The 139008-nt window shown below is 40.7% G+C and overlaps 3 protein-coding genes across 4 annotated transcripts; 2 read left to right on the top strand and 1 right to left on the bottom strand.

Moving 5' to 3' along the window:
* Window positions 1-25159: 25159 nt before the first annotated feature.
* Window positions 25160-32304, top strand: MNS1 (meiosis specific nuclear structural 1; the record flags this gene model as incomplete). The annotated part of the gene is made up of 10 exons (XM_082290637.1): window positions 25160-25192; window positions 25285-25374; window positions 25576-25703; window positions 26185-26287; window positions 27101-27330; window positions 28052-28268; window positions 28347-28454; window positions 29308-29565; window positions 30464-30589; window positions 32206-32304. The coding sequence occupies 10 exons, from the start codon at window positions 25160-25162 to the stop codon at window positions 32302-32304; spliced, it is 1392 nt and encodes a 463-aa protein (XP_082146763.1).
* A 1183-nt stretch (window positions 32305-33487) lies between these two features.
* On the bottom strand, window positions 33488-55263 carry TEX9 (testis expressed 9; the record flags this gene model as incomplete). The annotated part of the gene is made up of 12 exons (XM_082291102.1): window positions 33488-33813; window positions 35462-35596; window positions 36089-36223; window positions 40034-40207; window positions 42513-42595; window positions 46362-46540; window positions 48025-48110; window positions 49044-49092; window positions 52875-52945; window positions 54121-54184; window positions 55016-55101; window positions 55219-55263. 12 exons carry the CDS (start codon window positions 55261-55263, stop codon window positions 33736-33738), a joined length of 1185 nt encoding a protein of 394 aa, XP_082147228.1. The 3' UTR covers window positions 33488-33735.
* Window positions 55264-83096: 27833 nt separating this feature from the next.
* Window positions 83097-133171, top strand: RFX7 (regulatory factor X7). Of its 2 annotated transcripts, XM_082290655.1 has the most exons (9): window positions 83097-83337; window positions 105360-105393; window positions 112510-112592; window positions 113413-113535; window positions 119545-119661; window positions 121463-121547; window positions 122213-122420; window positions 124667-124962; window positions 125868-133171. In XM_082290655.1, exons 1-9 carry the CDS (start codon window positions 83189-83191, stop codon window positions 129174-129176), a joined length of 4404 nt encoding a protein of 1467 aa, XP_082146781.1. In that variant the 5' UTR covers window positions 83097-83188; the 3' UTR covers window positions 129177-133171. The 2 variants fall into 2 exon arrangements, with proteins under 2 accessions (XP_082146781.1, XP_082146780.1); XM_082290654.1 differs by lacking the exons at window positions 83097-83337; window positions 105360-105393; window positions 112510-112592; window positions 113413-113535; window positions 119545-119661 and adding an exon at window positions 120658-120820 and having other exon boundaries at window positions 121475-121547.
* Window positions 133172-139008: the final 5837 nt, after the last annotated feature.

Raw genomic sequence — 139008 nt, 5'->3', positions numbered from 1 at the left:
CGATTGTTCTAGCAAGAGCATCAGATAGCTTTTCATAGGCAAGGAAGGTATATAATGAAAACACTGGCATAGTATTTTTGTGAAGAGAAAAACTAAAATTCATTACTCTTTTTCCTATATGAAGTAATTTATTTGCTCCCTAAATGCTGTAGGAAACTGCACAAGTACGAGGATTAATTTCCATCATGTTATTTGGGAGGTTTCCCTGAGAGAAGTTAAATTCACACTTTTGGTAGAAGCTGCTCTGGAGGATCAAGTTTCATTAATGCATTTTCAGTTAATTCAACATAACTTCACATGATTCATTTTGGTGTTTCTGAGTTGTTTAAAAGTTGTTTTTCCAACCAGCCATCAGTAGTTCTTACACTCTGTCACCTCTGTTTTGTACTGGGGAAGACATTTCACTTCCAGTTTTCATTGCCTTACCAAAAAACAGTCACTTAATTTTTGGTGTCCATAGTAGAATCACCCTTTCCCCTCATCTCAAGAGCTTTATCATACTTGCTTGAATAATCATTGCGGATTGTTTATATAGTGCTTATTTTTGGGGAAGTCGTGTGCCATGTGCATGCTGTCTACATTATTGACATTTAATGGAGAACAGCAGTCATGATCAGTGAATGCTCAGTCACTTGGATCTTCCTCAAGTGCAACCACTGTCTGTTTACCTTGTGCAGCTTGGGAGAGAAGCTTTGGTTGACCTGTGGTTCAGATTTTGCTAAATGGAATGGCTGAGTAAACACAGGGGGGAAAAAAAAAATCCAGTTGTAGCACATACTGAATTCTAAGTATTGAATGATGTATTTTAAACAAGAAAGTTTATAACAATATATGTCTATTTTTCTTTTCCTGGGGCAGAGTGAGACAGAGAAGAACCCTGCACAATACATGTTAAATCTCATTTCTGTGGTGCTTTACTTCTAGAAGGAATCAGAAACTAAAGGTCAGGGTAAAGAATCTTGAGTAATGCTTGTATTCTGCAAAACCTTAAATAAAAGATCTTAAAGCTTTTCTGCAGGCATTAAGCATTGTTATTTATATGCTGGCATGCCGAAAGCAGTATACAAATATTCAACTGAAGACTGTGACCATAGACTGTCACAGCAGAATTTTGTTACAGACCACTTAGAAATTTTTGTGTAGGGCAAATTTATACATAATTGTTCTCTTTTTGTTTTCATTAGTGTTGATTTTTGCAGCTTATGAACTTACTTTGTCTAGTTGCATTCTGTATATTTTGATGTATGCTTCTTATGCCCTTAATAAAAAAAGGTAAGTATGTTACAAGATTACATTGAATGATTTTTGCTTTTAATAAAATGTTAATTCCAGTTTCAATGTAGTTCAAAAGGACAGTTCTCAGTTCCTTAATGAAGGCTGGCATGTTATCTCCTTTGAACATTACGTTTTTATGCAGGATTTTGACTCTAATCTTCCTTATTAATTCCATGCTGAAAGGGAAAGTATGTTGACTGGTATTTCATACTAGTTTACAGATACTATGCAGAGAGTTCCTTTGAATTTTGGATCACTGTTGTAGCTCTAAGACAACTAATTAAAACTTTTTATTCAGTCATTTCATTGACCCAAATTAACCTTGTGAAGCTGATATTTCCTTTTTGCACCAGATTAAAGAAAACAAAAAAGTGGAAAATGTTTATCTGTGAAACACTTACTTTGAGGGAGGTGAATGTAGTTGTGCCTTCAAGGTGTTATAAAGCTAATGTGTTTATTGACATAAAAATATGCTGGGTTTGTTGAGGGGCTTTTTACTGTTGAAACCATTATATCAGAGAGGCTGAGTTTTTTCTGACAACCAGAAAGATAACTGTGATGTGACACCTATATCTGCATTTATGTTTGGACAAATTTATCTTCATATTAAGAAAACTGAATGCTCAAATTACATGTGTGGGCTGTAATCTGGCCAAAATAAGATCAAGTCCATGATCAAAGCCAGTAACTTTTCAGGAAGCAATTCTCCATTTTTAAGCAGCATTACTAAGTTGCTTATGTTATGAATCTAATGTAAAGAAACTGCATTTCATACATTAGTTCACTACAGTCTTAGTGTTAGGCATTTAAGTCAAAAGAGCTGTTTTCCACAAAACCTTTTGTGAATATACTGGTTTCTTTATGAAGGAAGTTGTCTCATACTGACAGTGTGGTAGCCTTGAAAATATAACCTTCATATGTTCTGCTCATAAATAGTGTAATTAAGAATTAATCCTTTTGACTAAAGGAAAAACACATGTGGGTCTATTCTTACAGCCTCTTTTGAGTTTTTCATATGGATCCATCATGATATTCTAGCAACAAATTGAAGCCCTTGTTTTCCTCTCTTTTAGTGCTGTAGAATTGGAACATGAATGCTTAATAGTTTTTAAATTGGATGTATTTAAATTACCTGTGTGTTTACTGCCTGAAATGAGGATTGAATTTTGTGTACCAGTTTCTCAGGTTTTCAGATGAGACTTGTCTTTCTGCCTAATCTTCTTGGAAAGACTTCACTACTTCTTGGGGCTAGCAAGTCGATGGCACATAATATAATTTCCCAGGTTGTTTAATGAAATCTAGTGTATTTGTTAGATATCATTTAAGTGGGACAGACTAGAGGGCGTCAAAATTAATCCCCAGTCCTGTGAGTAATTAGGAAGAATTCAGCCTTAAAGGAAAACTTCAGAAACACTGAACTTGATAGAGAAATGGTGGCAGTATAGGAAGTCAGGTGAAGTCTTAGCTACATTGGTCTGTTCCTGCATTGCCGTTACTTTTCTTTGTGTACACACACACAGAGTTGTTTATGTGCAACTATAATGAAAACATAACTTGGTTTTATTTTCCCTGATGTACCTGAACAGAGTAATAAAACACAAAAGCGATCTTGCTTTTTATCACGTTAAAAATGAGGAGAATTCAGCAGCAATCCTGAGGCTGTTTTGAGTATAAAGCTGTCTAAACAGATTGTTCTAAAATTGCCATTATACTTGAATTAGAGCATCTTGCTAATCCAAGCACGCTTCTGACTAGGTGACATACTCAGTGAAGGGAAATGGGATTTCATCTCCACTCTCCACAAAAGCAGGTGAGATGTGCAGTAAGGAAGCAGGGCTCCCTGAGGGCTCTGGGAAGCACTGTTCCTGTCCAGGACCACTGTGCCTCCCAGACTGTTGCTAGGTTTGTGCACTTCCACCAGGATAAAGCTGGCCCTTCGTAGTACAGTTGATTCATGAGTACTGGTATATATGTGAAGGTTTATTCATTGTTGAAATGAAATAAAATTAAAAATAATTCTGCATAGAAGTGGACGCCTTCCTGACTCTCAGCTATCACTGAGTGATTTAAGTGCACTGGGGAACTGGTGTTCAGCAGTGCTATTTTGGAAGCTTTTAACATATTACTGCCTCTTTATTGCCATTTGTATTTTGCTAGTAATAAAAATATATCTGTTGTCCTCTCACATAATTAGTGGATTATATTAATGTATTCTTTATTTAATGTGTTCACACAGTCCTTACAAATGTGTTGGTTCTTTCCATCAAAAAAAGTATTGTTTGAGAGAGCTTACAATCTGCTTGCACTGTTACAAGAATTTCTTGGTCACATCTGTTTTATATGTATGTTACCCTGCAAAACATACGTGGAACAAGGAAAGGAAACTATGAAAAAAATGTTTAGAAGGTCAGTCTTTTGCTTATCCGTAATTAGAGTGGGTAAAATATATCCACTCTGAACTGACTCCATGCAATAACAGCCATATTCTCTTCCTTATAGGCGATGGTAAAGCTGATAGGAATTCTGAACAGAATCTCCAGCGAAAATGCAAAGCACCTAACAAAGAGTGTCATTGGATTATCAAGATGTCTCATTGCAATAAAAGATCAATAAGAAGCAGCAGCAAATGGGAACTTTACTGTGTGTGGAATACAGAACATGTACAAGCAAAATGCTTCTACTTTTAGTCTTTTATTTAGTGAGAGTTTGGTTAATGAGAGTAGACATATCTATCAAGAAGCATGAGATTCTGTGCATCTGACAAAACTGTTACCAGCCACTTCACAGCACAAAGATTTGACCTGACTGTAAACTGATAGTCTTGAGTATAATGTACACCAATTAGTTAAAGATCAGTAATTGACAAAGGTCACTTGGTCCAAACATAGTTCCTGCCCATCAAATGAAGTATATATCATTGCAGTGTCTGGCTCAGGGGAGGTGAAAAGCACTTTCTGCACCTCACCTGTGTTATCCACTAGTGTCTCTTATGTTTCATTTACCCTGCTGAACATGCAGAGCAGGAAATGTTCATGCTTGCTGGAAATCCAGAGAAAACCCAACAAATACTTGGGTATAAATGTAAAAAAATTGACTTCCCTACTGTGCCAGCAGACAGAATGCTGTGATTGTAGAGGTCATGTCACAGAACCATTGATCAGGCTCTTCCACACAGTGTCCAGTGGAGCTCTAGAGGAAGTTACTGAAGCTGAAAACAGCTACAAAAAAAAGCAGATTCATCTGTTTAGGTTTCACAAGAGTGCCCTTTAAAATTCCAGTGGGTTCTGCATCAGATGCTTATGTTTTTGTTATTCCCATCCATCAGCAAGTTCTGTGTTGCAAATTGTGCATGACTAGAAAAGTCAAAAGGTAAAAGTTGATTTAAAAAAAGTTCACAGTAGAATTCTTTGTTCCACACGTAGTTGTGTGAGTAAACTGAATTGACTGGGAACATGCATGCGAAAAGGTTCTCCATACAGGTGCTGAGCTGGAGCAAAGGTATGAGCAGCCCTTCTACTGCCTGGGAAAGGCTCTGCCTGCAGCTGCGGTGAAGGTGAAGCAGACAAGCTTCTGTGTGTAGAGAGATGGCTGCAGTAGGTGCCTATGAAGCCACAGCTCACTGGTATTTTCACCCTTTTATGGACTGTTGCAGTATGTGGTGGGGTAAATGAATTGCAGGGTTAACCAGTGACAGTTGTGAAATGGAGACATGCTTGACTAGAGGTGATATGAGAGATCAGAACTGGAGTCCCTACAGGCAATCCAGACAACAACTTCTATTACTACAGAAGCAAGAGGGTTGTTTAGGGGTTTTTTTTATTGTTTATTTTTTGTTTGTTTTAACAATACAATATAATTTGCAAATTATTAGTGAAAATTTGGGTGAAACTCTCTGAGCTTCAACAAACTCAGTAATGGGCTAAGATAGCTTGAGCTTGGTTTGCAGTAGCTGTAATGGTGATGGAGTCTGTAACCATTACAAGAGGATATTAGTGAAACTGAAAATAGGAGTAATTGGACCATCATCAGATGTTAAAAAGCTCTTTGCAAAAGGGCAAAGAAAACAACTGTAAAATATTCTGGTCTTCCTAAAATGGAATTTGAGAGTCTTCTTGTCAATGAAACATGATAGGTTTATTAAATATGCTGTAGAATGTATGAGAAAGTTGGTTTTATCTGCTGCAGTTTTTCTCCTTAATTTCAGCTGTATGTATGCTACTGCAGCTTCAAAACATCTGGGTACAGTGATTTTTTTCTTTTCTGCACCTGCAAGTGTAAGTACACACATAAACAAAAAAGAAATTAAATCTTTCACAAAGCCAAAGAGAAAGAAAAAACCCAACCAGGCATGAAGCTCAGGGGAGCAGTATGACAAGTGCTGAGCTGTAAACAAGCTTGAGAGGGATTTAATTCTTCTGACAAGCGCCAGTGGTAGCATCTCACATGGGCTCAGCATATGCACACATTTCAGACGGGGAATCACAGAGGACTTAATGCAAATATAAAAAAGCTCAGAGCACATCAGCCTATACCGTTCTAAAAATAGCCTCAAAAATCAGGATGAGCAAGGGTTGTAATTATCTTGATTTTTCGGAATTTTGCCACTTGTAGGAGGGTTTGTGGTTTATGCTCACACTATAATTAGGCTTTGTAACATATAAACTACAAACTCTTTAGGGCAGGGATTGGTTCATATATTTGTAGGGCAGGTACAGTAAGACTTCATTGGGTGGTATTTTCAGGGTGATAGTACAATACAGCCACTGAGTAATAGCTGCTGTTCTAGGTTTTAAAGAAGCTTATTTTAGGTCATAAGATTTTTGTTGCTGTTTGTTAAGGAAAGAGAAATAAGATGTAATTTGGTATCCAAATTAAATTTTAAAAGCCTCTAGTGCACACTTCTTCCCTAATTACAGTCAGGTCCTTTCTTTTTCAAATAAGCTTGTAATTCCCTCATTTCTCTAGCAACATTCTGAAAAGGACACACTACAAACCATCCCCAGCAGTCTACTTAAGCAGATTTCCCCCTGGCAGTTGATGAGTTAGTGCTGCAAGATGTAGCCTGTTTTCACTTAACCTTCAGAAAGCTTTGGGATGAGTAGCACATACTTCCTGTGCTCCAGCCACCGGATAGGTTTGGCTCATTTAAGAAATTAGACCAGTGCTCTATTCACCTTAGATCTTCAATCCGATGTTTTCTTTTCTGCTTTCCTCAGTCTGCAAAAAATTAATTTAAAGGTTACATTTACTAGCAAAGGGTTAATAATCCCTGGAGATCTGTAGGCTTAGCCAAATACTACTGTGTTGTATTGTAGTTAGCTAAAAACCTGGTTTTAACCATAGTTTAGATTTCATCGCAGAAGGTAGACTCTAGGAAGAGAGTCTCTCTTGGACCCAATCTTTCATGCTCACTTAGACGGCTGACAATTAGAAAAACATGTTCTTTTATGAAAGTTCTATTATGATTCAAAATGCTGAACTTTAAATTCCAGATATTTCTGGATTCAAATGTGAGATTTTGTGTGTGTGCAAATTACCTTTCATTTGTATGATGTTTCTTAACCCATTTCTGGATATGTGTTTTGGACATCCCTTTTATTGCAAGTGATTGAAAATGGCCCCACATTTGCAATAGTTGTGAATAACCTTCAAAATAACAATTAACAGGCTTGACTTTACCAGTGGAGTAGTTTATCACCTTTGGCATGGAAAGTGAAAGCTTCTCTTTCCTTCTCTCACAAACACATTAACATCAACTGCTTTAAAATATTTTTTATTATTATTTTTATATCTATAATTTTTCTTTTAAGGACAAGTGAGCATAGGAGGGTCTCATTTTGTTCTGCAGTGAGTATTCTAATGGATTGCAAAACTGTAAATAAGAATTATGTCTTCTTGGACCTGTAATTATTTACTAATTGAAAATTACCTGGGTAGATTAATGAAGAGAAGAAGAACACAATATCAGAATCTTTTTTAGCAAGTGACTAGAAAGAAAATTTTGTTACTAGAGCAGACAGAAACTCTCCGTCTGAACCATCCATTATTTACAGAAGTTTTGAGAATCGTGTATAGTTTCAAATACTGAATTAAAATCCAAGAATCTCTGAATCTTGAAAGCCAAATCCTGCTGTAGTTTGGATCCTGTAGCGTTTATTTTCTGTTTGAATATTGAGTATAGTGCTTCATATTGCAGAAAGCCACACAGTAGTTCTTGGCACAAAATGCTGGAACTTTGGAGAGCACTTGTGTGAAGGTAAGAAACGATGTTTCATAGCAGTGGGGATAAACATAAGGCAAATATTTCTGTAACCAAGACAAATATCTCTTCTTAAGGAGAGTCTCTGGTTGTTTGGGGTTTTTTTGTAATTAACAGAAATTGAGTTCATTGAACATTATTGTATGCTCTATTATTGAAGCTTGCTCACACTTCTAGGGGGGTAACTAAAGCAAGTGAATAGGAAGCTACCAGTAGCTTACAACTTAAATCTTGCTACACTTAAGAGCAAGACAGTACTTTTAGTCCTCTGGTTGCATATATTGGTCTGAGCATTCAGAAGGTTGAAAATGCTAGATTTAGTGGATTTCTCTTGGTAAAAGACAGACATTCATTCTGGGTGGTGAAGATGAGTTTTACCAGAATACAAAATTATCCTAAACCACCGACTGTGTTTAAACCTTGCTCCATTAATTTCAACCCTCTGTGGATGCATAGGCCAAACATCAGTAACCTGGAAGATTTGTTAAAGGCTTTACTCTTCTAATTCCCACTGGGGTATTTTAATGTTGACAGCTGTTAAAATTCTCAAACTGGAGCTTCACATCAGTATTCTCTTCCTCACAGACACCTGTAATGGGATTCATCTCTTTTCTTTGTTATTCCCTTTGCTCATTTAAATGTAATGTGCATTTCTCATCACACCACCGGATTAGTTCTATATAAATTACTAAAATACACACATACATGAACACACATACGTTTGTCCCAGAAGAACAGAGGATGGTATTTTGGTTTTGATTAAAAAGATGGACAAAGATAAATACAGCACTATAATTCTTGTGCATTTCTTTAAAACAAAAGACTTTTTTTATTATGTGGCCAGTAAGGTGTGGCCTCTTGAGGTTCTTCCTGAGATTTTCATCTTCCCTATCCCTTCATCACTGAGCTATGTTCTAGGAGTGGAGAAATTAATTCCATTTATAGTTCTGGTGCTTTACTACCACTCACAGGCTCCTCCCCTGCCCCTCCAGTTTATATTCATTGGAATTGCAGCTTTGCTAGTTTTACTTTCCTGGAGGGTTTAGACAGATATTGGGCAAGTATGGTATTGCTTTAGGGATTACTAATTCCAGGGCCTTTATTCTGCAAATTACGTGTAAATGGATGTGCTGATGGGTGTTTTCACCTGATGTCTGATTGAGATTCCTATTGAACCAGTCTTGTCTGCCTTTGTTCATCCACAGAGCAGGCAGCTCAGGATGCCAGCCTTGTATCTGCACATGAGTGAACTCAAAATAACTCGGGTCCAGTGGCTGGTAAAGCTGAGGGAGGGGTGGCTGAACAGTCCGAGACACAGCTGTGAAGCCATGCAGCATTGTCTGTTGCCACAGGCTGGGTTGGCTGGGGCTTTGGGCAGCCTGGGCTAATGGAAGGTGTTCCTGCCCATGTAGGGGGGTTGGAGTGAGATGATCCCTAAGGTTCCTTCCTACCCAAACCATTCTATGATTCCATGATAATATTGGATTTTACAGCCTATATGAGGTTGGCTGCCTTCTCATCAGTCAAGGCTCACTTTTTGTGATAAAGTGGTACTTAATCACTTAGATGTTGACAAAGATGGGGATAGATTTTGGTAGTTTAGTAATTGATTTATGGTCTTGTGAGAAAGTAATGCAAGGAAAAGATGTAAAATACTTCATCTGTACAAAATCACTTCTAGTCTGTCCTGGCTTTTTATTTTAGCTACTGGTAATTACACACTGCCATTTTAACTGTGCAACTTCAGCCTTTTAATCCCAACCCTTACTGTCATTTTTCACTTCACAGCTGCATGCAGAAGCCCAACCCAGTATACGTGGTATAAATATGGTATACTTTTCTTACCTAGTTAACAAAAAATCCTGTAAAAAGTTGACAGTGAGAGGTTGGAGAAAAGAAAGGATTTTAATGGATCCAAGTCTGCAATATGGAGAATAAGCAACTTTCTAAAATTAGCCCTCAATGAAAATCAGATTAAGCAGAGAATGTATAGTACTTTTTGTAGAAACAAAGTATTTCCTTAATTTCCATTCTAGTGTTTTCATTTACAAGGATGTTCCTGAGCAAATGACCAAGGTGTAATTCTCCAAATACAGGGAGAAGCATCAGTCATATAGAACAGAAGATTTACTTTGGAACAGTACAGACAACTTCAGAGGTATAAAAAAAAAATCCCACCAGCATATTTTGCATGAATAAAGAAGGTGGGTTTTGAATCTTGTTATTATTTTCGATGGTGTAAAACTCATTTACATATTTGAATAGCAAGATTTTGACATCTCATCTAAAACCTTTTGCTGACATAAAAGCAGAGAGAGTACACAGTTTCTAATAATAAAATTCTTTACTCTCTTAACATAGGCACATAGTAGTATAAAGATACTACCTGTGCATTAAGCATAAAGAGTATGTTGTCTTGTTATAATGTGTCAAAATATTCTTTAATGAAGGAAGGTATATAAAATGTACAAAGCAGGATAAACCAGCTACTAATACCTTCGTTACTGTCTATTAACAAATGACAGTCCTATCAGTAAATGAATGAGCTAGAAGGGATAAATGGACAGGTTATAGAAATTGCTTTCATGGTGATCTCTGAACACAGAAGATGCAGTTTTAAGCTTTCAAATTTCATTTTGGCAATAGGAACATACGAACGTATCAGGTGTCAAAAAATGTCTTACTCTTTATATTCCATAATTAAGCTTTGTAGTATTTTTTAAATTTTAAATACCCATTGTGAAATATCAGTGAGTTCTACCCTTTCAAATTGTATGGCCGCTAGCATTATTATGGACTGTAGAATTCAACCTGCTAATTAGACTTCTAACAAGTATAGTTGATGGGAAGGGGTTGGCCTTCCAGAATTAATGGACCTCTTTGTCTTGCTTGAGGCATATCAGAGCTTAATACCATGAACAAAATGCTGATCTGACCTTTGGTTCCAGGATGTGATGCTGGGTCATAATATTTTTGAGATTCATTCCAATAATAAATTACAGCTTTAATGATGGCTCTGCAAACATATGGCAAAACAGAAGACACTTTTCATAGATTAAAACAACATAGCTTCCATTAAACCTCTGGAATAACTAAACCCAGTAACTTGTTAAACACTGAAGTGTTTATTTGTTGTACTTTGTTTAGTTATTTAACACCTGCCTCCTTCCTGCTTTTAGGTATAATCAGCATTAGAAATACTACTGCTAATCAGGTTGTCCAATCTTAAAGCTTATATACAGTTCCTGCTACTTTGAAACTGTGCTGCTGCTGCTTCTTTAAAGCTGCATGTGATGTTTACCTGCGAAGCAGTGAGACTGTATTTCTCATAAATTAATTTATGAATATTTATATACCAGATGGTTTTTCAAGTGCTAGCCAAAACTGATGGTGTTTAAACCAGAGTAATTGAGAAAGATTGAAGAAACTCATGGAAATATCCATGATGGGGTAGTATATTTGTGACTTCTAACAGCCAAATTATTTATGCATTTGGAAGTACAATCCTTGAGCTTCTCATTCTTGATTGTACATTTGATCCTGTAGTTAGCCTGTGCTTTTAAGAGCATTCTTATTGCTGTATATAGCATAAGATTAGCAAAGGCTGAAGGTATGATGACGCCATTGATATGAGTATCTGTCCACAGTGTCCCTCAGAAGTCAGACCCTGACTGTGCACACTTTGAAAGACTAAGTCCTTGAGATGTGGGCAAAGAGGGAGCAGGGGAAAAGTGATGGTTTACTGTAAAAGGTGCATTCCATCCTCCCTTAAGTTGTGTCTATTTTATGCAGTTTAAATTAGCTACATGTCAGTACATATATTTTGATGTATTTGCCCAAACATTTTGTCAATTCCAAAGTAGCATTTGCTAACAGACTGAATTTTGGTGCCATCATCTGTTGGCCATGTACAATTGCAGCATGGGCAGATGGGGATCCTGAAATACTTTTTCTATTGCTTGTTTCACAGCCAGTTTCATTTCTTGTGCTCACACCTTATGTATTGTGCTTTGAAAAAACAAACACACATACAGAAGTCTATACAGTGGAGCAGCCATTGTCTGTTGGGCTGGATGTCATATGTGAATATTGGCACAGACAAAACAGGCTTTTTACAGGGAAATAAACTAGACAGTGTGGACTCTAGAACTGCATCTATAAAGCTGATTTACATAGCCACTTTATGTCAAAAACTTTAGGTGGTCCTGATATTTGGCAGCAACAGTATGTATTGTAGTTTTCTGTTTGGAAACTTTTGCTTTATTTCAGTAAAGAGTTTGACCTGCATGAGCAAAACTGTTTGAAAGTAGTTAATAGGGACTTAATTCTGCTCTAGAAACTAGAGCTAAAACTCCATTTTTTGGGGGGAGTAAAGTATCTTGCCAGTATTGTGTGCTCTCTTCAAGACTAGCTTCTGCAGAAAGATGATTAGTTTCTTTGCTTTATCAAAGTGGTGTCTTTACATCCAGCAGCTCATCCAGAGACAAGATTTAACATGATTCTTACTTGCTGGTAGTAGATATGTACACTGTAATCGGGCTTTTCTAGCTGTGAGGTGGTGTAGTAGTAATAATCCCTGTCACATTTGAAGCTTGTTATCACTAGGTGAAAAACTCTCTATTTGTAGCTTCAGCCTCCATTTATGAATTTCTATCCAAGTCCAACAAAAGAAAGAAGTTTGAAGATGCTGGAGAGATGTCTGGCATAAGAGTCACAGTTGTCACAATGAAGAATGAGCCTTGGCTACACCTCAGGGCTAAGAGCCTGATGTTTGTGAATGCAAGTCATTGTCCAAAGGTGTCTGTGTCTGAGTTGATCTTTTTCCATTAACAGCCAGTACAGAGAGCTGACATGACCTCACCCTGAGGCAGATGTTTCTAACTGGCAGGCACACCTGCCTTCTATCCATCGTCAGTAGCAGGATTTCGGGAGATGCTATGGTCTGAACTTTGCTAAGATGGATCCCATACAATACAGCCATGCTGTCACTACATTTCTGTCACAGAGAAAGAAACTCCATCATGAGTATTTACAAAGGATTGTCAACTGAAAATTAATTACTTGGAAAATCCCCCAGCAACGTACTGTAAACTGGCCCAGCTCTGAGCAGAGGGTCAGACCAGAATACTGCCAGTGTCCAGTCCACCCTCAGCTTGTGTTTCTGGGTTTAAAGCAGGTACCCTTTCTCAAGGGTGAGACTCGAGGGGAAAGTTTTCTGTTGTAATGTGTGTGGGATTGCTGTGTTTGATCCTTAGCAACCAAACAGATATATAACATTTATAACTCAGTGACAGATCTGTGCTGCACAGTAAGCTGCCCAGGTGGACTCAAAACTTGTCACTGATTTTTGCACTCTCTTAATCTTCCTGTTTATTCTGTGCTTCATTAAAGTCAATCTCTGCTGGACAGACTGTCACTCAGGCTAGGCCAGTCCTGCTGTCTGCACTCTCTGGGGATCACCCTTCATCCTGATAAATGGTCTATTAGGAGAGCACGTGTCAGAGAGAAACCCTTCGTGAAGCTAAATAGATTAGAGCCTCTTCCCTCTGAAAGGTCTCAGTGGAATGGGGTAGGCGTGATCGTTAAAGCGGATTTAGAATGAGAAGACACTATTCCTCAGGATAGAAATTACTTTGAGTTTACAAAGGTATGGAGTAGTTCTAGTAAATATATAGAATGAAAACCCTCAACGTTAGCACTTGCCACCAGAACAGATGCAGTGTGACGATCTGAAAGTTGCTGAACTTTCTCATGGTACCCCACTGGGAATTTAATAGATCCAGCCTTTCTCTGTGCTTTTGCAATACCTTTCTATACCTAGTGCAATTGCCAGCATGAAGCAGCTATACAAATTTAATATTCTTGCAATGCAGTTTAGCAGCTGCAGGTACATTAGGACTGGTATAATAACCAGCAAAGGGAGGGGATTTCTGGTTCTTACAGACATCCTATCCCCCAGCTATGCCATTGTGTGAGTCATTGCTGCTCTGTCCTTGACCCTCTAAACACATCATGGTAACAGCGAAGCCAAAAAATCCCTTGCAAAAGCAAAACCTGCCTTTGAAATCATCTGTTTACGAGCGTGACTTATGTGGCATCACACACCCAAATGCCTCTGGTCCATCTTCTGGTGCTGCCTTTACCTGGTACAGGTTTCCTCAGGGTGGGACATGGGGAGAGGAGAAAGGGGCTCAGGTTGCTCCTGTTTGTTTCTCTGTGGAAGCTCAGTTAATGCTCTGAGATTAGTAGATGTTTAGCAGAGGTCGCATCTGTTTTGCAGACCCTCAGAAGCAGCTTCAAGCTCTCAAAGCTGCTCTTGTTTTAAATTGCTTTTTAAATAATTTTTTTCTCCCTCACTTTCATCTTCCCTTTTTCTGCATTACTGAGTGAGGGTGAAGGGAAAATGGATTCAGAGCTGTTCCACACAGCTTTCTGTGTCCTGAGCAGCCATTTCCATTGGCAGCACAAGTCTCCATATCTCTGGTCTTGAGCTTATTCACTGCTCTGTGGATGTTTGGTGTTGAAGGGATGCCTGTGGGAAAGGAAAAGCTTGCGCAAAGAGTAGGCAGGCGAGATCTTGGTGCTTCTTTTTTGTTGCTTGAAGGAACATGCAGAAGCTCTGATTTTCACCCTTGTTGGAGCCAGTCCAACAGAAACCTCTCAGTTCTCCTGGCACCAAAGAGAGTGGCAGGTCCTCACCGGTGGCATTTGCACCAAAAATGGGGAGGGAGTGCTGCCAGAAGACTCTCTTGTGTGAAGAGTGGCTATCACTCAGGAAGAGGATAGAAAAATATTATGCTGAGGAAGTTAATTTTAAATGAATTAAAGGAAGATAAGTTCACATTTTCCAGATGAGCATCTTCCAGGAAAAAGAAATCAAATAAAATAACAAAAAAGTTATAAACGGCAAATTCAACATTAGTTTCAATGAAAGATTAAGCAAATATTGTAGACATTTTAATAATAGCAATAAAAACCTAACCTAAGTATCATAACAAGATGCATGTTGTAAACTCATGTAATCACATGCAGTTATTGTTCCTAAATTGCATCTTGCTTTTTGCAACAGTAATATATTCTCTGTCTGCCTGGGAAGATTTGGTAGACAATGGCTGCAATGATGGTACAAAAGTTGAAGGAGGTAATGTGGGGGAGTTCTGGAAGGCTCTTTTCAGCTCTCTCTTTTGTTGTCATTTATTTAAATGCAAATCTTTCAGGAAAAAAAAGTCCAAAATCTGATAAATATTCAATAGCCTTGGTGCATTCATGAATGTGAGGCCGAATTTATGGAAATGGTGAGTCATACAGAAACTTGTCCAGGGAAACGAGGCATTTCTGTTAAAGGAAGAGCAGGGTACAGCAAAACTCTTAAATTAAGCCAAGGCCTAGAGTGTATTTTCATGTCTTCTAATTGGGAATTTTAAAGATATACTATGTAGGAAAACTGTCACTTTGGTCATCTTCAGGCAGACATAGGCAACACTGCATTCAGACAGCTGTAATCAGTGCAGCTTCTGCTCTCAGGTTCAAGAAGGACAAGTGCCTGTGATAGCCCATGATGTTACTGTGAGAAAAGCAGGTGGTTACAAAGCCTGGGACCAGGTCATCACACACAACTGGAGTCACAATTGAGGGTGTAGAGGGTGGTGTCCAGGAATGTGGTTCTGCTGTGCTGTTTCAGGTTCTGGTTTGTGCCAATAGAAGAGCCCTCCCCTGTGGAGATGCAGCTAGAAAGCAGAAGTGAGAGCACTGCTAAACTCATGTCAGAAGTGGACGCGCTAACGCTGCTGGGCCGCAAACCATGGCAGGCAGTACGGCCTACCAGGAAATAGCTAGTGTAAGGGAATGGCATGCTTGGTATGTACCTGTGCCGGTTAGTGCTAGCTTGTCGTTTTGCAATGTTATTAACAAACATAGATATGGTTGTTATAGTGATTGCTGCATATAGAAGAATCTATTTTTAGTTACTGCTGAAAAGGTATAAATACTTAGCTCTGTATCAATAAAATCGGCTTCTTGCATCCAAGCAATCTGCCCCGTCCCTTCCATTGCCGACTGTCACACGACACTCCCCAGGCCAGGATCCTCTCCCAGGGCTGGACACAGTCTGATGCAAATAGGTGCCAAAGCTCATTTTCCCTTTCTTTTCCTTGCTAAATCAGTGTTTGTACTGTGACTTTCACTCCCTGGGCAATATGCACCAAAAATGTGGCCTGAGGAGACCTTCTTTTTCTCTGTCAGTCCTGAAGAGGAATATGAGAGACAGCTCCTCCACCTGAAGAACGTTATGGAATGCTATAAATATGTTAATTCTCTAATTTATTAAGGTTAAAACTTACTTGACCCATTTAAAAAATGTCACTGTTTCCAGGGTATCAACAAATAAAAGGATACCTGAAAGAGACCTACAGAAAAGCTTGGGTGTATGTCATGAATGTCATGTTATTTCATGGCTTTACATTTAAGCATCTCAGTTACTGCATCTCCTTACTCTTAGAAGATTACCAACTAGAACAGGTTCAAAACTTTGTGTAAGTGAAATCTGCAGAGCGTAAAAAGAATTCACAGTAAACATCTTTTCCTTGTAGGTAGACATGACCCAAAAATGTGGGGTTTGGTATTTGTTCTGTACTGATATTGTTATTCTTGTCTATTTGTTATGTTTCTGCCATAGTTCATTTTGAGTTCATTACAGAGCTTTGCCTTACAGTATGACATGACTAAGCTTATGCTTAGCATTATTATTATATCATTTGCTTGTAAGCTCTGCCTGGCTGTTTTATTGCTGAATTATACATTTTTAGCAATATTATTTAGAAACTAACTGTCCGCAAATGTCTAGGATTTTTTTCAGGTTTTACTCAGATCAGTTTAAACGGTTCAAATCTTAGATAAAATAAAATACAGCTTAGTAGAGCCTATAGATACAACCTTAACATTTGTTTATCACTGACTAGGACTGGCCAGAAAATTACTATTTAGGGAGAGTTTCCATACATTTTGGGATGAAAATCATCTCAATTTTTTTTTCACAGCTTCTTGAGGAAAATGGGACAAATTCTCTACCTGATGCAGTTGAGGGCATGGAAGATGGATCTTCTACATCCAAAACTACTAGCTATTTAGTATTATCTATTATTTAAGATACATCTCACTTTATAGTCTACATTTCCACATACCACTTTGAAGGCACAATTTGATTATTATTGGTTGGTTGTTTTCTTGCTTTCAGTTGAGGACAAGCTGCTATAAGGACTCAGGCTTCTGTCCTCAAGCTCAAGATGTCCAGAGAAGGATTTGTGCAGGGGGACTTCCTTCTACACCTTAGGTCTAGTCTGGCTGGACACCTTTCCCATCCTAGGTTGTGTGCAGAGTAACAGGATGCTTTGCCATGACTTGCTAAGCCACCTTGGGAGCCAGGCAAGGTGGGTATTTGCTGCCTGGAAGGCAAAGAGAGTAAGTTTTTCAAATACTGAATAGCAAAATATTGAACTTCAGAAGAAGAAAGCCCCCCCCCCCCCCCCAAAGTAAAATAAAAACATATAGTCCTTCAGGAAACTAGCCCATTGCATAACAAGCAGATAAGAATGAATTGTTCCTTTCAAGTCAGTTTTTCAAAGAGGAAAATATTTAGAAAGTACCTCTTGCAGTCTAGGTAAAAGCAATTTTGTTTTATGCAGCTGCCAGTGAAGAGTCCTGGTGCAGTGGTACTTGTAAGTCGTAATCAATAAACATGAATTATTTAGAAGACACAGGATAAAAATGAATGAGTATTAAACCAGAATTAATCCACTATATAAGCACTAAGGAATATGTATGTGTTCCTAGCAAATTGGTAGTGACATCCATTTGGAATCTCAGTTTACATGCATGAAAAAGGTATAAATGAATGTTTCATCATCTAGTTGTAAATAAATTTTAGCTAAAATGCATGAACTAACTGTTAAGGATCAAGTATCTTAAATTAGAATGTCTACAGTATATAAAAGCAGACATTCTGGCCAGATGGTGTGAGAATAAGAAGTGACTGCACTTCAAATAAATAACCAGAAATCATGTGCAATGGGGCTCACTCGAGCACCACACATTAAAACAACCTGCAAAGAAGAGATGAGGCAGTTTAGGAGAAAAGTTTGTGTGTTGGAGGGGCAATGAAAAATCTCATTTAACATAGCTACTGTGTTAGTCCCACTTTTTGCTTCTTCTGTCTGCAGAAATGAGGTCTCAACAGAGCTTTTGGATCCTGAAGAAACATGATGAGAGATATCATTCCAAACCCACTGACAGAGAAGGAAGAGTAGTAATAGTACTCACATGTAAATGAAGTGAGGCAAGGCCTGAAAAATGCTTCATGACAAGAGGAAAAATTGAGGAATTAGGAGTGTCCAAAAGAGTACTTTGTAGTACAAAGACCTGTGGGATGGGAAGAAAATATTAAACAGGTAATGGAGATGACAGAGGGTAGAGATAATTCCTCCAAAAATACTAAAATTATGTACTTGAACTACAGTTGTATCTCTCTAATATACATCTGAATAGATATGGAGTCAGGAAATGGTTATTTATAAGCTAAAGCAAAAAATCCATTGGTATTGCTTTCAAACAGATACTATCTAGAAGGCAAGCCCATGTAAAATATTTTCCAAATGAACTTGGTTAAAATTTCAGAAGTATGGGTGGTTGGGAATGAGAATTTCCAGCATATCTGATAGCAGAGGAAAAGTAGAAACTGCTCATCTTAACATATCCTGTAAAATTCTGTAGGTCACCCAGGTTCAGGTTGTGTGCCCTTATTAAAGCACCAAGAATGTTTCTGGACTAATTACAGTAAAAGTGAAGTTGTTCAACAGTGGTGTTTATCTGTTACGACAGCATAGTGATCACTGATTCTTGCATGAGTGACAGAAAGGTTAAGTTAGAGATCTTCTGAAGGAGGACTTTTTTAGCCATAGGGGACAAAAGCAGAGGAAAAAAGGACTGACAAAGGTTGTATACAAAGAAGCCTTTAATGCAGATTTGCCATAAGGCAAGATAATAGTGCTTGAGTGTTATGAACTGCAAAAACTGCATGAGCACATTATATTTTAAACACTTAATCTGTTTTACAAACTATGTACATTCTTCTGCTAAATAAGATGAATTGGGATTCAAGAAGCAGCACATCCTGACAAATCTTCTCCTAAAGGCATCCATTAATATAAATCAACAGTAGCAATTTTGTTTGATCATTTATTTGCAAGAATCATTAAGGTTTATTAGCATAATTATTCCCTGTGGGACTTCATGTCACATAAATGAAAAATGGCATTATCAATATTTAAAAGATAAGTACGTAATGTTCAGAGTACTTAAACAGTACTCTGCAGGTGGTGTCCAGCTGTAGCAAATTAGATTAGGTTTGATTTTTAAATTCTAGAGATATAACTTGAGACAAAACTAGGTTCCTTATTGTGCAAGGCATAAGCACAACACTGAACTCTGTAGTTACTTATTACTCATGTGTGTAACACTGTTATCTAATTTCAAGGAAGCAACTTGTCCTGGGATACCAAAGGGGAAGAGAATATTGCTTACTGGTGGAAATCCTTCTATAATATCACTGCTTTTCTTACTTTTAACAGTTCTATATGATGACCTGAAATTTTCCCAGTGAAACGAGACAACTTTTTCCCTCATCTCAGTGGAGACATGGAGAAGGGCCTTGCTTTCCTGCAGGAGCTCTGAAACCAAAATCAGCTGGTTTCTCTGTAGTAACACTGTGATCATCTCAGTACTACCCATGAGGCTTGGCTTACAGGAGCACTTTTTGAAACAGACACAGGGACTGATGCATAGCAAAGCCTGTGGGTAACACTGTGGCGGGGACATTTCGTGGACAGAGATCTGTGGGTTTTGTCTGGCCCACAGCAATGCAGAGCCAATTCACCGCTTCCATGAGGAATTTTTGTTGGAGCACAAAATTGCTGTTTTGTCAGCAGCAAAATGTATTGGTAACCACTGTGTACTCTTCTCCTCTCTAAAAGCTCTTGAATAAAACATCAATGATTTTACTAAACATGCCCCAGGATTCCTCCAGACATATCCCTGTGTGGGGCAGGGAAGCAGAGCCTGCACCAGCCTGGGGCTCATCACAAGGCTCTGCCAAGGCTGCTGGGCAGGAGGAAGAGCCAGTGTAAGAGATGGATGCAGGCAGCAGAATGACTTTCACCTTGCTCTCTGACCTTTTGGGACTGATGTTTGTTTTCTGTTACTGCCCTTCAGTTGCCCTCTCCATTGGTTGACTTGAGGTTATGGCTACGGATTAGTTTGTTTAATACTCTGTTGTTTGCAAATGACATCTTTTTTCTTAGTATTCTGCTCTTTGCTAAGCTCCCCTTTGGAGCTCCTCAGTTTTTTAATTATTCACAAAAGCTGAACTGAACTCTTTGGAATTAATTGTGTTTGGTGGTATCTTGCAGGAATGAAAGGGGTTCTGCTTTCTTCTAAGTACATTTCTTGGTGCTTTCAAGTCTGCACTCAAGTTAGAACACATGTCAGCACCTGGACTTGGTGCTTCCCAGGAAATAGGCAGTCCCCAGGAAGAATATGCCATCTCACCCTTTTGCTTGGTGTGTACTTTTTTATGGGTGCTGCTATAGGAAGAGTAGTAAAGCTTAGTACTTAACAGTTTATTTCTCAATATGTCATTCACCTTAGGAAATCATAAATCTTCCTTCCAGAAGTGTATGTTCTGATGGCATTGCATACAAAATACTGAAAAGGAAACTCTGATCTGCTCAGTGCTTAATGACAGCCAAAATCTGCTGGGGGGATGATGATCACTGCATGGAGGCCATGTCTGGTTTTAGTTTTCCCTCTGCCCATTCAGTTGGGCACTTTTGCAGACAAGCTTGCAGGCTGGTTACTCAAATGCCTCCTCTGCACCCCACACAGAAAAGAAGGATAGACTAGAATAGGAAAAAATCTAATCTTTCTTTCAAACTAAAAGCTACAAATGAAGCTTGTTGTCTTGAAGGACACTTCTGACAAACACTTGTATCAGAGGTCCCATGTCAAAGTCTCAGTAAATATATACCTTTTAAAAACCTTTTACAAACAGTACTTTCATGCTCATAAACATCCAGATTCTCTACTAAAAATCTTCTCCATTCACTTTCCTAAGTAAGGACTCGGTCCTTTTGCTTGAATTTACGATCTCTGTTCTCTTTCATTGGTTATGATAGGTAAGTGGATAAAGGTCTTGCTGCAAAAAACCAAAGTGTCATTATAGCAATGTTTTACAACATTCTTTATAGAAGAACTATATTGCTGTACCTAGACCAGGTGTTTAAAAAAAATTCATAGAGGTGAAGCAGAAAGCCTGGTATTCTCAGCAGAAAGCACTTGCGTGCTCCCCAGTGTTTGCTAGTTGAATTAGAAGAAGCACGGCGGATGTGGCTCTCTAATTGGGTTCAAATCACTGAATGCTGGCAAAGTGGTGCCAAACTCACAGGAAAAGAAAACTGAGTTCTACAACTAAATACTTACTAAACCCACATTTGTCACATCAGAAACAGAGGTATTTTTGTTGAACACATTAGAAGCACTGAGTATTTTTGTTCCTTGTAATATTTTTGTTTATTGTCCATAATGTCATGAGTAAAAGATTGCTTCTGCCTACTGCTGCTATGGGACGTGTTTTCCCTACTACTGCAGTATAATTTTAAAAAAAAAAAAAATTAGTACTAAGACTTTGTTGACAGTGATAGCCCCTTAGCTCCTAAATCTGCTATCCCATCCATCACTAATCTCAAACAATGCAAGCATTAGTTTCTCTGTGACTTATCTGGGTCCTTAGTAGATCAATAGCACAGCTCAGATGTTTCAGACTCTTCCCTGTTAATTTGCATTTATCTTTTCATCCAAAGAAGGTAAACTACCTCACAGAGAAGCTGTGTTATCCCCAATAGTGGTTTATAATGTTGCCAAGTCAGCATGACCCACATATCTCAGCTGGAATGCATTTGTCACTGTCTCATGTTATGATTATCTGGTAAAATGCCCTAGAAAAGAGGTAAACTTGCAAAATGGCTTCACCGTTTTCATTTAATGACCTTTTCTGCCGTGTGTTCCTCCATCACCTTCAACTGAAACTGCTAAATAAAGGGAACTTACTTTTTCCCTTTAATGCTCCATTTCATCATTTTTACCATTAGCTTTCCTCAGCAGTCTTCACTTCTGCTGTCAGGAGTTCATCAGTGGGTGCTGATACTGAATTTAAGAACTGACTCATTTATTAAGATGCTGTGTCAACCCTGAGATAGGACTGCTGAGTTTAACTCTACATTTGTACAATTGGCTGCTGATTACCTAAAGCTTTTCAGGCTCTAGGAGGGTTTAATGCTCTTAGGAAAAAGGAATGAGAATCAGGTCACTGACCTGTAGCTGTATCCAGGCTGCTGCAAGAAGAAATGCTCTACAGAACAAGAGTTTGATTGCAATTATGCAGCAGGGACTCATTCCTTTCCATATTATAGGAAGGTAGATATTTCATTTATCTGGTTTTCTAAAAACTTCATAAGCTATGTAATGAAAGAAAACTGAAATATAAACACACTGGATTTCTAAGAAGTCTGACCCAGCGGGTTGCTAAAACAGTGCGTTTTTATTCTTCTTCAGAAGAGCAGAGCAACTCTGCCTGGACTGAACTCTGCTCTGTATGTGTGAAATTTGTAGGTCTTTAACTGAGAAATTAATCAGTGCTATCAAGGAGCTCTGCTTTTGACATGAGGAGAAGGTAGGTCTGTTTTCATCACAGTGCTTGATTTCTTCCCAAATAGGAAGGTACGAGGGAGGCCCCTCCAGGGAGGGGGGTCACTTGCTGTGACTGCACAGCTGGGAAGAGGAGCAGCAAAAACAGGTGCTTGCCTCTCAGGTGGAGGAGGAGCACCCAACTGAGATGACCTTGATGAGGAGAACAGGATGTGCTAAGAGGGCCTGGCACAGAAGTGCTTGGCCAGGTGCAGGTGTGTGGAGAGCCAACAGGGAGATGCAGCCAGTGCCGGAGAGCAGCAATGGTTGCAAACTGAAAAAGGGGAACTTCTGGCTGGATGTAAGGGAGGGAACAACAACAAAAAAAATTAAGATTCCCAAGCTTTAGGACCAGGAGTCTGCAGTTCCTGGGGGTGCTCTCAAGAAGAGATGAAGCCAGTAGTCGCATCTAAATTGAGGGAAACAATTGTTTTCCATCTCTTATGTACTCCATTTAATGGAAGAACAAGGCAAGGGCGTATTGGGTATTTCTGTGGAGTTTATGGGTTATTTTCCCCTCCTGGTTCTCTATGTGGGGTGACTATGTGCTGAAAGGTTACTTACCTTCTTTTGGAAATCTGCAGGCACAGAACGTTTACTGAGCTGTCCCTGTGGCTTAACTTATGTTGGGGAAAACAATCAGGGCATTAAAGGTAAGAGTTTCTGAGCACAAACTGCCATAAGGTATTGAGGATAAAGGAATTCTCTGGTTGCATTTTTTTTCTTCTTTGTATTTTAAGCACACTTTAGCAGATGTGAAATGTATAGGAAATAAAAGAATAGTGAGGTTCCAAGGACTGGAAACCTCAAAATATTTTCCCATTGGGAATCTTTCAGGATATTAGTCCTGTGGTCTCTTCTGTGAAAGATACGCTGCTAGCAAATAGTTTACATGCAAATACAAGCCACCTCTTAATTTTAAAAATAACTTTGTGAACTGACTCATTGGTCTCTGATATGTATTTTGTTCAAGCATTTTTACTCCCACTTTCCTGAGTACCTTGCTGTCCTGGAGACTGACTCAAGGTGCTGTCCTTTTAGAGGGCTGCTGTTCCAAAATGAGGGTGTCACGTGAGCAAAGATGACATTTTACGTCTCAAGGTTATTTGCTCTTATTTCCTAAAATGAAGGGCAGGGACTTGATTTTGTTCTTTTGTTTGGTAAGAAAGAAAATTCCATTTATTTCCAGTGAGGCTCATATCTGTTTACTGAGGAGAAGGGGCAGCAAAAGTACCTTTTTGCACCTTTATCCTCCCAGCCCTGCCACCTCCAAACCTTGAGTACTAAAAGTCACTGCTGTGCCAGAGTAGTTAAAAGATTCCTTCTTTCTAAGTCAATGCTTTGGAATCATTGGATGACTGGGGAATGGGGGGTGGGGTGGGGGTGGTGTTGACATTTATTTGTTTCCTTGCCTAATGGTGAAGAAAGTGATTTTTTTAATGTTTGGGGTGTTTTGGTTTTTTGTTTTTTGTTTTGTTTTGTTGGGTGGTTTTTTTTGCTTGTTCTTTTGTTTTTTTATAAGAGAAGTATAGTGGTAGCACCACTTGCAAAGAAGAACTAGGGAAAGTTTATGATCTTTTTCTGTCTCATCTCTTTCTGCTTGTATCCTTTTAAAGACATGGTCTCCTGTAGTTTATTCCTCCCTTCCCCAAGCATTGTGGGAAAACACTTTTCTTATTAAGAGGACACAGAATAACCAAAGCTCCAGAAAGAATTCCACCATTGTGGGAAAATTTCTAAACGATTTAAAATAGTATTTTCATCCCAAAAATATATAGATATAGACACATCTAGCACTGCATCAGTAGAAACAAGCAGACTTAACCTAATTCTTTACCTTCTCTTAAGCTTTATTAATTTTAATTAATTTTATAAAGTAGGTGACATTAATGAGTTTGAAATACTGCTTTAAATAAGCTTAAATGTCTTTAGTTTTACTTAACTGTGTAGGAAGGAACGTAAAGGCGAGGAAAGTGGGTAGGCTGACTTTGGGGAATTGGGTGCCCCAAGGTTGATTTCCTTCCTGGAGCAGAGTCATCCGGCCAAACTCTGGAGGGAGCAGTTGTGGTCTGTGTAAGGTCTCTTTCTGGAATATTAAAGGCTGGGTTTTCTTGAATAAAGCATACTCTGTACCATGTACCCTTACCAGAATCATGTAGAGTCATCTGTTTTGGTGATGTTCATGTTCTGTCTGTTGTGTTCTGCCCTGTGCCTCTATCTCCCACACCCGTTGGGGATCCATCGTCATAGCTATGAAGGAGAGAAATTCTTAATTAAACGCTGCCACCTGGGGTTTGTGTTTAGAGGTGAATCAAGTGCATTAATTCAAAGTCACTACTCAAGAAATGCTTTTAAATAGCAACTTTCAAAGGTCCCCCTCGCCATGACGTCCCGCGGCCCTGGCCCCGCCTGCTCCAGGGGTCACGTGCCAGGGTCGGGTCGCCATCTCGGCCAATCAGCGGGGGCAATTTCCCCAGACGCGAAATCGCGCCCTGCGGGCCGGCGGCGCCACGCGTTGCCACGGCAACGGCCGGCAGGATGGTGAGGGGGAGCGGGACCGTGAGGGGAGCGGGATCGGGGGCGGCATGGGGAGCGGGACCGTGAGGAGAGCGGGATCGGGGGCGGCATGGGGAGCGGGACCGTGAGGGGAACGGGATCGGGGGCGGCATGGGGAGCGGAACCGTGAGGGGAACGGGATCGGGGGCGGCATGGGGAGCGGGACCGGTGGGGGGGGGAGCGGGATCGGGGGCGGCATGGGGAGCGGGACCGTGAGGAGAGCGGGATCGGGGGCGGCATGGGGAGCGGGACCGTGAGGAGAGCGAGGTGGGGAGCGACATGGAGAGCGGAACCGTGACGGGAGTGGGACCGGTGGGGGGAGAGCGGGATCAGGGACGGCATGGGGAGCGGGGGCGGGTCCCTGCGGCTGTCCTGCGCCACCGCTTCTCCCTTGTCGCCCGCAGGCGTCCGAGGAGCGGGACTGGGGCAGACGGGCTGCCCGGCTGCGGGCCGAGCTGGAGCGGGAGCGGCGGCTGGATCAGGCGCTGCGGGCGGTAAGAGCTGCGGGAGCGGCCGCGCTCGAGGGGGGTGGGAAGGCCAAGGAGAGGTGTTCGTCTGGCTTTACGTTTGCCCGTCAAAACCTTTCCCCAGTAACAAACATTTACTAACTTGTATAGTCTTGCTGACTGCACAGTCTCCTTGCCTTCTTCCAAATGTGCGTGTGCGAGAGTTGGTAAGGAAATTGTTCTGATCAGGCAGAAGAGAACAGAAAGCAGAGAGCACTGCAGCTGGAGCGAGAGCAAAAGCTGGCGGCTGAGCTGGCGAGGCGGGACCTCGAGAAAATGAAAGATGAGAAGATAAGGCAACAAGTCAGAGCAAACAGGTAATTCAGACATTTCCCAGCTATATCAAATTGGCTGCTTGTTATCATGATTTGGGAAAGTTGTAGAAGGAGTGGAGAGGACTCAGACCTGGAAGGAAAAGTTAGTTTGAGGTCCAGGTATAATAAAAAGTTAGTTTTAAGCAAATTTTGTCTATAAAAGATGTTGATCCACAGAATTTTCATTTTGAGGATATGTATATGTACATTTAGGCATATCCATGAGCATACATATGTATGTATGTGTACCTGTGCTTATATAGTTAGAAGTCAAGTATGCAGAACTGTTGATAGCACATGTAGGAATATAGGTAACTCTTGTTTTTAAGTGGATTTTTTTTCTTTGTTTGCCCTTTAGCTAAAGCAGTACTTTTCATCAGGGTTGCCTCGATGAAAAATATTCTGTTTAAATAGTGATGGAAACTTAATTTTTTCCCCTAGATACCTACCCCCTTGTAATAGGATAATTTTTTTCCCCCTCCAGTCTTGAACTTCGAGAGTTAGAAAGAAAGCTGAAATCTGCTTATATGAATAAAGAACGAGCTGCACAGATTGCTGAAAAAAAAGCTATATACGATGAGAAAATGGTAATTAGTGCTTCCCAGCACCTGAGTCCTGTAACTCTTTGTATGGATTGTGCAGAAGATTTTTCCTTTGACGTTTTTCATCTAAAATATTGTTCAGGCATTCAGTGTTATTGAAAATATATTTTGTGTTATGAAGGATTAATTAACCAGTAATAACTAGATGTAAGAAAAAGGTTTACTTTGCCATTGCAATTGAAGGAGTAGTGAATTAGCTGTATGACTGGTTATAGTTGTTATTTTACTGGTTTTGTAACATTTATCTGAGTAAAAACTATGATACCCTTTGTACAGTAAGTTTTTACAGTGGTGAATCTGTATCTCAGAGTCTGGTTGTTGAAAACAATGTTACTATTGTTAAACAGTGATCTGGGTAACTTCAGAAAGACTTGCAAATTTGTATTTATGTATAAAATAATATTGGTGATCAGGCAGATGCTTCTGATTATGTTAATGCTCTATACAGAGTTCAATGCAGGCAGCTGCTGTACAGCAGTGTGCTCGTTGAGGGTGTTCTCTGTAGCCCAGCTTCATTCCAGTCACTGTGCTGATGTAAGTCCCACCTGTGCTCAATGCTTTGTCCCTTAAGTACTTTTAGTGCTCCTCAAGTTGGTTAAATCTTGAGGGTGCCCTTCAAGGGTTCTACTGACTGGATTAAGCTATTAAGCATGTTAAGGTTCTATATTTATAGACTGAGATGGAAGACATTCCTTTCTGGTAATGCAGCATAATTCCTTTTCATACTGTGCATTTTTTCATTACAAGTTGTAGTACAGGGAATGAAAAGAAATCTTGTGTTGCCTTTTTCCCCCCTAGAAATGGGAGGATGAAGTAGCCCAAGAGATGAAGGAAGAGTACAACAGGTTTCTGAAAGAAGAAATGTCTGCAGAACTGAGGCGAAACCAGGAGAAGAAAATGTACCATCAAGAACTGGACAAGCAGGTTGAGGAACAAGAGAAGAAGAAGCAAGAGGCTTATGAAGAGTTTCTAAGAGAGAAACTCATGATTGATGAAATTGTAAAAAAGATCTATGAAGAAGACCAAATGTTAGTTATTTTGAATTTTTATTATTTATTAATTTAAAACATAACTCATACAATTCTGCACAGAAAGCTGATTTGTATGCACCTATTCCATATAGAGTAAGGCCCATTTTAGTTTTCCTTGGTCACATTTTACTAATAAGAGACTGACTTGCATGAATTTTCCTGTTGAAACATCAGAATGTCCCAGTCAGTCTCGTGTCCTTGTTCCTCAAATATGAAATCCAGCTTTATTTGCAGGAGGGCTTCCAGTGGGCCCATCATGCTGGACATGACAGCATATTACATATTTCTGCCTTGCCTTGTGTCCCTGCCTTGCCACCAGATGCTTTGTTTGCATGTCTTAGGAACAGGGAAGGAGGTTTCTCAGGGCAGGGTATTGGCAGGGGGGGGGAGAGTTTTGTGTAAATAAAAAGTTTAGGAGTTGTGGTGCCATTTGGCTTTCTTTTCTTCTCTTTGATGGGGCATAAAATGCAGCAGCAGCGAGTAATTTTGTGTACAGTCTGTCCTCTGGAAAGGTGTTAGATATGAGATTCCCTTCTTCAGGCAATTCATTACTAACTATTTTCAATTTAGCTATCTAGTTTTTAGCCGAATGGTTAAGGAAAGTAATTTAAATGTTAGTTTCTGGAATATATTGTTAATGGCGAGCATCTGGTTGATTTAACGTTACTCTGCAGTATGTTAAATGACTATTCGAACTCTTTTTTTCCATCTTCTACAGGGAAAAACAACGGAAGTTAGATAAAATAAAAGAAACTCAGACATATATTGAAGAGTTTATAAAAGAACAAGCTATCTGGAGGAAAAGGAAACAGGAAGAGATGGAAGAAGAAAATAGGAAAATTATGGAGTTTGCCAACATGCAACAACAAAGAGAAGATGATTGGATGGCTAAAGTTCGAGACACTGAGGAAAAAAAACAGAGAGTTCAAAACATGGTATCAAAAATTGAAATTGTAGAAAAAATTGTTGTATGTTTTTGTCTTTCATTTAGAAACCTTTCCTTTTTGTTATAGGTTGCCAAGACCATGGAAAGAGAAGAACAGAGGCGTAAAGAACAGGAACAAATCCGCCAAGATCTGTATCTGGAAAAACAAGAAGAGATGGAAAGGAAGAAGGAGATGGTAAGTGCTGGCAGGTACATGAAGGGGTTTTTTTACACACTTTGGATATCTAAGTCTGCAGTGTTATTTGTGACTTTGGGATGTGTTTGAGGGACGCCTTGAGCCCTTTTTGGACTGTGAGCTATCTCAAAGCAAAAGGCTTAATTCTGATACGGTTTTAAGAGTCTTAAATGAATTTGAATTGTTTCCAATTCTGTTCTAGCACAAAGTATTTATTTTCAACTCTATTTCCTGAATGTTCTCAGTCAGACAGGCAGTTTGTACATTAGCTTAGGTTTTGGAGGGAAAAATTTGTACTTTGAGTTTCCTTTTCCATTCCTAATGAATTTGTTTTAATTTCAACCAGGAAGACAAGTGAAGGTTTTGAATACCCTTATGGCCCCATTTATACATTTACTTATCGTGTGAAGGAGAATACCAGTAACTTGGAAGTTTAGATTTTAGCAAAGTAGTATAATTATCTGTTTTTCTTCTGCATATCCATTTCCTATGTGCCTGGCCACAATCTGTCTTACCTTGCTGTGGGTGAAAAACAAAACGTAACATAGGTTGAGATACCAAACACTGCTATTTTTAGAGTGTTGTTCAAGATGACTGTCTTGTTTCCCTTCATCATAGTGGGGGGAAAAAAATCTCCTTTTGTTTTGGACTTAATTTTCAGAATCATGTGGTATTTGCCAAGCTGATTAATACTGGAGAGCACTGTCAGATATGGAATGTTTGCTCCAGTTAGTTATGCTAGAAGTTAAGAACTACAGTAAATTTATTCCAAGATGAATGGAGTAGATTGGCTGCTGCTGCTCAGAATTTTTCAATGTTCAGTAATACTGCATTTTATTTAATTCCCTTTTAGGCAGAAATTGAAAAGAGAATAAGGCAGCGCCTAGACTTAAGGCAAACATATGAAGAGCAAGTTGCTCTGAAGGCAGCAGCACAACAAGCTATGAGAGAAGAGGAGGAAGCCCTCCGGCAGCAGATTTTGGCCAAGTTTGCTGAGGACGATCGCATTGAGCAGCTGAACGCGCAGAAACGGAGAATGAAACAGCTTGAACACAAAATGGCCGTGGAGAAAATTCTCGAGGACCGTCGCAAACAGTGTATAGCAGAAAAAGTAAGAGTTTCACATGCACCTTTGGTTTGAGCAGAGTGTTTAATGTGGGAATACTTGTGCTATCCTAAGGGACAATGCTGGTGTTGCTAGGGAAAGGTGATGGGAATTGCAGGGGGGGAAGCAGGACTTTGTTTTGGTTTCTGACAAGAGAAAAGTAATTTTAGAGCTAACTGTTTCTTGTTGCTCAAGAGGCTGGGGTCAACACCATCCCTGGCCCACTGCGTAGCTGATGTGCTGTGCAAATACCTCTTCAGGAGCCATGAGATCAGCAACACAACTGCTGTCCAGGTCCACATCCCTGGTCAGCTGCACTGATAATGATGTGTGAGGAGTCTTTAGATTAAGTCTCTTGAATTGAGATCTGAGGAAGAAAAGGTGTAAGCTGAAAGCAAGACACAGAATCCCATACTGCTGTTTTCATAACTGTTTATAGGGTATAAATCACCTGTGTAATGTGAATTGCAATTTCCAGTCATCAATGTGAGAATTCATACCTATTGCACCTTTTCCTGGATTAGAGCAGTAGGACAGGAACAGACTAACTTGTCTGAGAGCCAAAAAGCCACCAGAACTGAACATTGCCTGCCTTCAAAATGGCTTCTGACACCAAACACTTGGACAGCAGACTCATCCCATGACTTGCCATTCAGTTTTCTGTTTTATCTAGATGAGATTGTTTTCCAGTTGCCAAACAGGTATTGTTTAAACAGTGCTTTGTGGGGTTTTTTTACATACACTTTCCATTCTTTTCAAGAGAATTTCCTGTGACCAGGAATTAGTAAGTGGAAGTTCAAAATTTACTCCACTAAAATTTTTGTCTTTATGCTGTGGTGGATAGTGGTGGAAACAAATGTTCACAAGAGCTGAAACAGAACTTGGGAAAACTTGTTTATTGTAGGAGCGTGAACTTGAAGAAAGAGAGTTAGAGAAGAGGAGACAAGCAAGTATCCGTGCAATTATTGAAGAAGAGAGACAGAAACTCTTGAAAGAGCATGCATGGAAACTGCTGGGTTATCTTCCTCGAGTAAGTGAGTTGTATTTTAAACACCTTTAATATCTGTCCTGTAAATTGATATTCTCTTGGATAGTTCAAGGTGAAGTTACAGAACTGTGCGAGTTCCTGGAGTCAGTGGATGTCCTTATTGTGTTAGCTCACTCGCACTCACCTCTTCCTTTTTCTTTTGAGGTGAGACACATTTACAGTACTGCTCTTTCTGCGGAGGGGCGTTGGGCTCTCTGGCACTATTGATGCCTTGTACAGAACTCGCTGAAAGCTTCCACAGCATTTTGCACATCCAGTGTTTGAAATATGGAACGTGAGTTCTACAGCAGGGCTTCTCTAGCTAGAAAAGGGTCCACCACATCTTAAAACCTGTTTCCACCAAATTTCTCAGCTGGGGTTTTGGCAGCAATTTCTTGCAACTCTGGCTTGTCTGCCAAATATTCCATAACTGGGGATTCTGCAGCAGTGCAACGAACTGCAGCATTTACAGAAGCATTTCCAAGCTTGCTCTGTTCGTCTCTGTATTTTTAAAAGTTAAAAAGATGGAAGCAGTTATTGCAATAGGAATAAACTACAATTTCTTTCGTATTGTGCTTCATAATTGGGAAGATCTCCTAATAGTACACAAATAAACAGAGAGCTGCCTTAGGGATGTAAAAAGGCAGTTACAGTAGGGAGGGAGCTATCCAGCTGGTTAAAGAAATTCTGCAATACTGGAAAACATTAAGTAGAGCAGAGTTTCATTTTTATTCAAATATTAATACAATTATTGGTGCAGGAATTTGTAACACTTGCAGCGAGTTGTTATCTAATGCAGATTTCATTAAAGGATAACTCATAGTGACAACATTTTGTATACTTCTCTGGTTTGAATTTGCTGCTGCAGGAAGCCTTGGCAATTTCAATGTCCAAGGCTCACATATGTGCCATGTATGATGCTCTACTTTTCTGTTCTCTGCTTCAACACTGTGTCTGAGTTGGGTGCTCCTACATCACATTACTTCACTGAAAATGGTTAAATAGCAAAGTGCTACCAAATCCAAAACTTTCCAATATAAATGCAGTTTGTAACTTTTTCCTCTTTTTTAAATGCTGCAAGGTATGTTCTGTGGGTCATACATATTTTTAGCTGTAAAATTACTTTAGAAATTTAGATTTCCAGGTGCCCCACTTCTCAAAAACATAGTTTTTGATTAAGTTGTCCTGCATTACTTGATTTCCCAAGTTATTTCTTTGTATGAGCTAATACCAACACAGGTAGAGGTGGAGACAGAACCCCAGCCCAGCCAGGGCCTCTTTTCACTGCAGTTGCATGATTTTACTAAACCTGCTCCTGTGCTGTACTGACTGCAGTCACTCAGTGAGCAGTCACTCCTGTGAGCAAGAGAACGCAGCTAAATGTTGTCTTTTGGCAAAACAAAAAGGGTCTCTGGGTTAGCACCAATTTGTAACTCATCTGCTCAGGTTTTGTGATGGTTTTCAGGCTTGATTTTCAGGTTTGTTTTGAAGGTAACATAACAGTATTATGGATACCATTATGGATGCAGTATTTGCTTCCATGGAAAATTTCAGAGATCCATAGTAATCTCTCTACTTTGTTTTACCTTCTGATGTGTGTTTCTTTCCTATTAATGCAGGGAATACTCAAAGACGAAAATGACATTAACATGCTTGGAGAAGATTTCAGGTTGGCGTACCAACAGAGAAGAGGTAATGAACTTCCAGAAGAGAGCTGAACCTTCCCCCAGCTCAGCTCCTGCTTTTACCACTAGGTGTCAGCTGCTTCCCATTGAAAACTTCCATTTGCTGTTAACAGTGAGGAATTCCTCTTTAGCAGCATTAAAAGCCGTGCTTTTAAAACCGAAGTTCTAAACTGTGATGAGCAGTTAGTTTTACATAAGTGTGTGCTCCACTTGCATTTTTCACAAATAAACTGTTCTGGAGTTCTCAATTATTCTCCGTTAGTCATGTAGCAATGTTAGAAATGTTTTCTTCAGCAACACAGCAGAAACCTAAGCTCGCGTGTGTATTCCAGTCTGGACTAAAGGATTCTCCTAACGCACTGCTTCTGGGAAGATGTGGCTGTCCTGACATTACACTACTACAGTCCTCATCCAAATGTAGTGTCTTATCTCCATGAGGTAGGTCTGAGGTACTTCACTGGCAGGTTCTAAGCAGAGATGTTGTTCCATTCTGAGGTCAGAACCACTGTTTATACCTTTCTTTCAGTGCATAAACTGACTAATTTTTATCCCGTGTTCTTTTTCACTTACTCTGAGGCAGGACTCCGTTGCGATAGCTGAGGTCTGGCAGAAGTTCCTGCAAGCAGCACAGGCTTGTATTGCTCCTGTTCATTAATGTATGCACGACAGGCTCAGCTCATCTACCCTGAATCTGTTTTCTAGTTATTGATTACAATGTAGAGCACCTGTGAATGTGGAGTCATCACTCCTGCCTGTATCCCAAAGCAGCAGCTGATGGCCAGGGAAAGGTTTAATATTTTCACCTTGACTGAAGGAACACTTTTACACAATACAGCTCTATGGGACTGTGGAGGCAAGTCTCATGTATAGTTATGCCAGCCAGGGGCTAAGATGTAATGGCTAAAACAAGTTATGGTCGTTTCTATAAAAGAGCTGTTGGTGCTTAAATTAGATGCCAGACCAGCTAGCTTTGAGGGGAGATCTGTTACACAGAACAGACAAGGCCAATTTTCCAACCATGTGTTTTAAAAAGGACATGACATTTTCTTCTCAACTGGATCACTGGTTAATTTATTTCTGTTGCAACAAGGAATTTTCTGAGACTAAATCCTGACTTCCTTAGACTGAATATTACCATAGGTAAGGTACAGTTTTAAATGCTAAAACAGAGCAAACTGATAACCAAGTTCACTTGTTGGAATATTCTTTGCATGGTCTGAGCTTCTCTGCTCCTTACAGAATGGGCAGTTTGGCCTGGCAATGAAGTAGAAATTTGTATTTCATATGACATTACAACACAAGCTATCAGGCTTACAAAAGTTAAACAATTTAAACATAAGTAAAATCAACAAAATCAATTCAGTGGGATATACAGTTATTAACTATTAACAAGGACTCATATACAATCTCAAAATAATGTACTGTCTGACTCCTCTTTCGAACAGGAGTTGTTATTTAATGGGATCAATAATTTCCCCATTCAAGAGCTTTCATGAATTCCTCTTCGGTAAAAGAAAGCATCTTGGCAGCTTCAATGTGCATCTGGAAAAAAAAAAAAAGAGCAGAAGGTAAAATAGTGTGAATGACCAATACAAAATCCTGGATAACTGGGATATTTTATGTGTTTTAATGAAGCACAGAAATTCCTGAAAATCTGACAACTCTTGTCACTTCTGAAGAACACATGTAAGAAAACTGGTCCACGTTCTTTCAAGCTGATCAATATACAATTTAACATTAAAGCTATTACAAAGCAAATCATCCTACTCCTGATATTTAATGTCTTCAGGGAATTTTTTCCCTCTATCATTCTTCAGGCTCTGTCTGCTCTGTGCATCTGAACCTGCCACACAAATACTACACAAATAGCCTAAATAAGGTTTTTCTAATTCATTCAACAAAAGGCCTGTTTGAAGCAGACTTGAAGTCCTTCCACTGATTGTGAGTATCGATCACATGTGAGCTTCAGCTGCCCTTCCCCAGCACCTTTGGCCAGAAGCTGCAAGGCACAGGGTTAGCCCCAGTCTCATCCACGTTCCTCCAGTCACAGTCTCTTCAGAAAGGACAATTCACAGCATCCTTCATCTGTGAGTAACACTTTTTGTAAGAAAAGTTAAGTGGCTTTCTTTCCTATCTGCAGTTCTGATACAGCATTTGTAATTGTTTAAAAATGTATTTAATGCAGTTTGTGACACTTGTCTGAGACCATGGGTTTGGTTCCCAGTTAGAACAGAACAGAAATGCTGCTCTGTGACACCCATTTCAGTGAATTCACGTTCCAGAGGACAATGAGCTACCTCATCTATAAGAACATATTTTGAGTGAATGCTGTGTAGCTTTAATTCTCAAAATAAACTTGCAGAGCTAGAAGGGCCAGCCAAAGGCTGAGCTAGTACTGCTGCTGTTAGATGAGTCCCCAGGATCTACTCTGCATCCTGTTACTGCCAGAAAAATTCTCTTGCACTGGAAATGCACAAGCAGCCCTGGTTCCTTTTATTCCATGTACCTGTCCTCCTTTGCCCTGTGTTGGGGAAGTATTCCAGATTCAAGGGTGTAGTTTCATATTGCAATTCCCAGTTCTTAGGATAAATGTGTGTATTTCGCTCCCTGAAGTTGCCACTTCATACAGAACTATTCTTCCTCTAGGGGCTCAACAGCTTCGGAAGTGTTTACTAAATGTCTGGTGATCACTGAGTACTCAAAGAGTAAATAAAATGTTCTACTTTCTTATCTCTAAGGCTGGCCTTTCTTAAAAGGGGTTCTGTTTAACAAGCCACCATACATTGCTTGCTTTAGCTGTCTTACAGCTTTGGTTTGAGAGTGTAAGAAATGCACTGACTCCATCACAAAATGAATTCCATGAGATTCAGCAGAGTAAGAAATTGGAGGTGACCCAGTCTGTTAAGGTCCTGTCCAGACAGCTATGCAGCCCATAGCTCTCCATGTCTCATGCAGCCTCAGAATGAAAACTGATAGAAATGGCTGCACACATCCCAAGTTTTTAAGTGAAAGCTGTGATGGAACTAGTAAGTGGAAAATTGTTCAATTTGGGCAACATCTCTTAGTATACTTTCCTCTCATTTTAATTTCCTTCCATGTAAACTCACAGTTTTCAATATTACTTTATTGGACAACAGACACATTTAGCTAGAGGTTGTTAACTGAACTACACCCATACACTGCTTCTTACCTTTTGTCTCTTCAAAATATCAATTAACTTTAACTGCTTTTTAAAACCTGTAATTAGCTCTCCTTTTTGTTTCTGCAGTTTCTTGTTTTCTGATTTTAAGTCTTCAATCGTTTTGAGTTCTTGGTTAACTACATCCTACCAAGGGAAGAAAAAGAGAAATGTATTAATTATGAAAGTGGTGCTTTAATCAATGAAACCTGGCATTACATAAGAAAATGACAAACAGTAGCCACACATGACACTTCTGAAAAGAAATGGGATTAATCAAAATACTCCCACATCAAAGCTTAAAAAAGAAAAGAAAATCTTGGCAGTAAGAGCTGTGGTTTGCCTTTGTATGTATTAGGTATGTATGTGTACTTCTCTCTCTTTCTAAATATGTCTCATTTTCACACAAATGAGAAAAATCAGAAAGGCTTTAACTTCATTCTGTACATTTCCTCCTCCTGCAGAGGTTGCAGTAGTGTCAGCTAAGATAACTTATTGGGCCTTTTGTGATTTGTTCCAAGTTAATTTTGGGGCTGCCTATAAGAGATATGATGCTTCCAAAGCCCATCAAGCTTTTTGTCTCATTCTAGCATTACTGAGTGATTACAGACTGGAATTTCTTTTCCTAAGCCACAGTACCTTGTTGCTTTGCTTCAGTTTATTAAGCTCCACTTTATACTTCTCCACTTCTTCCAAGGCCCTGTTTAAACGAACCTCTGTTGCACTCTGAGTGGCTGCAGCCTGCTTTTGGGCACGCTTTAGATTCTCCAATTCCTATTTAAGAAAGGACAAACCCAATAAAAACATCATGATATTAATGGTGTTTTAATGAATCCTGTATCAACAACACACTTACAAAAAGGCTCACCCTTGAAAGCTGAAGTCTGTGAACTTCTTTGGCCTGCAGATAGAATCTGTCTCAAAGACAATTCTACTGTTAAAACATCCCCTTCTCCTTTGAAATCTTGAAAAAAGATCTTTCTCATCTTTATTTTTTTTTAAGCTTCTCTTGGAATAATTGTAAGACCACAGGACTGACTGAAAAACCTTGTATGATCAGTCAGAAAAAGAGAAAAAAAATCACTGTGTCCACTCTGGGGCAGATTTTGGAATGGTGGCTCATGTTCCCAGCTGCTTCTTCCCACCTGTTCCTTTCACCTCTTTGCCCCAGAGATTACTACATGCAATTACCACCAAGAAGTTAAAGCAGCCTACTGAAGATGGCTGAGGGTAGTAACTATTTCATCTGGCAGAAAATAGTTCATCAAGTGTTATGGCACCAATCAAAACAGTTGTCTCTTGACTCTGCTGACAGTATTTCATAGTGCTGTAAGTGGGGAAATGAGAGAAAGAGACCAAGTTGAGGAACAGAATGAGACTAAAGATCAGGGAATACAGATAACAGACAAAGTAAAAGAAATAAACAATTCTGGCAGAAAGAGCACATCCTGTGTTTTATGAAAAAGAAATAACACTTTTTCTTTAAACTATCAAACTTATAGTAATGGGCACAGAAAGCTTCTTTTAATCAACTCAGGGTAGAGAGGGGGCTTCCTGATAATGAGGCAGCCCTCAGACTGCCTCATTTCTGAGTAATTCTTCTATTTTCTCAATTCTACACCTGCTCTGTGGTGGTTACTTAAGACTTCCACATCATTTATCCAAGAAATACATAATAATTGACCTCTTTGTCTTGTATCAAGATGATGGAGCTGTGAATTAAGTCAACTGAATCTTTTGTGCTATGTATTTTATTCTGCATTAATATGAAAAGCTTTGGAATATAGTCTTTCAAGCATTAAATGACCAAAAAAAAAATAGTCTATATGCAATGCAAATTACTTATCCACTAATCAGATCATTTAATGAAAGAATTCTAAGAATTCTTTTAGGGATTTTTGTCATTTACTGTCACACGTAACACCTTATCAAGGACTTTTCTGCAAGTCATCCAGTGAAGGTATCTTGTTAAATATAGTCAACTCCAAGTTTTTAATCTTAAAAATGCCTGAAATAAGTGTCTTATTTTGTAACTAGGCAAGGTTTCTGCCTAAATCAAAGCTGGATTAGTTTTCTCACATAATGTTTCTCTAAGAGGGGAGAGAATGAACTACTTAGTTTTAAATTTGTATCCCATTTCACTTGCTGGATTTTCCCCACTGTTCTGACATGGCTGGGGCACATCATGGGACATCAGCAGGGGCTGTGATGGCCTATGAGTAACCCTCACCAGGCCGTCCGTCCTCCCAGCAGCAGTGCAGGCAGCACTGCTATCTTTAGGAAGTTCTCCAACACCTCCCCAAAAAACAGTTGACAGAGAACATGTACTTAACATCAAGCCTTTCTTCAAGGCAAGTGATAAACCCCTGCACAAAGGCCTAAAAAGAGTAAGAGAACAACTTTGGTGTTCCCCTGACTGCTATCTAATGTTAGAGCTGAGCTGAACACACAAAGGAAGGAATGCTCTTGTAGACCAGTGGTGAAAAAGAGATGGGAGAGGTGATAGCATTTATTAGATCAACTAGATAGAAAAAAATTTGAATGCTGGAAAGAAATGGATGGAAGTTTCTGGGAGCATCAGAATTCAGCTGCTGCCTTAGGTGAGTGCTGCAGTAGAAATGTTTACAGAGACCAAACACCAAAAAAATGAGATGTAAAAATAACAAAGTAGTTACCATGTTTCAGGTCAATTGTGAAAAGCAGGTGAGAATCTTTGCTTAGGCACATACAAAAAGTACCTGGGGCATTAATGAAATTACAAAAACTTGATCATCTAGGGAGTATGGGGACGTATGTATCACAATGTAGGTCTACTATCATCTACATTGCAACAACAGAAAAAGCAATAAAAGCCCCAAAATCAGAGGTTACATTTGTGCTCTCTCAGCTATACAGAAAACTTTCTTTAGACCGCAAGTAAGACTTGTGAGAGTTTAGCAGCACAGTAGCACCATTTCAAGCCTGTGTTCACAGGAAATTGTATTAAATGTCTAGAATTGAACTACACTACATTAATTAAGTAGGGTTGAATAATACTTCATATCTAAAAAATAGAGCAGTTTTCAGACTCCTAAGTCCACAAGAGATAAAAGCAGTTACTGCAAAATTATTTTTACATGCATGGTCTTTGCAGTTAGATAATTTATTATAGCAGAAAAAAATATGTAAAATAACTTCTGAATTAAAGAACCTTTCATTACATCCATTTGCTTTTTTTGCTGTCTTAGTATTTTAAAGAATTACCACTATTTTTCATGATCATGACTGATGGGTAACTTTGGTGAATTCTAGAAAACACAACCTATGAGGAATAATTGAAGCAACTGAGGATGGTAAATCCAAAGCAAAGACCACTGAGGGAAGTGACCATATTCTGGATATGGTACCAGTACACTGGAAGTGAATAAACTTTTCATCCCATTTCCTAAATACTTTGTGACTGTGTGCAAGGAAATGGTTGAAATTGCCATTCCAGAAGGCTTTAAGTACAGGTTAAACAATCTTATGTCCAGGATGGTTTGAATATAATTTGTTCTGTCTTGCTTTAAGATAAGGGACTAAATGACTGTAAATCTCTAGGCCCTATTTGCTGTGAGCTGATGAGTAGGATAAATACTGGTACTGAATATTTTTTCTGACAGAATCACAATCAGTGTAAGGGAACTTAAAACCTCCAAGTATCTGCACAGAAAGAACACAAAGACCATGTTAGTGTTAAAATGCCAGAACTAAGGAACAGTAAGATACAAGCATACCCACACAAATCCATAATATGATTTAATGGAAGTATGAGACTTTGATGGGCTGAGTTGAGTTCTATTTCCCCCAAATTTTTAACTGAAACATTCTCCTGGTTCTATTACATGTACTACACAACATTATGTGTATTACGTGGTTTTGAAGTCAACCCCTCTAGCTCTGAGGAATTAAAGAAAAATATGTGCTGCCCTTAAGATTAAGTTCCAAACAAACAAAGCTGTGTATGCAGCCATCTGCTGTGCCAGGCACGGGCACCACTGTGCGTGTGTGGGACAGCAGCAGCCACGCTCACTTGGCCTCAGCCACTCTGGAGTGCCTGCTTGTCCAACAGTCCATTTGCAACAACAAAGACATCCCTTCCTTTACCTGCAGAAGATACTATTATAAGCTGCAGGTGCTTTTTAAGAAAATGTTCATTAGGTTCTACAGCTTACAATAGAACTTACAGAAGCAATTTTTAAAAAATTATAATTAAAACCCGAAAAATGGAATTTCCTTGCACTTTTCAGGATTCCTTTTTATATTTGACAGCAGTTTCTGAAAAGGTAGTTTTGTCTCTTGTGGGTCTTTTACACAGGAATTTAATTTTAAAACAAATATATGACGGTAGAAGCAGAAGACGAGCAGTTAGCAAAATATATTATTTCTTCCTTTTAAAAAAAATTATTAGGCCATTTAAAAATACAATTTATAAAGCTATTAACAGACATTGAGATGCTAATCAGGTCATTGGATACAGCTCTTACGAACCCATCAGGGAACAGAGGGTAATTTGATGTGGGTTTTTCCTTTATTTGAGATAAATGAGACTAATATCTACAATACCTTTTCTAGTGCAGTGACCTCTTGTTGTAACCCTTCATTTTTTCTGTTTGCTTCTTGTGACAACATTTTGTACTTCTCAGTCTGAGACTGCTGCAGGCTGATTGTTCGTCGCAGTCTTGTGTTTTCTTCTTCAGTATCTTTAAGCCGAGTTTCTAAATTCTGATTTTCATCATCCTGTATGGCAGAAATTAGCAAAAAAACCCAGCTAAATTATTGCAAGGAAGCAGAAGGGTAATGCAGTAATAATGTCTTGTAAATAAAAGGTAGTAAGAATATATGTGCTGTAGATCTAGAAATAGCAACAAGTAAGACTAAGGAAACAAAACACTGTTGTACCAAGCTAATACTTTAAAAACCAGTAACACTTGCCTCATTTAATTTTCTGCAGTCTTTTACTTGAAAGTGTCTTGTAGCACTATGTAAAACATTTCTCATAGGCCCAAAGGTTTTGCAAATAATCAAAATGTTATAGAATAATATGAATAACAGTGGCACATAGGTATTTTGTGGCAATTTCATGAGAATAGCTAAATGCACACATTAGGAAAAATTATGGGAAAAGGAAGAGAATGTAATTACTGATAAACCAATCCATTATGTTTTAGGATATTATCTGGTTTTGACTTAAAAGCAAGCTAATGATCCAGGCTACATCAAGTATTCAAATTTAAGATTCTCTTAACATGAAGTGAATCCCGTATTAGATTCATGACCTACTGGCAATTACATCCCACATTAAGCATTATAATTCAAGGCATTTTTCTTTTATAACCTTTCAAACTTTATAAGTGAATACTAATTTAGATTATTTCAGAGACACATTATGCCCTGCTTTTCTTTAAGAAAAAGAAACCAGGCACGTACAGAAATGGAACTTACGTGAAAAAAGTCTCTCTCTGCTGTTCTCTCAGCCCCTTGGAATACAAGCTTCCCACCTGGGAAATCTGTGCTTTATCCTAAGCTTCTCATGACTTCATGCACCTCAGAAACTCCCACCTCTTTATATTTAAACAGATTTACTGCTTCCTTACAACAACTGGACTGTGAATTGGAACCAAACTCAGAATCTATCTCAAGGCTTTGTCAAAATGAAATTTTTGGGACCTTCTATGTAATAAAGTTATTTTCACACCAGAGAAACTAGAACCCAAAATGATACATTTACATACAAAGTGCTAAGGGAGCAGGACAAGAATAAGTACAAGGTTGTCTGTCATCTGCTACAGTAACTGAATTCCGTAGTGGTTTTGGCATGGAATGATGAAGTTCAATACCTACTGACAAAATTATACTTGATTTGAAAATGAAGATGTCTTTAAAATCTAATGTAACAACTTTCTTCTGATCACAGCATAAAAGTATTGAAATGCAGAAGCACCTGTGTTGATAAAAATAAAGTACAGATATAAAATATCAAAATCTAATTACTTCTGAAGATTTTCTTCATGTACTTATCTCAAAAAACTCATTTAATATCATCCTGCTCCTTAACGCTAAATTAAAAGCTTGTAAGAAAACATATAGGTGTTTTGCCATATGTTCTTAATGTCATAATCACATTTGGGCCTGGGGAATAGGTGGAAAAAAACATTCTGAAGTTAAGAGACCACAACTAAAAATAATCCAGTTATGTAAAATGGAAAGTTTGTTCAAAAACCTTGCTTGATTACAAATACATGAATAAGAAGTGATCTCTCTGGCAGACAGATACAAACTACTTAAGGTTTTACAGCTCAAGAGCTGTTTGAGCATCACTTTAAAATATATTGCCAGACAGTGCAGATCATAAAACTCACTTGTACATTCTAACTGTGAAATATCAGTGTAGCTTCACAATGCCTTAAGTTCAGTCTAATCTGCCCAAATATGTAATTTCAAATATTGTCCTCTGCATCAACTGTACTCTTGAGAACAGAGACTCATCTCTGTTTTGATTACAATACTCCACTTAAAATGGAAGCTCTTTCCACACTTGATCCACTGAATACACCAAAAGCACCCAACTGTATTTTTCAAGCTTTTGTATTTCTCAAGCTGTTCTATTTCTCATTCTACCCTAAACATCCACCTCATCCCAGCAGCTGGCTCTGGGCACCACTCTCTCTCTCTCTGCATACCACACTCTGCATTTCACTGCTACTGTTTCTTCCTTCTTTTTCTCAGGCTCTGCTCTCCTTCCCAGCAGTGATGGTTTAGGACTTCGCAGCACCATACTGGCCCTACAGCTGGGGCATATCTTCATTCCCAGTGGTTCTTTCTGGCCCCAAATTATTTTCCATTAAGTGCCTTTTGCAAGCTTTTAGCCCAAGATCACATACAGAAATTACCACCCCTGACCCTAAATTCATAGGGTATTTAAAAAAAAATAGAACTTTTAACTCTTAATACTTGAAAAGGAAAGGTTGAGAGAATTCTGTTTTGTGTTTATTTGTTAAAGAGGAACCTATTCCATTTCTATGTTAAAAAATTCATCTCTTACCTTTTTTCTGCATTCAAACACTACACTTGCCAGGTCTTCCTGTGTCACACGTAACTTTGCCTTAAGAAATCTGATTTGGGCTTCTGTGAACATAAAAAGTTACATTTAATATATTTATACAAGTACTCATTATTCAATGCAGAAAAGAACCAAAACTGATGCAAGAACTCACTTTCATCTTGTATTTAAAAACACAATACATGGTTTATAATTATTGAAGAGAAATAGACAAAACCTCAGATTTCTAAAAAGGTGTTGCGGGTTTCTCACTTTTAGGCAGAGCTTTGTACAGATTTTTTTCTTTTAATGACTGAACTTGACATCTTTAAAAGACTCATAATTCTCAAAATTGAAACTTGCATCGTACCATGCTGTACATGACAGCACTTACTGAGTTTGAAGTCAACAAAACTATATTGTAGGGCATGCCTACCTTGCAATCCAGCTGGAGCTGCAACTTCTGTAGTTACAACCAAAGTAATTTTAAACTCTGCACAACAAGGAACTCGATGTAGACTGCAAACCCCTCTTAACAGGTAAATATCCCTCCCACACAGTAGTCTATGCTTTTTTAAAGTACACTGCTAACATTCTTCAACTAATAGTTTAAAATTAAATCCATTTAATCAGATGGTTTTTTCAAATGAAATACTTTCTTGCTCCTGGACAGCTAAGAAATGGACTGGCATGATGAAACAAGCTGTATTTGAACAGTCTGTTCTCATACTTCCTATTCCCCGGATCATTCACAAGGAACTTCCACAGGCATAAAGCACGGAAACAGTCTGAGGATCAAGTGGACTAACACAGGAATAACCATTATTCACAGTAGCTACAAGGGGAAAAGAATAAAGTGGAGGAGGAATATCTGGATCTAAGAGTGGAGAAATGGATGGGTACATGTGTTCATTTGCTGTAACAGGAATTAATTTACTTTCCCTCACCTTACCTCATCAATTGCAGCTTAAGCTCTAACTCTGCAGAGGCCAGTAGTAAGTACAATTTAGGAAAACACCATGAAAAAATACGATACAGACTGACTTTTATTCCTCCCATTGTATCCTTGCTAGCTTCTGGTAACTAGTGGCTATCAAGATGGAGACTATAATGAAGCCTTCATGTTCCCACAATCTCCTTTCACGTACTTCTATACAATTGTTTGATTTACTTCATAAAACATACTGTAGTTTGGCATTTACCATATCCTTTGGCAATGAGCTGGCTAATTTAATTATGCATTATGTGAAACACTTAGTATAGCTCCCTTTAAATCCAATTTAATGTGGCATTTACTAGTGTTTGCACTAGAGAAAGACAGCTTTCCCTTTACCATTACTGTTTTCGTTACAGATCTTTCATATTGCCTTTAATTGTTTTGTTTTCAAACTAAAGATTCAAATTCAAGCTGTTCTACACTTCTAATTGCACTGTACACTCTGAACTGTATCTTTGCTAGTTCTACATCCTGGATTTGAGATGGGGTGTGCAGAACTCTGTGCCATTCTCAAGATGGGGTAGCATCAATTATATAATAGCATAATGGTAACAGTAAAATATTGTTTTCTGTTATCTTCTGAAGGACTTCTAAAACTTAATTTGCCTTTTCCACTGTGAACAGGCAATAAGTTTATGCTTTTGGAGATTGTTTAGTTATCACTAATTAAGGTAAATCCACTCAGTAGTAGGTGTAACTGGAGCTGTGTAGTAGGTGGGATTGGATAGCTATGTTTTCTGTCAGTGTTACTCAGCACTCTTTAATACAGAATACAAACTTGTACTCCATCACCTCACTCAGTACCACGAGATTCTTTTGCAATACTTCAGCATCAGTTTTAACTACCCTAAAATCATTGTTTCACAGACAAATTTCTTTACCAGCTCTCAATGTAAGCTCCATGACAGATTCCTCTAGGGCTATACCACTACCTGTAAAAACTGGTTCTTTTTCACCATTTTGTTTCCTCTTTTACTCAGCTATTAGTCCACAGAAAACTTCTGTCTTATCCAGCTGTGTGTCATTAAGAGCACTTCGTAGTAAAACTTGTGAAAATTCAAGGGTACAACTAGAACCAGATCGCTCTTGGGAGGTGCCTATAATCCAGATAATTTGAATTCTGACAAGGGGTAAAGATAATTAAACAATTAGCTTCCTAACTGGTCAATTTTAATCACCTGATGAGGCTGATAAGGGGGAGTATCACTTCATAGGATGGTCTTAGGTTATAAAGTAACCAATGATTTAGGGACTGGTAAAGAAGAAAAGGACATCTGAGAGACTCTGATACCCTACAAAAAAGAACCGCTGTCTTGAATTCTTGAGATAAGCTGAAGATTAACATGAAGTGCAACAATTCAGATAGTTATTCATATGTGTTTTATCATTAGATCAAAATAGACTTTCATGTTTCAGCCTTCTTTATGTCTGTGTGCTTCTATCATTGCTGGTTACTGCAGACTTGAATTATAACCCACAAAAACAGTCCCAGACTAAAATGATGTCTGAGCTACTCTGTTGGCAGAAAAATGGCTGCACTGTGCTAACCTGTGATCATGAAATACAGGGAACCCAGTTCTAGGAGGAGTGCTGCAAGAAACTCAGGGAAAGGACAGTGCTATGAAATCTTATCAGCACGTTGGCCTAAATAGCTGGGCACAGGCACACAGGCCTAAGGAATCCATTATGGATTATCCCTCTCTGTAACAGGGCCTGGTTAATACCTGTGTCTGCTTCCTTGTGAACACTCTAACTGTTCGAGGAGTCTGGCACTGCTGGAATGCTCTGTAATAGCTTATTCATCACATTAAGGAGGCATTCAGAGTGTTCTAAACAGTCAATATCAAATTCAAAATGCAAAAATTAATCCAGAGGTTTTTTATTTAATCATTAAAGTTACAGAAACAATCCTCAATACTCCAATACATACCCTTGGTCCCTGATTACAAGGCACCAGCAATAACTCTTCTTGAGTTGCCTTGAATTAATTTGGTCTAAGTTTCCAATGCAAGGCAAAACGATTGTTTTTTGGTTCAGGAAGAAAACGATAAAAGAGTTATCTGAGGGTATGGTTAGGGAGACTTGGTAACAGAAGATATGCACAGAATTATATGAGGTTAGAAACCAAGCTACCTCTGTGTTGGCATGCTTGTTGACATCAAGCTGTTAGATTAAAAGGAGAGGGCTCGGGCACTTCATGCTACTGCAGTGAGTCTCTGACTTCATGCTCACTTTAGCATTGTAAGGAACTACACAAACTCACTTTTATCACACCGGAGCCACAAAGACAGATGTGCGTCATGCCTTTAGCCTTGCTGGCAAATGCTGCAATCCCTCCCTGCTCTGTTTCTAGGACAGACATTAACACACCATTGGGAGTGGGAAAATATCTGGAGGATTTGAATTCAAGCACTGTAGCTGAAACATTACCTAGTTTCAGCCACTTGCTAAGATCCACAGCACTGGTCTGAGGAAAGGCTTTTGCCTCTAAAGGCAGAGTCTGTGCAGAGACTGAAGCTCATCTTTTTGGAAATACAAGCTTAGCATCATGTACTTCTGTTTCCCCAGTGAAACGAATCAAATGTTATGCATTTATTCAACATACATAATCATCCAAACACCCCCCTACAAAGGTGAAAAGGAAGATAATAATTCACTTTTCCACATAATCATTCATATGTGACCTGATCTTCCTCTAGGACTATGTAAAGAGGAAAAACCTTCTTTCCCTTTAAGTTAAGGGCTTTAGAATTTCTGTAATTTTTACAGAAACTCATTTTGTCTCTCCCCAGGAAAACCCATTTCTAACAGTCACGAAGCAAGAATAAAGGTACTAACCATGGAAGGAAACTTACCCATTCCCATTTCATTTCCAACCCTTGGAATAATATCATCATCTTGACAGTCTGGTAAGACTCCTTTCTTTAGTTTTTCTTCAACTTTGCTTATTGTTTTTGTTAAAGAAAAACCTATGCAGTCTTCCAGTACTGCAACACCATCGGCACTTTGTACTTCCATGTTTCTTATTTTTGAACTAAAAAATGAAAAATCTAGATTTTAAATTTATAATACATTATATTTTTTTTGTATTGGCTATTTTTAAGAGTGTAAAGTTATTTACATAGTGCAATTTCATTACCTGCATTCATATGAAAGATGTATCAATGGCAATTTCTCATTTTCTTTCTGTAAGATACCTTTACCATATTCTACATAAATAATTATAGGATTCTTACATACTGTAATGTAGAAGACACAGAAACCACTACCATTTTCAACTGAGAAGATTCTGGCACGGTCTTCTCGTCTCAACAAATCTGTAACTAAATCAGAGTAAAGCAAAGAAACAGAGGAATGTTCTGTTGGCTCTGACTACTATCCTCTGTTTTAATTTCTGCTCTTTCCACCCCCCACCACATAATCTTGTAGAACTCTGTTGCCCCTGGATGTACTCCTACCCTACCACAATTTCTGCATCATTATGCTCAGCCTAGGAAACTTCACTGATCCTAGAGGTTGCATATCAATATTTTCATAAAACCAGAACACAGGGTAACACATCACCTACACAGGGTATCTCCTCTGCTTTCTCCTATAGAAAGGTAATCTTAGTTCTCACAGGATCTGAAGCTCCTAACTTCTTATTCCAACATATGCTCATTCCAGTGCAGCCTCCAAACTCCTTCTAGCTCCTAACTTTCTTCCACAAATTTGGGCTTGCCCCACAGGCTCTTCATCTGCACAATTTCACTTCTAAATCTCATGATGGGGGGTGCCAGCATGACAGCCTCCCCTGAACTGCCCAAAGGAGGTCTGAAGGGCCTCCAGGGATTTCCAACTCCTATAAGACAGTCTCGGCCTCTGTCAATTCCATGTCCTGCCACCTTGAAGACAATTTTCATCCTATTTTGGTATTATGCCATATCCCATGGGAGTTTTAATTTGCTCCCAGGATCTTATGGATTTTTTGACTCTTCTCTCTTTGTCCAGATCTCCATTTTTTGGTTTTACAACCTTGAATTTGCTACCTACAGAGCTGAAGCTTCTCAGCTTGGAGCCCCTGACAGCTGTGTTGTATTACTGAGCCTCTTGTCCTGTGAGCCCAAGATTCACTACAACAGAGGAGGCCCTTCAAGGCCTCATGTTTCCCAGCACCAATCTGATCACAAATCAGGCTGTAGCACCCAAGTGTGCTCTCCCGGGTTGCCTCAGGTGCTCTCTTTTTGCTCGTTGGACTTCCTGTCATTGAAGGAGTTTACAGAATTTAGCTGTCAGCCTTGAGAAGTGCTAAAGCAGAAAGCAACAGTTTCATTGGTGTATTATTAATCACATACGTTCACTGATAATTTTTGGTGCAAGCAAACAGAGATAGCCACATGGTGGAGCTGACTGAGGAGGACCAAAAGTTTGATACATTTATTTGTATAAATATAAAAGCATACATGTATAAAATAACTTGATAGACAAAAATAGCAACTACAAGATTTCATGACAAACCAAATGAGATGTTTGGTATACCTTGAAGTTGTTCTTTTTCCCTTACTTGCAGACCATGGTCTGTTCTGAGCTGTGGGCGCAGAAGGAAATTTCTTCTTGTTTTCTACCTAAAAGTTTTTTCAGAAATGAGTGGGGCATTATTATCACTGAAATACTTTTTTCTAGGGTTTTTTTATGGTTTTTTTTCCCTTCTTCATATATCCATACTCAAGGATAGTTTTCCAAGTATGCTTTTCAAACTTTCAAAATGTCGTCTCAGTTTTATTTGCACTCATCTTCAGCTTGCAACTTCTATGTCTCTATGCCCTAAATGTAGTATACCCAATAGTCATTGGCTTGTGAGAGTTTTTCCACACATACTCATAGTAAATCTATGCACAAGCAAGGCTCTGGGCTTTTATCAAAGTATTAATTACTGGACATCATTATACCTTCAAAAATATGGTATTTTATGAATTATTTTAATCTTATAATGTCCCCATTGAAGGACGACTTAATATTTCTGTTACTTTCACCCAAATATTCTTAAGAAATAAAAGGGTTTTCTACTGTATTCCGATAAATAACTGCAGATGGTATTTTAGAAGCTTCAGCTCACCTCATGAAAGCTTCAATACAGTTGTAGTTACAGACTATTGAGATTGTTCCTAATCTCATTTTTCCATTATATTTTCTAAATTCAGTTACTCTGACTGTTTATTATTACATCTAGAAGACACTACTACTGCCTTTAGTAGTATACAAGTGAGGGAGGGAAGAAAGCAAGAAATTAATTATATTCTAATATTTTGTACTTGGAATTCTTAATCTGATGTTCAAAACACAGTATTTCTCAGCTGAAGAGACAACAAAATACAAACATTAAGCATGATGTAAGTTCCCTTGACCACCAGTGGCAGTGAGGAGCCCTGGTAACATTGTCCCTGCATCACTTCCCTTTGTCTTGCCACCCACATAAGCCCCAGTGTAGCCTCAAAATCACTAGTTATTATATATTGAAATTATGCTAGAAAATAAATTAACCAGGATAGTTTTGGTACCTTGGCAAGTGAGTGTGTAAGAGATGAAACTGTGGGACAGAGTGGATCTCTGCATTAAAAAAAAAAAAAAATTAATTCACTGAACATCTATAATACTGTAAAAACACTTTGCAGTGAAAATACAACCCCCCCTCTCAGAATCAGGAGAATAACATTTTATATGTCTAGAATAAACAATATAGCTAAGGTAGGAACATACTGAGGTCAAGCATAAATTCAGTCTCATTCACTGTCTGCCCAGTCTACCTCATCTGCAACCCAAATCACCTGGTGAGTCTATGGTATCTAATACAACAGTACTTATGTACCAGAATCCTGATCTTGTCTCTTGGAATTCAGGCTACTGGCTTGTTAGATCAATGATTCCCTGTACCAGGGAGTACTCAGCCAGGAAGCAGAGAGTTACAGCTTCCCCAGGACAATCCAGTACCAAAAATTGCCAGCAGCTCACTGAGTAACACCTACCCGACACACAAACCCCTAAACTCATACAAACGAAGTGAAGATAAACCAGCATCCTCTACATCCTGTGAGCAGGTAGCTCCACCTGTCCTAGCAGGGTCAGACTGACTGTTGTCAGGTCAATTGACAGGGACTGTCAAAGGAATATGAGGTGGAGCAATTTATAAATAAAGCCTCACAGAATTTTCTCTGAAATAAGTATTATAAATATGGTATGCATTTTACAGACACGGAATAAAACCAGGAATAAAAAAAGCAGCTTTCTTATCTGCTTATTTGGCTGAAAACTGTGCTTCTTAGTAACTGAATTTCAGGTTAAATTATTATTTTTCAAGTCTATTGAAATTAAGTAGAAAGATTGAGCATGCTGTCTACTAGTCAGGTCAAATACCTTGTCAGATATAGATATATATATATATGTAGATAAATACATTAAATTTTGCTTTCAAAATGAGTTATGTGAATGTATATTATTGCAATGAAAGGCTATTTTTTAACTACCCTTTATAAATTTTTTACTTCAATTAAAATGCTGGCTTATAAACGATTTTGAATAAAATTTTAATTTCTGGCTCATCAAATCACCTAATTTTTTTGCCAGGCTGATTTGAGCAAATGTTTAGATCTTGCCTTTAAAAATTTCACAGACATTCATCAACAAGAATTATCTGCACAAAGCTCCATATTTTATTAATCCAAAAAAAAAAAAAAAAAAAAAAAAAAAAAAAAAAATCCCCAAAAACCAACCCCTCCCCCCCGAAAAAAAAAAAAACCTGGAGAAATCATCTGTGTGTAGCTGGCAACAGACTTCAAGAATAGGATGATTAGTTTTCCTCTATTTACCCTATTTTCCTCATGCTTCCTCCCTATTGGTTAGCTCTAGGAGCATGCAGAAGGTGAGGATTTGCTGCCACAGAAATAGCAGTTATGTTATTCTGAAAAAACCTGAAAATACAACATGCTCTATACTCAAGAAAACAAGTATGTTCTTTCCCCCAATAGACTAATTTTTTCATACTGTATCTGTTGTCTTAGGGTCGCCTCAAAAAATACAAAATAGAAAAAACCCAAACACGAACAAAGCAAAACAAAAAACCCAGCCTCACTGCATCTCTCAAATCCTCTAGCTTGTTTAACCCTAATGGTTTCTTTCCTGTTCCCCATCCCTGACACCCCATTTTGAAAGCCTGCTTTCCAGCTGTGTGGCTGTACGGTCGGTGAAATGACTGTGTAAATCCCACAGAGGCACCCAGACAAGCAGCCCGGGCTGTGTAAATCCCGCAGAAGCGCACAGATGAGCAGCCCGAGGCCGTGGCAGCCGGGGTCACGCACTGCTGCTCCCACTCCATCCCGATCCAGCCCTTTCCGCCGGCTGCTCCCCGCCCGGCCGGGCCCCAGCCCCAGCCCCCAGCCCGGGCCGTGGCTGCCCATGCGCGGCCCGGCCCAGCGCCCGCCGGGCGATGGCTGGAGAGGGAAAGTGTAAACAAAAGCTCATTGCAGTGCGCTCTCACCGGAGCTGCTGTGTTGCTACGTAAATCAAATTTCCCTGCAAAAAATATCCTGTAAGAATTCCAGAACAACTTCATTTAAAATACACGCTGACTTGGAGAGTGACTCAAGTATTTGTTGTCTTTTTTTTCTACTTCGCTTACTCATTTGTTTTTTCCTTTCAACCTGTCATTTTTTTCCCCTCGATACCACCTCTTTCTTTGCTTCAGTTCCTCCCTTTCTTTCCAGTTGCTTTAGTGTTCATTCTCCTTAAAGGAATCAATAGAAATTTCAAGGAGATATTTCAAAAATACCTCAAGTGCTTCCTTTAGATTTAAGGCCCATCTGCTTGCACACTTTAAAAAGAAAAGATTTTTTAATTAAATATTAAATGCTTGGAACTAATCTAATTGAATGGCCTCACTGTTCACTCATGGATAATCAGTGTGCCTAATTCCTAGCACACATTTCCAGTTTTTTTCACAACAGCATGCAATTTCCAATCTTCTCTCATGTAAATGTTTACCAGAACATTATGTTTACCAGACTGTGGTTGTTTTAAGGTGTTTTAATTTAAGTTCGTAATTGGTAGGCCAGTTGATACTCTGACATGCTAATTTCCCTTCTTGTTTCTTTTTTTAAATTCTTCCAACACTTTAATTTCTAATGTGTACCATCAAAGCTAGTAATTCCCTTTGTGGGGCTGAATCTTCCAATCACATTACTTAATAAAGCAGCCCTAAAACTCAACTCCAGTTTGAAGTTCTTAAAAATTCTCCGTCTAATGTTCAAAATCTATCTAACAGAACATAAAGTGAGATCCAGAATTTGTTTAAAGAGCATGATTATACTGATGGATAACACATTAAGTTTCTTGCCCATCACTCCCTCGGTTATGGCTTTAAAATAGGTCAGGAATAATTTTAATTGTAGTAACAAACTTTTGCTGGCAGTCAGGCTTCTATCATAGAAGCTGACTTGCTGTCACACCTTTTTGTGTACGAAAAACTCCTTTTACTTTCAGAAGAAATGTCTTTGCTTTTATTCTACACAAAAGTAACTATTTGATCATCTTTATCAGACTTTCATATACACTATTTGAAAAGTTTCCCAACTGCAGCTTAACATTTGAAGCATTTTGTAGTCTGTTCCTGTATCCTTCTTATCCCGATTAGTGGCATCATAAATTTAGGAACCTACAGATCAGATCCTTGATAAACTGTGTATTAATCTATCTTAAATTCACCCATTTCCCACACTACCAATATACAAACCCTTGAACAACTAAGAAATAATAATGCCCCTGAATGACTAAGAGAATACAGCCATGTCCCCACTCCTGAGCTGAGGGGTTTGAACACTCAGGTTGTGATCATACAGGCCAAAGGCATGCGGGCCCCAGCACTGTAATGGTATCCACATTCCAGAGGGTGGCAGCTCAATGTTTTCGGGTCTTAGGGTTTTGTGTTTGTATTCATCAGGCATTTCCTGTCCCAGGAACACTTAGGCCAAGTTAAATGTGAACCAGGATCTATTCCTTCACTTTGCCAGCTGAATTGTTAAAAACCATCCACTGCCAAGTGCCTACTGTTTGGTACTGCAGTGAAACCTGTTACCTTACCTTGCTCTTTTACAAGTAGTAAGTATCTTAGTATCTTAGATAGAACATTCCAGCAAAATTAAGCCTTCCTTGAAATAACAAGGAACAACACTTGCTTAGGATCACTTTTTTTTAAATAATAGGAAAAAATTTAAGACTCCACCAATGCAGTATGCAGCAAAGACAGATAAAACAGGAGCATGATTAGGACACAATTTAGGGTGTGCAGAATCAGTGTGAGGTTCCTCACCAATTAAGCACAGCAGTTGTAAAGCACATACCTTTGTCTGTCATCTTCAGGTGACTTACTCTGTACTGAAACTGGCTGGGATAGTATCTTCTGTTGGCCTTTCTTCATTAAGAAAAGAAAAAAATCTAGTTGATTTTGGGGGAATATAATCTATTAAAGATGAATTACCTATTTGTAAATCACAAATCACAGTAACTACAGTCTACTATGGAAAAGAATGGAAGCTATAGTCTACTGTGGAAAAGAACTTTTGAAACACAGGAAAAGATGTCTAAAAATAAAAATGCTGTTGCTATTTTGTTGTTAAATGTATATCTGTGCAATCTGGCAGTGCCATGTGGTATATTAAGTGTCCTAAGAATATTTCATCTTCTGCTATATTTAGAGAAGAAAAAACCAGTGGTTTTGTTGTTGCTGTTTTCTAAAGGAAAGAGACTAGATGCTATTTTGGCTGTTTCATCCGCTCCTGTACAAATGCCAAGCATTTAGGCTCAGCTTGTCACTGCTCAAGAGAAGAATATGTTTTCACAGGCCATAAAATTGAAGTTTCAACAGTAGGAGAAGTACATACAAGTACAGCTTTCCAGAATACTTAACTAATTTGCTTTTTAAGCCTTGTTTATTTGAATGAATGTACTTACAATGAATATTTCTAATATGCAGAACACCTTCTCCAAACGTTTTGGGTATAAACCATAACTTCCCCGTTCCCTTTTTATTCATTTTTCCAACTTTCATATAAAGTCTTGACTCTCTCTGGTACACAGCCACACCAATGTTAAACGATAATACTGATAATAAACAGGAACTTTTTCTGTTTTGAGAAAGTTTCCTTCTTATTAAGTTCATGTTACCTATTTATGTTGCTTATTCTTTGTATCTCTTTCAGCTTGAACAATGTAGATCCTATTTCACTAGGAGGTTACTGTAACAGTATCTGGTTTTCAGATACTAATTTTTAGTATTTAAGGCATAAAACCACCTACAGATACTTTTCTTAAGCAACTAAACAAGTTTTTTATCAGGTTTTATGTATGTATCTGCACAAATGCTGTAGGCAGCTGTGTGAATACCTACCTGATGAAATTATATAGAAACTATTTTTGAATGTGTTTTCAATAGAAGTTTACAACTTTGAAAAGAAATAAAGTAAAGCTTACCTTGCATTTGAAAGCAACATGCTTTTAGTAGTCATGGTCTAAATTTCTTTTGAAGCTCAGCCCTGTGTGCATGCGAATCCAGACTAAATTATGTAACAGTCTGCATAATCTACTCACCATTAGTTCTTCAGCCTGACGCACCAGTTTTTCTGTTTTGGCTTCTAATTCTGCATTCAGTCGCCTGAAAGAGTAAGAATGTTTGTCACTAAGTTTTTGAAAGATTTAAAAGGAATAAATATGAGCATGACAGTATTTTTGCCTGAACTAAGTGAAATTTTAATGATTTCTACAAAGGAATGCCGAAATACACTAAAGGGTATTAGCAAAGTTATGTTTCAACAATTTCCTGTGTTTCAGCCAAATCAGTAGTAATAAAACATATAGCCATTAAACAGCAAGGTTTAGACTATAATTGTGAGAGGTGAAGGATGTCTTTGGTTTTGGACATGCCATTTCTTAATACACATTGTATGTCTTTATTTCCTAAAGGTTTTCCGCATTTAACACAATCCTTCCCTTCAGTATACCCAGCAGCAGGGGTTGGGGAAGGACTCATGTATGACACTGCTTATCATGTAACTAAAGAGGTGTTGCTATATGGATGTACAGGTTACAGTAGTGTGGTGTTCCTGCATGTTCACACACAGCCCCTGGTGCTGTGACTGCCAGAGTTTGAGACGTAGCTCTCTGTACGCCCTCACCATTCACAGGGGCTGAGCACTAACAGGTAACAGGGCCAGAGCTTCCATGTAAAACCTTTACAGCTTTTAAGCTGTTTTTAACAGGCTTAAGCTTTTATATAGTCATAATTTAGAACTCAAGTCAGTGTTCGAAGTGCAGAAGAACCTCATGTCCGGGCCTAGAGCCTGCCTGGGGCGGCGGTGTCCAGCGGCGCTGGGCGCTGTGCCGCGGCCCCGGGCAGTGCCATCCGCCCTCTGCGGGACCCGAGCCGCGGCACCCGGGTACAGGGGACCGACTGTGCGCTGGTCCCAGCGGGGCAGGGCCTCCTTACTTGTACTGCTCCTCCTTGGCCAGCCATGCTCCGCTCAGCGCGCCGGGCCCCGCGAACGCCGGGGGGCTGCCGGCCACTCTCCGCACCTGCGGGGAGGATGCGATAGTGAGCGGGGCGGGCTGGGCACGGCGCCGCTGCCCCGAGTCCGAGCCCGAGCCCGAGCCCGAGTCCGAGCCCGAGCCCAGCCTGAGCTGCCGCCTTACCCCGGGGAAATCCCCACCCCGCCGGGCCGCGCCGACCGCCGACATTTTGTCCGCGCTGAAGCCGCTATGGCGTCGCCTTCTCCCGGGCAACCGGCGGCCGCCCTCCCCCGCTCCTTCCCTCCTTTCCCTCTCTCCTCCCTTCCCTCCGTATCAGGGTCCCAGCGACAGCCGCGGGGACAAGATCGTGCGCAGGGACCAGCTGGCACCCGGCATGGTGCTGGGCTGCCACGGATTCAGGTGAGGGGCAGGTGAAAAGGGCTGAGGGGCCATTACAATTGTTAGTGTAATAAATATTTATTACAGCCCTTCTGGACTTGCTGGACGTTGTCCTGCCAGCGTCCCCTCATTCCAGTGCATTAAACTCGTGTTTGCGGCATGACGGCAACTGTGCCACCCTCTCTATAGCTCTTCGGTGCTGTCATGCCTCTGCATTTCCTGTCCCCACTTTTCTGTGATTGTCGCCTGGTTTTAGTCTCGTCCTGCACCACTGGTTTGAATCCCTCCATTATTTTTGTCCCTCACCCCCACAGAGCTTGATTGTGCTACATTTCTCCTCCAATCACCCATGATCCTGTTTCCACTCTGGTCTGTCACAAAGTCTGAGAGACACAGAACAGGTCAGGTTGGAAGGGACCACAGTGGGGTCATCCCTGAGCGCGTGGCACAGGATTGAGTCCAGATGGTTCTGGAGTATCTGCAGTGAGGGAGACTCCACGCCCTCTGTGGGCAGCCTGTTCCAGTGCTCTCTCACTGCACAGCGGAGAAGTTCTTCCTCAGTTCAGCTGGAACTTTCTGTGTGTCAGTTTCTGCCCATTGCCTCGTGTCCCATTGCTCAGCACCACGAAGGAAGTTGCAGGTTACTTGCCCACTCATCTGCTCATTCACTCCCATGTCCTTTCCCAAGTTCCTAGCGGATTGTGCTGCTCCATGTGACAGCAGGCCAACTGTCCTGCACAAGATACCTATAGAGCAAGAATAACATAGTTCAATACTGAGTTACGTGGGCTGTATATGATTTTAATTAAGAGATTTGCACAAGGGAAATCAGAAGGGCTTAGCTGGCTGGAAATAAAAGGTCTGTGCTGAAGGATTTCTGCAGAAGTATTACTTGCGAGACAGAAGAAATACTTGGAGATTTTGAGCATTGAGACAGGCAATGTTATGGGATAAATAAGGTGAAATGAAAGGACAAATGTGATTACTGGAAGGCAAAAAATAGAAATACCAATATGGAAAATGAAAGTGTTTAACACTAATGTTGAATCAAAAGTATTGACACATGGGGAAAACAGTGAGCCTATGAAAAATGTTATGGGGATTTTGAAAAAAGTGATCTATCAAGAAGTCAGTCCATTTCCATAATTTTTGTGTTTTTACTAAAAAGAATAGCAAGAGGTTAATGGTGGCATTTAAAAAACAAACAAACAAAAACAAACAAAAAACCAAACCAGAATTAAACTCCATAATTTGTGCTTTTGGTTTGGAAAAACAAAAAGGATGAGGTCAATAGTAGAGATTTAACCTCCACAGGGAAAAGACAGATTTTGTTAAGAAATAAATTGTAGAATCTATGAGACATTAACACATCATAACCAAAGCCACGTTTTAGAAACCTCTCTAGTGACATCCTGGGGGATTTTAAGAGAAACAGGGGAACTAGAGAAGGAAACAAAGGTTGGCAGGATGAAAGCTAAGAGGAGAAATATGCTCTTTCCAAACAGGAACTTTTTTTCCCTGAAAGTACTATTTCTTTTTGCAGAACTAAAATATTGTCTTATTAATGTCTTTACTGGTTTTAAAGTTCTTGTACAAAATAGCTACAAAAGCATGACACCTTAAAATGCCAAAAGTATTAGCTAGAAGATCTCTGCTAGTTAGATACTGAGGAAACAAAATCACTGGTTGAGATTAGAGAGATTAGAGCAACAGGTTTTCTAGCCAGCTTTTAGCTAAGACTTAATAAACAAAAGAGGGGTAATTTATTATATCATAAATTATTAAATATGTTAACAAACACAGCAAACAAGGTTCTTCTTGTTTAAAACCCCCTGAGATTAATAACATACGTACATATTAGGATTGCAGATTTGCACAATATTTCTAAGATCCACAGCATGATTTATTTAATATGATTTATTTTTGGAAATATTATATCAATTGGATTTAGAATTCAACTACCTATATTTGAAATAATATTATAAGATCAGTATATTTGGATATGTATTTCTTAGTGAACTTTGAAGCATCTCTCCAGAGATGTAGAAAACAAAATTAGAAAAAATAAGAGATTTCGTTACATTCTTGATCCCTTACTCCATTAAGGTTTTATCACTTTAAAGTTGACCTGATGTGACCTTAACAGTTGTGGTTAATTCTCTAATACATAGTTGGTAACTGGGTAGAGAATAGGCTTATATTAGAGACCCCAACCAATAGGAAGATACATACGGAGATAGGAAAATTTATCTCAGTATTTATTTGGAGGGAAAAAAAAAAAAAGGCATTTGAAAGCATAGCATTGGTAAATGGTATTAGATTTAGCCAACAATATTTGTTAGCAAATTCCCATTTTCCGTTTAATCATTTTTAAGGGTTGACTCAAACATAGTGACTGTAAAATGAAAATGTTTTTGTCATTTTGAGGTGAAGTGTACAGCAGGTTAGAGACAGGTTTTGACCAGAGTGATATTTGTGATCATAACGAGCTGTACTTGGGACCTCTTTCTAGGGACCTCGTGATTACAGTAGTGATTAGAGTAGTACATCATAGAGTAGTACATCATCATTCCGTATTTTTCAAGTGTTTCAATTTTTATTTTCTGAGGATTATAAGATCCCAGAATTAAATTACTCCAACAGAAAGTTAGATTCAAAATGAAGTTGTTCACTATGTTGCCTTTGTTTTTCTTCCAGCAAAGGAGGAGATAGGATAGAGAACAAAAGAAAAGTAAAGCTGCTAGGAGTGGTTTGGGACAGAAGGGTGTGTGTAGCTGCTGGGATGTTAGAATAGTTTACTGCAGAGGACTGCTGAGGATCAATATACAGTGTTTACTTTTGATTAAACCACAGCACATGCATTATTTAGTTGTTACCCATGGCCCTCTTCCTTCCACAGGCACACTTTTTGTGATCTCTCTTTCCTCCTTCAACAAAAATACAAAGGCATGAAATTTTTATATGAGCCTATTATCTTCATGCTTTTAGACACAATTTTTGTTCATAATATCTTCTTATTGGCTTAGAGATTCATTACACAGAATTTTCTTTTCTTTTCATAAAAGTTGTGATACTTGGTAGAGACCTAGAAAACTATCAATGAGGAGGGACAATGACAGGATTTCACTGTATATCACCTTACTTGTCAGAAACAGAGGAACAGTAGTGGTTTGGCACAGTGTTTTCTTCCATAAAAATCGTTGCAAATGTATCAGGCCAAAGAGATAACAGCTGATACCCTGGTGCAAGCTCTTTGTTTTTGTGGGTTTTTTTATTTTAAGGCCCGTTGTAAACAAATAAATAGCACATATAGATGCTACAAATGCATACTATTTTTAGACCAAGAATCACATTAAGGGCTATATATTGTCTTTGGTATGTGGTAGAGCTAAATTTGATTAACCTTCTGTTACTACAGGCCTCTCTCATTTGTACAACTGTTGATTCCACTTCTAGAAGAAAAAGTCTTTCATAGGACTTGCTGCTGCCTGCTGTACCTCCATCCTAGGGAAGAGGGATGCTTCACCAAGGCAGTATGACTCAAAATGTTCCATGCTTCCTTGTCAGCAAGTTTGTTTGCCCAGGACCGTTTTTACTGCTTAGATTACCCTGCTCTGGGCCAGGCAGCCCCAGAAGGACTGTTTCCCACACCATATTTCCTCTCTCAGGCCTGAGCACTGGTGCTTCCCTCAGTGAGCAGCCCTGTTTCCAGGCACGGGGCTCCAGAGCAGAGCGCTGAGCCCTCGCAGGGGTGTGTGTTGCCACGGGGCTGCTCCATTGCATCGCTGCCACGTCTCTGGTCGGCGTGACGTGAGCTGCTCTTCACAGCATCCTCCTCCAAGAAGGGCATGCACAGGGAGCTTCACACTGCACAAACCCCACAGCCTGTGCAGGCTCAGCCCAGCCGCAAGGAAGGAAACCAGAGACAGGCTGACTGCAGCGCTCGCACATGAAGGCAAATAATGTCAAGCTAGCAGGCAGTTGTTTGTTTACTTATTTATTCTGAATGTGCAACAGAGGATGTCAAATCCAAAGCATATCACTGTAACCTAAGCAACTGTAACCATTACAGCCACTTCACCCTTGAATAGTTTCCCTACCTTAAATTTCTCCTTCATTTTTCTAGTTCCAATTTCCGGGAGGGGAGAGAGGGAAGAGCAGAATTTTGGAATGAATTGTAAGTGGAATTTAATACTTAGCAGATTTCTGGAAACCTGGATGGGTTTTGGTTGGTTTGGTTTGGAGTTGTTTTTTTGTTTGTTTGTTTGTTTTGCTTTTTGATTTTTTTTCTTGTTAGCTTTAAATACTTATCTTGGTTTTTACTTTAAAAGATAAAATTGCTATTTCATATTTCTGTTGTGTGGAGTGTATAATAGCTAATCTCAAATTCACCTAAAAATCAGACTAAAATACATTATTATTGTGCAATCATAGGGGAAAAAACCCAGAGACTTGTGTACAGTATTTTCAAACATTAGTGGAATGGTAGGATCTAGACAATATATAGCTATTAAATCAATAATCCAGATGTCGAGGGAATTCCCCAGACAGCTGTTGGATATTTCCCCCTAATCAGTAATAATAATCCAATGGTGTTTGAAATGGCATGATTGTATATTGGAACATATTTTTGTGCTGATATTTTCTCATGCATCTCTAATGGCTCCCTAAAATATGAAGAAGACCAAGTATTATTCATAGCCATGGATCTCCTGTAAAAAAGCTGCTGTTTGAATACATGAAGTCCGTGCAAGTTTTTTAGCCCTTACTTACAGACACTAAGCTGGTTTAGCACCACTATACCCTGGTATTTTTTGTTTCCTGGCAGGATAACCCTGATGGATGTCAGTGGTGTATGCCAAGTTTTGTGTGGCAGAAGTCGGGGCGGTGTGTGGTGTGAGAAATGAGACAACTCTTAAAAAGATTAATTTATTGAAAACAGAAAAATTGAAAAATTACAGAAATCAGAAAAATATAAAAATTTGGGATCCTATGGCTCGGTAGATGGTATGCCCCAAGAGCGCAGGGATTTGAGATCTTCTGGCTGAGACAGCACTAGACCTCAGGAAGAGAAAAAGAACTTGCAGTGCTGGGTTGACTTTAAAAAATTACTAAAAGCCCCTTAAAAGGGGTAAGGCTTTGAATGCCCCAGCACCGATGTCTCTCACAGCTAGTCTGCAGAGAGCAAGAGGGGAAGAGAGAAGAGCACCCGCCTCTCAGCTTCGTCCTTTTTATAGTTTTTGCTCCGCTCCCAATCCGCCCACAGCCCGCCCCTTCGGTCCAAGGCGATTGGTGCTTTCCCTTTGATGGATCATCTCTGTCCACCAATGGCTCATCGTTGTCAAGGGGGGTGGTATCAGTTAGAGATAAGGGAATACAATACCTTCATTAAAATTCAGGTATTCAGGTTGCCATGGAACTTGCCTGCAGAGTAATGGCTCTGTAGTTAAAAGTAGCTGCTGGCTATTAAGACTGGGTGGGGGTTTTGGCCTTGGAATCAAAATGCAAGTGAAACACCTACAAAAAGTATTAAAATACATCCAACACACCTCAGAACACTTGTAAAGGTAAACAGTAAACACAGGAAAGGTAACTCTTATGGTGTATAGGTGGTTTGAAGTTTGAGAAGGGGCAAGTTTGTGATTTTTAACTGGGAAAATTTTAACTGGGAAGGGTGCAACTCTATTAATAAACTACTTTAAACAAATGAAAACACTGATAATGGAACTGGATTTTTGTACCTGGGCTGATGGGTTAATTGTAACATTCAATTTAAAAATAATTAACTCAAAATTAATTAATTAAAGCACTTAATATGCAAAGACCAAGCACAAATAGGTATTTCATGTATGACATGTGGGAACCAGGTACACAGATTTTGAGGGACAACAGAGCTGGGGGATGGGCAGGCTGACCTATTAAGTCTCTTCCATCTCCAGTGTCTCCAGTTTTGCTTTCATATAGATTTCAGTGCCATGGAAATGTTTGGGGTTTTTTTTTCTATTTCTAGTACTTGTGTAGACATATACAATACCTAGTTTCTAGGCTGGTCTAAGTTGTTTTTTTTTATATATAACTATAACCAGCATACTTGTGCTATCCAGATTCCTATTTAAAAATATAAACATTTTTCTTTGTTCTTCTCTGCTTCACTGCACTATGGGGGCTTACTTATTTCAGTGTCATCCTTCCTAACCTAATCCAAACAATAACCTTGGCTCAACAATTTAAACATATTGAATCCCCAACCAGAGTAGTTTTCCCTAGTAATACTCTGATTACAGCAGCTTTTATGTCTGAACAGGAAAGGACCTTAAACACTAAATCTCATCAGTACTGTAAAAAATAAGTGGTGAGCATCAGTCACATTTTCTTGAAATACCACAAGTCTTTCTTGAGGCCTAATCCTTTAATCTCTGGATTTTGGGCACTTCTGTTCTGATTACTAGGGATCAAAAGGTTTGGCAAATACTCTTCAGACCACTCTTCAAAGTGGCCACTGTAATATTACCAGGTTGTTGTGACAATTGTATGATTTTTTTGTTGTTGTGGTAGCTGGTATTTTTGGGAAAAAAAAAGTTAGTTTATCAATGCAATGGTCTGCCACGTGGAAAATTTTTAAAAAAGCAGATGGTCCTCCAGTATAGAGGTTCAGAGGATTTGAGAACATGGCAATGTCAAAGTAAAGGAGAAATATCTTTCACTGATGATGGAAATTCCTCCTACTGTGTAAGAGGCAACCTTTCTAATGGAGGGTACCCTTAGAGGGCTGCTGCTACATATGCTAAGGCTTTTCCAAGCTTGTTCCCAAAGCTACAGAGTGACCTTTCATTTCACTGCAAATGGAAATCTTATGCCATTTCCTGCCTGAAACACTGTCATGTGTGAAGTTACATAGAAAAAAGGAAAGAATTTTGCATGTCACTCATAGACCAAAATCTACTTCTTAGACCCCCCTACCAGATAGTTTTGTTAGATGTTCATTGGTCTGCTCTGGAAGTATACAGTTTTTCCCTAAATGAGATCATTTCCTCATCCTGTTTTAAACAAAGGCAACATGAGTTGAAACAGATCAGTGACTCCTCCACAAATTTAATTTTACTTATTGCAAACTAGAAACAAAATTAAACGGAATTTTTCCCACTATATTTGATCACTGAAATTCCAAAAGACTGTCACTTTACATCTTAGATCTCTGTCTAAGGAAGACAACCCCTCCTGACTTAAAGAGAGCTACCAAGGTGCTTTTAAGAAATCTGATTTTCAACAGAGAGGCTTTCAATTAACAGGGTAGATTTGGAAAAAGAAACAATCTTGTCACCTAGATGCAGGGCCTGCAGTTATAACAGGAGCAAGTGCAAATCTCTCCATGCTATTCCTGTTCATTACAGCGTTCATTGCTGGGCTGCATTTATTGTTTCTGTCCCTGCTGTTGTCAGTAAGAAACCCAACTGAGTATTTAGAACCAAAACCCCAGAGCCTGAAAGAGCCAAATACTCTTGTGCTCATTATGAATATTTTATCTGCATAGGTGTGTCATCATCTGCATCCAGTTCCTCTCCACTTGGAAGATTATGTTCTGCTGCACAGCGTAAATTCATTTGGAAAAAGCATTTTATACTGTTGCTTTCATGGGATTTGCCACGTTATATATTTGAGTACGTATATCAAGGGTGAATGCAGGTGAGGGCTTTCAAAGTTACTTTGCTGTGTTGACAACACCACAACAGATCTGGCCTTTACTATCAAATTGCATGTTTTTATTAATTTTTTGTTCAGTGAAATATTCTGAAATATTCAGTGACTATAGTGGGCTATGGCCAAGCAAATTAGTATTATGTATCAAGTACAAACAAGTTCTAACATTTTCAATGTGCCAATGTTAGCATTCAATGTTAGCCTTAAACTAGAATCACACATGTTTTTGTGTATACTGTGTTGCTTGATAAAAGAAGTGCTCGTTGAGTCTGTAGTGCCAGTTCAGGCCTTGGAGTCCCTGATAATGCCTGCTCTCTGTGAGAAAACTTGTGCCAGTATAAGAAAAGGAATTAAAAGTCAAGCACTGTGCCCCTGTGTAAACCCCCAGTATGCATACACATGACTTGTTTGTGTATTAAACTGCACTGAAAAGTTTTTTGGCTTATGGGAGGTAGGAACTTTTTCGTTAGCTGGAGGAAAAGATGTGCAGCTCCCTGTCAGCTTGGGGGAGAAGGCTGGTTTGTTATCTTTTGCCTGTTTTCATAAACAAATGCCGACAGCAATTGTTGTTTTTGCAGAGCCAGCAGAAATTCATAGGGGGTTTCTTTTTGTTGTACTGCCACACTAAAAAGAGATGTTATTTTAACAACAGAATGTTTGATAGCTTTTAAAAATACAAGGCCTAGTTTTTAGGCATGCTGAGCCCCATAATTTCTATTGAAGTCAGCTTTGCTGCAGATGCCCCAGAGCATTCTAAGGAGTGCCTCAGATTCAAGATCCAAGTACAGCATTAGGGAACATCTGTGATGTGAGCACAGTCACCAGGAAAAGCACAGAGGCTTTGTTTTCTATACGTGAACACAAATTGGACTGAGTCTTTTGGGAGATGCATATATTGAATGTGTTCATTAAACTTGCCGGGTTATCATCTCAGCAGTCAGCCTTAGTAGTAAGGTGCAAGTCAGCTTACACTAGAGCAGAATTTCTCTAATGGGAATTGCTTTGTGGGATGGAATGCAGAGGTAAGATTGCAGTATAACCACTGTGGGACACTCAGGCACAGGGAAACATCTGTCCTATGAAGAAACTATCTATGGCAAAAATAACCCCAGACTGAACATTGAGCTCAATTCTGAGGCTAGACCTATCTGACAGAGCTTTAAAGATTTCTGTTGTGTGGTCAGAATGGTTTTTTTCCCTTATTGCAACTCAGGTTTTCCCAGGATTTGTGCCTCATGAGGTAACAGTTAGTGGAGAAAGTCTTCTGTGAAAAAAAACCAAACAAAACCAAAGTATTTAAGATTTCAAATCTGTAACAAAAACAAGTACATAAATACAAAATGTATTAGTTGCATATGCAAATAAAATGGGAAAATTCCCTTGCTTCCATCCCATCACTCCTTACTGTTTTCTTTCTCAAACAAAGATTAATCCCTGCTTAATTTAGGTGTTGTATATTCATTGAGTGTTTTAGGACAGATATACAAACATTATAGTAACAGATAAATGACTCTTCAATCCTTTAAAATTTGTTGTCAACTGGTTTATTAGCATTATTAAGTGAATGTCTGTGTTCAAGTGTTCTGAACCTTTAGATAAGAAGGTAGGAGAGAATAAAACACTGGCTGAAGTTAATTTTGAATGAATTCAACTCTTAGACCTTTTGCTGTCCTGAGTAAAAAGAGCACTCCAAAGGTGTTGAAGTTCAAAGACTAGGTGGTGGGTTCTTTTCCCTAAAACCTGATGAAAATAAAAAGATCCATTGGAACAGCTATTTTGTTTACTTAGATTTGGACATTCTTCTTCAGTGTTGGCAGCTCAGATTTTGCAAGATCATGCCATTGCATAAGAAGCAGCAAGCGGAATGTAGAGATAAAAGCAAATGTTTGCAATAAAAGAAAAGTTGAATTCTTACTGTAAAGAGATAGCTTGAAGAGTGAAAATATTAATTGCAAAATTATTGCTGGTATCAATAAATTGAAGAATTGACACTTGGCATTAAGTGTAAAGTTGCATTTAATAATTTTTAATGCATACTGAACAGCTCTGGTTACAAGCATAATTCTGTAGTACATATTTTCATTGTAAAATGAGTCTTAAAAGATACTTAAGTAGAATTAAACCTTAAAATTATTAATTATGGACTGAGATTGTCATAAACTGATACCTCCAGAATGACAATTTCACTTCTGTGAGGATCACCTGCCTATCATTTCTTAACCAGGCTGAACTAACAGCTGTATAGCAGAAGATAGCCTTAATGCAAAATTAGTCCAAAAGTGCACTAAAAACCCCCACAGCTGATACTGTGAAGCATGAAAAGCTACTGTACTCACTGTAAATGCACTGTTTATAGAGGAAGTCATTATCTCTGACATGAATTTTAATGCATTCAGTGGCAACAAACATCAAGACTTTTCCTAGGAACTATCTAGTTAAAAGTAATGTGTTAAAAGTGTGATGCTGGTCATGGAAAGTTGCTGAAGTCTATTAATTAATCTTTCTCCTCTTTTTAAATATTAGAAGATTACTAGTTCAAGTAGAAGTGGAGTAGTTTTAAACTAAAATCAGGTTAAGGAGATACTGAATACAATAAAATCATCGTATTATTTTGTACAACCCAGTGTAGCAGAGGAGTTTCTGAGACAGTATCAGACTCTCAGGGGCTTGCTCACAGTGTGCCTGGTTTCTGTTCTCTTGCTGTCTAACAACTCTGCAGCAGGCCTGAGTTACTCCTGTGTTCTTCTGCTCCATTCACTGGCCTGAGGCACCGTACAATACTGTCTGTCCCATGTGCAGAGGAAATCAGAGAAAGAACTTTCTCTGTTTGATTTGGGAGATGATGCTAGAGATCACACGAACTGAGCAAAAGGAAAACAGATCCCCAGAAAGGGTTGTCAGAGCTCATTTAGCCTTGGTGAATGATCTAAAGAAAGGGTCTCCAAAGCCAGGCTGGGACAGCAAAGAGAGAGCTGTTAAGAGTCGAGCACCCAAGTTGTGAGTAGCAATGAGCAGCGTTAGTGGAAGTTTACTTGACGACTCTTTCAAATCAAGCACATGAAGAGAAGAAAACACTTAACCAGCACACAGTGGAAAATTAAGGCCTTCAAAAATCTTTGTAGCGTATTGCTTGTGAAAGAAGAAAAAAGCAGGTAATGGCAGTAAAAAATAAGTTCATTTTTCCTTTTTATTTTTGAAGTCAGTACAGCATTAACAGCAATCATGCATCCTTTCTCTGTGCTCGTCTAGCACCATGAGCAAGTGCTGGCCTGTAGGAGAGAAACCACCTCCACTAAGGCTGTAGTTTAATTTCCAGCCTTTCCGACTGTGTTGACATTAACCATGAAGCTGCATGTAATGTTATTCCATGCTATGTATAATTATGTTTTTCTTTATGTGGTCAGCTGTCCAACAGGAAATGAAAATTAACTTCCTCTTTTCTGGGCTGTGTTGAACAACTTTTTGATAAGTGCCAGCCGCTTGTGTGTCTGAGCATTCAGTGTTTCACAGAGCAGCGCCCAGGTTTATGTCAGCAGAGTTTTACAAAGCTACCCGAGTGACAAGGGCATTTGTCCACTTGAAGGGGCTATGCTGAAGAAAGAAATACTTGTGTAAACCTGAAAATATATTTTTCCCAACTTGCATAATATTTTTTAGATTTCATCTAACAAAGATTTGAGTTTTGTTGGAGATTCATTCTAATGTTGGAACTCTGTTTCAGGAAAGTGGTTAAGCTCCTATATAGTAATAAGTATGTGAGCTGTTACCTAACTAGGTTGCTGAATCAGATTTGTTTCATTTCTTTTTGACTGGAAATTGATCCATCTTCTGAAATACTGCTCATGCTAATCAAAATATATTTATTTTTCCAGAAAGCCATGCTAGTTGAGTTAATATTTGTCTTTAAAGTTTGGTTTCTCCTGGCAGAGGGAATAGTTTAAATTGTGTCTGGGCTACAGTAGAACAAATTTCGTAATGAATATGTAAGAGATCTGAGAAGCATATCTAGTTCCTGCAAGTAATATAGGCACCCTATTTTATTGTTTTAACTACAGCTATGCTGTACTGTTTGAAATTAAAAAATATTTCTTATTTTGCTTTAAATCTGTATGTAATGTTTCAGTTTGTCAAATTATTTATCCTTTGAGTTAGTAACATGGTATGAAACAGTACTGTCTCTTTCCAAGTTCTTTTAGAATTTACTTTTTTACGTGAGTTTAGCTCAATTTGTAAAAAAGTGTTTATGTTAGCTGTTTTCTACCTGCATTCCTTCACTTGCCTTATCTATTTGTCAAGTTTTTCTATTCTGTATATAATTTTTGTGGCGGAGGCTAAGATGCAGAGACCCACTTTGGGACTGGTGCTGTGTGATCTGGAGTCTTTGCAATGCATATTGCAGTCATTGAGACAGGGTAGACCTGAGCTCGTTAACTCAGCTTTGCAGTCATGCTGTGATATTTGTGTCTAGGTGACTTTAAGCTTTTACTCTTAAAATATCTCATTGTTGCCACCACTGGTTCAGCTTCATGAGAGCTTTAGTCCACAGACAGTTCATGTAAAAACCAAACTTTTGTGTTGTAGGTCAGCTGGTTTTCAGACATTCATCACTAAAGCAGACAAAATAGTGGCAGAAATAGTGAGAAATTGCTCCTTTGGTAGAGGGAGAAAAACTGAAGAATGAAACGGGCGTTTCATTATCTCAAACACCAGAGTGCTGACACTGCGATGTGTTGGCACATGCGCATGGTTTGACAATAACAGCTATCATGCCCAAATTTCCATGGCATTTATTCATAATAATCCCTCTTTCTCAGTAAAAAAGCGAGGTTTTGGTGACTTACCAGAATTTGTTTTCTGCCAAAAACTATGTATCTTAAAATCTGGATTCAACTGAACTCCCTGGCTAAGACTGATCTGTTTGTTTGTTTGTACTTTGACCAAAGGATTATATTGATGGTTTCCCAGGATCCAAAATTACATTTAATCTGTTTACAGAGCTACAAATATTATTTGAATGAGAAAGAGGGAAATGAAAGTGGCCATATCTACATCAGCTGGTAGCTGTTCACAGGAAGCAGCAATTACTGTCTAGCCTTCTTCCCCAGGAAAGGCCTCCTGACTGCTTCCCGTACCACGGAGCTGCATCGTGCATTGGCACACAGCATGGCCACACAAAATAGCAAATAAAGCACCACAGAGCAAGAAAAACTACTACATTGGGATAGATTAATAAGGATGACAATAATTCCTGCATGAACAGGACTGAAGCTAATTTCACTTGCAGTTGTCAAACCGAGCTAAACTGGCAAGGGAAGGAATGTGTGTTTGTAATCAGTAGCTGTGCGCTTGCAGTGGAGGAGGGAATTGGGCATGGCACACTTGGACAGTCTCACCTCTTCCAAATTTGCTCAGCCTGTACAGTACCCTGCCTTTTTCCTCTTTGCTTTTTTTGGTCCCAGCTCACATATGTGTGAATCATCCGGGGGAAAGTTTGAGAGATGGCGGTGTGTCAGGTCAGTCCAGGTTCATTCACCGTTTATCCTTAGAAAGCCAGAAACACTGGTGTGTAAACAAGGGGGGAGGGGAAAGGAAGGTTTAATAAGACAATCAGGGTTAATCTTTTCTTTCAATATTGCATATAATTTGGTTTTCTGATTATACACTAAACAGCCGTTGTATTTTCTTTAATTCAGTTATACAAACACAGCCAATTAATATTCCTGCTCTCTCTATGTTGTGAAGGGTGCACAGAGAAAACCTTTGTTATTTTTCTAGTGCTAAAGCTGTTCCTGTTAAACCATATTCCTCTACACAGCAACAGCAAAGTAAATGACAGCGTTAATTCAATCCAGAATGCTTGATAAATTGAGAGGAGTTGTTTACCTAGTGTATGAAAAAGTCCCGTGGGGATGGGTTTTATTGCGATCTGCATAGTCATCCATATTCCTATACTGTCTGTGCTCATGTTTGTGAGTTAAACATATACAGTAATTTAGCATTCAGATAATCCCATGGCTATAATCCAGACAGATTTAGCTCAAATTTCTCTGGGATTTCTATTATCTAGATTTAGCAGTGTGGTGTTGACTGGATATTTTAAATTGCTGCAAATGCTTTTTTTCTGCAATAAACAACATATTTTGATGTTCTCATAATTGAAGCTGTAGATTCTTTCTGCATTAACCACACGTAAAAAATGCATCTTTTTGAGGACAGTGATTGCACAGCTGGAGCATGCTTTTAATGGATTCCAGCTATTTGACTACATACTACATAAGATCATACAGTGTTTATATGAAAACCAGTATAGTGTATGTGAAAATAGTAATGAGAATAATCTGAAGAATGTTTATCTCCACACATTATCCATTTGAAAATGAACTCAACTGTTTCAGTTTTAATGATGTTTTATTACAATATATTGGACAGTATAATAATTTAGAGCCTGGCTCTCTTACAGCACTTTTCCTAAGTAGACCATAGCTTTTATTGTTTTCAGTTTCCTCAGACAGAACTTCCAGTCTTTCTCGCTCAGCAGTTTTGAGGAAAAGAGAGAATCTGGGGGGAAGAAAGAGCATCATTATCCACATGAAATGAGGGGATATTAAGTCCAAGTGCACTGGGTACCTTTCACAGCAGACCACCCTTTGTCATACGTTGCTCTGATTAAGTGCAAATGTATTCAAGGGAGCAGAGCAGACACTATAGAGGGTCCAAATGTTCGTGTACCAAAAATGCCAGCCCTCCCACAGGCACCAGCATTGATGGGGCTGCAGGAGTAAGAATGCTTGTGTGGGAGATTTTTAGGAGGGAAGTGTACTGTGGGAAAAATTGTAAAGCTGCTTCTTCTACCCGAGTAGCTCAAGTTGAGTGTGTCTGAATTGAGGCAAACTGCAGAGCAGGGCAATGCATGCTCTGTCCTCTGCCTTGTAATTGTGTTGCAAATGCACCAAACACATTATTCACCCCCGGGCCAGATCTTCTGGGAAGAGGCTTGTGCACACTTGGCAATAATTTGATGCTAAGATTGTGTCATCCATAAGTGTCTCAGAAATTCAAAATAAGCAAACCACTTGGAAATATTTGGAAAACAAACTATTTGGAACCATTTATGGGATCTTTGAAGCTGTGTGTCATATTTTTGTTCCCTGAAGTGGAGGATTCAGACACCAGTTCAGTAAGTGAATTCAGGTATGCTGCCCCTGAAAGCACCCCCATCATGCTGTGTTCCAGAGCCTTCTCTGACTGTGAATTATTGCCAGCCCCAGTAACTGTAAAAATCTTTAGAAGTATTTTCAATGTGAAGAAAGAAAGAGGATGTTCATTTAATCAGTTGTGATAAAACTGTTCCATGTATAAAATTTATTTGCTTAGTCTCCAAGCAGCAGGTTTGCAAGAATGATGGAAAAAAAAAAACCCAACCAAAACCAAAAAGCATGAATGAGAAAGACTTTTATAGCTAACAACCATACTTCTGGGTAAAAACCTTCTGAAAGAAATATGCCGTGTCTGTGTGGCAGTACTTTTGGTTTCATACTTGCTCTGAGTTATTCTTTGCAATACTACAGCAGCTGGGTTTCAGAAGCAGCAGCAGCCCTCAGGTACTTGCCACGAAAAAGAGTCTGAGCGTTCACTCGCCTTGCTTCAGTGCCCTGCTAAAGCAGTGGGCCCACTCCTGTCGCACTGAAAGCCCCCACTTCTGGTCTGAGAAGTCATATTTATGCTCAAATAGCTATCAATATCTGTGTTTGATCCCTAATAAGTCAGAACTATGAAGCTGTAATGCCAGTGAGATGGAAAAGCCATCTGATAGCTCTTAAACTGCTCTTCTTCCAGACAATGCCTGTGGCACCAGCTGTTGTAGCTGGGAGTTTTCAAGGTCCAATCCTTTTCTTTCTCAGGAGAATTTCTTTAGGCCCCTAAAGAGTGATACCAAAACCCCAGATGAGCAGAGGAGTTTTAAATGGACCTGACATAGCTATGTATTAGCTGCATCTTTTTTGAAAAGAAGTATAAATCAATTTAAAGTTTTACAGTCAGTGTCTGAGGAAGTTGCCAGTGCACCCACAGACCTTCTCATTGCTGCACAGAGCAGCTCAACTCACCAGACTCACCAGTTGGATTCTGGCTGCCTGCTTTATTTTCCTTTGCATTTTTTTTTCATCCTATTATATCCTGACCTCTCGTTCAGCAATTATTTTGAATCATGCTGAGGACACTTCTCCTTACTCCCTTTGGATTTTCCCTTGCTGATGCAAATGCATCTCAAAATACCATCTTCCCAAGTTATTAGATCCAGGGCTTGGTGATGTATGCTGGGCTTAGCTGAAGTATCAAACCAGCAAAGAAAGACCAAGAAATGAAAGAGCACCATGTAAATATTGACAGATTGTTTTTATGACTAAGCTATGATTATCCTTCATTAATTTGTCTATGCTTTCAGAAAGAGAGGAGATTGCTGAAAAGCAGAATAATATTTTTTTTGCAACAGACAACTGTGTGCTGTGATTGTTGAAATTTCTATTCAAGAAATCCCTCAAAATGAACACAAAATCAGAAAAAACCCCCACTCTCTTACAGAGATGCAGGTCTGCAATGTTTAAAAGTAACACCAGTGTGTTCTATATCTACATCTATAATTTGAGATTAAATACACTGTGGATAAGGTTAAAAACACAATCTTTTCTAACCACCTACCAGGCATTTATGCAGTATATTGTTTCCTTTTTGACAGTTAAATTACTAGTAATAAAGCTCTGTAACTGTGCCATGACAGTGTTTGTCCTCTAACATGGCTGTGCAACTGCATCACCTCCATTAAGCTGCACCAGCGGTGAGGGCAGAATCTAGGCCTGTAACGTTTAGTTAATCAAACTATGTGCCATTAGGAGAGCTGATACCTTTCTACCCCCTTCCTTGCCTTGGTGCTGGAGGAGTAAAGCAACTCAAACTAGTCAATTGTGCAAATCTGAAAACAGATTTTCTGTGCACAAACTTGCCATCTGCACAATCCTCCTTTTCCTCTTCAAGTAGCAAACAGCCAGAAGGTACCAAGCCGTCTCTCTGTGTTGCAGAGGGAAGAATCCCAGACATGGCTTTGGTAGCTGAGACCTGCTGGTTTTTTTAACCCATTGAAGTATTTTCTAAAGATCTTCTTTCCATGTGCTTGGCTGGTGTTATGGTGACCATGAGTGAACGTATCAAGTTACTGGTATGGGAGTAGCCCTGCCAGGAAGCCAGAGGGCACGGTTAGTGCAAACTGTTTTTAGACGCCTGAACAGGCACAGCTCTAAGTTGGGTGCCTGCTAAGTTAATAAAAGGACTAAACAGTATTTTTCCTACATCCTGCATGTGGACAGAACACAGCCTGTATCTGAGACAAGCCTTACTTCTGGGCTGATGTCACACTTGGCTAATTGGCCCTTACAACATTGTGTAAATAGCAATATTCTAAAACTGTGGTTGAAATTTTTGAGCTTGGGTTCTGCTAGAATTTGAGGAGAGGACTTTTGAAAAACTGAAAGGGGAAAATCTAAGAAAAGAAGTGAACAAAGAAATGCCCCAACATGAGAAATTTTTATGAACAAAATGTGATCAATTCATTCTCAAAGTTAAAGCAAGTGAGCAGAGGGAAAGCTGCCCCTACATCCTTTCTTCTTAATGCTGAAAGAGATTTGTTGCTTGCTTCATGAAGGAAAGAAAATTATTTGTGTCAGGAAAATCAAGTTAAAGGTGACCTACCAATTTATTTATTTTACTCTTGGCATGGTGGTATAAAAGATCCAGCTGCAAAGTGTACTGGTTTGTAAACTGGGCCACTCCACTAGAAATTGTTCAGATTAGAAATGCTGAAGAACCCGGAGCACCATCCCAAATAGTAAAGTCCAGTATTTTATTAATTATAAGCTACACACTTTCCTCCTATCCCCAGATCATATAAGTTGTAAAGTGGCAGCTTTTTATGTAAATTTCCATAATTTCACACATATTTCTTAAAAAGTTATTTAAATACTTGAGTCATCCCTTAGGTTTACTTAAAAACAGCAGAGGACATGAAGTGCTTCTTGTATTGAAATTTATACCTTCTTTTCTTTTTTCTTTTGAATTGTTAGGGCAATGTTAGAAACCTGATAGTGTGGGAACAGCTTCTTTCTTGGCTGTATGCGGTATTGATTTGTAAGAGTAGTGATACAGAACTGTTCCGCTAATTAAGACATTGATAAAACATCTTGATAAAGGATGCCATTCTCTTATCTGAACTGATTTGATACTGGGTTTCTTGCTGGGTTGAGCATCCAACCCAAACACAGTTAAGACCACAGGTACTGAGAAGACCATAACCACCACTGCTGACTCATTCACTGCCATGCTCATCTGACATGGGAGCTGCTCCCCAGCCTTTTCCTGTCACCCTGTTCACATGTTCTTATCTGCCCAGGGACCGGGTTCTCTCAAGAGCTTTCTGGCTTCATCCCCATCTGACTGGTACCTCTCTTGATAGTCTAATTTTGGCTCTGAACTACATCTAGTGCTTAGATAGGATAAGATTTCAGCCAGATGGATTATGAACAACATTTTCTTTTCAACGTTCTTGGCTCCAACCCCACAGATGATTGCTTTAGCCTAACAGAATAAAGTCCCATCCTTCAGAGAGCTGAGCCAGTTCCCTCACTTTAGCATGCAGTGTAATTATTCTGCATGTTCCACAGAACAGGCATTCCACTCACAGCTTCTGTTTTGCACCTGGAATCTGAATGTGCTGCTGACATCAGGACCCCACAGTGCTTTATGAGGGCAGATGAAGGCATGAAAAATCTGGACCTTTGTACAGTATCCTAAATAAACCATCTTTCATTTCTTATATTTCACCCTGATAAGAGAGTATAATGTCTCTGCTCCACTGAGCTCTATGCTGGTGAGTAAAACTCTGTATGAAGCTTATAAATTCATGCAAATAAATAATACTACTTTTTCCCACCTTGATCCAGATTATAAATTAATGAGATTTAGTCCACCACTCCTTACTGAGTAATTCTGCTGTCACATATTCATGCTGAGGAAAACTTTACAGTGAGATTCTTTTCAAGATAAGTCTTTGCCAGCTATTGGAAGTGCAATCATTGCAGAGCCACTAACATTTTCCTGCTCTATATCAAGTGCATCACAAATCTGCCCAGCATCTTTGTCAATCATTTAAAGTGTAGCAGACAAAAATAATATTCTTAGAATTATTATTGGAAGAATTTATGCTTTCTTATGAAGTGAAAGTGATTTTGATATATGAACAGCATTGGGAGGAACTGCCAGTGTGAAAACTCAAACCAAACCTGTGTATGTAATATTCTTGTCTCACAGGAAGTAGTGGGAGTAGTATGTGAAAAAAAGTTGATCACAAGTCAGAATCCTTAGGAGCTCTCTAGATGACTCTTCCTGCATTTTGTGATATTCTGCTAAGAGAAAGTTCCTCTTTCTCCTTCTTGAGCCTTTTTATGTCACAAACTGTGCACACAAAGGCATGTGTGTAACAGCTCATACTGGTTGCTCAGCAAAGGATGTAGAGTAGGATCAGGTACAAAACAAAGGTTCCACTCATGATGGTGGTTACAACTACAAATCTCTGTGCAAAATAATGATAATCATTAAAAGAAAGGTATCCTTAAAACTGTCTCCATTATTAAAGGTTGATTTATCTTTCCACACTATAGTGAGATGAATACCAGAGAAGCCTTTGCATTGCCTTCACTCACAGCTTAACTGGAATCGCAAACAGTTTTCATAATGAAGTATACAGCCTGCAAAAATTTTGTATTCCAAGTGTGTGCACAGGCCCTGTTGTTCCAGACTGTACTTCTTTCCCAAAGTGTGCATTGACAAGCTCTTCAGTGTGTTTATTACTGTACAACACTGTAAGCCAACTGATGTTTACTATTGGCTGTGCAGTAGGTCAATCCAGAGTTTCACCACAACAAGGTACATTCTAAATGGCTGTGCCTGAAGGGCACTATCCCTTATGGATCAGCTTAGTGGGGAGAAAAATGTGCATCTTAGTAGGGATGTGCTGAGCACCCATCTCAGCCTCAGGGGAGAGCAGGTAAAGTGACAAGTCCTGTCCTTGTAGTCTCCAGACACAACCACTCTTGATTTGTATCTGGCCTTTTTCCAGGTCTCTGTGGTGGAGGAAATCCTCCTCATGTCCTGCCTCACTCCATATAGCTGCACTAAGGCCACCTGCAATTACTGGTATGTGTATTATGTGAAATAATTAAGTCTATGTAACATAATAAATACATATGTATTATACCTGTTATGTTCATAGAGCAAAGACACAGCCATTAAAATACACACCAGACTGCTCTGTACAAAGAAGACAGATGGTATTTATTCCATATTAATTAATATTGCTTGCAGAATTTCCTCCCTCTTTAAATATCTTGAACATCCTTTTTCAGAATTTAAATGTACACATACAGATTCTTTTTGTTTTGACAGCTGACTGTTGTATTTTATCTCCATTCAACATAGGTGGCCTTGGTTTGTTCTTACAAGTGCTATCTTGTGTATCTTCAGTCTGCCTGTCATTACTCTAGTTCTCCGTTCTGCTTAAATCAAGTTAATCAATTGATTTAATCAATTTAAAGATGGAAAGCAAACAACAGTGCAAACCCTCCTGAAATTTGGAGGGTTAATAGATTAGGTTTGACAGGATTTGTGTCTGCAGGTTTTGGCTTCACTGGCCATGATCTTATTTAACAGTTTGTTTTTTCTCAGTCGCTTGTTTCAGAATAACATTACCCATAAGGATGAAATGCAGCCACTGCTGAGATTTTATTGTTCAGTGTACCTTGTTCACAAATACTCCTGGAGATATGTGGTCTTTGCCATCAGAGTTTTACACTGGAACATTTCTGTGTTACAACTAGACCCACACACAGACATGGCTAAAAACAAAAAAAGGAATGGCACTATCATGGATATTCCAACCCCATTGCTTTAAGGGATGCTCTAAAGGAAACTAGGCCAAAAACTTGACCTATTTTAAAAGACATGGCAATCTGTTCTTTTAAAAAATCTTCCACACTTCATTGAGTCCTTCTCTCTCTCCTATACCATGAAAAATATTGTACAGTAGCAAGATTCAGAACTCTTCTCTCTGTACTGTTACCCATACAAATATTTCAAGCTGAAATCTCCAGTTTAACAAATTTATTTTTCTCCATCGCTGATCTTGAGAAAGAAATCATCTTAAAAATTACCAAATGCATAAATTGAACTAATTGGGTGTAACTAACTAAAATTGCTACATCACTGCACTTTCTCCGTAGTGTTAGCTGCAATGGATCCATTTGGCAACCAGGAGGTCTTAGGATCCATAAAGGATTTTTGCTTCTAGGGACTTGTGTGTTTTGAATTTGAAAACCAGAAGCAGCGAGCCATATTTCTCAGTTATTTTGCTGTTTGAAATCTGGCTGTGAAACTCTGTTTACTTTGTGTTGGACTCCCGCCAGAGGAGGCCTGGTTTTAGCAGATGGTCGTGGAGAGGAGGCCAGACGTTTCCTGCTGAGTCCTGACGAGGCACTGATAGCACCGCTCCCAGGCACAGCACTGATGCCTTCAGCAGCCACCGAGGCTGGAGAGCAGGCGCTGCTGACAGAAAAGTTGTGAAGAGTCCATGAAGCAGCCCCTGGGGCAAAAGCATTTGTGGAAAAGAGGGTCCTGAAGTGGTGCTCAGAAGTGGTGGAGCTGTCAGCCAGAAGATGAGCAGGGGAAGGACTGGACATTTGACCAAGAGGAACTGAAGTGTTAAAACGAGATGGGCATAAACCAGTAGTGAAGAGATGTGATTGCTTTGATCTTTGACAGGGCACGCCACTGTCTTGTCAGGGAGAGAGCTGAAAGAAGAAGGTCCGAATGGAAGGCTTTACTGTGGTGTGGGTTTACCCGTCTGCTCTATAGTCACAATATGCAGGGAGCATTTTCCTTTCCCCTGTTTCTGGGGGCAACTTCTCTCAGAACAAATATCCTTAATATGTCCTCAGGCTGGGTTTGATCTTTCAAGATGCTACCTGCTCTCAGGATGGAGAATCAAAGGGCAACGCCATAATTGCAAGCACTTGAGTACTGCTGGATTGCTGCCTTGGCAATTTGCATACAGGAGAAAATGCAAACAAGTTTCTCAGGAGGCTGTATGACTTGGAAATCTTCCAGAAATCCTTCAGGCATCAGTAAGATTGAGGACATCCATAGTTTATCTGGGGATTCAAATACTGAACCAATGTAGCTAAAATTCATGGTTCCCATGCCATGTGGCTCTGTGTTTGGGGATTTGGTGCTCTCCCATTTCCTGCCATCAGATACCTGGAGCCACTGCTTTACTGTGTCAGGCTAATTTGGGTGATGATTTTGTGCAGATGGCAAGGCCCATGTGAACTGTAGCTGACCCCTTCCTTGCACTCCAACTGTTCTGCAGGTAGGCAATGTTGGATTTTTTTTTTTTTTTTTTTGCTTGTACCTCTCCAGTTTACTACTGGATCTCAAAAGGAAGGAAATCCCAGGAAGACTGAAGTGTTGGTTGCTTTGTTACATGTCACTTGCATATATTTCTCCCTCCTTGGCCATTATTCAGTCAAAATCTCCCCAGAACTGAGTCTCTGGGTCAGCACAAGAGACAACTTACAAGATCAGGCATCTACATAGGGGTCTGACTGAAAATATTTTTCCCTGAGCTTCTACCTGCAGAACATTAACATTCAACAACCCCAAAAATGGAAAAAAAAAAAAAAAGGTTTAAAACCTCATTCAGGCTAGTACCAAACTTCGGTATTTCTTTCTGTGACAGCCCTTCCTTTCTACTTAACAGTCTTGTACAGGACAGTCTGAATCACCACTTTCCTGACCCACTGCCCTCTTTGATGTAGTTTTCTTAGGCTGTAGTAGTTGGTGCCTTTTTCTACCTTATTGACTTCCAGCTTGAAGACAAGAATGCAGTGTCTAGGAACACCGCACTCCATTTTTAACAGCTCGGCAGCTGAGCCCATTTGACATTACACTGACACAAAGATTTATTGTACTGTACAGAGAAGACAGTCTACAGAAATGAAATTTCAAACTATCTGTATCACCAAAGAACATGGATAGACCTTGGGAATTTAATCTGGTCATCATAATTTACGGAATGCAAGTGATCTGTGTCTTACCCCAGCAAAATGCCACACCCTCACCTGACCAGCCATGGCAAGCCATAGCCAGGCCGGGAGCCTGGGCCTCGCTGTCTTGCGCCTTGTGATCGTCCACATCCGCACAGAGGAAGTGCTCTTTTAGGCACTAGTGAAAGGGATTTAGTGAATATCCCTTTCACTAGTGCCCTAAAGTTGCCCTGCAGAGGTCTAAAGCCCATTTCCATCACTAGGCAGAGGGGTGGTCAATGCTCGTCCTTTGCTGGAGATGGACTCATGATCAGAGGGCCTATCTCAGACTTCCCTGGCACATTTTTAACATTTCTGTTTGCCAAGTGGCCATACTGTGCACCACACAACTCTCCTTCCCACTCCAAACAGATGCTGCAAGACCCAGCAAAGCTTAGAAAATTTCTGGTCAAGCAGGCTTTCATTGTAATTAAAGGAGCCCTCTTTTCACTGCCCAGTTTGAACACAGACCAGTTTCTTCTGTCAGCTGGGATGATGTGAGTTTGAAGCTGGGAAAACTGGCTTTTTTTTTTTTTTTTAATAATTGAAACCATAAAAGCTAGAGTTTTCATTAAAATTTGTTAGGTGAATTACTAGTTATTGCGCTTTGATTTTACAGATACTACACATGAATGGAGATAACAAAACAAACAGAACCAGAGCTAAATGTCTTGGGCATAGCTCAGGATACACAGAGACAGATCCCTAGGGAAGGAGAGTTGCAAAAAGGCATCAAAATGGAGTTCACTGAACTGGTGTTTAAAGCTTTTGGGAAGTGTCTTTTTTTAGCAAGCCTTTAAAGTCAATTATCCTCACAGAATGTGCTTCATGTTTGTCTTGAGGATAAAGATAGTGAGATTTCATAATTTATCTGGCTCATACCTCAGGTTAGCCTCTGAGCATGCAGGTCCCTGGCTCTGTGCTAGACAAGAGGCGGCAGATCCCTCTCTACTGACAGGGAAAAGCGCCTTCCCCTCTGTGCTGGCTGTGAGCTGGAGAAAGGGCAGCGAGGCATTCCTCCCTGAAAGTGAGAGATGCTGTATTCCCCAACTGTCAGACACAATTCATAATGGAAAAAAACAAAACAAAGCCACGCTAAAGTGCAGTAGAGAAAATCCTGGGAAATCGTGTAGACAATACTTAAGCACAACTTTTCTCCACAGAGAGGGCTTGTGTTAGATCCCAAGCTCCAGAAATGGAAGGGAAATAAACAGAGCTTTTGGAATTAACCTGGCAAAATGGAGTTGGTTCTCACCTGTCACAGGACTGCACAGTGGAGATTGTCCTCATGCAGACAGCCAGCTCTTTCTTTCTCCGAAATGGCTCTTTCATTTTCTTTTGAAGATCATCCTTGAATGAATATGTCTGTCCGGCACAGGACACTTCCAGTGCTTTTGAGTTAGAAAAGACAGGAATTTTTAGTACTAGTACAGCAGCAACAGTTTCTAGACAAGTAAAATCTGTCTGCAGAAGGAGAGGGGAAGCCCCCACCTACTCAACAGTTCAGCTGCTGTGCTCTTCAGTAAGGGCAGATATTTGGAAAATGGGAAAGAACAGGAAAGATCCTGGTCGTGCCAACACTAGTCTGATTTCTGACATGCTTAAACTTTCACACATGTCTTTCTTTACAGTAATGGGTCTTTAAATTAACTCTTTTGTATTACTTTTGGTATGTTTCTTATACAGTGCTGACCAGGAGCTAAATCTCTGCATCAATGAAGATTTTCAGAACCATTAGGTACAAGAACTCCAGCAGATGGTTACAGTGGTCCTTGGTGGATAATCCCTGGAGATGTCCAGTCAGTCCATTTCATAGCTGTTTATCTCATAGCTGTTAAATAATTCCCTTCAGTATCTTCAAGTTAACTCTGTCAGCATGAGCTCTTTGTCGCCACAGTAATTCGGGATCTATTTGTTCTTTGCTGCAGTTATGGCCATGTAAACTGTGTATGAGTTACCACCATTTTTGCCCATTTTGCACAGGTGCAGGGACTGTACCAAACACAAGGCAAGTTGAGCTGGTTGTGTGGGAGGCAGCCAGAATGGCCCGCATTTATGAGCCCACTGCTGTGTAAAGGGCAAGACTCTCTGCTCAGTGTGGAAACAGGCATGTAACAAACCTGTGCCAATGCCAGGAAAACACTGAGGGAGAATTACTCCTAACAGGAAAAGGCTCGTGGAAAGCAGAACGTGAGCTTCTCTGCTGTACTTATACACAACACAGCCCCATTTCTTCCAAGTATCACACTGTGAAAAAATGTTGAATTCTTTTTTATTGCTAGGCCTGAGAAGGAAATCTCTACACAAAATAGTACCTCGATCTCATTTTGGGCCTTTGTGGAGTCTTATTTTGGGCCTGATGCTCAAACCCAGCAATAGCAGGCTTACAGCTGAAAGGCTTCACACCAAAGGGCACAGAAAAAAAAGAGGGTTTTTTTATAGAACAGTTGATTGATGGTGAGATATGGAAGCATAAACATAGCTATTGAAGCCCATGGACCATTTTGACCACAGAAATGCAACCTGGGAATCTGGCTCACTTGTTTAATCTCTCTGCCAGTTTAATCCCGGTCTCCCCTAAAACACCTGGTGTGATTTCAGGGTGGCACTGGTGGCCCTTGGGTGCCAGCCTGGCATGGCATTGCAGATTTTGCAGAAGAGAAGTGACTCATTAATATTCTTTTTGTCATATGATGCCCATACAGCTGTAAATAAACATGCTTACAAGGACGTATCTGGGAACTAAATTCATGAGGAACTAAATAATAAACTTGTCTTCAAGCTGCTGGTTTAGACTGAAAGCAACACTGAAATAATGTGTATTTTTTACAATTTATTGTAATAGTCTCTGATCCTACAAACATTATGCACATCTGTCAAACTTTATTCTGAGATGTAGGGCCATCAATTTCAATCTGGGGCTAATAGATAGGCATTGGCCAGAATGATTTTATGGCTTGGATCCCTGTGGGTTAAGTTCTGACCAGGCAGATGTGACAGAGTCCAACAAAAGATCTCAACAGAAGCAACCCTGGCTGTGTTGATACAGTTGCTATTAAGTGGAAATTGCCACAAAACTAGAAAATATCACCAAGGACATTCACCCTTGTCTTCCTGTGCCAGTTTACCTGCATAGTGATGCAGTTTTCTTGCAAAAAGCCTAGCAGTTAGGGATTTAAAATTGATTACTTTTCTGTTTACTTCTGATTACAATTTTACTTGTATTTTTTTTTTCTTCTTTATTTTTTGGATGACCTTCAGAAATTTTCAATTAACATTAAAAAATGTTTTTAATAAGAGGCAAGAACAAGAGAGCTTAGGTTTTTTTCTGATGAGAGGTTTTGTAAGGGTAGGATCATCATTGTCATAGCCATTAATGTTCTGATTTTGGAGCAGTGGAGACGTAAGCAAATATTTATTTTTGAAAGGCCTTTGCTTTGGTTGATGACAAAATACTCATCTCCTAAATTTAGCAATGCTGTGCCTCCATGTGTATATTTATATTATTAGTCACCTTTAAGCCCACATTTTCTGTGATCTGCACAGGCTGGGGAGTCACTCCATCCTTGTGTCAGAGGGGGGTACCTGCATGTCCATGCCCCTGCCAAGTGGGCTGAGTGTCCAAGTTGTGAATTCCAGTGGAAACAGACCAGAACTGGAGTGGCTGGGAAAATAGGGGCAACAGGGGGGCAGCTTGAGCAGTCTTTGTTTCCATAACCCTAGTAGGAAGAGAAACAATAACTATGGAATACCCAGAGTTGGAAGGGACCCATATGGGTCAGCGAGTCCAACTCCTAATAATTACTTTAATAATGGTCACCTTGTATCAGAGTCCCTGAATTTAGGTATTTACCTGTCCACTATCCCAGGCTGTGCAGTTCCTCTGGCTTTTTACATGGAAAGCCACGATCCCGAGGAGCAGAAATATGGTTTGTGCCCGTCGTTCAGAGAAAGCAGTTGTGCTAGCTGCACAATTTACATTTTGGGAAAACGTTGTTAACAAAAAGGTTGCGGGTAAAGGCAGCCCAGCCCCATTTATGTTTAGGGGACACACAGGGAGCCCGAGGACAAGCGATGGCCCGGCCTACCGCCACCCGTGCCGGTGTGTGGCTTCCTCAGGGCCATGTGAGCACGGCGCTACTTGTTATTTTGTTACGAGCCGCGGCGGAGGGGTGGGCCGGGCGCGGGGGCTGCGGGGCGCACCCGGCCGCGGTGCCGCAGCTGATGTAATGCTGCTGCCGCCGCAGCGCCTTCACGTGTCTGCGGCGCGCCCGGACAGCGGGGCAGCGGCGTGTGCCGCACGGCTGTGTGCGCTGTGACACACGGGGACACACACAGGCAGGCAGGCACGCACACCACACACACGTGTTATTTGCGCCGCTCCGGGCGCAGTCCACCCCCTCCCCACCGCGGCCGGGGTCCCGGGGCTGGCGGAGGGGCCGCCCCCCCGCTCTGGCTGCACTCGCCGCCCCCGACTCCAGTCGTGGTCCCGGCCCCGGCCCCGGCCCCAGCCCCCTCCCCAGCGGCAGCGGCGGCGGCGGCGCGGGGCGGCCCGAGTGCCGGGCACGCCGAGCCTGCGCACTCGGCGGCCGGGCGGGCACGGCGTTCCGCGGGGCGAGGAGCAGCGCGGGGCGGGCCGGGGCGGGCCGGGCCAGGCCAGGCCAGGTGCTGCTGCGGGGCGGGGGAGTGCGGAGCGACCCTGCGCGGGGGCGGCGGGGGCCGGGCGCCATGCGCCGAGCCGCGGGCCGGGCTCGCCATCCTGCGGCGTAGCGGCGGGACGGGTTCCGCCCGTGATGTCCCCCGGGCAGCGGGGGAAGGCGACTCACTCGAGCGCTGCGGCAGAGGCCTAGTGCGGCCAGCGCCGCTTACGTCCCATGGCCGAGGAGCAGCAGCCGGAGGGAGGGCAGCCGCCGCGGCGGCTCGCCGGCACCCCCGCCCCCGGCGGGGCCCTGCCGGCCCTGGTGCCGGGGCTGCAGGGTGGCGAGGCCAGCGCGCTGCAGCACAAGATCCGCAGCTCCATCTGGTAAGGGCCGGGCCGGGGGAGCGGGGCAAGGGCCGGGGGGCTGCGTGGGTGCGGGGGGGGGGGGGGGGGGCGCGGCCCCTTTGTGCGGGCAGCGCGGAGCACACGCGTGGTCGCGGCCGGGGGTCGCGGCCGGGCCGTGCCCGCGGGTGATGCCACCCGGGCAGGACCAGCCCCGTGTGCGGGCGGTCGGCGGCGCTGCCCGGCTGTGGTGGGGCGGTGGGCACGGGTCACCTGCCGCGGGCGCTGGAGCCGGGCGCATCTTCCGCGGCCCGCGGCCCTCCCGGCCGTGTTTGTAGCGCGCACATGAGCCCCCACCACGGCGCTGGTGCAGCGGGGGTTGCGGAGCCGGGCAGGAAGGGTGCGATTGTCCAGCCTTCTGTAAACCTCTGCTCTTCTGAAGTCCCAGTCAGGCAGTTCAAATGCAGTTTCGGCTGGAGCTTACGATGGTTTTCAAGTTTCTGCATAGGAAGCCAGGTTATTTTTTGTTGATTTTTTTCCCTAAAATTTCAAATTCCTAGTAAAACCAGCATTTTAATTAAGAATTTTATTTTATGTGTATTGGGGGAACGAGGTGAATCGAGTTTAGCTTGCTGCACATAAAGCACTTTATCGTTTTTTGTTGTTTTTTTCTTAAATATCTGTAAGAGGCTGTCACCTGCAGCATTTGTATTTTATATATGTTTTTAAAAGCTGCTTTTGGCTGAGGGCACTGATAAAGAGTAGTGAAAGTTAGGAGTTGTAAATACAGGTTACTCATATAATGTTCTCCTTTATATACACACACACCATGTGTATTTTATACATATACTCATCCCAAGAAAAACATACTGATCTGTCTTGCATATTACGTCATATTACAGTTAGATTGTATGGTTTGAATGGATGTCACTAGAAAATAAAGAGAATCTAAATATAATTTTACCTTCAGATTCTTTTATTGTATGGCATACTGAAATTGCATTTATTATTGGGATGGTAGTTGTTTTATTTTTATTTATTTAAACGGTAAATAATAGTTCATTCTCCTTAATCCACACTTGCTACCTTTTGTTTTGGTTTTCTCTGCAATGTGACCTAGAGAAGGAATATGAACTGCAGAATTTTCTGTCTTTCTAGATCATGAAATCTTCACACCCTCCTAATATATGATGGTATTTAGTGGTGGCCTTTTCATGTTTTATTCTCTTTGCATGAACATGCTGTTTGGAAATGAGCCTCGGAGAGCATGTTTACATTGCATTCAGATTAGGTATCATGTCCAAGTTGAAGACAAAATGGCTACTAAGTAAAACCTCTGCTTTTATTGTGGGTTTTCTTTTCAAGGAAAAAGAGCACATATGTTAGCTTCTGAAATGAAAGCTGCTTGTTTGATTCAGGTGAACTTGTTGAATAGCCCAAGCCCACATTTGCTACAAAGGAATGTAGCGTTTTGCCCGGGGTGAGTGGCTTGCCTGGTGCCAAGTGCCTTTGACCAGCAGAGGTTTTACCAGCACCTTGCAGCCCTGTCTCCTGGTACTTTCACAGGCGTTCCTCACCTTCACAGAGTGTTCCTCCTGGCTACCTGCTTCCTGCACTGGGCTTCAACTTCCCTGCTGCTCTCAGGCAGCAATCCATTCCCTGCAGGCTGTGCTGTTGAAATGCAGTATTTGAAGATAAGGTTATTTTTTATAAGAAAAGCTTTTCTTTTGATGTCTTCAAATCTTATGTTTCTCTGTTGTGATTAAGCAGTCTTCATTTGAGGTTGGAGTTTAACGTTAATTTGCATCTTCCTGGAGATGCGGTGGTTGTTCTGGAGCACCCAGGATGAAGAGCACTGCTGGAGCCGTTGTGCACACTGCGCCCCAGTAAACAGTGAAAAGTCTCCTGTTCTGGCAGTCTGGGGTCTGCTCTCTGTTCAGTGGGTGCTGGTGATGGATAAACAGCGGGAGGGATTGTGGAAGGCTGGTTGTGAAAATGGCAATACACTGCTGTTAACAGAACGAGCTGTAATGTGCAGAGCAGAGCTTCCTCTTTTCTCCTTCCCTCCTCTTCCTCCCCTCTTCCCTTGCCGTGCCAGTTTCATATGCTGGCAGGTTGGTGCATTCAGTTTCCCCTTTGCTTTCCAGTGGGTTTAACACATCCCGATCAGTACTCTGTTGTTTTCCCCCTACCTCCTTTTTTCCTACACGTGTTTGTGCATAGTGGATGGAGGATTTTAGTTGGTTGTGTTTGTTACAGGGTTGTTTTGTTTGGTTGGTTTTTTAAAAGGATTCAGTTTTCAAATGTATTGTCAATGAAAATAGTAGTATAGCAAAATATAGCAGCTACTGAAATACTGGACTTGAGGATCACAAACAAGTCTGTGCTTGTCCCTCTACTTTACAGACAAATGTAAATATAGAGAGTGATGCAGACCACGAGTGGGACAATGAGCTATTCATTATCTCAACTCATACTTAGTTTATTCTGTTTATTAAATTAAAATGTAGGTTGACAAAACATATTAAGTAATTGTGTATATCTGGAGTGCCTTGTATGAAACAACAGGTTATGTCCTGCTGGTTGCATTTGCAGACATGGTGAGTGAAGACTTAAAAATGTGCAATTTAGGCGTCCGGTCTGTTGGGTTTGGGTTTTGTTTTTGGGTTTGTTTTTTTTTTTTGGGTTTTTGGTTTTTTTTTGGTTTTTTTGTTTGTTTGTTTTTTTTTGGTTGGGAAGTTTTTTAGCATTTAAAGTGGCCACTAGTTTGAGCTAAGGAGGGGAAGATAAAGGAGTGACCTAGCTGTGCTTAAGAACAAATCAGGAAGTATTTATTTGCATTGCAGCATCACATACAGGTATTTAACTGCTATTTGGTTACAGTAATTGAAGCTCATCACTGTCTATCTGTATTTGTGTCCTGCCTGCCCCACTGGAACACATGCAGCAAAGTGGTGTCTGGTTTTGTTTTGTGCTGTGCATGTGAGTTGCTGAGGCGGTTGGATGTGTTCTTACGGTGTGGGTGAAGCAGGCAGAAATAATACTGGATGTCTTTTCCCATTGACGGATTAGAAGTCTAGACAGGGAGAACACGTCTTTGGGAGCCCAGCCTGGCTGATTAGTGTTGGCATGGGTGGGTTTGTAAATTGCCCTGGTCCTCGCTGGACACTGGGCCTTAATCTGTCTGTTTTTATTTCTCTTTAGATTCATTAAAGCTTTCATATTTATTAATAGCTTTTTGTCCAGACGTTAGAGCCCGAGGCGGGAAAACCTCCCTAGTCAGCTGTCTGAGCATATAGACTAATGGGGTTTCAATTATTTCTTCGGGTGAGGGTACTGTATTACCAAATGTGTGTTATTTGTATATGATGTTTCTGTACCCAAACATATGGTGGTGAAGACAGAGTCTACTCAGTATCACATTGACTTGCCAAGGAATATCTTACAGCTGAAGACAGCCAGCAAAGTATGGATGTAAAAGCAGCGTGGCATGAGGATTGAAATGCAGAGATGGCCAAGGGAGGGTGGTGTCAGCTGAGGGTCTGTCATCACTGGCATGAAAGAAAAAGACCAACAGTTTTAGGCAATTTAATCCCTCCACTCACTGTATTAATCCAAAATCCAGTAGCTGTGAACATTGAAGGAACAGACAGGTTTGTTTTCTTGTTCACTGTTGCGAATAACTGGTGATGATTCTGCAATGAGCACTTGTTTACTGTTGTAAATAGTAATCTGGTGCATGCATCTGTGCATGGATTGGCCCCAGCTTCTTTCACCTTGCCTGCATCTCAGCTCTTTTTGTCCTAAAAGCATCTGTTAGGATTTGAATATAGCAATTCTGCTCGAGAGATTAATTTCTGTCCTTCCCCGCCCCAGTGTCTCATGTGTAAACCAAGCTGAGGACCAGGCAGTGTGGAGTGGCAAACACAAAGCGTTGCATTTGCAGCCATTTCAGCTGGACATGGGTGTGGGTTTCTGACCAATAATTTTTGTCCTCAAATCACTCTTCTAGCTAGAAGTTGTATTGGAAAACCACGAGCGAGTCGAGGCAGTGCCAAAATTATGTGTCCTAAGGCCCAGTTTGTCTCATGTTGAAGAAGGAGTAGGAGGTGAATTGTGCCCTTGTTAGTTTTGGGCTCTTGGTATTGTGCTAGAAAACCAGATTAGCTGGTTGTAACACCAGTGTTTTCTAATCTTTGGAAGGCTCCATTCTTTCTTATGACTTAAAACATTCCTGCTCCCTCCTGCAGTTGCATCCATCACTCCTCATTAGGCATTGTCAGCAAACGTGGATTGTCACTTAGCTGTTGGCAGAGCAAATGTTCTGCAACTTGGGAAATGCAGTCAAGGTTTTTCATAATAAGAATTGCTACTTATTTGTATAGTTAGGTCAGCAGAAAAAATTGGTATCAGTCTTGATATTTTTGATAAAATGCCTGGCAATGAAGAGGGAAGCTTGAGGGGTATGTGTTTCAGGCTTTTAGCAAATGCAGGTGGATATACCTTTCTGGTAGTTTTTTTCTGCAGTTGAAATTTCTGTATGTATTTTTTTAAAACAAATATTTCTTGAGTCAAGTTGGATTAACATGTAAACCAATCCATCTGCATTTTTTCTCGTAGCTTGGGAGAGGGAGACAGGAAATAAAGGAAAAAAACCCCAACGTAACCTTCAGTATTTTGTTAAGTAGCCTGTCAAAATTGAGAGAACTCAAAATTTCCTCTGATTACAGAGTAATTGTGGTTATTCTGTGTCCTCAGCCCAAAATGCAATGGCCGTCATTCCCTCCTTCATCCTGGTTAATTCATTGTTGGAGGTGAGAAACACAGGTTATAATTCTTCAATTACAGATTACTGATTTCTGTGAGGAAAATCAAATCATCATTGACTGGTGTACAGGCTGCACTCATTTCACTAAATCTATGCGACATCAGAAGTGTGTTTATCTCCTTTGAAAAAGGACCTTGAGCTCCTCAGCTGAGAGATGATGTGTAAAACTGCAAAGATTTCTTGGCACTAACTCAGTTTTCCCTGGCTTTTTGGTTCCACTGTTTCCAGGTGATGGGGAGGTTTGCCTGTCCTGAATGTATTGCCTGCTATGGTGTATAAGCAGTCAAATACATAGGAAAAAATTGAACTGTGGACCATATTTTAGAGTAGTTCATGGTAATTTCAGGGAAGGTCACCCCTCCTTGAGCAAAGCATTTAGGAGCTTGTCGTTCTCCTTCACACTCTGCTTCCCCAAATGGATAGGAACAGAAAGTGGAATTTGTTTCATTTCACTCCACCTTGTTCTGTACAAGTTCCCATGTAGTTATTGTGGAGGAAAAAAAAATGCATTTCTGAGATGAGGGCCAGCTCTTAGGAAAGATGTTTTCATAAAACAATCCATCCCATCACTTCATGTGCCTAATTCTCTGACTGCAAACAAATTTTAAACTGGGGTGTAGCCATCTGTGGTGCAGAACTCATGAATTGGGCAGAATAAATCCTACACCATTTGTCACTTTCTCAGCTCGACGACTTCTCCTGAAGATGGCCTCCGTGGGTTGTTTGGAGACCTTCCACTCCTCTGAACAAGGGCCAGCTGCACCCGTTACCTGTTACTACACATTCCTGTGTACAGGAAACTCTTCTTTTGGGGGGAAGCCTTCAAGAAGAATTCCTTCTCAGCAAAGCAGCATTCAGATGCTTTTGCTGTTCCCTGCTGCAGTGCATCGCTGTGCTGTTGGGAAAGCCTCCGGGTGCCAGGAGCGGGCAGGTCAGCGGTGCAGCAGTCGGTGCCAGGGCGGCGTGGGAGGAGAAGCAGCTTTCCAAAACGGGGCACGGCCGCCACAGTGGTGGAGTTTCTAGGTCAGCAGGTGTGGAAGCCAATTTGGTCTGCAGGCGTTTTTACAAGGTTAGAAAATAAACCTGAGTAAAATGAATGGTGACCTTTATGTAACCTTTGGAGAATGGAGCTGAGGTTTTATTGAATATCCTGGCTCCAAGTTGGAGGGAATAGCTTTGCAGAAAAAAGGTCTTTATAAACCTGCTTTTAGGAAGAGTGGATTTTTCACTCTTGTTTGTGGGTTTTGTTTGTCTTTGTTTCTTGAAACAATAGAATCTAAAAACTATACAGGGGGAAAGCACTATTCAAGTAATGAAAGATTTGGAGAAGTTTTACTGCTGTTCATTTGGAATGCATTGGAGTGCATGGAATTGTTGACTTCACAGCATCAAACATATGCAATTCCTTGTTTCATAAACATTTTACTTTCCACTGCAGGAGTTTCTTCATTGAAGCAAGTTAGATGGTGTGACTTTGTGATTCAGAGCAGCAGTTCTAATGAGTTCTTAATAAGCACAGAATTGCAGGATTGTCATCCCAGGCCTCTGTAACTGGGTTGCTTGCCACTTGGGAGAGTTCTGTGTGATTTACGTGTGTCTGTATGCCCTTGCCAAGTAGGAATCCAAATCTCTACCTGAGAAGAACACTTGGAAACCCTCCCTAAAAGTTTCTGGGTACTGTATAAATTAATCAGAAAAAAATTGTATAATTGGGTGAGATGACAGTACTGCTCAGGTTGGGGTAATCAGACTTACACTGAAGCACTGATTAATCTTTTAATTAATTGGAGCTTAGGGTGGTTCTGTTAGTCTTTTTCTCTGTGTGTGTGTGTGTGTAGTTTTGAGAGCAGGGGTTGAGCTTAATGTTTTTATACAGATCCCATAACTTATGTATGTTGCCTTCTCTTGTTACTCTCCTCAGCCGCTTGCCAAACAGAAGTATTTGGAGAAGGGCCAGAGCTGCAAAATTCAGATCGGGATCCAAATTTGGATTTTTGGTTCAAGCCTTTCTAATATCTAATATTACAAAGCCTCTTATATAAATAAGGAACTCTTTATTTTTAAACTGGCAATGGGGATAGGGAGGAAGCTTCCTGGCTTCCCTCTGGAGCAGTCCAGGTGGAATGCTGGACTGTGTTACAAAGCTATCAGCAGATGATTCAAAAGGTAAATTGAACAGGTGAAAAAGCAGTGAGTGCACTGTCACCCAGAAAGAGCCTGAGCAAAAGGCCAGCACAAATTGGTGCTTTCAAGCCAGCAAGAAGAATCCCCTAAATCTAAAAATTCTGGAAGTGGCAGGATGTTTTGTGGTGTTCCATTAGATCTTTGGGAATTTTGAGGGTTTGTTTTGTTTTGTTCCGAATGGAGTTAGCCATATCTCAATTTTAATGCTTTCTTGATTTAATGGAAAAAGGATTATCTTTCATCAAGTAGGATGCTTGTTATCGGCTGCTGTGCCATCAAGAGGCTTTCAGTAAGCTGCCAAGTGTTTTGTGTTGTTGAATGTTTAATCATTAAGACAGTGGAAAAAACCATTCAAAACTTTCCAAATATTTTCCTTGTTGCTTCTTTTTAATTGCTTGTGGTTGCTGTGGTGACACTGTACCTGTCAAAGGGAGGGGAGGCCGGCTGTTGCTGCAGGGCTGAGGATGGGGTGGCTGTAGCTGGTGGGACCTGCACTCAGTGAGGGGCATTGTCTTTATTGTATTTATTGTCTTTATTGCTTGTGTGACGTGAGCTGTTGTCCCTCCCCAGCTGTAACCCACAGACACCCTGCATGGGCAGCACTGGCTGTTCCAGGGCAGGCGATGTGTCCGTGGGTTTCTGGAGGTGTACCTGTGTTTCTCCGCAGCAATGAGTCCTGCTTAGCTTTTCCCTGGAGCTGGCTGGGAGTGCTATCACTTGCCCATTGTCAGGTACTTCAAGTTTGGGAAGAAAATCTTGTTCCTGAGGAGAACTTGTTTATTAAATGAGGCATGTTTGTATCTCCCCCTGAGAGGAAGTTTGTGGTTAAATGTCAGGGTCCATGATCGATGGCTGTCCTTTCTGATGGATGGCCTCACAGGCATGCAGGCAATCTGTATTTCTTTGTCAGAAATTCCTAAGTGCCATTATAAGGTTGTTGGAACACCTGTGCATAAAAAAGTTGGATTGCACTTGTCAGTAGGAATTACAGTTCATGACTTTGCCTATAAAGCAGTGAATTATAACTGTTTTTAAAGTGGTCAGCAATACAAACTGTTGGAACTTTTTCTTAGTATGAACGAGGTTGCCTTGTAAGTATCTACCACAAGCATCCTTTGGACAAACAAGAATTAGTTTGTGAGCAAAGTGTGCTCTGTAATAGGATGGGGAATTTGTTCTCCTGTGTTTGCCTTACTGCCTTCTTGAAAATACCTGGAGTAGTCTTTCTGACTTCCTCTTCAGAGATACTGCTACAGTAAAATACAGACTGGAAAGGCACTCAGTACCACAAGTGGTAACTCTTTCAAGGCCTCTAAACTGAAAAGCTTTAACATTTATTTAATATTTTTTGTGGATGGAATTTTAGTCTTGTTTTTTAATCTGCTCTGAAAAATGGTGACAACTCCTTTTTCCAGAACCGCATGTTAGTTTTATTGCTAATTCATTGGAGGAAAGTACTCAAGAGGCTTGGCTGCTTATTAAACCAGGGGGAGAATTCTGCAAGGGGATTCTGGATCCTGTGTGAATTCAGTGTCTGGAGGCAATCTGAACTTGAGACTCAAGGCTTCTACTTCTGGGCTGGACATCCTCTGGCAGAACCAGTTTGTTGCCTGTGCTGAGGGTGTGAAGGCAGTAGTTTCCTGGGAAGAGCACACAGGATGCTCTGCCAAAGAGAGCTGTGCTCGTTGGTGCTTGGCACCATCCACTCAGGGCTCCCATCTCCCACACCCTGCTTGGTTCAGATGCTTTGTGCTTCAGTGCAAGGTCAGTGATTGCTCTGTGGTCCATGCTCTGCTTCTGTGGAAGTTGGTTGCTGTGGGTGAGGCATCTGTGAGGCCAGCCAGCCCTTGGTGAAAGCTGCAGCTCCTTCTGCTGTGATGGGACTGTCTGAAGAAAAGGCCAAAAATAATTTTGAACTAATCTTATGGGAGTCAGACTGGGCCACAAAAAACTTTTATCCAAGCTCTGACAAAGTGTGACAAAATTCCTTTCATTAGGGGCGTATAAAAAATTGGTCTATTTTCTTTATGGTTTGACTTTTTTAATGTATTAGCATGATAAACGATGAGGGCCTACAGTTGCTGTTAGTGGTCATATAAACTAAATGAATTGGTTGATATTTAAAAGACAGTCAGGTTACTCACTGGCAGTAATTGGAAGCTGCACACCTGGAACCACTGTTTGCTGAAGAGCTAAGCCAGCTTTTGGCTCCAGGAGCCTGCTCTGCATTACCTTCATTATGCTTGATTCCAGTGGTATAGTTCAATCACTGACTCCTAAAAAGTTGAGAAATGAAGTGGCAGCTGAGGGAAAAGTGTATTTTCCTCTTCCATTCAACAAGTGAGCAAAATTGGAATGATAGATATAGTTTTAAAATGCTAGAAATATCCCTGGAAAAGGATATTTTGAACATAATCTATCAGATTTTGGGAGATAGCTTGCTGAATCAAATAAAATATTTGGAAATGCTGGTGGTTTGTGTGTGTTTAATTACACTGGACAAAGGTTTGTCTAAATGCAGTTTATAGTGAATTTTCAGTTAAAAATTAATCTTGAACATCATTTTATCATTCAAAATAATGCCAAAATGCTGACCCATAAGATTTGGTAACCTATATAATTAAGTCTGTGTTCCACAAAGATATCCACACACCTATCTCTTATTGATTACTTCTGAGTAGAAGCCAGCTGTCTGATTACCCTGTAGATCCATGCCTGAATGTACTGAGTAGTCAGTTTTCAGTTAATAGCAGCTAAAAAAATGGTAATAGTCCTGAGCTCTAAGGCTAAGAATAAAAATGAAACACAAAATACTTTGTTGTGTTTAATATCAGTGAGTTTAAGCAGTCCCCATTTAGCTCTCATGGAACATATCTGCATGGACTGCTTCTTCTTCTTGCTAGCTTGCTTCTCTTGGAGGGGTCAGGAATGTGGGTTCATATATCACCATGGTTTGTACAATAAAGTTGGTGAGACTTGTAACTTAATTGAAAACCAAAGTTTACGTCATGCGTACCATGGTTCTGTGTGTGGAAGCCGTTCTGTGAACGCTTAAATCACCCATGTATGCACTGGGGTGCTGTTGGTGAGTAGCTCCAGCTGTTCAGGGTGAAAATACTTGCAGTGGTAAGTGTTTGCAGTGCAAAACTAATAATTATTTGTCACTTCACAGTGATTCTTGTCACTTTAGTGAAGTTCTTAGTTACTGCTGAGTACTTTAAATAGCAGTAGCTTTGTGGTGAGGTCCAGTGCAGGATCAGGAGATAGCTTGAGTGTGTTGTATTCTGCTGGAATTTGTCAAACTCGGGTGAGCTGCAGTTTTGTCTTGATTAGTTCAGCTGCTGAGCAAAGGAGTGGCAAAGCAGCATATAGTTCACCTTGAAAATTGAAATCAAACTGTGTTAATAATCAGGAAAGAACATTTTCATTCTCTTAATGCGGACATCTGCTCTCCCACTGGAATGTTTACACATGATGTGATTCACAGGAATGAAAATCCAGACTGATTAATTCTGTTGTGCTCTTAAGCAATGTCTCCTTCTGGAAGGACCCCTCAGACAAGTAATTGTGGGTGACATTAGCATGAAACTTTTACAGAAACATAATTCAGTGTATTGTTAGATGCTGAAAACGTGCTGCGGCCTACAGGTGAATGTCAACAGTGTGGCGACCTCAGTTAGTATTGCTTTAGAACTGCCTACATATATCTTAAATATAATTCTCTGGCGTTATGATTTTTGGAAAGTCAGAAGTTTAGTACAGCTTTTCTGAAATCTGATCTAGATTTAATCAAGGACAGCCTTTTCTGGTTTTGACTCTTTTACTAAGTAAGTTGTGGTGTAATTGTGCAGTTCCCTGGGATGTTTGGAGTATAAATGCTATGAATAATGAATCTATGCAAGTGTTCTGTAAGTTGTCTGAATAGGGCGCTAAACTCAGTGGCCTGTGTGGCTGTGGCTTCAGTACTTTGTACTAGAATGGGTCACATGCCCTCTGCTGCATTTTCAAAAGAAAACCATGACAATATGAAAACTTCTGAAATATATATCAACATGCTTATGGATGAGGCTGTGCCTGCAAAGCAGGTATGTTACTTGAGAAGAAAATGGCTAAGTTCTGAGGTTTTTGGGTCCTGTCCCCCTGGTTGCCTGTAGAGGCAGCAAACTGGCTGCACGCATTGTTCCCTGTTCTGAGGACTCAGAGAACTGAACGCTAAAGTTGTGGGTATTAAATACTCGTCAGATGCTTGCTGTTTGTAATTTCCATTCGTTAACAGGTTTTAGATGAAGTATTCTGATAGACTCACTTGTTCATTCATCATGGCTGCAGAGGCAGCCTGGCAGGAAAGGAGGCAGTGGGTGGAGTGGATGGTGTTGGCCTGCCCCACGCTGCAGGTTCTGCAGTGCTGCCCCGGAGCTCTGTGCTGCTCCTGTGGAGCTGGGCTGGCCTGATGGTTGCAGCCCCAGAGCTGACAAACATGATCCAGGTGGGAGCAGCCAGTCCTGCCTTGCAGGGCTGTTTAAGGTACCTGTTGGACAGTTAATTTGCCACCTAGGAGTGAGTGCAGTTGTGTTTAAACTCAGCTTTGTAGGTGCAAACTGATATTGATGCATGCACATATGAGCTTACAAGGCTTTAGGCTAATTAAATTTTGTGCAGCTTTAATTTTAAGCAAGTGCAGCTTACAGGTTTAGACAAGCTTTTGAGTCTGCAAGGAGACTAAAGTTTACCTGGTTTGTAGGCTAGGGGAACTCAAATGTTTCAAAATAAATCCATGAGAATTGGAGTAGCATGTGTTTGTAACTCTTCTGAAGGTACTAGTTTAGGGTTTAAAACCATTTAAAAAGCTGCCACGTGGATTATTTTTTCTATCCCCCAGAAGTAGAGGATGGAAAGCTGATGAGTTACATTGCTTTAGCATTCAGTGAACTGACCTTTGAGATAGGCAAGAGTCTTCTGGCTACTTGCAGCTCTTTATTTGCAGAGACCAGACAGTTTCTGTGCCTAGAGTGGGTTGAAGCTGATAAGCAGAGGTGAGTGAGAAGTGCTTCGGTGCAGGTGCAAGGCTGAAGGATGGATGGATGCCTGTAAGAACCTGTGGGAGGTCGTATGGTCACCATCAGGCAGCAGTGCCATGTTCATCCTGCATATGTTCAGCTTTAAATTTTCAGCTGACGATAAAAGTCAAGGACAGGAGAGGGTTCTGCAATGTACCAGTGAGCAACATGGCACAGGTTGGAGAGGGGAGTTGCCTTTCCTATGGCAGTGAAGCCATGTCCATCTAGCAGGAAAGAAGTGAGTGACCCTTTTAGTAGGCAGGCGCTTGGAGAGTGCATGTAGATACTCAGAGCATTACTCAGCACAGGGAAACCTAAGAGGTTGCAAGAATTGCATTCCGTGGGAGTCAGCAGAGTCAGTACAGGTTCCTCAAGTGGAAAAAAGGGTGCAGAGGAGCTGTGTGGTGGGCAGCTATGAGAGAAAAGGGAGCAAGGAGAAAGACGAATGCATGTGTCCAGAAATCAGGGCAGAAGCAGGGGTAATAGGATGTTGCAAGCAGCATTGGGAGGAGAGGGCTAGATAAAAGCTGGATTTGCTTGCAGAAAGACAGGCTGATGCCTATGGGGGAGCCGTTCAGTGTGGAGGGGAGAGATGGATCTCTGTGGCATGGAGGAGGGACAAAGAGTGTGCCAGGGAAACCCTGTGGGTTAAGCTGGGCCTCCTCAGTGCAGTGTCTGTGAAAGGCCTGGGCAGCCCCGGATTGCTTCTCTGCTTCCCCGTGCGTGCCAGGCCCAGGGAGCATCGAGATGGCAGTGCATTGTGGAGGCTGGGGCTCCTTTCCAGCCTGACAGTGGGACACCTGCAGCTGCTGACCCTGCAGGTGTTGGAGAGGGGATGGCTGTGTGCGGTGTTTGAGTGCTGGCTTGTCGTGACTTGAGCAGTGTGTGGGCTCGGCGGGGCAGGGGGGTCTTGTCTGCTCCCTCAGGATAAAGCCACAGAAGGGCTTGGAGGGGACTGGGTTGTGGCACTGCAAAACAGATGACACCCCTCTGGGTATCAAATGAATAGGGGAAATAAAAAGGTACAACCAGTAGCAGCAAATCTCTCTGTTAATAGAACATAACTAGGATAGCTGTGGGTCATGAAAATGTTGAAGGAAATAATGTGAAATAAAGAAGAAACACAGTTTTTATCAGCAGGCTCAAATCTGCCATCTGGGCACCTGTGCCAGCATTGGAAAACGTGTGGTAGGAAAGCCTTGCTGCTGCAGAGCTGCTGACACTGGGAGCTGTTCTGCTGTTCCGTTGGATTCCGCTGAGCTCTGAGCTATGTACAACAAACACAGCCCTATGCAGACTTGTACATTCATGGGTGTGTATTACGTGTAAACAGTGTAGAACTCTTCCTGTTTTCTCGCATGAGTGTTGTTTTGCTTTGCCATCAGCTGTCTGTAGCCACCATTTCCCAAGGGAAAGGCAGCAGAGGACCAGGTCTGTGCCCCGTGGCTGGCTGTGATGCACAGCAAGGTGCTGCCTTCCTCCTCAGCTTGTTGGCTCTGCAGGCATGGAAGGGAAACAATTTTGTGCATGTGTTTTATAGGTACACTTAATTTCCTGTTTGGTTTTCAAGTGCTGCTGAGGAGTGTCACCCCCTTGGTTTCACTAGGCATCCTTTTTGGAGCCATGTGGGACAAAGGCTGGAGAAGAATGCTGGTGTCTCATAGTTGGCTTTACAGCACCTCGAGTTCAGACCCTTAAGTAATAATGTGATGGGGCTTCTGCTGACCATGGCTGAAAATAGCACAGCAGATCTCTTAGCTATCTATAGACTGGATTCTGAAGCAACCAAAGGTTGATTTGTTTTTTCATAATTAGTTTTAAACCCAACAGTTTTCATTGTGGAATACGTGAGTTGTTGGAATGGATTATTTGCTGCTTAGCCACAAACCTGCATGTCTGGTGACTGTTTCCATCTTTCTGCTTTCAGTGGGACATTCCTGAGATAAAATTTCTACTGAAACAATCTTTTTTTCATACTGCTTTGTTGAGATCGTAGATTGTTAGTAATAAATATAGGCTGCGGCTCCTCTGAAGTCATATTATCTTCCCACATCCTGTACAGAGGGCACCGCATCCTTGGAACAGAATCTCCTGCCTGAATGTAACAATATGTACTGATTTTAATTCAGAGCAGTGCTGAAAGAACCAGGGTGAGAGCGGTGTAAAAGCATTTTCTTTGTCTCTTCTCAGAGTTCATTACAGTAACTTGTGGCTTTTACATTTAAATAAATGTAAAAAAACCCCCAACTCCAGGAACTTAAATGACTGTCTTGTTGGAATAGAGCACCTGGCAGTGTGTGGTTGTTGCAAGTTCTTCCCAGTTATTTTAAGAACAGTGGAACAAGCCTTTAGCATTGAATACAACTAGATTTCTTCAGAGAGCTGAAAGAGATGTTTATAGACCTACATTTCAGACGCAGGTATTCTGATGTCTGCTGGCTAATTATTTCTTGGCAGTTCATTACAATGGGCTACATTTGAGATTTGGGCATTTCATTAGCAGCCTTATCTTCCTTCTTTGTTCAGCTGTTTGTATAGTTGGCATTATTTATACTCATAAAATGATCATAGTGTCAGAAATGGTGAAGGGATTAAATTTTTATCCTCTATGAACTATTTTAATTGCATTTATTTTAGTAACAAGTATTGAAGTCACGTGTTTGACACATTTTAACCTGCATGAACTTCAAGGCATGCCTAACCACTACATTTTTCAGCACTGTGATATAGCATTGCTCCTTCCTGTGTCTGATGGAAAACTGGTCTGGCTTATTCTCTCTGGCAAGTGGAAGGAGGTGGATTAGGTTACAGGGAGGATGAAATAATTGCAGCTCACCCTTCTCATTGCACTCTTCTATTGGCTTGCTGAGTTTTTGCTTCCTGATTTTGCTGAGGGTGGTTTGCCTGGGACTGAGTAGGAATCTGCCTTCAAACTGAAAGAGACAATATTTACCAGTTGGTGAATACCTGCTTTGTTTATTTTTTGAGGCCTGCAAGTTGGACACTTTTCTACATTTCCAGTGGACACTGCTCTATTTTTATACTTCAGGGAATTAACGGTACTTCATCATGATTCTAGGATGCAATTATGGTCCCTGTGGCTTTTATATGGAATAAAAGTATATCTGCATTTGAATCCTGAAAGACCTAATTTGTCCTGTATTAAATGTTTTGCCGCTGTTTGCCTGTGTTTGTGCTAGGCTCAAGTGCCTGGTGTCTGGGGCATGACACTGGATTTTCCCGGGGGAGGGAGCAGTGCAGGCAGGGACAGAGCCCCTAGGTGGCATCAGAAGCCACCTGATTTTTGGCTGCTGCACGCCCGAGGGTGAGAGATGTGGATGGGAGGGGAGTCCTGGCCCTGGGGTGCAGGGCCTTGCCCGGCTGGGGTGTGCTTTCCTTTCTCAGTGCCCTGTGCTAAAGCTCTTACACCATTAGCTGAGCAGTATGGATAGTCGTCATTTTGCTAATTCAAACATGTTTCAACCTTGTGCAGCTCTGCTTTCTAAATATTTAATTGAAATGCTTTTACAGCCATTTTACTTCTTTATCACCGTGAGCCAAGCCAGACAATGTAACATGGCATATGTTAAGATGTTAATTGAGTAGCAGCACACATAGGCGGCTGTTTCATAATTTTCTCCTTAGATGATCCTTGGCTCCAGTTTAACATTTCTTTGTGCTTCTGAGTGGAAGGTTATATAAAGATATATTTAGAGCTGTTAGTCTAAGAAAGAGAAGCATTAATTCAGTAAGATTAAGAATTAAGAGCTGATTCCTGCAGGCGCTGCTGGGACACAGTGCTTGTCGTGGTAAGGATGTGATAATAGTACCTTTCTGATAGTACCACTTACTGTAATGGGGTTGGTAATCCTTTTATTGAGTGGTTTCTCACAGCATGCGGAGTAAATAGAGATTTTTTTTTTTTTTTAATGTCACCTGATGTCATCAGAGTTGTGGAATTCATATTGAATCTTTCCAAAAGGATACGTGGTCAGTTTAATAATGACCCACCCTATTTTAACATGGCTTTTAGAAACATGACTTTGCCGAAACTGTCACTGTTGGTACTTTGTAGTGCAGTCTGACTTGCTTTCCTTGGGGACTTAAGTGGGTTTTTGCAAGAGGCGAGGAGGCAGCAGGATACTGCACAGGAGAAGGAGTTCCCGGGTGTTGTCAACACCCGAATGCCTCCTGTGCCTTGGAGACACGTGCCTGGCAGTGCTGCTCAGGTGCTACTGCTCCCGACAGGAGCAGCCCTTCCAGACTACCTGTAGGCCCTGTTGCTAAGAGGTTTGACAAACAGCCTGTGGGGATGGTTTGGGGGAACAACTGATACAGTGGGAAATGGAGGCTTTTCAGAGGCTTTCCTCAGTAATTTTTGACAGGCCATGTGGCCAAGACAATCCTCCTTGGCAGACAGCTCTAACTGCTGTCTTGGGTATCCTTCTGTTGTGGAAGGCTTGTTTTCAGGTGTGAGTAAAATACCAGGGCAGCAGTGTCACCATGCACTGTCAGGGTTATGTGCGCTGCATGTGAGCCACTCAGAGGTTTTCTGTGGCCTGAACAGATCCTGGTGGGTTTTTGATTTTGTTTTGGTTTTTCCATTTTTTCAAAGAAAGTTTATTTTATAACTTTGTAAACATTTTCTCTCTCAGATGGCTGAAAGGGTGGTTTGCAGTCTAACGATAACTAGGTAACTGTGCCCACAGTAAGTAACTGCACACTAGGCTTTTCCATTAGTTGCAACTTTTTGCTATAAGTCCTGCATGTTGGGTAATAATGTAACTTAATACACCAGTACTGGAAACTGGAAACCTGCAGAGGGGGAACCCTTGCTGTCTGGTCAGGAGTTATGCCCTCCCTTCCTGATGTATGGCTCAGCTCTCAGCAGTGACGGAAAGTAGTTCCTTTTCATCAATTGTGTTATGGTTTGGCAGAAATAATATTTTCTCTGGGCTGTCCAATGAGTGCCAAGCACATGAAGCACAGCTATACGGAGGCTGGTTTTGGGAGGATTTTTCAGTTCATGCAAATATTTTCAGTCTTGGGCTGAATGGGATACAGAGTATCTGCGGCAATTTCACTGAATGCACCAAACTTCTAATGATAATATCACTCCAGGCTTCCAACATTTGACCACCCACTCAAACCATTACTAAATTTTGCACAATAAATTGTAGCTCCACTTCTCTTCTGAGTTTGGTTGAACTGGATCTGTTGTTGACATATTCCTCCATTTGAGGAATGAGTCCACTGCCAGTGCCTGAATGGTGAGAGCCAGGTCTTGTGTGACTTTTGGGGTTGGGAGATCTCTCCTGACTGAACAGAACAGTGGTGTCCTGGAGGTGCTGCTGTCCCTCATCAGCCCGTGAGCCCCTTTGGCAGCATCCTGCTCTGCACACGTGTCCCAGGAGAGGAGCTGTGCTGCGGGGTGGGTGTTGAGAGGTGTGTTCACTGTGCTTCCACAGTGTTGGTTATGCTGCTGCCTATCATAGGGGCTGAATGCTCCCAACTGGAAAGCTGCTAAGGGTTACTTTCAGTGCTGTGCAGGCTTTGGGAAGGCTCAGGGTTAGCTAGGCAGTAGCTAATAAACTTGAGGGCTTTCTTTTACTTCTTCCAATGACCTCCCTTCTGCTCTTACAGACAGAAGGCTTCTCTTATCCCTTGTGGTTATATGGCTTCTAGTATTTGCAACATTAAGGAGGTACTTGGTGTGCTCAGAGGAACTGAATTCTGCCACTTCTGGTAATACAATAGTCCCAAATGCTCAGTGCAATTCAGCTGCCTATTCCTGAAAGTAAAGTATTGCTTAATTAGAGGAAGGTTGGCAGCATCTGGTTTACGCCACTTGAAAAAAGAATTGCATCTCCTTGCCTTATCTTCCTGCTTTTTTCCCCTCTCTCTCCATCAGTTCAAGGTAAACTCAGCAGCTCACCTGGGAAGAGAACGCACTCCTCATTTTGCCCATGCCAAGTTAGGGCTGTTCTGAGCAGAAATACATAAATAGGTCAGGGAAAACAGAAATGCATACTTTGGCAGAAGATAGAAGAGGAGTTTGAGGAAATACTTTCATCTGATTTCTCCCCGTCTCATTCTCCCAAAGATAATTTCGGGAGTTTGTCTTCAGCATTTAGAAACTTCAATTGCTACAGCCTTCAAAAATTACCTTCAAGAATCCTTCAAAGGTCTTGGTCCTAAAAGTCAAAAGCTGAGGCTTTTAAGGTGGGCTGGAGCCTTTCCTGTAAGGCTTTTTCTGCAGACCCAAAGCAGCCAACACATGTTCCCTGGGAAGTTGTAGGTCTGGGGTTCTCCATAAAACTCAGCAGCTTTTGCAGGGAGCTGCTCTGCGTGGCTTTTTCGAGCACAGCCTAAGAAACCTCCTTTCTCTGCTGTTTTACTGATTACTAGAAGTGGGGTGCATGTTTTTGAGTGGCTGATGGGTCGGTGACTAGAGGTGACCAAAGGTGACCAGATTGATTCACACTGGTGGTGTTTGGAGCAGAACTGACATTTTTTGAGGACCGTTGCTGTAGACAGTACAACAAGGCACACTCAGTGTGCCTTGACTTTGAAACAGTCAATAGGATGGTACCCACTGAATAAATGTATCATTGTTGTGATAGCATCTCTAATTTTTGGTTGGAGAGGGGCACATGCAAGGTTTTGATATTAAATCCTATGCTCCAAGGTTCTTGTGTTGCGTCATTGGGCACAAGTTGGTAAATCCAAGGCAGCTGTAAAAGCAGCCACCTTTGTTACTACTCACAAGAGACAGCTACCCCCAGAATCATAAATCTTGTCCTGGATAAAACTGCATGAGGTAGCCTGAATTAAGTTTTGTATCAAGTAAGTGAACTAGTTTAACTGGAGGGAGACTGTCATCATGAAGAGCTACATAAGAGAGAGTAACACCAGCTGCACTTCTAGATGGGGGTGAATCTCTATGAGCCCCCAGGAGCAGCTCTGGGAGGAGCAATGCTGGCTGTGGGCTTAAGGTGCAGTTTGTGAGTTTCCAACGGGCTCAGGTTCTGAATAGATTCAAATGGTTATTTTCATTAGAAAAGAACATCATTCCTGCTACCCTCCTGCAGCTACTCCTAGGCTTACAGCAAAGCATGTGGGTAATGGCCTCTAGATGTTAGAAATGGCTCTGTGTAGGGCCTGATTCAGCCTAGTTGTTAGGATTGCTGGTTGCAGGCACTGTAATTGCAGTAGTAATTAGGTAAGGGATGCACTTGACAGAGACAGAAGCAGCCTTACTTGTAAATGAAACTTCAGCTTTCAAAGCATGTATGTCCTATTAGTGAAGAAGAAGCAGGGCAAAATAAACAAAGGTGGCAGATATAATCCGGGATGGCTGTCCCCTTCCCACCTTTATCACTTGTCCTTTTATCTCCTGATGTGATGTCCTGCAGTGTCACCAAATGGAGTGTTTCTGTACAGTGTTCAGGACCATGAGAAGGTCACTGTCCCAGTACCATCCCAGTCAAAGGGCTCGTTCCTCAGAGTTGCCACTGCTTGATTTTGATGTGGATCACCTCCACTGGAAGGGAAATAAGAAGCATTTTAATCGTTAGGCACAAGCTTAATAAAATGAAACAATGTTAACCTGTGCTCTGGTTAGGAAGCAAGAAACCTCAGTTTACCACTAACAGATTTTAATTATGTCCTCCCAGTATACTCGAGACCATGGAGCAGGAGATGAAAAAAATTGCTTTCTAAATAGAGATCACACTTATCCCTGCTGAGGCAGTGGGACCTTTCCTTTTTAAAATGTCACAATATCTGCTTGCAGATTGGAGGACATGAACTTGACTGTCCTTTTCGTGCCACCAGTTGATGAAAAGGAAACATAGCGAAGCTGTATTTACTGGCCCTATTATTGCTCCTCTGCTGCAGCTTCTCAACACTGTTGATCAGTGCTGTAGGAGCAGAGATCACAGCTGGAAGAGCCTGAACTAAATTTGAGAGTTTATATTTCCTGACTCAGACTGATATTTGGAGATAAAAGGACAGCTCTAGGGATCTCCTGTCCAGCTGCCTTCTGGCAACTTGCCTCTTTCTCTTTGCAAGAAGAAAATGTTAATGCAAATAGGCATGCTGATGCTCAGTTTGGCAGAAGGGAAGCTGTGCTGGCTGGAGTGTGCTCTCCTGAAAAGCCCAGTGCATGGTGTTGTCTGCAAGTCTGTAGAGGCTGTATTTGGGCTAAGTTTGCTATATCTTTACCCTGCATCCCCTTGTCCTTTATGCACTCTTTCTGCATAAGCTATCATGTGAAGCTGTAGAAGAGGTTTAGGTAGAAGAATGAGTACACAGGCCTGATTCTTGTTGCCTGCTGCTTTGTAGGAGAGGCCATTGATCTGTAGCAGCATGGGGACTGTGAGACCGTGCTAGGGGTTGGAGGCAGCGAATAGGTGGAGTCTGGGGTGAAGAAGTGCTGCTGGAGCAGCTGTGTCCCCATGAATTTGGTCAGCTTTGGGTCAGACACACACCCTGGCAAAGTTCAGCAGCAGCAGGTTTCTGTGCTTGGTGTCCTTTGACTTTTCTGGTAAAACGGTGGTTTTTGATGAGTGAAATGACATTTAGGTTCCCTTCTTCAGTTGCTACAGTATATGTGAGCATCTTTTCCAAGGCAAGGCAAAGCTTCCATTTTACTGTCCTTAGTATTCCCTGTTCTTAAAAATCCCCAGCAGCTCTGCTTTACTGTCTCTTTGGTGTTCTGAGTGTCTACCCACCTGATGGCTTCTCCTACACAAAGTCAGCTGGAGGGGATGTCTGCTGACGTATCTACTTCAGTGAACTTGTAAAATATTTTTACCTGTTGAAATATTTTACTGTATTCTGTCACTCTAACATGAGCAGTTCTTGTATGGGAAGGGGCATCACTATTAGCAGCCTCTACAAACCAGATTTTTAGACTGTCTTGTTCCGAAATGGAAGTCATGTAACAAGCAGGACAACCAAATTCCTGCCTCTGAGCATTTAATGCAACAATAGATGCTGGTTCCTGTCACCACCAGACACTAGAGGCGTTTGTTTTGCTCGTTTCTTACAGTTTTAGTAGATCCATCAGCTGCCTTAGTCTAGCTTTGTATGTGATAGCATCCATACAGAAGTAAAATAACTTCCATGAGATGTTTTGTTGTGTGAGGAGATTGAATTATGTTTTATTTCACTAGGAAAAGAATTGCTCTCTGAACTCAGAAAGATGGTTGGTTGATGCTTGTTCAGTGTTCAGGTGTTCAGACTGGGGTTTTCTGTATGGGAAACCTCCTGCTCCCCTTCAGAGCAGTGATAAAATGCCTCCAACTAATGCTGTCAGTCCAAGCATGTGAAGTACAGCACCCTTAAGAAACACAAAAGCTGCTCATGGGTGTGGATATAGGAAGTATAATAAGTTCCATACTGTTTGCCCACCTTGGCACATGCACTGAGGTCATTCATGGCACATTTCAATTCAGTCCCCACCCAGTGTCATCTTAATAAGCCGACTGGGAAGTAGAGAGATTAACTTGGAAAACTCCAAAGTTAACAGTGGAATAATAGTTGTGTGCCTTGTAGCAGCTCTTTGGAAAGCTAGAAATAAATGCTTTGAAGTGGTGGGATTTACTGTAATATGGGGAGAGGGGGATGTTAATTGTGTTTACGGATAAACAAGTCAAGTGCATTTGAATTGTGTAAGAGCTACAATAAAAATAGTGATATCCATCCTGGCTGCATTGCAACTTGGGATAATAGCTCCCAGTTGCAATGGTATTTCATTAAAAAAATACAGTTCTTATGTAAAAGAACAGAACAGCAAGAATTCTAATAGTTACGTTTGGGTGACTTTCTATGTAAAAATAGCTGACTGAGTATTATTCTGTAGACTAGCAGGATATTTCAGAGCAAGATATAAAGCCTGTAGTGCAGTGATAGAAATTCTAATATGTAATGTTTTTGTCATTGATTTTAGACTAATTCAGTATTTCTTTTCTCTCTTCCCTCACATCTAGCAAAACTGTACAATCTAAAGTGGACTGCATTTTGGTAAGTACAACTCCAGAATGCTTTTCAATATTTAATGAGCTGCAGGACCAAAATAGATGACTCTGGAGACTGACAGCTATTATGAAACCTTTCCTTAACAGTACTTCAAGGTACTACCACTAAATGTGATCAAAATTAGTTACCATCTCAGGTACCTTCCCAGAAATGTGCAACACTACAGGTCCTGTTAACTCTGCTGTGCTGCTTAGGGCAGAGAGATCGTTTTTTGAAGAGGGGAAAGGCCCTTGGATTGCAAAAACATCATCTTCATTTGTGCATTAAAATAACAGGATCTAGGCAGTGATAAGAGATTATTTTTGGGAAGCGTTAGTTCACAAAGAGGTTTTATTTGGTTTTAATAGTGAGTAGGTTGCGAGTTTCTTTAAATCAGAGTCTGGAGTTCATAAATCTTAGGACTGGAAGGGACTGCTTATCCTGACTTTCTGCCTTCAGCACTTCATCCAGAAGTACCAGTGGATAAGATAAAAAAGTGTGATAGACAACCACCTGGATACTATCAAATAGTATGGCTGAGTTAACTAAGAGTACTCCTCAAAGTCACATTATCAAAGGCTAATTCAGACAGTACTGAATTCTCTTGCCTTAAAATGTCTTAATTTACTGTTGTATAAGATTTAAAGCTGTATTGTGTTGCAAACAAACTTTGGACCCCATTTAACCTCTGTTTAAAAGTTCTTGGATGCACCCAATGTAAATAGGGATGCAGAATGTAATTTTTTTCAACTTTATTCCTCATTGACATTTGTGAACACCAAGCACGTGCCTTAAGATCTTAACTGTTTTGTATGTGAGTCTTCAGTGCATTTGTAAAACTTTTAACACCAGGTATTTCTGTAGAAAAAAAATGGGAATTGGTGTAGGTGTTTCTAAGTAGCATTGGAGAGGGAGTAAATAAATAGGAGATTAACCAGTCATCTGCTTTTGTCAGTCTGTTTTAAGAAAATGGAATTACACTAGGACTATTTTTGCATTAAATTATGCAGATTTATGGACTTTATGTACTGAGGTAGGGATTGTCAGTTTGTGTGAGGGTACTGGGTAGGTCTCATCCATTGGATTGACAGAGAAGTCTTGGACACAAAGCCGTCTCCATGGCTTGACTTGGAACAGAGCAGCAGTATCCTGATGATCTAATTTTCTGTTCCAGATGCCTCCTTGTCTGTCCTGCTGATGAGTTCAGAGGAGTCGTGTCAACAGTGGAAAAGCCACTCTAGGTTAGCAAAGGTAGATCTAATGCTGTTCAGGTAGTTTAAAAAAGAAAAATCCAAGATCAGAATAGTTTGACGAAATCAAAATTTAGGTGAATTCTAGCAAAATGGTTTCTGTGTTTTTAGGTGCTTTGGAAAGCTGCGAGCTGCAAGACAGAATCTAAAAGCACATTGAACTGAAAAGCTGTGGCTGTGTAGCTCTGAATCCCTCTTTTGGTAGCACCAGTCACAGCCCCCATGTGCAGAGCTACACACAAATGTTCGTAGGCTGCCAAGTTCAACACAGTTCAGCAAGAACTAGGAAGAAACAGAGGTTGGTGGCAACAGTCTGTTGTGGAGGTCGCCCATAGCAGAGGGCTGTGGAAAGCAGCCAGTGCAAGGGCACTGGGACTGCAACTGCTCATACAAGAGTCTAGAGTTACCTGCCTTTCACTTGTTACACTGCACCACTCACATTCTGACATACTGTCAGTTTCTAGGAGATCATAAGAAAATCATTGTATACTGTGCAATCCAAAAAAGATAATTAGCAAGAATTGTGGTGTAAACAGTCATTAAAAATTCATTATAACATCTTTTTAACTGTAGTAAACATGTCTAGCAGTAGATTCTCTTAAGACTTTGCTTGTTATATTTGTAGCCACATACTAAGTGAACTTTTGAACCCGATTTTTAGACTGGGCTGCTCCATATAATCACTCAGCAAGAAGGCCAAGGTTTCTTTCCTTAGTCCTCTGGAAAGAGGTCAGTGCTGGTGTGAGAGTGCTGGATTGATGGCCATGGAAACCAGAGCTGCTGGTGGTGCAGGGTGTGTTGGGGCAGCGTCCATCGGTCCTGTGGCAGCAAAGGTGCCACTTGTCTGTTGGGCCCTACAGGAGACAGGCAGAAGCTCTATGAAGCCTTGGCAGCTATGCTTGGGCACTGTCAGAACAAAGCTGCCATGTGTTTTTGGGGCTTGTTTGGAATGTTTAGCACCTGAAATATGTTTCTGCTTCTGCTCAGATAAAGCATATCAAATGTATTTGTTAGATGCTTTCTAGAATAAAAGGGTGTTTACAGTATTAGTTATTTTCTGTCTTGGTAGTATTTCAGACAAGCCATCTGACCTAGAGTAACTTATTTAACCTTTGCTTTTTGTTTCTCTATTCATAGAGTGGGGAGATGATTGCTTGACTACTTCGCTATTTTTAGTTCTAGTTGTTAAATAATAGATGTTTGTTCTGCTGAAGTATGACAAATTTTAGGGCCTTTCCGCCCATAGGTGCAGGTTACATTGCCATTGGCACAGCCTTTTTTACTTTGATTAGAGTGTAACTATAAATACTCAAAGTGTGGAAAGAAATAGTTAGAGCAGTCCATGCTCTCTAAAACAGTAGTCTTGTGTAAAGCTTGCAGAGTCCCCCTGGCCTTCAGCTCTCCTTACCCAAACTCGAGGACAGAAATAACCTGTAATTCTGCTTTCATTATGGACATTTGAAATAGTTCAAATTTGAATGACATTTGCACTGTGTACACTACAGAAGTTGCAGGTCTTCTGACTGTTCCTTAGTATATTCTTCCTCTATCTTATTTAAAGTTTGGCCTGACTAGGTAAACAATCCAGAAAAAGCACATGCTTATTTTCTTGTCAACATAGGAGTTGTCCTATGGTAATCCCTTTTGACAACTTTAAAATGAAGCTTGACTAATGTTTGTAACCTGACAGTAGATGAGCAGTCAGAGAAAACAAGAAGGAGAGAACCAATCCACCAAGGTCAGGAAACCTGAAAGATATTAGTTGATTTTGGGGACTCATGTTCAAATCTCTAGGTTCTCTGGTTCAAGCAGAAACATGAATAAATTCTGTTTCCTGAAACACAGATGAAGTTCTTAACCTCATTCTACGCTGAATAGGTCTTTGTCTCTTTGTGTTGCGGAAACCTGCAGTGGCAAGTTAGTGTCTCCCAGAATGGAAACAGATATCAAACCTGGTATTTTCATTAAAAAAACCCCTACCCCACAACATTTTGGTCATCCTGGTTTATTTCACAGGTGTTTATTTTGCTCAATCAAAATGCCTGTTAGAAGGAAAAAGAAAGTTGCATCTGTTTCTATGAAAATCTTGTTCTATGTCAGTCTTAGGCAGCAAAAGGCCATTCATTTGGAGCAGATCTGTGTGGCCACTGATTTGTGGTTTAATTTGTTTGCTGCTTATTTTAAGCATTTCTGTAGTTACCTATCTATATTTGGTAACTGTCAAAACAGAAATAGCAGATATTTCTGTTCCTTTATATGTTACTGAAAGTCTTTGCTTAGCTGTGACTTGAGGTTTCTAATTCCTTGTTCTTAGTTTTTCTGTCTCAGAATATAAGATCACTGAGATATTTTGAGTACTTGATAGATTTTTGGCTACATTGAAGCCAAGTTGGGAAAATCAGTATGAGCAGTGCCTTCTCCCCGTCTTCATTGAATCTTCCTTTGTTTTATATGGTTGCAGTTGCAGGAGATAAAGGTAACATGTGAAGAGCAAGAGTACCAGAGGCGATGCTTTGTGCTGGCTTTATACCTCAGTCCTGCAAGCAGTTTAGCATGCTTGTGCATTTTTCTAATGCAACTTCAAGAAATATGATTTATAAGTAGCCTTTGGAGAATTAGACCGTCTTCATCTGATGTGATAGAACCTGTCAATCAAGGTCAAGATACTTCAAGCAGGATTTTTACTTAGATCCTTTTAAGTAGCAGAAAAGGTTTCCCCAGACATTGCACAGGCTCTGTGGTTTTTAGAACAGTAGCATAAACTTCAACGGGCTGAACAAAGGGGAGTTTGTCCAAGATGGTGCCAGCATCACGTTCTTCCTTTTGATGCTGTGACCCTCTTCCACTCTAATGACCTATTTTTTCCACTCTATTGACCTATTTGGAGATTGGGGAGGGAATTTATAGTATATTTTGTGTTCTTGTTTCTTTTTATTTATTTCCACATGCATGCAGCCTAGCACAAAGAAAAACTCGGAATGAATGAACCTTTTTCTTGGTCAGTTAGTAGGCCAACTGAAGTGTTCCTCCAATTTCCCAGATTCCGTGATTCTGATTACATTAAAAAATTGGAAAGTTTTGATGCTTTGAACAATTGCAGTAACTGCAGTTACTACTGAATTCACCAGACCTTTAGCATTGAGAACTGGTGGATGTCAGCTGAGATTGAAGAAGAAACTGTACTTAACAAGACTAACCAGGTTTTGAGGGTTTCAGGAATGTGTCGAGAAAGCAGCCTAAACAAAACAACGTTTAACAAATTTTAACTAAACAAAATGCAGTGTTTCCTGAATGTACTTGCACTGACTGTCACACTCCATCTCCTTGCTGCCGCTTCTTCAGTTTTAAGATGATTTTCTCTAAATAGATTCAGTCTCATCTAATAAGCTTAAGTTTATCTAATTATCACCCAGGTAGGATTACCTCTGTGAACTGCCTGTGACTTCTCTTAACTCTCCTGTTCTGAGGAGGTCCTGCCTTCCCAGGGCTTCTCTGCTACTGTTACTGAAAGCTGAAGGACTTGTGCAGAAAGTGCTGCCTAGGGCCAGGCATGGAAAGGAGTGGGGTGTGAGTGCAAACAGTGAGATACCATCACTCTCCAGCTGCCTCTGCTAAAGATGTAAGGAAGCCATAATCCTCAGCCACCTCATCTGTAGGGATGCAGTTTTGCTCATGGGAGAGTCACTGGCTCACTCACATCCTTTGAAAAAGGCTCTGCTGACATAATCCCAGTCAAATCTTTCCCTTTTTGTTGGGGGTTTTTGAAGTTTTGTTTTTCTTTAATTAGGGGGGTTGACAGGTGGGACCTGTGTAGTAGAGTGGCTCAGACAGGGCCCTTCACGCAGCCCCTTCCTCCTGCCATGACACAGGAATGGCTTCAACTGCGGTGGGCACTGAGACTACTGCAGTGTATTTTGATAAAAGGTTTAATATTTCCTCTAAACCCTTGCCTTCTGTGTTGTGCTTGGGCACATTAGATTTGGAAAGGAGAACTTGTCTTCCACTTCAGTGTTGGAGTCATGGGGAGGGTGGGGGAGGGGGGCAGGATTTATTTTGCCTGGGATGCTTTTGTCTCATGGATTAGTGCTTACCATGCAAGGTAATCCTACCCAGAGAGTGCCCTTTGGTGTGCTGCTTGGGCTTTTGCCATTTAAAACAAAAAGAGCTAAGTTCCTTGGACAAGAGAATGTCTAATAATGAAGAAAAAATTTTCTTGTTAAATTTCTGTCTTCTCAAAAATTATTAATTTTCTGTAAATTCTTTCTTTGGAGTACATTGACTTTGCAGTAATGGGCTTGCTAAAGTAAAACCCACCAGTTTAAATGCTGTGATTCATACAGGAAAGGAAGAACAGAGAATTTGACAAAATGCACCCATTATTAAGAAATACCTCTCTGGATACTTGGCGGTCTGAGTACCCCTGTGGTGTAAGCTGCTGCAGAGCCACACAGGAATTGGTGTCAGCAAATTTCAGGAGTTTGAGGAAAAAACCCCCAACCAAATGGTGTAGTTTGATGCAGCTTATAAAAGCAGCACATCCAGTGTCTGTTACCTGTGTGCTGCTGGAAGTGTTTCTCTTGGCTCTGGGAAGGTCTGTTGCATCGCTGGTGGCCCCATTCTGTGCAGCAGTTCTGCAGTGTGGTTTGCTCGCCGGGATTATTGAGGCCCTGCGCTCTCCCAGCATCCTTCCCTGGATACTGTGTCCCACCAGTCCTTTCCCAGGGTCTGGGGTTAGGGAGGAGGAAGTGGGACCTCCTCTTTCTGGTACTGTTGTCAGTTTTGTCCCAGTAAGGTTGGTCTGGACGTGACTGGGTCTGGTAGGGAGCCCCAGTTTAAAGTGAAGTTTATGTTTTTAGTTTCCCCACTCCATTCTGCTGAAGTGAGCCACTACGTGTTGGTCCCTCCTCTTTTCTCTTCCTTCTGGAAAATGTTACATTGGCAGTAAGACACCAGTAAAGACAAAGAGAATTAGCAGTAATCCAGAAGCTGCATTCTGACTTAAAAAAGGATCATGTGAGTCTCCAACTCTACTGATGGTGCACTGCCTTAGGCACTGCTTCTGTAGCATCTTCCTGAAGGAAACCCCCTGTGCTCCCTGCTGCATGGCTTTCCTTGCACTGCTGCCAAGCAAGCCCTGAGCATCTTACCTCAACTGATTTTCCTTCTATTTCTAAGTCCATGTAGCTGGTTTCAAATGACCAAAAGCTGGTCTCTGTGTAGCAATCACTGGCTGCGTACACTGGGTAAAACTGCCCCTCATGTCTGATCCTCAGCTGGTGTCCTCTGGAGGACTCTGGCATCACTGAGATGGATGTTAACTGAAGGGCTTGTGTGCACTAACAGTTTCAAATAACTGATTTCCAGAGGAAACAAAGAAATACATGTGTATATAGATAGGTTTTAAAATGACTTCATTAAAGCCTGTGACACTTAACTATTAGTAAATATAGTGGATCACTGTGTCAGGTCTGGTATTCCATGTTGTTACATCATAGCTGGATTCTCAGAGGTGCTTCATGTGTGCTTTGACAAGACCAAGTTTTCGCGTTACGTGTCTGGTTACAGAAGTGATCCGTTGTTGACATTTTTTCAGATTCTACTTTTATTGCATGTGAATTTTGTAATTGTAACAAGTGCTTTCTGGTGTGTGATGATGTGCAAATAAAATAGGAAATCACATCTCTAGTCACATAGTGCTCACAGTCATGTTCTTTCATGTAAGTAAATATATTCGTGTTTGAAATTACATTATTTAGGAATACACTTGTCAGATGACAGTTTTTAGCTGTCAAGCTCAACTATTCTTATTTGCTTTTTTCTCCCCTGCCTCTCTCCACCTTTTGTTTTTTCCAAACCAAAACACCTTATCTAGCAAGAAGTTGAGAAGTTTACAGATCTAGAGAAACTCTACCTCTACCTTCAGCTGCCTTCGGGTCCCAACAATGGAGACAAAAGGTATGTGTGTGAGTGGAAGGGTGAGCAGCTAGTACTGAAGAGTTACTTTACTTCCTGTGGCACTTAACTGCTGAGGAGTCATTCACATGACGTTGGTAGCAGAAGCAACCTTTATTAAACATTAAGTACTCTTGTTTTCCTGAAGATCAGGTGTTGGGATTTTTTTAGGTTATTTTATTGCATGAAAAGGTGTAATTATAAATCTCCTAAAATGCAGGAGTCATCAGAGAAAGTGTTTCACAGTGTAAGTGTAATTGTTCCTTCACTGTTTATGTATGAAGTCATAAAATAGCAACACAAATGTGATGGTGGGTGAAAGAAAAAACTGATGGTATTTCTGGTAATGCTTGTTTGACTAAAGGAAGTTCTAGAAAACCAACCTGCAGATCAGTGTCACAAAATAAACGTGTTCCTGGTAGGATGGTTAAAGGCAGGCAGGTGCCTATAGGAAGCACATTGAATATCTCCTGGGAAAACTGGGTGATTCCAGAGGACAGCTGGCAAACTAAGTGGGCAGAAGCTTAGAGATGGCCAGTAAGGAATAATAAATTTAAGAGGGGAGGTAGAACTCTTACCCGTCACTGTGTACTGGGAGCTGTGTATCAGTCAAGAAGTGGAGCATGGAGTCTCTTTGTTAAACTGTGGATGAAAGAGGGAGAAACTGCTGCCCATGGCTCAAGGAATAGGTAAATGCAGGAGGTGCAGGCCCTCTTTGTCTCTGGTGTCTCTCCATCTGTGTGGGCAGACAGTTATTAAGTCTTGTAAGTGAGGAGGAGCTGTAGAGCCATGTCTTCATCAGCACTTCTCATTCTCTCCCCAGTGATCAGATCTCCATGTCGTCCAGCCGTGCCCAGCAGATGCATGCCTTCTCGTGGATACGCAACACCCTGGAAGAGCACCCCGAGACATCCCTTCCCAAGCAGGAGGTTTATGATGAATACAAGTGAGTGCTATACATAGGACTTTAGCCAGTGCAGCGTTGTGTGACACTGACTCTGCAGGTACCCCACTGGTGTGCGTGGACGCAGCCTGATGGACCACGCTGCTGTACCTGAGAATACGGTAGCTGCTCTGTGGCAAACTATATTCATTACTACTGCCTCTGGAGATAAGACTGTGGTGTTTAAATTGTGCATTACATGTACAATTGCTGAAGAAGTACTTCTTAACAAGTAAATATCTGTATGAATATTGGTTTTGTGGGCAGTGTCACAGTTAAAAAGCATCAGTTACTATCTTACAATATGTGTTGGTCTGCTTGTTTGCATACGTATATGACTGCCTTAACAAGGGTGAGGGGTTGAATTGTTCCCTATAGATGCAGCTATTTTGCACGTACAATCTTGCCCATCACACCTTTCTTTCCAGAATAATGCATAAATATTGGGCCTTCCTGCAGCAAGCCTGATTTCTACAGAGGCACAATGTATCTGAATATGTATGAAACCAGTAACCAAGGCCACTGTGAGTCTATGTTGTCAAGTCTCAAAGCTACCATGTAATGAGAAAGCAATTAGAAGCAAGGGAGAGGGAGCTGTCTGATGAAAGCTGGATTTGAATTCATTTACAGAATGTACCCTGTGGGGGAGGGGGAAAGAAATAATCATCCTCAGCCCAGTTGCCTGAAGATGAGTAACAGATTTATGATCTAGTATGAGTATTTCCATAATCTGAACGATTACAGTAATTTGCAGGGAGCTGAATCCCTTCACCTTCTAAGTGCCTACAGGATTCACCCCATAGTAATTGTTATTGCAGGGTTGCCTTCTGCAAATATCTCGTTTTAATTAACTCTCTCTGCTGAAGTGTTTTACTCTGATTGAGCTGAAGCATGATGGCATTGGCTTGCCTGGGGTTGATAAACATGCACACACCTATTTCTGAGCTCCTGCCACGGCCGGGAGCGGTGACGCAGCCTGGCAGTGCAGCCAATGGCACAGACGTGCCGGGGTGGCCAATCCCTGAGCAGCAGCCGCTCGCACAGACACAGCAACAGCGGCAGCTGCTGTGCGGGAGAGAGATGGGAGCCTTATTCTTAAATATATTTCTTATTAAATAATTTATGGCCTGCTTCAGCAACAAATCTGCTTGGCTTCCATGCTGTGCCAAGCTGCAGATGCCCGGAAATATCATCATCTACAGATTGCGGAGTGTGAAATTTGGATGGCTTTGTATGTAGCTGCATCAAGTATTTGTGTATTGTATTTTTTTCCCTAACAAAATAAGGGTGGTAAGCAAATATTCAGGAAAATATCAAATGTTTGGAATCTGTTCTCCTTTGAAAGCTTCTGTTCTGTTTTTAAAACATTCAGTTTCTTTGAATATTTTCATGAGCTATTCTTACACACCAAAGGAGAAGTAGTCTTGGAGTGGGATATGGGGAACAGGCATATAAATATGTGAGTTAGTTTTGATAAGTCCTTTTTCTTTACCTAAGGGTGCTAAGACCTCTCAAAATTCGTTTCTGTTACATTAACCAGTTACCATTTCTCTCTTCTATGTGCAGAGATGGATGTTGCATGAGCTCACAGTGAGTAAGCTTATGCACTCTGCATGTGTAAATCAAAAGTGCAAGGCTTCAGAAGAGTGCTGCATCATACCAGCATCTTCATTCCTGCTGTATATTTTGGTCAAAATAAATTTTGCAAAACTCCTGGCCTTCTGCATCACCTTTCATATGGTTTGGTTTTTTTTATGAAGAGGGAAAGACAGAAGCTTGCACTCCACACAGGTTCACCTTTGGCAAGTGTTGATAGTATTTTCAGCTCCTCCACATTTCAGTAGCCTCTTCTCACTGGGCTTATTCTGTACAGCAACTCTTCTTTCTGTTTTGTTGCTCTTCAATTTAAGTGTGAATTCATCTCTCTAACTGGATAAAAGTGAGTGGATTCATCTTTCTTTTGAAAGGGATAAAATAACTTAAAAAGGTATAAGGCAGTAGCACTTGGGAAGGCTGAGAGCTTGCAGCTGAATTTTAGAAAGGGGGTAGATGGGAGCTGGTTCACCTCTTGTTGGTGCTGTGATGCTGCTTGTACTGACAGAATACATTGAGCTGTAAGAAGCTGGGTTTCTGTTGGGTGCTCACAGTTCTGTCCGTTTCCTCTGGGAGTTATGTGGGAATACAGGCTGGAAAGTATGGGAGCTTAAGGGGAAGTGCCCAGCATGTTATCCAGTCTGCAGTGAATGGGTGCTGCTTCCCATCAGATCCTTTCAATGTTTTCTTGTAAGTCAATTTTACTTGGATATCTTGTCCCTGTTAAAAAACATTCTTCTGCACACAGCCATGTATAGATTTAGCTGAGTTTAGAGAATTATTATTTCAAGTCTAAATGCAGTCCTGCAGTACTTACGCAGCCAAAATCCCTATTTGCCTACAAAACAGTTTGTTGAGCCTTCAGTAAACACTTGAGTCCTCTTATCTTACTTTACTGCCATGACGCAAGGGAAGAAAGTCATTCATATTTAAGTGTGGTGTCCTGAAGATTCACTTGATACGCTTAATATGGATTAGGAGGTCTTTGAGTCATCCTGTATCTCTTTCCTTTAGTCTGTAAATCATTAATCCTTGCTTTACTGGCTGCTGGGCCACTTGGTGCCACCTGATGCATAGATTACATGTACTAAGTGTTAAGAATGTTAACCAACAAGTTAGAAGAATATTCAGAAGCTAACACAGAAAAGGGCAGTAGGTATAGGTATACCATGTCTGTTGAACACATAAAGGACACAAGGTACATACTAATCTTGTTGGTTAGTGCTTATCCAGTATTTTTATATAAAATTCCCAGATAGGAATAGGATGGGACCTCCTGTGTTGCAAAGTCTAGTCCCATGTCATAAGCAACTATCCATATATTCCTTTGAAAGCCAATCAAACTCCATCTAAAGCAGTTGTTTCTCACCTCTGCTGCTGTTCTTGGGAGTCTGACCTGCAATTTCATTTCTCTTACGGTTTTCAGACATCTGGTTTTCATCCTACCTGATTATTTGGACTGATTTATGTGCCAGCATTGTTTGTCAGTTTAATGAGAGCCTACCTCTTTCTAAGGTTCTTGGCTCTAACCCATTTTTGGAGACCAGTTGTTTTGGGGATTGGATAAACCAAGAACTCTGTTTTGTTTCATTTAATAGGTTCTTAATCATTTGCTATTCATGCTGGTTTTTTCTGCCCAGGAAGCTGTGTAAGCTGGGCTGCATAGCCTGTCTTTATCAGCTTTTTGGTTAATTTTTTTTTTCTTGTGGTTTAATTGAGGTGCATTGCCAGAGTATTTAATGTCTGGAGTACATTCAATTCAAATATCTTACAAAAAAAAAAAAAAATCATCATTTTCTTCTTATCATATAGGGGAGCTCTATACAAAGGAACAAAGCGTCCGTGTGTCTGTTGTCATTCCTCTCTCTGCTTAGACCTTCCCTCCAACCTCCCCCCCCCGCCCCGGTCTGTTTCCCTCCCACCCACCCTTCAAAGAGCAAAACAGCTCCTGGGCTCAGCGATGTGCCAAGAGTGCAAGTAGCAGAGAGAAGAGCTTCAGGGGAGAGACTCCTGGTATGCTTTGTCAAGTCAATGAGAGACCACAGATGGACATGGAGGTCCTCGGCTAAGCCAGGAGGGGGAGGGGTGATGTGGAATGATCTGTCTGAAAACTGAAATTCCATTATAACACTGATGGCTCAGAAATTACAAGCTTGCAGGAGCTGCCACTATGGATACAAGGGGACCGTGTAGACTGTATGTTTTTGCTGCTGGCAAGTGATTGTCTTAAACCAGATGTGCTAGACTTGAGGAATGGATAATTTTATTCCCTTTTTATTTATTTATTTTCTCCTAGGGAGGGAATAATTTTAACTTTGAAGTTAATAGATTGGTAGGTCCCTAATCCTGGTGTTTCGCTAGCTTGTTCTTTCGGGTTTTTTATTTTGCTGACATTGTTGAGTTTCAAAGATACTGCTGACTGTGGCAGAGAAATTTGGAGAGTCCTCCTTTGAATGGTATTTGAGACTTAAAGTCTTGTAATCAGCATCAGTAAGCAACAGAGACCCACCTTCCAGGAATTTTCAGACCAAAGTTTGAATCCATGGAGGCCTGGCAAAATGCAAGGGACAAAAACCACACAGAGATCTAGTTGCATATCTTTACACAGAAAGCAGTGTGATTCCTTTGAGGATACAATGAAGCAGGAAGAGAATTCCTTTGTAATAACTTCAGAGGGACATATCTAGAATCCAGCTTCTGAGTGACATTCATTGAAATGTGTAGGTATATACACTGGATATAGAGCTTCTTGATGTTCCACATAAGAACTAGACTGATGCCTGACTAGTGTACCAGGTTGTAGGCAACGTGTCCTGGTTTGGACAGAGTGGCCCCAAGACATGGGGGGAGGCTCTACAGGGGAGTGTCAGAACCAAAGAGCGTTGGTCATCATCAGAATCATTACATCTGTGGTGGCGCTTTCTGAGCGGAGGATACCAACCTACAGCCAGGGTAAAAGCAGCAGATACTTGCTCTGTAGTAACTAGTGTTTTTACTGAGAAAGTAAAGGCAATGGAAGTATCTCAAGAAATATGTACAGCTTTCTACAGAGCTACAGATTGAAAAGAAGACATTTTGACTGGCCTCCTTGGATGCAGGTTGTGACTAGGTGATGCTGGGGATGAAGTATCTGTTTCAGACTGCTGCTTTTTCTTTGCATCTGCCTGAGTTTCCAGGGGTTTGTTTGTGTGTATGTACCTGATTAGAGCAGCAGGCAGCTGTGGGGTGTGAAGTCATTGTTTTTCTGCTCTCCTGCTGATAACCACACTGGATCATGTACCTTTTCAGAGGCAGGTTGTTTTTGTATATTGCTGGTAGGATTTCTCACAGGAAAGGAGGTCATTGCTATCTGGTGCTGATGCTGTGGCTGTTGGGAATCTCACAGAGAAGGTTTTACTGGTACATTTTAGGCCACAGCACATCAACGTCTGTGAAACAGTGCAGGGAGTTGCTGTCTTTGTGCAGCCTTAAGCACTTCCAGTTCAGGTCCTGGTTTTCTCCTTTGCTTTATGTTTCTGATTTTCCAGAACATTCACCTTCTGCAGCGAAATCAACAGTTCTTGTTCTCTGCCTCAAGTATTTTTTAAATGTCTCAGATGCTGAAACAAAATTCTTCCTGCTGCTTTTGAGAACTGAAGACAGAAAACAGTGCCCATTTGACTAGAATAAGTAAAGTTGGCAAAATAATTACTTTTTGTTTCTTTATTCCCCTATATCATCGGGTTGTATACTGAGTCGCATGATGACGTTCATTTGCAGCAGCAGTTGGAATCTCTGTTAATTTAGGACTGTTAAATAGGGTCCTGTAATCAAGCAGCTCTCATGGTTCAGTAGGGTCACAGTGGTAGGAGGACTGGGTCCTCAGTATGTGCTTATGTTATACCTATAAAGCTGGTTCCCTGGGAAGGCATCTTTTAAGTTTAGTTCTGTTAAGGTCTATTAAATTGAAGTTGTATATGCAAAATCTTTCTCTGGACACTGACACATCTCTTACCTACTGCTTTTCAAATATTCCTGCAGGACTTCAGGCCTTATCACACTCAAGTTGTGCTTCTGGCTAGAACAGGGTCTAGGGAACTTTATCACGTCCTGAAATAAGTGAATTGAAACATATGCATCAAACTGAATTGTGGAAGTAAATCTTAACTGTGCTCTAGATAATGCCACTACTTGTTATTTCTTCACATGACTTGTCTTTGAACTCAGTAGAGAACAAGGCAAAAACTATGGTATAAATAGCTCTGTTTATACATTTTTAATGCATTCAATTCGTTGTGGATAGCTTCATTAATGTTAAATGTGGTTCTAAATATGGACGGGGATAAGTGTTTTCTTTTGAAAACCTTTGGAGTCTAGCATGTAGGCTGGCCTCTTGTATTAACTTCGATTCCATTCACGCTTTCTTTCTCTTTGTTGCAGGAGCTATTGTGACAATCTTGGCTACCACCCATTAAGTGCTGCTGACTTTGGAAAGATCATGAAAAATGTCTTTCCAAATATGAAGGCCCGTCGTCTAGGCACAAGAGGCAAATCAAAATATCCTTTGCTAGAACGCTTCTCAGTAACTTGTTCTGCACTTGCTTGGAGAACATCTGTCGTTATGGCTTAACTACCGGCTAAATGTAGAAGTAATGTTGAATAAAAAATGCCGACACTTTTCCAACGTTCTTTAAAAATTATTAATTGCAGTAGTGTTAGGTTGCAAGATACAACTTTGGAAACGAGTACTTATATTTAGATTCTGACACTCAGTTGTCACAGCAGCGAGGCATCCAGAAAGTTTTATAATTTAGTACAAAGAGATACTGGAATAAAGGAACCAGAATTGGTAGTGATTTTCAAACCATTTTTTTCATTGGCAGCATTTTTTTCTTTTCCAAGCTGAGAATTACACCTTCCCATGAAAACCCTTAGAAGCTGTGGTGAAGTAATGTACTACCTTCTGCATTCCCCAGGGCTGGCTCTTGCTGCGTCCTGACATGCTGGGTAGGCAAAGCCACTGCAGTAAGCAGAGAAGGGAGAGCGTGAAGAGGCTAAAAGGCACTGAGGTGTTCGTAGGTTCTAATTAAAAACCACTCAAAAGAAGTAACAGCAATGATACGGGTGTGCTGTAGTACTGGTCTTTGCCAGGTCTCACTTGAAGCATGCACTTAAAAAGAGAATTAAATTCTAGCGGGCAGCCCAGAATTGCTTGTCTTCCATTGAGGGGGAAAAAAAGCCTTCCACGTCATAGTAAATGGAAAAGTTACGTGTCAGTTAAACTGTTTCATAAAATACAGTGTTGGATTATCTAGTAGTGAAATCCAAAACTCAGTACTCATGTTCTGGATAAAGCTAGAGAAATGTTAAGGAAGAAATCATGATGTAATTGTAGCTTGACCCAGGGGATCTCTTTAAGTTCTATTTCCACTGTTTCTAATTCAGAATGATTGTAGTGTGACCTTGTCTCACACCTACCATAATTCCCAGGCTCCTTAGATTTCTTTTACTGTAATTATGCTCCATCCAGGTTAATGCAAGCAATGTCAAGCTCCATGGCCTAGGAAAGAATACAGACATGTTTACAGAATGTGAAAAATTAGTGATCCTGGAAGGGATTTGTGTGTCATGGCAAAAAGACACTGTGTGTCAACTCCCAGAGTAATGTTGTGGAGAGGAAAAAAAAGGCTGATTTGATTTCTAGACCTATAAACAAGTGAGTATGAGTAATAAAGGGAGTATATTTTTGTGTACCAATTTGATTAGATCAGTGTAAGAAAAAGTCTGTGTCTTTATGTCTGTGTTTTTACAGAAAAATTATCATGAGTGAGGAGAGAGTGCCTCAAAAATTGTGTGAAATTGTAGGAAGAAATGTACTCATCAGGCACTTTGTCTTGTCCTGGGAAACTCCAGTTTGAGGAAGTCCTTTAGGAGAAGGAAATAAAGTAGAACCTAAATTCGAGAATGCATTTTTTTAGTAGTGATTAACTTTTGGAAATTTATTCTCCCATTTTGTTTTAGAAAGAGAGTTTGGACTAAACTTATGTTAATGATTTGAATATTGAGTAGCTAATCAAAATTGCCTGGCATGGTTTAGTGCTTGTTCTAAGTCATCACATGAAATTCATCATACCTAGCATCTTTGTGTAGATGGAGAAGCCCCAATGACCTGGCCAAGAATGCAGCCATTGATAGGCTTTTGATTCTGGCTGGCTGTGAGATCATGCTAATGACAGGAATTCTTAGTTCTGTGTTGAGTTTGCTTTTAAAGCTTATGAGGATTATCAGAATAATTACTGCTCTTCTCTCCTATCCCCCAACTAACAAGCAGACAATTTAGACCTTAATTGTTGTTCACATATTGCTACAGTGGACTGAGGAAGAAGGCTTTTGTGCATATGCCAACACTGCCCAACCTTGACTTTCATAAAACTGGAGATGGGGTATGATATATATTTGCTTATTTATATATCTTTCTGCAAGTTAACATTTATTATGCTGTTTTTCTGTCAGAACTTTTCAAAACAAAGTGAAGATCTCTGCAGCTTTTAAGATTTTTCTTTATGATTCTTATATTCTGAATCATTGTTTGATTTTTTTTTTTTCTGTAAAGTTCACAATGAATTGCAATACTCTTGAACTAATTTAGGAAGTGAAGTAGACTTCCACAGTGTTCCTATCCACCATATACATGTTTTTGACTCTCTTTTGCTTTTACTGTATTTTTTTAAGTCAATGCTAGGGAAGAGATACCCCAGTGAAAGTAGCAGTTCCTGGGTAACAGTGATTACTGATTTGATAAGACTCTGGATACAGGGAAAATCAATTGTTGGTGGTCCAGATATTGGGATTCTGTCTGTGATTTTCTTCCAGAAATGTCAATTCCATATAATGCCTTTGGAAACAACCTGTAGATTATTGTCAAGACATTTAATTTTGAAGGATATTGATGTTGTGATCTCATTCTCATAACTTCATGTAAAACTGTGAACATACTATTCAACCTTTTGTGTGATTCTGATAATAATTTGCTTTCTATTTTTGTTTTCATGCCTTAATGACCCTTATTAATTAAAGTAACCTTTCCTCCTTTGTTTGTTTGGTTTAGTTGGATGGAGCAGAGCCATCTGGGCAGCTGCAAAGTGCTGATGAGGAAGTCGTCTCTGCAGCCTGTCGGCTTGTTTGTGAATGGGCCCAGAAAGTGCTGAGCCAGCCTTTTGATACAGTCTTGGAATTGGCTCGTTTTCTTGTCAAAAGTCACTATATTGGTACCAAGTCAATGGCAGCTTTAACAGTAATGGCAGGGGCACCAGCAGGTAATGAGATAATGCTGGATGTTGAAATGGGGGATCTTCCTACTGAGAGTAGTAACAGCTTGCTTTGAGGAAGCACTTCTCTTCAGGGCAAACTTTAACACTGACTCTGAGCATTGAGCATTCATTTACCTGATTTTAGTCACATTGCTGCAAATTACTGTTTGTGCTGGTAGTCTGGATAAAGATCTGAAAATCAACACTGGTCTCAGGTTTAGTTGATGATCCTCCCATTCCTCTGGTGAGGACCCTGGTCTTCAGGGCATGTGAGTACTTTTGCTGAATTTATATACTTGGCTAGAACAGGAGTTTGGTGCTGCTACAATGCTGGTTTGTAGACAGACTGCTCGTGTAGCTGTGTTTCTGTCTGATAACTTGCCCTAATTTGGAAAACATTTTCTGTCAACAGCAGATTTTTTCTGTGGTTTGTTTCCTTCTGCATGCTTGAAATCAGTCGCTTAATCATTTAAAGTGTGTTTTGGTGATGGATACAAAAACAAAGGATGAGAAGGGAAATGCAGGTGCACAACATGCCCCCAGACTTGCCTCTGAGAAGTTCTGCTTAGGCCTATCAAGCAAAATGAGTTCAGATCAAGGCCAGCCTCTTGAGACTGGCAATTTTAAATGGAGGAGTGGTGTTCAGATGATCCCCTTCTGGATCACATCCTTTCTCCTTCCGGCTCTCTTTCCTTTATTCCAACTTGGACCTGACAGGTGGCAGTGCTGGGTGGTTTTTTTGCTGCCTGTGTGCTCTATTGTGACCTATTGCTTGGCTACACTGCTTCTGCTTGCTGTGCTGCTAGAAGGGACACTCAGTGTATTCACGTAGCTTCTCCCCCTCACTTCCTTCAAGACAAGATGATTTCCTTCAAGGAAAAGGGCACTTACTTCCAGTGCATGCCTCTATGGCTTGGATAGTCATTTTAGAAGACGTTCTTCCTGGCATGGCAAACAAAATATTTCCATTCCTCTTGCAGGGAACTGCAGTGTCTCTGTGCATTAACTGAGGAAAAAGCAAACTTTTACCCTCAAAGAAAAGTTTGAGGTTTTTTTCTTATCGGTATTGCTTGCCCATCTAGAAGAATTGTGTGCCAGTAATTGCAATATATTTGGGCATTTCACTGCTCTGTGAAGAAGAAATTGTGAAAGTGGAGATGTGTTGTAACATTCAACCCCTCGTGGTACATGCAGACTGCTGCTGAGAAAGTGGGGTGCCAGACCACAGTTGCTAAGCATGTGCTGGGCATCTAAAACCAAACAATTTGGTTTAGTATTGTAAAATCAGTATTAGTAAAACTAGTAAAGTAGTAAAATGGTGTTGATTCATTTATAATTAGGAGTTACTTTAAAGCTGTGTAACCTCAAAGTATAAATGAAACAATATTGGAGCATTTCTAAAGGGGTATTTCAGCAAGGTTATTTGGTCTCTAAAGAGCACGCTAATCCTCTTGACTGTTAATAAAAGATCATAAATGTGATGTGATTTTGTAAGGGAAATTATTACTAGCTGCACAGAGGACACTAATTCTCTGTTTTCTCCCTGAAAGCAGCACTTGCTTGCTATGTGATCAGCGAAGTAATTTCTCCAAAAAAAAAATCTTCTTCTGTTCTAATTTTCATTGTTTTTTCAACTTTTTCTTCTTATCTTTTTTCTTTTTTTTTCCTGAACACTTCTCTTACTGCCCTTTTTTCACCATTATCCCTGATAACACAGAGGCTTTGATCCATTCTGATATTAGATGCACCGTATTTGATGCCTTGGCCATTAGATAATGTCATCTGCTCAGAGCTGCTCCTCTCTGACACAGGCCCACAGCTTTCTGGAAACATTTTTCATTTAAAGCTGCCTTAGAAGAGGTAACAAAACAAAACTACGGCAGATGATGGATTTTAAAGGTTCATCTGAAACGTGCCCGCCGCCCTCTGCTGCCAGTTCAGTGAAGTGCACCGGGCTCAGATTGTGCTGACACACGTTGCCATTTGACAGTACTAGAAACAAGAGGCCCATAAAAAGTATTTTAGCAGCTAATGCCCAGCTTGTCTAACAGACAGAGATTTTGCCACAAATGTGGAAATAAACTGAAGCTGAATAGAATTAAGCATGAAGTGGATGGGAGCACCTCATGGAGGAGGTGTTCTCAGAATGGTTTTGGAGATGCCTGCTATGTATTCTCTGTTAGAGACAGAAGCGACACCACAGCGGACAGGGTATGTTTGGTCGTAATTCATTCTCCTTCTTTTGTTTTCAGGAATAAAAGGGATCCCCCAGCCCTCAGCTTTTATACCTACTGCTGAAAGTAATTCCTTTCAACCACAAGTGAAAACTCTGCCATCTCCTGTTGATGCTAAGCAGCAGCTGCAGCGTAAGATCCAGAAGAAGCAGCAAGAACAGAAACTGCAGTCTCCTTTGCCAGGAGAGTCTCCAGTAAAGAAAACAGAAGGCGCTGCAACCAACGGTGTGACCAGTATATCTAATGGAAGTCCTGCCATTCTGTCCCCTCCACCTATTGGCATTGTTGTGGCTGCTGTCCCCAGCCCCATACCGGTAATGCTCTCCAGCAGTTCTCTAGAGAATCCACCCTATGAAATTGCTGTACATTGCCAGTACCTAAGCAGTGATGCCAGTGGGATAGAAGAACAATTTCCATTCAAAGGCTTGGGTGCCTTGACACTTCTCTGTCTGGGCTGTGTTGTACCACATTAGTTACAGGGTTGATACAGAGGCAGCAGAATTCTGATCACATACCATAGGCCAAGTTCATCTCTGAAGGCATTAAAGTGAGCCTTGAGATGAAGTTTAACCAGATGAGAGAGCTGACACCAGTTGTGTGGGTTACTGAGACCCTAATATGGAATCTAAATTACCTTTTATTGGCCCAGTGCATTTAGTGACAGGTGCAATTTTATTTTGAATGAATTTCTGTAGTACAGAACATTTTTGTCTTTCAGTCATATAAAATTGGGCTGGGGAGCACAGCAAGGTTATTTGGTTTTAAGATGTTCACTGTGCTGTTCATTTCGATAGGTAAGCCAGTTCTTCTGCCTGATAGTGAGTTTGTATTTAAATCACTTTTGAAACCTTAACAATGAGCAGTATTTTGAACACATCCTCCCCTCTTTAGCCTTCGTATGTGTCTTTTTGTCCCGGGTGGTGAAGGATTGTATGAGAATGACCCTTTCATTAGCAGAAGAGCAGACTAGTGTGTAGACCAGTGCCTCACACCTTAAAAATAGGAGGCATGTGTCTGACTGCCAATCCTTAGGCAGAGAAATAGAAATCATCTTGGACAAGAAGAGGAGCTTATTTTGTTTCAAACTGACATGCACTAGCTTTGGTGTATTGAGCTGTGTTGTCTTTCTCACCTTTGAAGTGATTGGGGCTGAGGTGGTGTGTGGGCTTTGGGGAATTCCTGCTTCATTGCCACACCTTTTCTTTTTCTCTCTCTACAGGTGCCAAGGACCAGGCAATTGGTGACATCTCCAAGTCCTATGGGATCATCTGATAGCAAGGTCCTGCCGCTCAATGTTCAGGTGGTCACTCAGCACATGCAATCAGTCAAGCAGCCACCAAAGACTCCCCAGAATGTTCCTGCCAGCCCTGTTGGTGACCGCTCTGCCCGGCATCGCTACCAGCAGATCTTACCGAAGCCAGCAAACACCAGTGCTCTCACCATCCGCTCTCCCACAACGGTGCTATTTGCCAGTAGCCCAATCAAGACTGTTGTGCCAGCTCCACATGTGAATTCCTTAAATGTGGTGAAAATGACAGCAATATCTCTTGCCCCGAGCAGCAGTAGTGTGCCCGTTAAACAGTCGCCTTCAGTTAGCACTAGTGCAGGAGCAGTGGAAGAAGGGAGGACTGGTCCACAGATCAAAAATGGATCTGTTGTTTCACTTCAGTCTCCAGGATCCAAGCCTAGTACTGTTGTAGCCACACCTGCAGTCAAGATCAAAACGGAACCGGAAGCATTGCTGGATGAGAACTCGGTGCAGGGCCAAGAGAGCTCTGACATGTCTAAATCCATAAAGGCAACCCCTGACCTGCCTCCTGCACAGCTAATTAATTTTGAGGTTGCAGCCTTGAAGGTTTCAACAGATGATGTCATGGAGCTAAAACCAGGTAAGGGCTGTGATCAGGAAGCTGAAGAAGCAGGGACCAAATATAAGACACAGTCTAATGAAATCACGCCAGTTTCTTCAGCAGGCAATAATCAAAGCACTCATAAACTCACAGTTGCCAGTCAAAACTTGTCCAGCACCAGCATCAGTTCACCTCCTACTGGTGAGTCTATGATTAAAGACAAAACATGCACTAAAAGTCCAAGAAAGCGACAACCTTCCACACTTCAGGATTCCCAGTTACCACCTGTAAAGAAACCACTAGTGGAGCAGTTTTCGACTGGTAATGCTGTTGTGGAGGGTCAAAAAGCTAACAATGTTAAGAAGGCTCTGAAGGTTGGATCATTAGCTAACAGTGACAATACAGCAACACTTGCTCAAATTCCTGGCAAGGTACCTGTGACAGTATCTGTACCTTCTGCTGCAAACTTAGCAACAGACCTTTCTCTGAGCACCAATTTAAATACCTGTGATCCTGCTTTAGAACAGCAGCTTGCATCAGCATCATCTCCAGATATAAAAGTAAAATTGGAAGGAAACTTGTTTATCATAGAAAATGATTCAAAATCTGATGGCAGCTTTAACCCAAATACGTGGCACCATATCACCAAAACCTCTGACTTTGCATCTGTGAATTGTGATCAGCAGCAAGATATCAGTGTTATGGCTATTGCTGGGCACTCGGGCTCTAGTGACTTACAGGAATCGGCGTGGGAGCCGGTGCACTGCGAAGGTATACAGCAGGATGTGTACAGCCAGCAGTTACAGAGCCAGATCCAGGACTCCTTGGATCAAATACAAGCACAGTCTTCAAATCAGTTACCTCTGCAGTCTGAGCTGAAAGAGTTTGAGCATACAGTCCCTCAGTCAAATGAAAACTTCTTTTCATTTGATGATGACCTTACCCAGGACAGCATTGTGGAGGAGCTGGTGCTCATGGAGGAGCAAATGTCCATGAATAATTCCCATCCTTATGGTGGTTGTCTAGGAATGGCACTTCAGAGTCAGGCCACAGCTCAAGGAGCTCCTGTGTCATCTCATCCAAGCAGCACGCACTTTTACCATTCGATCCATAACAACAGCACTCCAATTCACACTCCCACCCCCACCCCCACCCCAACTCCCACCCCCACCCCGACTCCAACACCCACCTCCGAAATGATTGCTGGATCTCAGACCATGTCTCGAGAGAGCCCTTGTTCAAGACTGGCTCAGACGACTCCTGTAGACAGTGCCCTAGGAAGCAGCCGGCACACACCCATTGGCACGCCCCATTCCAACTGCAGCAGTAGTGTCCCTCCAAGTCCTGTGGAATGCCGAAACCCATTTGCATTTACTCCCATCAGCTCCAGTATGGCTTACCATGATGCCAGCATCATATCAAGTAGCCCTGTGAAGCCAATGCAGCGGCCTATGGCTACCCATCCCGACAAAACCAAGCTCGAGTGGATGAATAACGGCTACAGTGGGGTTAGTAATTCATCGGTTGCAAACCATGGCATCCTTACGAGCTACCAGGAGCTGGTGGAAGATCGCTTCAGGAAACCCCACGCTTTTGCAGTTCCCGGCCAGTCATACCAGTCTCAGCCGCGCCACCACGACACTCACTTTGGTCGCGTGACTCCTGTTTCACCTGTGCAGCACCAGGCAGCCCCTGTCAGTAGCACTACCAAGCAGGAGGGCTTTGCTGTTCCTGCTCCTTTGGACAGCAAAGGAACTGGCTCATCTCTCAACAACAGTCTGAGATGCCGGAGTGTGAGCCCTGCTGTCCATCGCCAGCGTAATCTCAGTGGAAGCACTGTTTACCCTGTGTCAAATATACCACGCTCTAATCTGACACCTTTTGGAAGTCCAGTGACTCCTGAAGTTCACAATGTATTTGCTAATATCCATGCAGACACCAGTGCCAATAATATAGCACAGAGAAGCCAGTCAGTCCCGTTGACTGTGATGATGCAGACGGCCTTCCCGTCTCTTCAGAAACAAACAAACACTAAAAAAATAACCAATGTGTTGTTAAACAAACTTGATTCTGATAGCGATGATGCAGTGAGAGGTTTGGGAATGAACAACATGCCCTCAAATTACACAGCCAGGATGAATCTCACTCAGATTTTGGAGACATCCACTGCTTTTCCTAGTGCCAACCCACAAAGTATGATCAATTCCAGCACTTCAGTTTATGAATTCCAAACACCAAATTACCTCACAAAAAATAGCAGCACCGATCAGATCAGTTTTTCTTCTGGAGATAACCAAGCACAATCAGACATCGGAGAGCAGCAATTAGATTTTAGCAGCACTGTAAAAGACCTTTTAGGGGAGGACAGTCTGCCAACAAACCAGCAGCTGGTGAATCAGGTGGCATCAGATCTCAATAACGTTGCATCTGTCTTTCCCAGCGACATCAGGTTGTCTTCCGAGCTCTCAGGCAGCATTAACGATCTGAACACTTTAGACACAAATCTACTGTTTGATCCAGGTCGTCAGCAGGGACAAGATGATGATGCTACACTGGAGGAATTAAAAAATGACCCCTTGTTTCAACAAATCTGCAATGAATCCATTAACTCAATGACTGCATCAGGTTTTGAGTGGATGGAGAGTAAGGATCATCCTGCTGTTGAAATGTTGGGTTAATCTTGTTTTATAATATGTATGTAGCACACTGTATCTAAAAGACAGACGTATTGTATTTGTCTTAATGGAAGTGCCTCCCGCAGCAGAAACACTTGCTATGTATTGTGGCATTTTTGAAAAAAGTTTGCTGTACCTGTTTGCTCATTCTTCAGTAAGGAAAAGGCAGTCTTACCAATTTTAAACAAATCTGAAGCTGATAGGCTATCAAAGAGCCAGTATTAAAATTTGAATTTTGGAGTGTTTCCCATTCAACATTTCTTGTTTTAGCAAATAAAGAAGTGGTTAATGGCAGCCAGTGATTACAGCTCTGGTTGATGCTTTGGGAGGGTTTTAATTCAAGCTCCTTAGTAGGCTTTCCATACTTTGTATTGGTAGTTACTTCTTAGTAGGTGATCTTTACTGACCTTTGTCATCCAGGTTTGCAATGCAGGGTGCCTGCAGGTAGGTAGGTGGTGGGGAGCAGGTACAAGTGGACCAGGTGACGTGCCTGATCATTGTGTAGCTGTCTGGAGCACTCCTTCATGGTGAACTTCGGGAAATCTCTGTAGCACTGGTGCCACTGGCATCTCCAGTAAAACACAGAGATGGGAAAAGCTAACAGGAATGATCAAGGAAAAAGATGCACTAAATTTTTTTATTTAAGAGAAATAAATCTATGTAGTTATTTTAGCCATTAATATTCATTACATACTTGATATTTTAGTTCTCATGTCAATGTTTTTATATTAGGTAAAATTAATGCAAAAATATTTTGAGCACTGAGATTTAATCTAGGCATAACACCCTATTTTAAAGTGATAGGTACTGTTTATCAATGCTAGAGAAGGAACATGATATTTTCCCTCTTTTTTTTTTTCCTTTTTTTTAATAGAGAGCTGCTGGAGCTCATTAAAATACTGTTTCTAAAGGTTTATTTTTTTTTTAAGTTTGCTCTTTCCTAACCTAGTGGAGGGTGTAGGAAGACGTTATTTTCTCTCTCTTTTGGTAGGTTGAGCCTTTCTGTCTTTCTTGCTCACTCTCTCTCAAACAAAAGATTATTAAAATATTAGAAAATACGGTTAATCTAAAAATATTTCATATAGAGCCATAATACTGCCAGGCACTTTACAGATACACAGTAAGACGTGTTCTTTCTTTTGGTAAAACTTCTTTTAAAAGTACTTACTGTTTTAGAAGCCTGAATTCCATTTTCAAAAGTGATTTGACAGGGTTGATGAGTCTAATTTTTTTTTTTTTAAGAAAAAAAACCTGCTCCCCCTCTAGAAAATGAGAATTAGACTTCTGCCTCACTAGTTCACTCAAACCAAAAAGACCTTTTATTTTATCAGTATGGCACACATGGATCTCTCTAATGGTCAAAAAAGAGAGCTATTTAACCAGCCATGGCCCTGATGCTACAAGGAGGACTTGCAAAGGCAGGTTTTTACAAAAGAAGTGGTGCACTGAGTATGCTACAATATCGTCCCTTAAGCCTAGTATAAAATGGATTACTTTTCCTGTAATCAAAGTAGAAAATAGAGCAGGAAAAATTTTCTTCTTTTACATTTCTTTGAATGAGTGGTCATCAGTTTATGAAGGGGGAGATGCAGTGAGCCCCCCTAGATTTCTTTAAGGGGAAGATGCTCAGATTTTTCATGTGATCGGTGTTCTTAAGTGTCTCAGTGGTCTTCTGTTTCTTCAGTTTTGGCAAATGACTCAAGATCCCAGTACTAGTCGATTTTTTTTGTCAGTGCTGATTCAATTTGTGCTGCTGCATTGGCACTGGAGGTGCTGGTATATCATGGCTTCTCTTGCCCTTGCCCCAATTCATCACCAGTTCATGGCCTCTTCTGCAGGGACAAACAGTTGTGCCAAGCTATAGCACCTTATGGGGGCCTGATTTCACTGTGCTTGCATGAGAAGTTTTGCCACTTCATCAGGAACAAACTTGGAGAGTTCTGATCCCTCCTTGAAGCACAAGGATGTTGCGATAACGTGGTTTGCTTTAAGACCAAGTGACTCTTCCAAGGCAATGGGGAGGAGACTAAAAGCTGCATAGTAACCTTCTGCTTGTCCTGCCAGGTGTCTGTCAGTAAGACTTGAACCATTTTTCTTGTAGACTAAAGTTGCTGAAGGCAGGGCTTGAATCCTGTACTTGCCCATGGCCTTTTGACAGAGATGTGCTGAACATACTCTCACCCTGGTGGGAGGATGGGTCTGAGAGACACTCAGCACCTTTTTGTTTCTGTTTCCTGACCCTGTGTGAAGTGCCAGCACTACTGTGAATAGGTGAAACCTGCTTCGATGAAGGGGGGAGGGTCCCGTTCAACTCGGCTATTGTGTGACTGTGACTCAGTGGCAGCGCTGCGGGAGGAGCTGCCCGGGTGCTTCAGCAGCCCGTGTTCCATGGCGGGCTGGCCTCACCTCGGGTCGCTGACACGGACACTGAGGGGGGCTGGGGGGAAGGAAGGTTTAGCCTAACTACTAGTTTTTTAAGAAGATTTCTCACAAAAGCAAGAGTAGGTTTAATGTTGATGCATTCTAAATTATGCAGCCATCACCAAAGGTTTTTAAAAGTGCATTTAAAAGTATCTTTAAATGCAAGCATTACATTGGGCCTAACATGTGAGTTAATTAGCAGAAATATTCTATAATCAGTGAGTTTAAAGCAAATATATGTTTAATTTTAAAAGTATTAAATTCGTTAAGAATTGTTTCAAGTAAAATCCAAGGCACAGGCACAGCTTTGTACATTGGTATGTATCATTTTAGAGATGTTTGTGTGTTGGTGTTATAATTAATGTTAGGTCCCTGTACTTAGTGCTAGTTAGTTCTTTATGATACATTGAGACAGAGCACTACTGCACACCAAAGTATGCAATACCCAAAGGAAAATTCTGTGATCCTAACAAATGGAAGCCTGTCTTTGTCAGATACTCCAAAACTATGAATTTGAGACAGTTCTGACCCCTTGTTTACATTATTGGCTTCCTACTAACATAAGAAATAAATTATTTTGATAGCAGTTTTTGCTAAAGTATACAAACTAGTGAATTTGTACCCTGTGTACAGTATTGCAGCAAACACTTTAAATTTGATTGCTTGGTTAGTCCAGCAAACTTTCTGGGTTCATATATTGCACTAAAATTCTGTTGAACCTGTGGCAGGCACATTCCTTAGGATAAATGCAACAAATACGGCCCACAGATTAAAAAAAAAAAAAAAAAGGCAAAACAACAAAAAAAACTTTTTAATGTGTTTCGTTATTAAAAGGCAAAATGTCATTAAAAGTGACAGGTGAAATTGTCTTATGTAGCAATGTGCATTGATCTCAATGAGATATTTCTATTTTTGATTCTCTTACATGAGAATATTGCAGCAGGAAAAATTAAGTTTAGTTTGCTTCACCATGTTAATACATGATCACAAAACGTGCATGAGTGTTAATGACTTAATCTTGTACAGTACTAGATATATTCCTGTAACCACTTTTATTTTTTTTATTCTTTTGCTGTATTGAAGCTGGTTCAGTGTTAACCAGGTGAGCATAGTTATTCACAAGTTATTTACTTTTTTTATGTTAACTAATTCAGCTTAGTTATTGTTGAATATGTTCCTTTCTTGGATTATTTTTTATTGTTCTGGTGTTGAAAAACATTTTTGCATCATTTTATCATGATAAGAATTCATGAAGTAAATAATTTGCAAATAATTGCAATAAGCACTGACTTCCGAACTGAAAAGAAGGAAAGCGTTTCTTGTGCAGTGCATCTGAGGATCATATAATAGTCTTGTACTATACTGTGCTTTATTTACTGCACCGTAAGGAAAGAAAAATCCCTGTTCCACATTTTCATTTAGTGCAGGAAATCCAGTTTCTCCCCTCTTCCCCAGTGTTTTGTTGTCTGTTGTACTGCTGAAACTACAGTAGTTGAATATTGCAGTAGCATTTCAGTTATTTTTTTTATTGAAAGTGCTCAAAAATTGTTTTTTAAATGTTTTCAAAAACAATAAAAACATTTTATATTAAAATTATTTCTGGAGTTTTTTCTTTATGTGGAAAATGTGCTTTAGGGCTGACCTAAAATACTAAACTTTCTAGTTTGTGCGATGACAGATGACAGCTGCCCAGTTGAACCATTCTGCATTTGCTGAGCCCAGTAAAGCTGAGCATGAAGGTAAATCTTCCTCGCTGGGGTGCCTTGGTCAGTCTGTCTTAGCCTAAGTGTTGGTTTCATGCCTGGGTGCTGGCTCTTGCTGTTGTGACATACAACATTCCATTGCTGGTGTTGCCATCCACTGTGTTGGTGCTTGCATGCTTACCCTGCTGGTAAGGCACTCTTACAAGATGGTGTTAGGGTGGCTTGACTTGCTAACATAAAGAGGAGAATGTGTGCTTTGATCTATGGAGTTCTGTATTTGGATTGTAAAATTGCATGTAAACCCATCAGTGTGCCCAGCACAGTCTGTGTGAACAGGATGGAAAGGCATTGCCACAGAGCAGGAACTGGCTACAAAATAATGAGGATAAATATTCAGGTTTTCATGCCAAAGAGATGGCACTGGTTGACAGACTACATCCCAGACTATAGAGGTGCTGAGATGAGCTGGTGGGCAACAAGATTTGATGGTGGCATAGAATCACTTAGGCTCATCAACAAAGAAAAAGAATTACCAGGGAGACATGAGACAACATACATGAAAGAGAATCAGAAGGAGATGAATTTTAACATGTCATTGGAGGAAATACTGTTAATATATCTCACTGGATTCTAAACATGCTTTAGAAAGAGTTCTCAATGAACAATTGACAGACACTCTTTATGTTCCACAGTCATAAAAAATGCAAATTAAAAACCCCCAAAGTGTGAGATGAAATATAATGTAGGAGATAATAGAAGAATACTTTAGAAATGTATAGTTCATGTGAAGTGATAATGGGTTTTAATTCGCACCTCTCAGCTGTAAATTTGAAAGAATATGGCTTAATGGTTAATAAAAAGGATCAAAATAACAAATCTGTGAATGGAAATGTCCTAACAGGAAAGATTTAAGAAGGTAGAAATGTTGGAACTGAAATAATGAGCTTTGTAGGTTTCAAATTATTAGATGCTTACATGCTTAACAAAGACATCCAGAGTAAGTCCTAAGCAATTGCTTTGAAATATTTTTACATCTCCAGAAATACAAATCTGTATGTATGAATGCAACTGGTATTCCAGTAAACAGAATTCCACCTCTGGGATTAAGGATTGCTGTGTCACATGAGGCAGTGGTTCATGTAGTCCATACAGTGTCTCTGCAAATGATACCACCATGTTCTCTAGAGACGAAGACCTGCATTATTAGGTGGTCACAGAGTAAGTGGCCTCTGTGGAAACTGTTCTAGACTCAAGAGACAGAAGCTCCATCTGAAGACAGTGCATTAGAGCTGGCATTAGGGTGGGGAAATGGGTTAGGAGACCTCTGGAGCTCCCTTACAACCTCACTTTAGCAGCATGTGCATCTAGGCAGGAGGGTTGAGTAAACCTAACTGGATCTGACTGTGCAGCATGGCTGCTCTCAGGTAAAGTTTAAGCATAATATTTGATGACTATCAAATTCATTTGACAGAAAACTTGTAAATATCTGGGCCTCCTCTGATGCATTAAGTCAGAGTTAACCAAGGCTTGGATCTTGCTGCCCTTCTCCCTCTCTTAAAAATGGTACCAGTTAAGCTTGAAAAGAGACAAAATTGAAGAAAGATATATAGTGAGGCTTACAAATTGGAGCCATACTGGGAAGTTATTCCAAACTTAAGGAAGGAGCAGTGACCTGACTGTATGCTTAAGCTGCTTCTGAGCTGGGGATCCACATAATAGTTAACAATTAACCTGAATGTGCCCAGGCCTGGGCTATGCTGTCCCTGTACTGTGCTGTGTTTGTCCTCTGGCTGCAGGGAAACCTCGGCTAGGTAGCCATAGCAGCAGAGCCTGCAGGCGGCTCCCACTCAGTGCCAGCAGTGATGCCACTTGTGTGTCCTTGCCTCTTATCTTAAAGTGCAGCTAGAAGTTCTCATGTGAACATCCTTTCTGCTTGACCTTTGAAGTAATGAGCAGAGTTGTTTTCTGGTAGCAAAGTCCTGTAATAGCTCAAATAAGACAGCCCTTCCATGGACAAAATGTGTGTGTGGATTGGAGGCCCATTCCGTGCTGCACAGTTGGGGGATCTGAAGGGGTGTAAGGCTGTTTCTACTGTCCTCTCTTTCTTTGTAGTGCTCACCCCAGCAAATGGCATTTTAAGCATTACTTCACAGGATCTGAGCGCCTTTGTTACTGCTGTTGTAACAAACCAACACCTCCTAGTGCATAATTAACATTACCTGATGAAATCACAAGTCTTTCAGTCTCTTTTGCTTTTCCTACCCAACTTGTTAAAAAAAAAAAGAGTGAAATATAAACTCAGGAAAGCCAGATCAATTAATTCAATTGGAAGTGAACTGAGGACACGGAAAAAATTGTTTAGAAAGCATTTAGTGCTAAAAAGACAGCTGTTTCTTGCAGATTACAGTGTTTAAATACCCCAAATAAAAGACCACCTTGATATAATGCAGAATACATAACTGAATGATTATAGTTCGTGATAGGTCATAACATTTCTGCTATGTGCTTTGGATATGTAGGAAATATCCTACTAGTGATGTAAATACATTAAATGTGTTTGAACATTTGCATATCTATTCTCCAATGGCTTTGTCGTGCCTCCTCCTGAATCTGTTCTTCCTGGGCCTGCCTACCCATTTTCTATATCTGGTAATACCTCAGCTCTGAAATCATTAAAAGGGTCCATTTTTGTCCCTGTGGCTCATCTTTTCTCTGCTGTCAGCTTCCTTTTAAATAAACTGCTTTTATATGGATTATAATAAATTATGTGTCATTGGAACTTTGCCTATCCACACTACCTAATTAGATGAGGCCTATTAGAATAAAATTTTCAGTGGATCTCAAGCTGCTGGTTCAAGCAATGTTAGCAGTATGCTACAGATCCAAAGCATACGCTGCTGTGTAGGGGGGTTTTGAGTCAAATGTTAAAATTGTACTTGAAAAATTGGCCCAAGGACAGAAATGAGCCTCAGCAGCTTGTGAGTTTCATTTTAGCCTACCTAGGCATACAAGGGGCCACTTTTTGATGGAATTATTTTTAAAGTTGTGTATATATTATACCTAATAAGCTGAATGTGCTTTTAAAACCTTCATATGTGATAAAGGTAGGAAGAAGAAGGTGCATAGGAAACTGAAAATGCATTTTTATTTCTTCAGGGGTTGATAGCCTTATGTCCACTTATTAACTTGTTGGTAGTGGATTTTTGCGATGACTAAACAGAACAGGGCATACCTGACTGGTGCTGGGGCTGAGTCCATCTGTAGCCTCAAGTTTTCGAAGCACTTTGTGGAGGAGGTGGCTAGTGGGAATCAAGAGAATCTGTCCCTGCAGCCTTCCTCAGGTAGCCAACCTACCTGTTGCTTCAAATCCGTACTTCTCAACATACTTACTTTAGAGAGCTGTTGAGCTCTCTTTTTGACAATATTCTCCTTTTGTTTCTAGTATAGATGGGAAAACACAGCCCTGTAACTTATACTACATTATAAACTAACTGATAAGGACTTGGTAATTTCCTTTCCCTATCAAGAATACCCTTGAGTGTTCTATTTGCCTGCAGTGTATCAGTACTTCAAAGCAACACTTGTTCCAAGGGCTACAATAATTTCCCAGAGAGATCAAGCCAAATCACTCCTTGCTCTGAGACAAGAAGAGGCATATTGAAATGTGTTGTTTAAAAAGCTGTGTATAAGCAATGATTATTTCTGACTGAAAAAAAAAATTTCCTTGATTCTATTTCAAATTGCTTTGAAAAATTAAAACCATCTCTCCTGCTACATATATAGAGATGAGAAGGATGATGAAGTGCCTGTGTCCAAGAGGCCCTGCTCAAAGATTCTTGGTTCCTGCACCAATGGCATAACTAAAATCTACTCTGACAAGGATTAGTTGTGGACAGCAAAACTAATGCTGGGGCCTAAAATGGCTGTCTCTGCAAAAGCAAAATAGGAGATCTCGGTGCTTACTAATAAGGAATTGCTGGAGACCTGTTATGGTGCACGTAACTTTAAATTACTTTAGTGTTTTAAGAATTATCTGAGGTTACCTTTTTATCAAAAACAGTGGCTGTATAATAACAGGAGGATATTTGCATTTCCCTTTGCTTTTGGCAGAGGTAATACTCTAATAATTAATAAATATCATTTTACAGCATGCACAAAACCCTACATTCTTCTCAGTCATCCTGGTTTTTAGGAGTACCTTCTTGTGGGATTACTTTGTACGCCAGCCAGACCTGAAGATATGTGGACATTTCTTGGATGGTGGGCTATTAAGTGTCGTTTGGCATTATTGGTAATTAATTCCCAGTGACAAAACTTTCAAGGTCGTTGGAAGTCAGTCAGTGGACCAAAGATAACACATTGAAAATCTGTGTAGTCAGAAGTATTTGAACATAAAAAACACCTCAGAACTAATTCTAACCAACTAAAACCAGCAATTATTTACTATTCCCATTTTCCTAATGAAATAAGAGAGAAACACTGTAAGAAGTGTGAAAATTATGTGAAAATGGGTTGTAGAAAGATGGGAGTGCATTAATGATGCTCAGTCACACACATCAGAACATAGCTTCTCCTGGTCTTAGCAATGTTTTAGGCACTGGCAAAGAGCATATAGCACATATTACTTCATACACATATGGAGAAGGATAATTTCAAGGTATTTAAAGAAGAAAAGCCCAAATATATGATGCCCGGAAAGTTCTTACTTTTCTAACATTGCAATGGGTTGAGCTGTTAGCAAAAATATCCACAATTACTGTGTTAAACATGGGATCACTGGTGGATAATTAATCTGGGAACAGTGTGACAGCAGTTGACTGGAGCTCAGCACCTCCAGGTTTCTGTTCTGGCAGCTCTCCTCCCCCTCAAGCTGAAAATAGGGAGAGAAAGATGACATCTGAGTGGTGGTGATTCAGACAAGTGTTTACCATTTCATTCAAATGCATATGCACAAAATGAGTGTGACTTTCCACCTCCACTACAGTTGCTCTTCTTACTATGCAAGTTTGCTCATCAAGACAGATATTTCCAAAAGAAATTGCTTGTAAACTGTTATACTAGTCACAGAAATTAGGAAAAACATTTTTTATATCTTTCTCTTCTACCCTGTGGGAGGTGGAGATCTCAGCATCTTTCCTGGGAGACAGGGAAGAAGGGAGCTGGCCCAGGGCAGGTGTTGGTGCCTTGGGAACACAGGCCCACGCTCGGAGAGCAGTGTTAAATTTTGTCTGCAGGTTGCCCTGGAAAGGAGCTGTTTGAGCAGAGAATTTCTGGTTCACATCTGGTCTGTCCCTGGGTGATGGTCACACCTTGCTGTCAACCTGCAGGAGCAAGCAGAGCTGCAGGACTTGAGATAGCTGAAGGCAGTGGCTTGGCTTCAGGCAACACAGAAAGCAAGGATATCCAAACAGAGATATTTTGCTTTTAAGGGAAAGAAGAAAAGCTAAGGAAAACAGAACCCGTGACTTTGGAGAACTGAGAGTGAAAAGGAGCAGGAAGGGGCTGGTGAAAACCTGAGAATGAGCTAACACCAGCCCAGTTGCAATGCAATGCAGAGACAGCTGCCAGCCTCGAGTGACTATCAGACTGAAGTTCTTGCTAACAAAGTTTAAGCCTTCATGTTTGTATCAGTTTTGCATCTTGTTGTCATGGTGTTTGAAATCTAGTACTAATTGCCAGGATCTAGCCCATATTTAACAGTAGAGCCAACA

This window comes from Coloeus monedula (genome assembly GCF_965178545.1).
Source record: "Coloeus monedula genome assembly, chromosome: 14".
NCBI lineage: Eukaryota > Metazoa > Chordata > Aves > Passeriformes > Corvidae > Coloeus > Coloeus monedula.
Note: the sequence above shows the minus strand (reverse complement) of the source record. Positions and strands in the feature narration are given on the sequence as shown.

Bases quoted from the DNA above. Each gene is read 5' to 3' on its own strand.
- RFX7 (XM_082290655.1), top strand. From the start codon at position 83,189: ATGGCCGAGGAGCAGCAGCCGGAGGGAGGGCAGCCGCCGCGGCGGCTC. The intron at 83,338-105,359 runs GTAAGGGCCGGG...CCTCACATCTAG, and splicing joins AAGATCCGCAGCTCCATCTG to CAAAACTGTACAATCTAAAG. The intron at 122,421-124,666 runs GTAATGAGATAA...TTTTGTTTTCAG, and splicing joins AATGGCAGGGGCACCAGCAG to GAATAAAAGGGATCCCCCAG.